Source organism: Triticum aestivum, chromosome 5D (genome assembly GCF_018294505.1).
Source record: "Triticum aestivum cultivar Chinese Spring chromosome 5D, IWGSC CS RefSeq v2.1, whole genome shotgun sequence".
Classification (NCBI taxonomy): Eukaryota; Viridiplantae; Streptophyta; class Magnoliopsida; order Poales; family Poaceae; genus Triticum; species Triticum aestivum.
The window spans coordinates 344,169,581-344,313,759 of NC_057808.1; the positions used below are offsets into that span (position 1 = coordinate 344,169,581).

Sequence of the window (144,179 nt, forward strand, 5' to 3'; positions counted from 1 at the left end):
TGTACTTCATATATGTATTAGTAGCATGTATCCATCATATCTAGTTTGCATTTGACGAATATTAACTCCTCTAGGTCCATGGAGCATTTGCCGGGTTCAGCGGCATCACATCAGGTATTTGCAACACACATTATGCCTTCCTCCCGATCACAGAAGTCATCACAACACCGAAGCATGTGAACCCAAATAGCAGGATGTGGCACCGATGTCTCACGTCCACTGGCCAACCGGACTTCCACTGACTCGCGTTTAGCGTTTACTTCTCTGCACAGGCTAAACTCGTAATGAATTAACATATTTTTGCTTACCCACAGACTAGTCACAGGTCAAAGATTAGTCACGGTGCAAGCGTTAACAATAATGTAATACTGAGAATGAACTCAATCAGCTTGTTTCAGATCAGCCCCATTTTTGTCCATGAACAACAGAGCTGTACAAAGCTCAAGTTGTCCCGAATAATCTGTAATGCACTGTCCAACCTTTGACCATCCATAATTCTAAAACGAAGCTATTTGCTTCAGAAATGAGGTGTAGCGAAATGCCTTCTGCGTTCCACGACCGATTTCTATGAATGATTCGTTTTATTTTGTGCTGAAGCTAAACACTTTCACTCTGTTCTTTAATTCACTGATGACTCTCAGAAGTCACACCATGAACAAAAGCGGGATGACGATGTATTCAAGTGTAAGTATCTAGTCAATTGCTTTTGAAACAAAAGGGGTTTCCCCCCGCCCTAACTCTATTAAGTCAAGGCAAAGAAACCAACATCCGACATTTCACAGCTCTCGTAGCAACCAAAAGTAGTAGCTGCAACAGACTGGGGGTTTATCAAAGTTAACCCACGGATACAATCATTACAGGGATAAACACTCGATAGGATGGTAAACATTTCAGCACACAAAATAAGCAAATCGAGCCTCCCAATTACTATCTAGTACGCCAGGCTATCCTAATCAATTGCTTACATAGTTAAAGAAAATAAGAACAGACCAGTCTTTGATCGGAGACTGGCAAACTCTAGTACCCAGGCAAGAGTTTAGCGATACTACCGGCGAGCCGCACCGGCGAGGGGAGAGGGGTCGAAGAAGTTGACAGGTCCTACTCGTGGCTGTCAGTGTTCATCACAGAAATTTAGAGAAGAACTCAATCAGCTTGCGAATATAGTTGGGGATTTCGATTTAGATCGGAGGAACCCAGAAATAGGGTTTGGCCAGCCGGAACACAGCGGCTTAGGGTACAGCCCGATTACAAGATAGATGGCTCCCTCGCTGGAGAGCGCCCACTAAATAGTCAAAAGTAAAATGCGACAGAAGGGAAAAAGTAAGACATCGACAGGTACAGCAAGCTACAGTGCTCGCGGTAAATTTGAACTACAACGTAGCATTCACCAAGACCGCCCATCATAAGATCAATGGTTGAGAGAGGGCGCCAGTGCATGAAGCGGTAAGTGACTCTAGCGACCGCACGATTGACAAATCACGGCTCAGCAGACTCGATAACAGAAAACAACACTGTTCTGAATTCAGGTGTTGCCGGATGTAGCTACAATCCTAAAGAACCCCCCCCCCCCCCCCCCCCCCCGGTTGAGAACAGACTTGTCCTCAAGGCTTGAATCCTGGGAAGATCTTCTGTATGAATGCAACATCTTCCCATGTAGCATTTTCCAACGGGAAATTCAACCATTTGATGCACCATTGTACCACTGGAATGCTGATATCTCCTTGCACTCTGGGTATAAGTTTTCTCTCTAGCAATGCTTCAGGTTGTATCAGAATGTGGCCATCTGCATCAAGGAGTGGTAACTTTGGGTTAGGAACCGCATCAGGTCCTATATGCTTCTTTAGTTGGCTGATGTAGAACGTTGGGTGTAACTAACAGCCAACAGGGAGCAGCAATATGTATACAATTTGGCCAATCTTTTCCAACACTCTGAAGGGTCCATAGTATTTAGAATGGAGTTTGAGATGTCTGTGTATGCTCAGGCTGGTATGCCTGTAGGGTTGAAGCTTGACATGCACCATATCTCCCACTTCCAGTTTCCTATCAGACCTCTTCCTGTCAGCAAAGTGTTTCATTCTTTCCCGTGCTTTCATCAAATTGTCCTTGATCTGCTGTGCAATGTTGTTCTTGTCTAGCTCATCTTGAGTATGTCCTCCCTCCAGTGGGGCTAACATCAGTTCAGCAATGAGAGGGGGTGGTTTGGCATATAGAGCTTGGAAATGTGTCATTTTCAGTGAAGTGTGAAAGCTTGTGTTGTACCACCATTTTGCCAGAGAGCCACTTGTGCCATTTCTTTGGTTGTGCAAATGCCATGCATCTTAAATAGTATTCCAGGCATTGGTTGACCCTTTCGGTCTGTCCATCAGACTGAGGGTGATAAGATGTGCTCATGTGTAATTTCACTCCCATTTTACTAAAGAGCTTCTGCCATAAGTGGCTTGTAAATATCCTGTCTCTATCAGTAACTATCACAGTTGGCAGTCCATGTAATTTGAAGACATTACCAGTGAAAGCTTGGGCAACACTTTGGACAGTGATGAGATGTTTGAGAGCAACAAAATGTGCATACTTGGTGAACCTGTTTACCACTACTAGTATCAGATCTTTGTTGTCAGACATAGGCAAGCCCTCTACAAAGTCCATGGAGATATGAGTCCAAGAAAAATCAGGAACTGGTAGGCGATGTAATAAACCAGGATAACGGAGATGATGTGCTTTGTTGAGTTGGCAAACAGGGCATTGTTGTACAATTTTTTTTACTACTTGTCTCATTCCAGTCCAGGCAAACAGGATTTTCAGCCTGTGGTAAGTGGCCCTTTCTCCAGAATGCCCCCCTAATTCAGAGGTGTGGAAAGATTGTAAAAGGGACTGTCTGAGGTCAGTACTATTGCCAATCAGTATTTTTTCCTTTGTACCTGAGGACACCACTTGTGAAGTGTAAGGAGGATGACCAGTAGGTGTAATAGCAAGTTGGGCAACTAGGTCAGAGCACTTGTTGTCTTTCTCATAACTGTTGACCACCTCCTTAATCGAAGCAGGAATTGCAGTTGTAGAGTCGGAACTCGTATAACATATTTCACTCTTGACAGGGCATTAGCCACCTTATTTTCTTTGCCCTTTTTGTACTCTAATTTAAATTTGTAGCCCAATAATTTGATGAAGAGTTTGTGCTGAATTCCGTTAATCAGTTTATGTTCCTGGATATATTCAAGCGTTGATCAGTTCTGATGATGATGGAAGAAGAAGCAAAATAGTGTTTCCACTTTTTTATTGCTTCTGTAATGGCAAGAGCTTCTTTATCATAAGTGGACCAGCCAACCACTTTAGGTCCAATTGCCTTACTTAGGAAAACAATTGGTAGACCATTCTGCATTAGTATTGCCCCGCTTTTTCCAAAGCCAGATGCATCCGCGTCAAGTACAAATGGTAAGGAAAAGTTGGGCAGGGCCAAAACGGGTGCTAGTGTCATACTGGTTTTAAAAAACTGGAAAGCTTGTTCTTGTCAGTTAGACCAAGTAAATCCTTCTCTCTTCAATGCATCAACCAAGGGTTTGCAGATCACTCCATAGTTTTTAACAAATCTTGTGTAATATCTCGCAAGGCCCTAGAAACTCCTAGGCTGAGTTGTGTTTGCTGGTGTGGGCCACTTGGTGATGGCCTCAACCTTTGCAGGGTCTGTAGACACTCCCTTTGCTATGATCACATATCCCAGGTATTCCACCTTTGACTGTGCAAAAGTGCATTTGGAAAGATTTGCATATAGTGTGTGTTCTTTGAGGGCTTTCAAAACCAGTGCTAAATGTTCTAGATGTTCTTTGTAGGTTTTGCTGAAGACCAAGATGTCATCAATGAACACGAGCATACAGTGTCTGAGAAGATGTTTCAAGATAGTGTGCATTAGTTGCTGGAATGTAGGAGGACCATTAGTAACTCCAAAGGGCATAACCAAAAACTCGTACAGTCCCACATGTGTGGTAAAAGCAGTTTTTGCAATATTCTTCTGTCATCCCGATTTGATGATATCCACTTCTCAAATCTATTTTTGTGAACACTGTAGCACCATGGAGTTCATCCAGTAGGTCTTCTATCATTGGAATAGGATATTTGTTTTTGATAGTGTGAGAATTTAGTTTCCTATAGTTCGCACATAGTCTCCAAGTGAGATCTTTCTTCCTGACTAAGATAGCAGGTGAAGAATATGGGCTCTGACTGAGTCTGATAATTCCTTTTCCAATCAGTTCTCTTATGATATTTTCCAGAGCATTCTTCTGATTATGTGGCATTCTGTAGCCCCTCTTGTTTATGACAGGAGCTCCAGGTTCCAAGTTGATAGCATGGTCACAATTTCTCTTTGGTGGCAGTCCAGTAGGCTCTGGTTTATGTTCCTGTGGCTCTTCTTGTTTATGTTGGATGGGCTGCATCCACATGAGTGCACCAGAAACTACGTCATTCAGAATCTGGCCCATTTCTTGCAAGAGTGGAGAGCATGGGCTATCTGGAAGACTTTCATCTTTAAATGTGCCTAATTTGCCCTCTCTGCTTTTTACTGTTAGTGTCATTTGTGGAAGATCAAAAGTCATAGGCTGTGATCATACATCTAGTCAGCTCCTAAAATGGCATCATAGCCAGTCAATTTCAAGATTCTAAAGTTGGAGTTGAACTGTTCTCCCTGGATGGAGTACTTGGTGTTCTAATAAGAAAAATCACTCATCAACTTATCTCCATTTGCTACAGTGACAGATACTCCTTTTACTGGTGTGATTTGGATTGCAGCTTGTAAAGCAATTTCAGGAGAGAAAAATGTGGTAGTGCTCCCACTATCCACCAGTGCTCACTACTAGGAAAATGCTTATACATAGAAGTTTACCAGTAGCGTTTGCTTGTGTCCCCGCGCTAATGGTAATTACCAGTAGCGCTGGGTACAAAGCGCACTGCTGGTATGGCTTAGCAGCAGTGTTGGTTTCTTTTGGGCACGCTACTGGTAAGTGTGCCAAACCACACCACCAGATAAGAAATATTAGTAGCGCGGGTTGTAAATCCTGCGCTACTACTAAGTGAATAGCTATAGCGCAGGCGATACACCCACGCTACTACTCAGCGTGTCCACTGCGGAGTGCGGCACCATCCACCGCCGATCCACTCCCACCCCTCTCCTCCGCCCCCACGATCTCTTGTTTTTTAAAACAATCCAGTCTTGTCATTGTTTCCCCGTGTATGGTAATTTGAAGAAAGAACAACACTATTCCTGTCTGGGATTGTGGTCTGTTGGGGACTTGAACACCGCCCTGTTCTTCAAAATTACAGCGTGTTTGCTCCTAGTGCTCAATCATATTCTGCCCTAGATCGTTATACCACTTAGGCCGTTGATCTGCATAATGTACACTTTCATTGCAATATGTAAGATGCGTATGATATGTTTCGAATATGATCGATGGTAAACTTACTGATTCCTGAGTTCTATCTTGATGCTTTTGTTGGGGAAAGTAGTATTTCAAATTTTTTGCCCATGATCACGCAAGATCTATCTAGGAGAAGCATAGCAACGAGCGGGAAGAGTGTGTCCACGTACCCTCGTAGACCGAAAGCGGAAGCATTAAGTAACGCGGTTGATGTAGTCGAACGTCTTCGCGATCCAACCAATCAAGTACCGAACGCACGGCACCTCCACGATCTGCACACGTTCAGCTCGGTGACGTCCCTCGAACTCTAGATCCAGCTGAGGCTAAGGGAGAGTTCCGTCAGCACGACGGCTGGTGACGGTGATGATGAAGTTACCGGCGCAGGGCTTCGCCTAAGCAATACGACGATATGACCGAGGTGGAAAACTGTGGAGGGGGGCACCGCACATGGCTAAAGATCAACTTGTGTGTCTATGGGGTGCCCCCCTCCCTCGTATATAAAGGAGAGGAGGAGGGGGCCGGCTGGCCACAAAGGGCGCGCCCAAGGGGGGGGAATCCTACTCCAAGTAGGAGTAGGTTCCCCCCCTTTCCTAGTCCAACTAGGAGAAGAAGGAAGGAGAGGGAGAGGGAGAGGGAAAGAGGGGCCGTGCCCCCCTCCCCTTGTCCTATTCGGACTCCCCTTGGTGGGGGCACCTCTTGGCCGTGGCCCTCTCTCTCCCCTAAGGCCCACTCAGGCCCATAACTTCCCGGGGGGGGGGGGGGTTCCGATAACCCTTCGGCACTCCGGTTTTATCCGAAACTATCCGGAACACTTCCGGTGTCCGAATAACATGGTCCAATATATCAATCTTTATGTCTCGACCATTTCGAGACTCCTCTCCATGTCCGTGATCTCATCCGGGACTCCGAACAACCTTCGGTACATCAAATCACATAAACTCATAATACCAATTGTCATCAAACGTTAAGCGTGCGGACCCTACGGGTTCGAGAACTATGTAGACATGACCGAGACATATCTCCGGTCAATAACCAATAGCGGAACCTGGATGCTCATATTGGCTCCTACATATTGTACGAAGATCTTTACCGGTCAAACCGCATAACAACATACGTTGTTCCCTTTGTCATCGGTATGTTACTTGCCCGAGATTCGATCGTCGGTATCCTCATACCTAGTTCAATCTCGTTACCGGCAAGTCTCTTTACTCGTTCCGTAATGCATCATCCCGCAACTAACTCATTAGTCACATTGCTTGCAAGGCTTATAGTGATGTGCATTACCGAGAGGGCCCAGAGATACCTCTCCGACATTCGGAGTGACAAATCCTAATCTCGATCTATGCCAACTCAATAGACACCATTGGAGACACTTGTAGATCATCTTTATAATCACCTAGTTACGTTGTGACGTTTGATAGCACACTAAGTGTTCCTCCAGTATCCGGGAGTTGCATAATCTAATAGTCATAGGAACATGTATAAGTCATGAAGAAAGCAATAGCAATAAACTAAACGATCATAGTGCTAAGCTAACGGGTGGGTCTTGTCCATCACATCATTCTCTAATGATGTGATCCCGTTCATCAAATGACAACTCATGCCTATGGCTAGGAAACTTAACCATCTTTGATTAACGAGCTAGTCAAGTAGAGGCACACTAGGGACACTCTGTTTGTCTATGTATTCACACGTGTACTAAGTTTCCGGTTAATACAATTCTAGCATGAATAATAAACATTTATCAGGATATAAGGAAATATAAATAACAACTTTATTATTGCCTCTAGGGCATATTTCCTTCAGTATCCCACTTGCACTAGAGTCAATAATCTAGATTACATAGTAATGATTCTAACACCCATGGAGTCTTGGTGCTGATCATGTTTTGCTCGTGAGAGAGGCTTAGTCAACGGGTCTGCAACATTCAGATCCGTATGTATTTTGCAAATCTCTATGTCCCCTTCCGACACTTGATGACAGATGGAATCGAAGCGTCTCTTCATGTGCTTGGTTCTTTTGTGAAATCTGGATTCCTTCGCCAAGGCTATTGCTCCAGTATTGTCACAAAAGATTTTCATTGGACCCGATGCACTAGGTATGACACCTAGATCGGATATGAAGTCCTTCTTCCAGACTCCTTCATTTGCTGCTTCCGAAGGAGCTATGTACTCCGCTTCACACGTAGATCCCGCCACGACGCTTTGCTTAGAACTGCACCAACTGACAGCTCCATCATTCAATATAAATACGTATCCGGTTTGTGACTTAGAGTCATCCGGATCAGTGTCAAAGCTTGCATCGACGTAACCATTTACGACGAGCTCTTTGTCACCTCCATAAACGAGAAACATATCCTTAGTCCTCTTCAGGTATTTCAGGATGTTCTTGACCGCTGTCTAGTGATCCACTCCTGGATTACTTTGGTACCTCCCTGCTATACTTATAGCAAGGCACACATCAGGTCTGGTACACAGCATTGCATACATGATAGAACCTATGGCTGAAGCATAGGGAATGACTTTCATTTTCTCTCTATCTTCTGCAGTGGTCGGGCATTGAGTCTGACTCAACTTCACACCTTGTAACACAGCAAGAACCCTTTCCTTTGTTGATCCATTTTTGGACTTCTTCAATACTTTGTCAAGGTATGTGCTTTGTGAAAGTCGAATTAAGCATCTTGATCTATCTCTATAGATCTTGATGCCCAATATGTAAGCAGCTTCACCAAGGTCTTTCATAGAAAACCTCTTATTCAAGTATCCTTTTATGCTATCTAGAAATTCTATATAATTTCCAATCAACAATATGCCATCCACATATAATATTAGAAATGCTACAGAGCTCCCACTCACTTTGTTGTAAATACAGGCTTCTCCAAAAGTCTGTATAAAACCATATGCTTTGATCACACTATCAAAACGTTTATTCCAACTCCGAGAGGCTTGCACCAGTCCATAAATGGATCGCTGGAGCTTGCACACTTTGTTAGCATCCTTTGGATCGATAAAACCTTCTGGTTGCATCATATACAACTCTTCTTCCAGAAATCCATTCAGGAATGCAGTTTTGACATCCATTTGCAAAATTTCATAATCATAAAATGCGGCAATTGCTAACATGATTCGGACGGACTTAAGCATCGCTACGGGTGAGAAAGTCTCATCGTAGTCAACTCCTTGAACTTGTCGAAAACCTTTCGCAACAAGTCGAGCTTTGTAGACAGTAACATTACCGTCTGCGTCAGTCTTCTTCTTGATGATCCATTTATTCTCTATGGCTTGCCGATCATCCGGCAAGTCAACCAAAGTCCACACTTTGTTCTCATACATAGATCCCATCTCAGATTTCATGGCCTCAAGCCATTTCGCGGAATCTGGGCTCATCATCGCTTCCTCATAGTTCGTAGGTTCGTCATGGTCAAGTAACATGACTTCCAGAATAGGATTACCGTACCACTCTGGTGCGGATCTTACTTTGGTTGACCTACGAGGTTCGGTAGTAACTTGATCTGAAGTTTCATGATCATCATCATCATTAGCTTCCTCACTAATTGGTGTAGGAATCACTAGAACTTATTTCTGTGATGAACTACTTTCCAATAAGGGAGAAGGTACAATTACCTCATCAAGTTCTACTTTTCTCCCACTCACTTCTTTCGAGAGAAACTCCTTCTCTAGAAAGGATCCATTCTTAGCAACGAATATCTTGCCTTCGGATTTGTGATAGAAGGTGTACCCAACAGTCTCCTTTGGGTATCCTATGAAGACACATTTCTCCGATTTGGGTTAGAGCTTATCAGGTTGAAGCTTTTGCACATAAGCATCACAGCCCCAAACTTTAAGAAACGACAACTTGGGTTTCTTGCCAAACCACAGTTCATAAGGTGTCGTCTCAACGGATTTAGATGGTGCCCTATTTAACGTGAATGCAGCCGTCTCTAAAGCATAACCCCAAAACGATAGCGGTAAATCAGTAAGAGACATCATAGATCGCACCATATCTAATAAAGTGCGGTTACGACGTTCGGACACACCATTACGCTGTGGTGTTCCAAGTGGCGTGAGTTGTGAAACTATTCCACATTGTTTCAAATGAAGACCAAACTCGTAACTCAAATATTCACCTCCATGATCAGATCGTAGAAACTTTATTTTCTTGTTACGATGATTTTCCACTTCACTCTGAAATTCTTTGAACTTTTCAAATGTTTTAGACTTATGTTTCATCAAGTAGATATACCCATATCTGCTCAAATCATCTGTGAAGGTCAGAAAATAACGATACCCGCCGCGAGCCTCAATGCTCATCGGACCGCATACATTGGTATGTATTATTTCCAACAAGTCTGTTGCTCGCTCCATAGTTCCGGAGAACGGAGTCTTAGTCATCTTGCCCATGAGGCATGGTTTGCAAGCATCAAGTGATTCCAAAAGCCCATCAAAATGGAGTTTCTTCATGCGCTTTACACCAATATGACCCAAACGGTAGTGCCACAAATAAGTTGCACTATCATTATTAAACTTATATCTTTTGGCTTCAATACTATGAATATGTGTATCACTACTATCGAGATTCAGCAAAAATAGACCACTCATCAAGGGTGCATGACCATAAAAGATATTACTCATATAAATAGAACAACCATTATTCTCTGATTTAAATGAATAACCGTCTTGCATCAAACAAGATCCATATATAATGTTCATGCTTAACGCTGGCACCAAATAACAATTATTCAGGTCTAAAACTAATCCCGAAGGTAGATGTAGAGGTAGCGTGCCGACGGCGATCACATCGACTTTGGAACCATTTCCCACGCGCATCGTCACCTCGTCCTTAGCCAATCTTCGCTTAATCCGTAGCCCCTGTTTCAAGTTGCAAATATGAGCAACAGAATCAGTATCGAATACCCAGGCACTACTGCGAGCATTAGTAAGGTACACATCAATAACATGTATATTAAATATACCTTTCACTTTGCCATCCTTCTTATCCGCCAAATACTTGGGGCAGTTCCGCTTCCAGTGACCAGTCCCTTTGAAGTAGAAGCACTCAGTCTCAGGCTTAGGTCCAGACTTAGGCTTCTTCACTTGAGCAGCAACTTGCTTGCCGTTCTTCTTGAAGTTCCCCTTCTTCCCTTTACCCTTTTTCTTGAAACTAGTGGTCTTGTTGACCATCAACACTTGATGCTCCTTCTTGATTTCTACCTTCGCAGCCTTTAGCATCGCGAAGAGCTCGGGAATAGTCTTGTTCATCCCTTGCATATTATAGTTCATCACGAAGCTTTTTTAGCTTGGTGGCAGTGATTGAAGAACTCTGTCAATGACACTATCATCAGGAAGATTAACTTCCAGTTGAGTCAAGTGGTTGTGGTACCCAGACATTCTGAGTATATGTTCATTGATAGAACTATTCTCCTCCATCTTGCAGCTATAGAACTTATTAGAGACTTCATATCTCTCAATCCGGGCATTTGCTTGAAATATTAACTTCAACTCCTGGAACATCTCATATGCTCCATAATGTTCAAAACGTCGTTGAAGTCCCGGTTCTAAGCCGTAAAGCATGGCACACTGAACTATGAAGTTGTCATCAGCTTTGCTCTGCCAGATGTTCACAACGTCCGGTGTTGCTCCTGCAGCGGGTCTTGCACCTAGCGGTGCTTCCAGGGCGTAATTTTTCTGTGCAGCAATGAGGATAATCCTCAAGTTACGGACCCAATCCGTGTAGTTGCTACCGTCATCTTTCAACTTAGCTTTCTCTAGGAACACATTAAAATTCAAAGGAACAGTAGCACGGGCCATTGATCTACAACAACATAGACATGCAAAATACTATCAGGCACTAAGTTCATGATAAATTAAAGTTCAATTAATCATATTACTTAAGAACTCCCACTTAGATAGACATCCCTCTAACCATCTAAGTGATCACGTGATCCAAATCAACTAAACCATGTCTGATCATCACGTGAGATGAAGTAGTTTTCAATGGTGAACATCACTATGTTGATCATATCTACTATATGATTCACGCTCGACCTTTCGGTCTCAGTGTTCCGAGGCCATATCTGCATCTGCATATGCTAGGCTCGTCAAGTTTAACCCGAGTATTCTGCGTGTGCAAAACTGGCTTGCACCCATTGTATGTGAACGTAGAGCTTATCACACCCGATCATCACGTGGTGTCTCGGCACGACGAACTGTAGCAACGGTGCATACTCAGGGAGGACACTTGTACCTTGAAATTTAGTGAGAGATCATCTTATAATGCTACCGCCGAACTAAGCAAAATAAGATGCATAAAGGATAAACATCACATGCAATCAAAATATGTGACATGATATGGCCATCATCATCTTGTGCTCATGATCTCCATCACCGAAGCATCATCATGATCTCCATTGTCACCGGCGCGACACCTTGATCTCCATCGTAGTATCGTTGTCGTCTCGCCAACTATTGTTTCTACGACTATCGCTACCGCTTAGTGATAAAGCAAAAACAATTACATGGCGATTGCATTGTATACAATAAAGCGACAACCATATGGCTCCCGCCAGTTGCCGATAACTCTGTTACAAAACATGATCATCTCATACAACAATTTATATATCATCACGTCTTGACCATATCACATCACAACATGCCCTGCAAAAACAAGTTAGACGTCCTCTACTTTGTTGTTGCAAGTTTTACGTGCCTGCTACGGGCTTAGCAAGAACCATTCTTACCTACGCATCAAAACCACAACGATTTTTCGTCAAGTGTGCTGTTTTAACCTTCAACAAGGACCGGGCGTAGTCACACTCGATTCAACTAAAGCTGGAGAAACAGACACCCACTAGCCACGTGTGTGCGAAGCACGTCGGTAGAACCAGTCTCATGAACGCGGTCATGTAATGTTGGTCTGGGCCGCTTCATCCAACAATACCGCCGAATCAAAGTATGACATGCTGGTAAGCAGTATGACTATTATTGCCCACAACTCTTTGTGTTCTACTCGTGCATATAACATCTACGCATAGACCTGGCTCGGATGCCACTGTTGGGGAACATAGTATTTCAAAAAAATTGCCTACGATCATGCAAGATCTATCTAGGAGAAGCATAGCAACGAGCGGGGAGAGTGTGTCCACGTATCCTCGTAGACCGAAAGTTGAAGCGTTAAGTAACGCGGTTGATATAGTCGAACGTCTTCGCGATCGAACCGATCAAGTACCTAACGCACGACACCTCCGCGATCTGCACACGTTCAGCTCGGTGACGTCCCTCGAACTCTAGATCCAGCTGAGGCCGAGCGAGAGTTCCGTCAGCACGATGGCGTGGTGACGGTGATGATGAAGTTACCGGCGCAGGGCTTCGCCTAAGCAATACGACAATATGACCGAGGTGGAAAATTGTGGAGGGGGGCACCGCATACGGCTAAAGATCAACTTGTGTGTCTATGGGGTGCCCCCTCCCCCGTATATAAAGGAGGGGAGGAGGGGGCCGGCTGGCCACAAGGGGCGCGCCCAAGGGGGGGGGAATCCTACTCCAAGTAGGAGTAGGTTCCCCCCTTTCCTAGTCCAACTAGGAGAAGAAGGAAGGAGAGGGAGAGGGAGAGGGAAAGAGGGGCCGCGCTGATACGTCTCCAACGTATCTATAATTGATTGCTCCATGCTATATTATCTACTGTTTTGGACATTATTGGGCTTTATTATTCACTTTTATATTACTTTTGGGACTAACCTATTAACCGGAGGCCCAGCCCAGAATTGCTGTTTTTTGCCTATTTCAGAGTTTCGCAGAAAAGGAATATCAAACGGAGTCCAAACGGAATGAAACCTTCGGGAACGTAATTTTCAGAGCAAATATTATCCAGGAGACTTGGACCCTACGTCAAGAAACAAAAGAGGAGGCCACGAGGTAGGGGGCGCGCCCTCCACCCTCGTGGGCCCCCTGTTGCTCCACCGACGTACTCATTCCTCCTATATATACCTACGTACCCCCAAACAATCAGATACGGAGCCAAAAACCTAATTCCACCGCCGCCACCTTCTGTACCCACGAGATCCCATCTTGGGGCCTGTTCCGGAGCTCCGCCGGAAGGGAATCAATCACGGAGGGCTTCTACCTCAACACCATAGCCCTTCCGATGAAGTGTGAGTAGTTTACTTCAGACCTTCGGGTCCATAGTTATTAGCTAGATGGCTTCTTCTCTCTTTTTGGATCTCAATACAATGTTCCCCCCCTCTCTCGTGGAGATCTATTCGATGTAATCTTCTTTTGCGGTGTGTTTGTTGAGACCGATGAATTGTGGGTTTATGATCAAGATTATCTATGAACAATATTTGAATCTTCTCTGAATTCTTTTATGTATGATTGGTTATCTTTGCAAGTCTCTTCGAATTATCAGTTTGGTTTGGCCTACTAGATTGATCTTTCTTGCAATGGGAGAAGTGCTTAGCTTTGGGTTCAATCTTGCGGCGTCCTTTCCCAGTGACAGTAGGGGCAGCAAGGCACGTATTGTATTGTTGCCATCGAGGATAACACGATGTTTTTTTTTATCATATTGCATGAATTTATCCCTCTACATCATGTCATCTTGCTTAAAGCATTACTCCATTTTTATGAACTTAATACTCTAGATGCATGCTGGATAGCGATCGATGAGTGGAGTAATAGTAGTAGATGCAGGCAGGAGTCGGTCTACTTGTCTCGGACGTGATGCCTATAAACATGATCATTGTTGGAAATATGCCCTAGAGGCAATAATAAAATGGTTATTATTGTATTTCCTTGTTCATGATAATTGTCTATTGTTCATGCTATAATTGTATTAACTGGAAATCGTAATACATGTGTGAATACATAGACCACAACATGTCCCTAGTAAGCCTCTAGTTGACTAGCTTGTTGATCAATAGATGGTTATGGTTGCCTGACCATGGACATTGGATGTCATTGATAATGGGATCACATCATTAGGAGAATGATGTGATGGACAAGACCCAATCCTAAGCATAGCACAAGATCGTGTAGTTCGTTTGCTAGAGCTTTTCTAATGTCAAGTATCATTTCCTTAGACCATGAGATTGTGCAACTCCCGGATACCGTAGGAGTGCTTTGGGTGTATCAAACGTCACAACGTAACTGGGTGACTATAAAGGTGCACTACAGGTATCTCCAAAAGTGTCTGTTGGGTTGGCACGAATCGAGACTGGGATTTGTCACTCCGTATGACGGAGAGGTATCTCTGGGCCCACTCGGTAATGCATCATCATAATGAGCTCAATGTGACTAATGAGTTAGCCACGGGATCATGCGTTACGAAACGAGTAAAGAGACTTGCCGGTAACAAGATTGAATGAGGTATTGGGATACCCACGAACGAATCTCGGGCAAGTAACGTACCGATAGACAAAGGGAATTGTATACGGGATTGATTGAATCCCCGACATCATGGTTCATCCGATGAGATCATCGTGGAACATGTGGGAGCCAACATGGGTATCCAGATCCCGCTATTGGTTATTGGCCGGAGAACGTCTCGGTCATGTCTGCATGGTTCCCGAACCCGTAGGGTCTACACACTTAAGGTTCGGTGACGCTAGAGTTGTTATGGGAAATAGTATGTGGTTACCGAAGGTTGTTCGGAGTCCCGGATGAGATCCCGGATGTGACGAGGAACTTCGGAGTGGTCCGGAGGTGAAGATCGATATATTGGACGAAGGGTATTGGAGTCCGGAATTGTTCTGGGAGTACTGGGTGACGACCAGCGTGACCGAAAGGTGTTTCGGAGGACCCGGCAAGCATTGGGGGGCCTTATGGGCCAAGGGGAGGGGGCACATCAGCCCACTAAGGGGCTGTGCGCCCCTCCCACCCCATCTCACGTAACGTGGAGAGGTGGGTGTGCCTCCCCTAGGGCAGCCACCTCTCCCGGCTTGGGGGGCAAGTTTCCCAGGGGTGGGGGCGCCCAAACCCATCTAGGGTTTCCCCTGTGGCCGCCGCCCCTCCCCTAGGGCGCCTCCTCCACCCCCTTCCCCCTATATATAGTGAGGGAGAGAGAGGGCAGCCGCACCCCTTGCCTGGCGCAGCCCTCTCCTCCTCCAACACCTCCTCCTCCTCCGTAGTGCTTAGCGAAGCTCTGCCGGAGAACCACGAGCTCCATCGCCACCACGCCGTCGTGCTGCTGGAGTTCTCCCTCAACTTATCCTCTCCCCTTGCTGGATCAAGAAGGAGGAGACGTCCCCGGGCTGTACGTGTGTTGAATGCGGAGGCGCCGTCCGTTTGGCGCTAGATCGGATCTTCTGCGTTTTGAATCGCCGCGAGTACGACTCCATCAACCGCGTTCTTGTAACGCTTCCGCTTAGCGATCTTCAAGGGTATGAAGATGCACTCCCTCTCTCTCATTTCTAGCATCTCCTATATTGATCTTGGTGACACGTAGGAAAATTTTGAATTATTGCTACGTTCCCCAACAGTGGCATCATGAGCTAGGTCTATGCGTAGATTCTATGCACGAGTAGAACACAAAGTATTTGTGGGCGATGATTTGTTCAATTTTCTTACCGTTACTAGTCTTATCTTGATTCGGCGGCATTGTGGGATGAAGCAGCCTGGACCGACCTTACACGTACTCTTACATGAGACAGGTTCCACCGACTGACATGCACTTGATGCATAAGGTGGCTAGCGGGTGTCTGTCTCTCCCACTTTAGTCGGATCGGATTCGATGAAGAGGGTCCTTATGAAGGGTAAATAGCAATTGGCATATCACCGTTGTGGCTTTTGCGTAGGTAAGAAACGTTCTTGCTAGAAACCCATAGCAGCCACGTAAAACATGCAACAACAATTAGAGGACGTCTAACTTGTTTTTGCAGGGTATGCTATGTGATGTGATATGGCCAAAAGGATGTGATGAATTATATATATGTGATGTATGAGATTGATCATGTTCTTGTAATAGGAATCACGACTTGCATGTCGATGAGTATGACAACCGGCAGGAGCCATAGGAGTTGTCTTAATTTATTGTATGACCTGCGTGTCAATGAAAAACGCCATGTAATTACTTAACTTTATTGCTAACCGTTAGCCATAGTAGTAGAAGTAATAGTTGGCGAGACAACTTCATGAAGACACGATGATGGAGATCATGGTGTCATGCCGGTGACAAAGGTGATCATGCCGCGCCTCGAAGATGGAGATCAAAAGGCGCAAGATGATAATGGCCATATCATGTCACTTTATGATTTGCATGTGATGTTTGTCATGTTCACATCTTATTTGCTTAGAACGACGGTAGCATAAATAAGATGATCCCTCACTAAAATTTCAAGAGATGTGTTCCCCCTAACTGTGCACCGTTGCGAAGGTTCGTTGTTTCGAAGCACCACGTGATGATCGGGTGTGATAGATTCTAACGTTCACATACAACGAGTGTAAGCCAGATTTACACATGCGAAACACTTAGGTTGACTTGACGAGCCTAGCATGTACAGACATGGCCTCGGAACACAAGAGACCGAAAGGTCGAACATGAGTCGTATAGTAGATACGATCAGCATGAAGATGTTCACCGATGATGACTAGTCCGTCTCACGTGATGATCGGACACGGCCTAGTTGACTCGGATCATGTATCACTTAGATGACTAGAGGGATGTCTATCTAAGTGGGAGTTCATTAAATAATCATATGAACTTATCATGAACATAGTCAAAAGGTCTTTGCAAATTATGTCATAGCTTACGCTTTAGTTCTACTGTTTAAGATATGTTCCTAGAGAAAATTTAGTTGAAAGTTGACAGTAGCAATTATGTGGACTGGGTCCGTATACTGAGGATTGTCCTCATTGCTGCACAGAAGGCTTATGTCCTTAATGCACCGCTCGGTGTGCTGAACCTCGAGCGTCGTCTGTGGATGTTGCGAACATCTGACATACACGTTTTGATGACTACGTGATAGTTCAGTGCGTAATGCTAACGGTTTAGAATTGAGGCGCCAAAGACGTTTTTGAAACGTCGCAGAACAAATGAGATGTTCCAAAGACTGAAATTGGGATTTCAGACTAGTGCCCACGTCAAGAGGTATGAGATCTCTGACAAGTTTCTTAAGCCTGCAAACTAAGGGAGAAAAGCTCAATCGTTGAGCATGTGCTCAGATTGTCTGAGTACTACAATCGCTTGAATCGAGTGGGAGTTAATCTTCCAGATGAGATAGTGATGGTTCTCCATAGTCACTGCCACCAAGCTATTAGAGCTTCGTGATGAACTATAACATATCAGGGATAGACATGATGACCCTTGAGCAATTCACGATGTTTGACACCGCGAAAGTAGAAATCAAGTAGGAGCATCAATTGTTGATGGTTAGTAAAACCACTAGTTTCAAGAAGGGCAAGGGAAAGAAGGGATACTTCATGAAACGACAAATCAATTGCTGCTCTAGTGAAGAAACCCAAGGTTGAACCCAAACCCGAGACTAAGTGCTTCTGTAATGAGGGGAACGGTCACTAAAGCAGAACTACCCTAGATACTTGGTAGATGAGAAGGCAGGCAAGGTCGATAGAAGTATATTGGATATACATTATATTAATGTGTACTTTACTAGTACTCCTAGTAGCACGAGGGTATTAGATACCGGTTCGGTTGCTAAGTGTTGGTAACTCGAAATAAAAGGCTACGGAATAAACGGAGACTAGCTAAAGGTGAGATGACGATATGTGTTGGAAGTGTTTCCAAGGTTGATGTAATCAAACATCGTACGCTCCCTCTACCATCGGGATTGGTATTAAACCTAAATAATTGTTATTTGGTGTTTGCGTTGAGCATAGACATGATTGGATTATGTTTATCGCAATACAGTTATTCATTTAAGGAGAATAATGGTTACTCTGTTTATTTGAATAATACCTTCAATGGTCTTGCACCTAAAATGAATGGTTTATTGAATCTCGATCATAGTGATACACATGTTCATGTCAAAAGATACAAGATAGTAATGATAGTACCACATACTTGTGGCATTGCCATTTGAGTCATATTGGTATAAAACGCATGAAGAAGCTCCATGTTGATGGATCTTTGGACTCACTCGTTTTTGAAAAGATTGAGACATGCGAACCATGTCTATTGGTAGATATGCATGAAGAAACTCCATACAGATGGATCGTTTGGACTCACTTGATTTTGAATCACTTGAGACATGCAAATCATACCACATGGGCAAGATGACTGAAAGGCCTCATTTTCAGTAAGATGGAACAAGAAAGCAACTTGTTGGAAGTAATACATTTTGATGTGTGCAGTCCAATGAGTGCCGAGGCACGCAGTGGATATCGTTATGTTCTTACTTCACAGATGATTTGAGTAGATGCTGAGTATATTTACTTTATGAAACACAAGTCTAAATTATTGAAAGGTTTAAGTAATTTAAGAGTGAAGTTGAAGATCGCCGTGACAAGAGGATAAAATGTCTATGATATGATCATAGAGATGAATATCTGAGTTACGAGTTTGGCACACAATTAAGACAATGTGGAAATTGTTTCACAACTAATACCGCCTGGAACACCATAGTGTGATGGTGTGTCCGAACATCATAACTGCACCCTATTGGATATGGTGCATACCATGATGTCTCTTATCGAATTACCACTATCCTTTACGGGTTAGGCATTATAGACAACCGCATTCACTTTAAATAGGGCACCACGCAATTCCGTTGAGACGACACCGTATCAACTATGGTTTAGAGAAACCTAAGTTGTCGTTTGACGCTTATGTGAAAAAGTTTCAGGCTGATAAGCTCGAACCCAAAGCGGATAAATGCATCTTCATAGAATACCCAAAACAGTTGGGTATACCTCCTATTTCAGATCCGGAAGCAAAAGTGGTTGTTTCTAGAAATGGGTCCTTTCTCGAGGAAAAGTTTCTCTCGAAAGAATTGAGTGGGAGGATGGTGGAGACTTGATGAGGTTATTGCACCGTCACTTCAACTAGTGTGTGGCAGGGCACAGGAAGTTGTTCCTGTGGCACCTACACCAATTGAAGTGGAAGCTTATGATAGTGATCATGAAACTTCGGATCAAGTCACTACCAAACCTCGTAGGTCGACAAGGATGCGTACTACTTCAGAGTGGTACGTAATCCTGTCCTGGAAGTCATGTTGCTAGACAACAATGAACCTACAAGCTATGGAGAAGCGATGGTGGGCCCAGATTCCGACGAATGGCTCAAGGCTATAAAATCCGAGAGAGGATCCATGTATAAAAACAAAGTATGGACTTTGGAGGAACTACTTGATGGTCGTAAGGCTGTTGGGTGCAGATGGATTTTAAAAGGAAGACGGACAATGATGGTAAGTGTCACCATTAAGAAAGCTCGACTTGTCGTTAAGATGTTTTCCGACAAGTTCAAGGAGTTGACTGCGATGAGACTTTCTCACTCGTAGCGATGATAAGAGTCTGTTGGAATTATATTAGCAGTTACTGCATTATTTATGAAATCTTGCAGATAGGATGTCAAAAACCATTGTTTCCTCGACGATTTTCTTGAGGAAAGGTTGTATGTGATACAACCAGAAGGTTTTGTCAATCCTGAAAGATGCTAACAAGTATGCAAAGCTCCAGCAATCCTTCTAAGGACTGGAGTAAGCATCTCGGAGTTGGAATGTACGCTTTGATGAGATGATCAAAGATTTTGGGTTTTTACAAAGTTTATGAGAAACTTGTACTTCCAAAGAAGTGAGTGGGAGCACTATAGAATTTTTTGATGAGTATATGTTGTTAACATATTGTTGATCAGAAATGATGTAGAATTTCTGGAAAGCATACAGGGTTATTTGAAAAGTGTTTTTCAATGGAAAACCTGGATTAAGCTACTTGAACATTGAGCACCAAGATCTATAAGGATAGATCAAAAACGCTTAATAGTACTTTCAAATGAATACATACCGTGACAAGATTTTGAAGGAGTTCAAAATAGATCAGCAAAGAAGGAGTTCTTGGCTGTGTTACAAGGTGTGAGTATTGAGTAAGACTCAAAACATGACCACGACAGAAGAGAGAGAAACGACGAAGGTCGTTCCCTATGCTTTAGACGTAGGCTCTACAGTATGCTATGTTGTGTACCGCACCTGAAGTGTGCCTTGCCATGAGTCAGTCAAGGGGTACAAGAGTGATCCAGGAATGGATCACATGACAGCGGTCAAACTTATCCTTAGTAACTAGTGGACTAAGGAATTTTCTCGATTATGGAGGTGGTAAAAGAGTTCGTCGTAAAGGGTTACGTCGATGCAAACTTTGACACTAATCCGGATGACTCTGAGTAGTAAACCGGATTCGTATAGTAGAGCAGTTATTTGGAATAGCTCCAAGTAGCGCGTGGTAGCTGCATCTACAAGATGACATAGAGATTTGTAAAGCACACATGGATCTGAAAGGTTCAGACCCGTTGACTAATAACCTCTCTCACAAGCGAGATATGAACAAACCCCATGGGTGTTGGATTCATTACAATCACCTAGTGATGTGAACTAGATTATTGACTCTAGTGCAAGTGGGAGACTGTTGGAAATATGCCCTAGAGGCAATACTAAAATGGTTATTATTGTATTTCCTTGTTCATGATAATTGTCTATTGTTCATGCTATAATTGTATTAACTGGAAACCGTAATACATGTGTGAATACATAGACCACAACATGTCCCTAGTAAGCCTCTAGTTGACTAGCTTGTTGATCAATAGATGGTTATGGTTTCCTGACCATGGACATTGGATGCCATTGATAATGGGATCACATCATTAGGAGAATGATGTGATGGACAAGACCCAATCCCAAGCATAGCACAAGATCGTGTAGTTCATTTGCTAGAGCTTTTCTAATGTCAAGTATCATTTCCTTTGACCATGAGATTGTGCAACTCCCGAATACCGTAGGAGTGCTTTGGGTGTATCAAACGTCACAACGTAACTGGGTGACTATAAAGGTGCACTACAGGTATCTCCGAAAGTGTCTGTTGGGTTGGCATGAATCGAGACTAGGATTTGTCACTCCGTATGACGGAGAGGTATCTCTGGGCCCACTCGGTAATGCATCATCATAATGAGCTCAATGTGACTAATGAGTTAGCCACGGGATCATGCGTTACGAAACGAGTAAAGAGACTTGCCGGTAACGAGATTGAATGAGGTATTGGGATACCCACGAACGAATCTCGGGCAAGTAACGTACCGATAGACAAAGGGAATTGTATACGGGATTGATTGAATCCCTGACATCGTGGTTCATCCGATGAGATCATCGTGGAACATGTGGGAGCCAACATGGGTATCCAGATCCCGCTATTGGTTATTGGCCGGAGAACGTCTCGGTCATGTCTGCATGGTTCCCGAACCCGTAGGGTCTACACACTTAAGGTTCGGTGACGCTAGAGTTGTTATGGGAAATCGTATGTGGTTACCGAAGGTTGTTCGGAGTCCCGGATGAGATCCCGGACGTGACGAGGAACTTCGGAGTGGTCCGGAGGTGAAGATCGATATATTGGACGGAGGGTATTGGAGTCCGGAATTGTTCTGGGAGTACCGGGTGACGACCAGCGTGACCGAAAGGTGTTTCGGAGGCCCCGGCAAGCATTGGGGGGCCTTATGGGCCAAGGGGAGGGGGCACATCAGCCAACTAAGGGGCTGTGCACCCCTCCCACCCCATCTCACGTAACGTGGAGAGGTGGGTGCGCCTCCCCTAGGGCAGCCACCCCTCCCGGGTTGGGGGGCAAGTTTCCCAGGGGTGGGGGCGCCCAAACCCATCTAGGGTTTCCCCTGTGGCCGCCGCCCCTCCCCTAGGGCGCCTCCTCCACCCCCTTCCCCCTATATATAGTGAGGGAGAGAGAGGGCAGCCGCACCCCTGGCTTGGCGCAGCCCTCTCCTCCTCCAACTCCTCCTCCTCCGTAGTGCTTAGCGAAGCTCTGCCGGAGAACCACGAGCTCCATCGCCACCACGCCGTCGTGCTGCTGGAGTTCTCCATCAACTTCTCCTCTCCCCTTGCTGGATCAAGAAGGAGGAGACGTCCCCGGGCTGTACGTGTGTTGAATGCGGAGGCGCCGTCCGTTCGGCGCTAGATCGGATCTTCTGCGATTTGAATCGCCGCGAGTACGACTCCATCAACCGCGTTCTTGTAACGCTTCCGCTTAGCGATCTTCAAGAGTATGAAGATGCACTCCCTCTCTCTCATTGCTAGCATCTCCTATATTGATCTTGGTGACACGTAGGAAAATTTTGAATTATTGCTACGTTCCCCAACAATCATACCTAGATATTCTCATAACTATGCTCAATTCTGTCAATTGCTCAACAATAATTTGTTCACCCACTGTAGAATACTTATGCTCTTGAGAGAACCACTAGTGAAACCTATGGCCCCCGGGTCTATCTTCATCATATTAATCTTCCAACACTTAGTTATTTCCTTTGCTTTTTTACTTTGCTTTTATTTTATTTTGCATCTTTATCACAAAAATACCAAAAATATTATCCTATCATATCTATCAGATCTCACTCTCGTAAGTGGCCGTGTAGGGATTGACAACCCCTTATCGCATTGGTTGAGAGGATTTATTTGTTTTGTGTAGGTGCGAGGGACTCGCGCGTAGCCTCCTACTGGATTGATACCTTGGTTCTCAAAAACTGAGGGAAATACTTATGCTACTTTGCTGCATCACCCTTTCCTCTTCAAGGGAAAACCAACGCAGTGCTCAAGAGGTAGAAAGAAGGATTTCTGGCGCCGTTGCCGGGGAGGTCTACACAAAAGTCAACATACCAAGTACCCATCACAATCCCTTATCTCCCGCATTACATTATTTGCCATTTGCCTCTCGTTTTCCTCTCCCCCACTTCACCCTTGCCGTTTTGTTCGCCCTCTCTTTTTCGTTCGCCTCTTTTTCGTTTGCTTGTCGTTATGGCTAGTCCTCTATCTTCTCCGTTGTCTCCCGAGAATGAAGTTCTAAATTTTAAGCAAAGGGAGGGAGAAAATCTAAAAGATGCTTGGTATAGAATTTGCAATGCTCAAAATAGATCTACCAGGAAGCAATCTACTTCCGTTCTTCTCCGCAATTTTTATGTAGGTGCTAATCCTTGGTATAGATATAGCCTTGATACCATTACCGGAGGGAATTTCTTGGGTAGCCATACTTTTGATTCTTATAATGCTTTGATAGATTTGTTTGGCTCACCACCTCTTTTGGTTAATGGAACTATGTTAACTTTGGAGCATGTAATGCAAAGGCTTGAAATTATTGAAAATAAGGTTGCTACCGTAGAGTTAATTGAAAATTTGGATAAAAAGATACACAACTGAATCACTCAATATGGATCTAAAGTAGGAGTCACCTTGAAAAATATTAAAGAGAAGGAACCCATAGTTAATGAGAAAATAAATCAGGATGCCACTAGGATCGATAAACTTGAGGATATCATTACCAACTTGGGAACCGCTTTTTCTTCCGTAAAGAATACTCCACGTCCTCCTACTAAAATTGCCAAGCTTATGTATGTTCCTAAAAATAAGGGTGAATCCTCTAGTAAGTAAACTGCGGATCTCAAATCTATAAGTATTCATCCCAATCTTTTTGCTATCATTAAGAAACCATTTGCTACAAATGAATTTTTCAATCCTGTGCCTAAAAGTTTGATAATTACTAAAAGAAAGAAATTTCTAAGGATGATAGATGTCTCATTGAAGAATTGCCTACCAAAGATGGTGATACCTAGATCTATCCTTGCTTTTATGCCTAGCTAAGGGCGTTAAACGATAGCGCTTGTTGGGAGGCAACCCAATTTTGTTTTTAGTTTTTTTGCTTTTTGTTTCTGTTTAGGAATAAATATTTGTTCTAGCCTCTGGTTAGATGTGTTTTTATGTTTTGATTAGTGTTTGTGCCAAGTTAAACCTATAGGATCTTCTTGGATGATAGTTATTTGATCTTGCAGAAATTTCCAGAAACTTTCTGTTCACGAAAACAATTGTTAAAAATCACCAGAACGTGATAAAATACTGATTCCAATTGCTGCTGATCAATAAACAAATTGTCTAGGTATTCCTATTTTGGCTAATGTTTTGGAGTTCCAGAAGTTTGCGTTAGTTACAGATTACTACAGACTGTTCTGTTTTTGACAGATTCTGTTTTTCGTGTGTTGTTTGCTTATTTTGATGAATCTATGGCTAGTAAAATAGTTTATAAACCATAGAGAAGTTGGAATACAGTAGGTTTAACACCAATATAAATAAATAATGAGTTCATTACAGTACCTTGAAGTGGTCTTTTGTTTTCTTTCGCTAACGGAGCTCACAAGATTTTCTGTTGAGTTTTGTGTTGTGAAGTTTTCAAGTTTTGGGTGAAAGATTAGATGGATTATGGAACAAGGAGTGGCAAGAGCCTAAGCTTGGGGATGCCCATGGCACCCCCAAGATAATTTAAGGACACCAAAAAGCCAAAGCTTGGGGATGCCCCGGAAGGCATCCCCTCTTTCGTCTACTTCCATCGGTAACTTTACTTGGAGCTATATTTTTATTCACCACATGATATGTGTTTTGCTTGGAGCGTCTTGTATGATTTGAGTCTTTGATTTTTAGTTTACCACAATCATCCTTGCTGTACACACCATTTGAGAGAGCCATACATGATTTGGAATTTGTTAGAATACTCTATGTGCTTCGCTTATATCTTTTGAGTTATATAGTTTTGCTCTAGTGCTTCACTTATATCTTTTAGAGCACGGTGGTGGATTTGTTTTATAGAAACTATTGATCTCTCATGCTTCACTTAGATTATTTTGAGACTCTTAAATAGCATGGTAATTTTCTTAAATAATCCTAATATGCTTGGTATTCAAGATTAGTAAAAACTTTCTTATGAGTGTGTTGAATACTCAGAAAAGTTTGATGCTTGATAATTGTTTTGAGATATAAAGATGGTGATATTAGAGTCATGCTAGTTGAGTAGTTGTGAATTTGAGAGATACTTGTGTTAAAGTTTGTGATTCCCGTAGCATGCACGTATGGTGAACCGTTATGTGATGAAGTCGGAGCATGATTTATTTATTGATTGTCTTCCTTATGAGTGGCGGTCGGGGACGAGCGATGGTCTTTTCCTACCAATCTATCCCCCTAGGAGCATGCTCGTAATACTTTGCTTTGATAACTTGTAGATTTTTGCAATAAGTATATGAGTTCTTTATGACTAATGTTGAGTCCATGGATTATACGCACTCTTCTTCCTTCCACCATTGCTAGCCTCTCTAATACCGCGCACTTTTCGCCGGTATCATACACCCACCATAAACCTTCCTCAAAACAGCCACCATACCTACATATCATGGCATTTCCATAGCCATTCCGAGATATATTGCCATGCAAATTTCCATCGTTCCGTTTATTATGACACACTCCATCATTGTCATATTGCTTTGCATGATCATGTAGTTGACATCGTATTTGTGGCAAAGCCACCGTTCATAATTTTTTCATACATGTCACTCTTGATTCATTGCATATCCCGGTACACCGCCGGAGGCATTCATATAGAGTCATATTTTGTTCTAAGTATCGAGTTGTAATTGTTGAGTTGTAAGAAAATAAAAGTGTGATGATCATCATTTTTAGAGCATTGTCCCAAGTGAGGAAAGGATGATGGAGACTATGATTCCCCCACAAGTCGGGATGAGACTCCGGATGAAAAAAAGGAAAAGAGGCCATAAAAAAGGAGAAAAGGCCCAAATAAAAAAATGAGAGAAAAAGAGAGAAGGGACAATGTTACTATCCTTTTACCACACTTGTGCTTCAAAGTAGCACCATGATCTTCATGATAGAGAGTCTCTCATTTTGTCACTTTCATATACTAGTGGGAATTTTTCATTATAGAACTTGGCTTGTATATTCCGATGATGGGCTTCCTCAAAATGCCCTAGGTCTTCGTGAGCAAGCGAGTTGGATGCACACCCACTTAGTTTCTTTTGTTGAGCTTTCAGATACTTATAGCTCTAGTGCATCCGTTGCATGGCAATCCCTACTCACTCACATTGATATCTATTGATGGGCATCTCCATAGCCCGTTGATACGCCTAGTTGATGTGAGACTATCTTCTCCCTTTTTGTCTTCTCCACAACCACCATTCTATTCCACATATAGTGCTATGTCCATGGCTCACGCTCATGTATTGCGCGAAGATTGAAAAACTTTGAGAATGTCAAAAGTATGAAACAATTGTATGGCTTGTCATCGGGGTTGTGCATGATTTAAATACTTTGTGTTGTGAAGATAGAGCATAGCCAGACTATATGATTTTGTAGGGATAAATTTCTTTGGCCATGTTATTTTGAGAAGACATAATTGCTTTGTTAGTATGCTTGAAGTATTATTATTTTTATGTCAATATTAAACTTTTGTCTTGAATCTTTCGGATCTGAATATTCATACCACAATTAAGAAGAATTACGTTGAAATTATGCCAAGTAGAACTCCGCATCAAAAATTCTGTTTTTATCATTTGCCTACTCGAGGACGAGCAGGAATTAAGCTTGGGGATGCTTGATACGTCTCCAACGTATCTATAATTTTTGATTGCTCCATGCTATATTATCTACTATTTTGGACATTATTGGGCTTTATTATTCACTTTTATATTACTTTTGGGACTAACCTATTAACCGGAGGCCCAGCCCAGAATTGCTGTTTTTTTGCCTATTTCAGAGTTTCGCAGAAAAGAATATCAAACGGAGTCCAAACGGAATGAAACCTTCGGGAACGTGATTTTCAGAGCAAATATGATCCAGGAGACTTGGACCCTACGTCAAGAAACAAAAGAGGAGGCCACGAGGTAGGGGGGCGCGCCTAGCCCCCCAGGGCGCGCCCTCCACCCTCGTGGGCCCCCTGTTGCTCCACCGACGTACTCCTTCCTCCTATATATACCTACGTACCCACAAACGATCAGATACGGAGCCAAAAACCTAATTCCACCGCCGCAACCTTCTGTACCCACGAGATCCCATCTTGGGGCCTGTTCCGGAGCTCCGCCGGAAGGGGAATCAATCACGGAGGGCTTCCACATCAACACCATAGCCCTTCCGATGAAGTGTGAGTAGTTTACTTCAGACCTTCGGGTCCATAGTTATTAGCTAGATTGCTTCTTCTCTCTTTTTGGATCTCAATACAATGTTCTCCCCCTCTCTCATGGAGATCTATTCGATGTAATCTTCTTTTGCGGTGTGTTTGTTGAGACCGATGAATTGTGGGTTTATGATCAAGATTATCTATGAACAATATTTGAATCTTCTCTGAATTCTTTTATGTATGATTGGTTATCTTTGCAAGTCTCTTCGAATTATCAGTTTGGTTTGGCCTACTAGATTGATCTTTCTTGCAATGGGAGAAGTGCTTAGCTTTGGGTTCAATCTTGTGGTGTCCTTTCCCAGTGACAGTAGGGGCAGCAAGGCACGTATTGTATTGTTTCCATCGAGGATAACAAGATGTTTTTTTATCATATTGCATGAATTTATCCCTCTACATCATGTCATCTTGCTTAAAGCGTTACTCCGTTTTTATGAACTTAATACTCTAGATGCATGCTGGATAGCGGTCGATGAGTGGACTAATAGTAGTAGATGCAGGCAGGAGTCGGTCTACTTGTCTCGGACGTGATGCCTATATACATGATCATACCTAGATATTCTCATAACTATGCTCAATTCTGTCAATTGCTCAACAGTAATTTGTTCACCCACCGTAGAATACTTATGCTCTTGAGAGAAGCCACTAGTGAAACCTATGGCCCCCGGGTCTATCTTCATCATATTAATATTCCAACAATTAGTTATTTCCTTTGCTTTTTACTTTGCTTTTATTTTACTTTGCATCTTTATCACAAAAATACCAAAAATATTATCCTATCATATCTATCAGATCTCACTCTCGTAAGTGGCCGTGTAGGGATTGACAACCCCTTATCGTGTTGGTTGCGAGGATTTATTTGTTTTGTGTAGGTGCGAGGGACTCGCGCGTATCCTCCTACTGGATTGATACCTTGGTTCTCAAAAACTGAGGGAAATACTTATGCTACTTTGCTGCATCACCCTTTCCTCTTCAAGGGAAAACCAACGCAGTGCTCAAGAGGTAGCACGCGCCCCCTCCCCTTGTCCTATTCGGACTCCCCTTGGGGGGCGCCACCTCTTGGATGCGGCCCTCTCTCTTCCCTAAGGCCCACTAAGGCCCATAACTTCCCGGGGGGGGGGGGCGGTAACCCTCCGACACTCCGGTTTTATCCTAAACTATCCGGAACACTTCCAGTGTCCAAATAACATGGTCCAATATATCAATCTTTATGTCTCGACCATTTCAAGACTCCTCGTCATGTCCGTTATCTCATCCGGGACTCCAAACAACCTTCGGTACATCAAATCACATAAACTCATAATACCAATCGTCATCGAACGTTAAGCGTGCGGACCCTACAGGTTCGAGAACTATGTAGACATGACCGAGACATATCTCCGGTCAATAACCAACAGCGGAACCTGGATGCTCATATTGGCTCCTACATATTCTACGAAGATCTTTATCGGTCAAACCGCATAACAACATACGTTGTTCCCTTTGTCATCGGTATGTTACTTGCCCGAGATTCGATCGTCGGTATCCTCATACCTAGTTCAATCTCGTTACCGGCAAGTCTCTTTACTCGTTCCGTAATGCATCATCCCGCAACTAACTCATTAGTCACATTGCTTGCAAGGCTTATAGTGATGTGCATTACCGAGAGGGCCTAGAGATACCTCTCCGACATTCGGAGTGACATATCCTAATCTCGATCTATGCCAACTCAACAGACACCATCGGAGACACCTGTAGAGCATCTTTATAATCACCCAGTTATGTTGTGACGTTTGATAGAACACTAAGTGTTCCTCCAGTACCTGGGAGTTGCATAATCTCATAGTCATAGGAACATGTATAAGTCACGAAGAAAGCAATAGCAATAAACTAAACGATCATAGTGCTAAGCTAATGGTTGGGTCCTGTCCATCACATCATTCTCTAATGATGTGATCCCGTTCATCAAATGACAACTCATGCCTATGGCTAGGAAACTTAACCATCTTTGATTAACGAGCTAGTCAAGTAGAGGCACACTAGGGACACTCTGTTTGTCTATGTATTCACACATGTACTAAGTTTCCGGTTAATACAATTCTAGCATGAATAATAAACATTTATAACAACTTTATTATTGCCTCTAGGGCATATTTCCTTCAGCTTTTTGTTCCAAGTGTTAAGCAGGAATTCATAGGGCTGTCATATGATTTTGTTTAATCTTTGCTAATGTGAATTGTGAAATGTTGGTTAAACTTAATCTGATCATCACCAAACTCTCTACCTCAGTTCTGTTTTAGTAGTGACACGAACTTCTTACAGCATATAGGCTGCAGTATGTGGAGTCCTAAGTCCAAAAAAGAGGTCTGGACACGTTTATTATTATAGTTATTACTCCTCAATACACTTTAGGAGCCATTTAAACTTTCTAACGGATCATACAACAATATCATAAATCGTATTTTATCATTAACCAAGCAGTTACATCAAAAAAGAGAATTTCCCTTGAAAGATTGCCATTTTTTTCTTTGATGTCAGATGTTTTTATCTCTCCAGTAGAATCAATGACTTCTGTGCTTTTTAGCTTGACAAACGGTATCAGTAGTTCAGTACCGATATAGATTGCTCCTTGCTCATGCTAATGTTAGTTATTGTGTGCTTCTAGCCAATTGCGTCTGCCATCCCATCACGAGACACAAACTTTGCCATGCCAAATATTACTCTTAGGATTGCAACTTTGCAAGTGTATGGAGATGTATAGCACACATCATTTATTTTCTTTAGTCCTCTGCATTCATGTTTCTGAGAGCTATGATATTGGTTAATTTTTAGGTTATCAGTCTTAGTCTGGACCTCTTTTTTTTTAAACTTAATGTCTTTGAACCTATAAGCTTCGCTGTCATCTAAAATGTGTATATCTAATGTTTCTTACTGCAGCTTTAAGCTTCGCTGTCATCTAACTCTTTCTAGTTAATTTTTGTTATCTGTCTTTGAACCTATAAAAATGGGTGATTTGTACAATTTTGTTATTTTTTCTGTACAAGTTTGTTTGTGTCAAGTACATGCTAATTGATGTTTCGAGGGGTGCTCATATACTTCCTCGGCAACATGGGAAGCTTTCACATTTGGTCTAGTTGTCTCTATGGGTTAGCGACTTAGCATACATGTTGTAATCAACTTTCACATTTGCTTCTCTGACAAGTAAGGTCTGTTTTCATTCATAGGTAGAAGATATCAACAGAGTGGGAAGGTTTGTGCAGAGATCTTACTCGAGGTTGTCACAGATGCGCACAATATGACACTGAATTGGCCAAAAATAGGGAGCTACAAGATGAACCTTTAAAGGTTGGTTCCATTTTCTGTATATGCTTTGTACACTCTTATATTCTCCCATGATTGAAGTCTGCAATGCTTATGGGACAATCTTTGTTTGTAGGTTAAGACCTCACTGTCTGCTTCAACGAAGAGATTTGAAGAGTTGCAAAAGGTAATTTTGGGGCAAATTTCCATTGCTGCGGGATAATGAGATGTTGAAGCGGCAGACTGAATCCATGACACCGAAGTGCAATTGCGGTAGATTATCTCTATTTTTCCTTTTCATTTTTCTTATTATTGGAGTGAGAACAGGTAGAATGATGAACTGTGTGATAGTACATACAACAACTGTAGTAAAAAGAAACTTACTTTTGCAATTGTTAATGACATACATACTTGCATGTTCTTTGAAGTGGTCAATCGTGAGTACCAATGCATATGATGGGGTTTGGCTCATTTATCCGGAGCCCATGTCAATTATGTATGCTCTTACTGGATGTGTTCTAATGCTGGTTTATTATAAATCTTGTATTTGTAATGATGTGTACTGGTTTATTTTTTTAATTCCTAATAAGTTAGTAGTAGCGTGGGGAGGAAACTGGGCGCTACTAGTATATAGGATACTAGTAGCATTGGTTGTTTACCCACGCTACTACTATTTCATTAGTAGTAGCACGCGTACGTAATAGCAGTAGCGCGGGTGAAACACGCTACTACTAACAAAGTTACCAGTAGAGCCGGGACAAACAAACGCTACTGCTAAAAAATAGCTGTATCGTCGTAGCAGTAGCGCATCTGCCAGCGCTATTGGTAGTAAAAAAACCGGCGCTACTGGTAAGCATTTTCCTAGTAGTGGCTACAACAGTAGTGTTGCCTAGTTGGACCAAAACTGTGAAGGTATGTTTGGAACTGTCCTCAGGAACTCCAGTAGCATCATGCATAGATATTTTCAACTGCTGGGTGTCAGGAGGCTCATCTTCAGGACCAGATGTGTCATCCTCTGCATCTACTATGTAAATGACCTCCGGGTTGTCCTCATGTTGCTCTTACAGTGCTTGAATTTGTGCGTTTTGAGACATTTTGCACACTTGTTTATGTCCTGGGAACCAAGGTTCTTTGCACTTATAGCAAATCCCTTTTTCTCTGGCTTGCTGAATTACAGCGGCAACAGGTGTTGTATAAGTAGGTGCTTTAGTAGCTTTAGTGGTCCCTTGCTTCTTGTAGTAGGAAGGAACTGTTCTTGAGCTTGGGGCAGGGAGACAAGACTTCTACATTTGTCTTGTAAACCACATGGACTTGGTTATATTAGCTGGTTGTAGACACTCCAAGTGGCTTTGTATGTATGGGTTTAATCCAGATAGGAAGTTGTTCATATAATAGTCATCAGGGATAGCTGGATAGTCTCTTCTCATTAAATTCATCTACTGCTCAAAAGATGATATATATTGTGCTAGAGTCCCTATTTGTGTCAAGCTGTGAAACGTTCTCACATTTTCGGTAAGAACAAAATCTGTGCCAGGGCATGTTATATGCCAGAAATCCAGTACCTCTCCACCGTTGGCTGGCCTCTCCTTTTAGATAAGAGACAACAGTTTCAGTCCTTTGTTCAAGGGGAGTTCTGGCTGCCTCAAAAAATTGCTCTATGTTTTGTATCCATGAATCTTCATCAGTTCCTTCAAATTCAGAAATGTTCAGTTTGGTAGGTTTCACACTTTCCTCCTCACATCTTGAGCTGGTGATCTGGTTCGAGGCATAGCTTGTTTGTGGTGTTCCTCAGGTAAATCTTCCACAGGGACAATTGCTCCAGGATTTGGGACCACATTGTTTTGTGGAATTGCAAACTCTGTTCTGTTTGCCATGTGATTTGGATGTCTATAGGGGCCCTTGGGCGTGGCATCCAAATTCAACTCCTTTCCAGAATTTTTGTCAATTAAGACTACAGACCCAGTTGTTGGGGGGCATTGTTTTTTTGCAGATTGTTGGTTTGTGTGCAACTGCTTTGATCGACTAGGAGCAACTTTAGTACTTCCCTGTCATGAAGCCAGTTCTTGTAGTTCCTCCTCTTCTGATGTCCGCTCTTCTACAATTAGCTTCTATAGACTTGCTTGAAGCTTCTTGAAATTTCTACCGATGCTTGCAAAGTTCTTATTGACTGTCTTCGTGAAATCATAAAAATCCTTCTTGTCCTCTTCACGCTCTTGTTGTAAAGTTTTGATGTCCGGCTGCAGGGATTCGAGCTCCAACGGCCCCGTGTCCACTGTGTCACCAGGCTACGCCATCCAGTCCCGATTTGGACACCCTCTTCATGGAGCAGTTGGGTGGTAGAGGGATGGATTTTACGCCGAACTGGCAACCAGACCTCTCGAGCAACTCTATCGTCGCCTCGCCAACTCCAATGCCGAAATAAGAAGCACTAGAAGGGTGGATGGGTGGGATTTAACACTGAAGCAGAGTACTTTAGAAACCACTATCTCAGCCGTTCTTGCTTCTGAACGGTCTATCACTGCCGATATCCGCCCTACCTCCATCGCCGCGATAGATCAAAGCCCAGATCCAATTTGGACGTTGGATCCTATGCCTCCAAGGACTAAAAACATGGCCCTGATACCAATTGACAGGTCCTACTCGTGGCTGTCAGTGTTCACCACAGAAATTCAGAGAAGAACTCGATCATCTTGCGAATTTGTTTGGGGATTTAGATTTAGATTGGAGGAACCTAGAACTAGGATTTGGCCAGCCGAAACACGAAGGCTTAGAGCACAACCTGATTACAAGATAGATGGCTCCCTCGCTGGAGAGCGCTTACTAAATAGTCAAAAGTAAAATGCGACAGAAGGGAAAAAGAAAGACAACGATGATACGTCTCCAATGTATCTATAATTTTTGATTGTTCCATGCTATATTATATTCTGTTTTGGACATTATTGGGCTTTATTATACACTTCTATATTATTTTTGGGACTAACCTATTAACCGGAGGCCCAGCCCAGAATTGCTGTTTTTTCCTATTTCAGAGTTTCGCAGAAAAAGAATATCAAACGGAGTCCAAACGGAATGAAACCTTCGGGAACATGATTTTTGGAACGAACGTGATCCAGAGGACTTGGACCCTACGTCAAGAAAGCTACCAGGAAGGCACGAGGTAGGGGGCGCACCTAACCCCCTGGGCGCGCCCTCCACCCTCGTGGGCTCCACGTTGCTCCACCGACGTACTTCTTCCTCCTATATATACCTATGTACCCGCAAACTACCAGATACGGAGCCAAAAACCCAATTCCACCGCCGCAACCTTCTGTACCCATGAGATCCCATCTTGGGGCCTTTTTGGGAGCTCCGTCGGAGGGGGCATCGATCACGGAGGGCTTCTACATCAACACCATAGCCTCTCCGATGATGTGTGAGTAGTTTACCTCAGACCTTCGGGTCCATAGTTATTAGCTAGATGGCTTCTTCTCTCTTTTTGGATCTCAATACAATGTTCCCCCCCTCTCTTGTGGAGATCTATTCAATGTAATCTTCTTTTGCGGCGTGTTTGTTGAGACCGATGAATTGTGGGTTTATGATCAAGTTTATCTATGAACAATATTTGAATCTTCTCTGAATTCTTTTATGTATGATTGGTTATCTTTGCAAGTCTCTTCGAATTATCAGTTTGGTTTGGCCTACTAGATTGATCTTTCTTGCAATGGGAGAAGTGCTTAGCTTTGGGTTCAATCTTGCGGTGTCCTTTCCCAGTGACAGTAGGGGCAGCAAGGCACGTATTGTACTGTTGCCATCGAGGATAACAAGATGGGGTTTATATCATATTGCATGAGTTTATCCCTCTACATCATGTCATCTTACTTAAAGTGTTACTCTATTATTTTGAACTTAATACTCTAGATGCATGCTGGATAGCGGTCGATGTGTGGAGTAATAGTAGTAGATGCAGGCTGGAGTCGGTCTACTTGTCTCGGACGTGATGCCTATATACATGATCATATGTAGATATTCTCATAACTATGCTCAATTCTGTCAATTGCTCAACAGTAATTTGTTTACCCACCGTAATACTTATGCTCTCGAGAGAAGCCACTAGTGAAACCTATGGCCCCCGGGTCTATTTTCCATCATATTTAATCTCCCGACAACAAGTTATTCTGGCGCCGGTTTTATTTTTCTTTCTTTACTTTGCATCTTTATCATAAAAATACAAAAAATATTATCTTATCATATCTATCAGATCTCACTCTCGTAAGTGACCATGAAGGGATTGACAACCCCCTTATTGCGTTGGTTGCGAGGATTTATTTGTTTGTGTAGGTGCGAGGGACTCGTGCGTGGCCTCCTACTGGATTGATACCTTGGTTCTCAAAAACTGAGGGAAATACTTACGCTACTTTGCTGCATCACCCTTTCCTCTTCAAGGGAAAAGCAACGCAGTGCTCAAGAGGTAGCAAGCGACAGGTACAACGAGCTACAATGCTCGCAGTAAATTTGAGCTACAATGAGAGAAAAAGTTGATGAATTGGCTAGGAACGTTGATAGAATTTCTCTTGATGTTGATTCTTTGAAACTGAGATCTATTCCTCCTAAGCATGATATCAATGAGTCTCTCAAAGCCATGAGAATTTCCATTGATGAGTGCAAAGAAAGAACCGCTAGGATGCGTGCTAAGAAAGATTGCTTTATGAAAGCGTGTTCTTCAAATTTCTATGAAAATAAAGATGAAGATCTGAAAGTTATTGATGTGTCCCCTATTAAATCCTTGTTTTTCAATACGAATCTTGATAATGATGGGACTGAATATGATCCACCTTTACCTAGAAGGCGTTCCAAAAATTCGGAGTTTTTAGATCTTGATGCTAAAATTGATAAAAGTGGGATTGAAGAAAACAAAACCCTACATATTAATAAACCCACTATTTTGGTTTTCAAGGAATTTAATTATGATAATTGCTCTTTGATAGATTGTATTTCCTTGTTGCAATCCGTGCTAAATTCTCCTCATGCTTATAGTCAAAATAAAGCTTTTACCAAAAATATCGTTGATGCTTTGATGAAATCTTATGAAGAAAAACTTGAGTTGGAAGTTTCTATCCCTAGAAAACTTTATGATGAGTGGGAACCTACTATTAAAATTAAAATTAAAGATCATGAATGCTATGCTTTGTGTGATATGGGTGCTAGTGTTTCCACGATTCCAAAAAATTTCTGTGATTTGCTAGGTTTCTGCGATTTTGATGATTGCTCTCTAAACTTGCACCTTGCGGATTCCACCATTAAGAAACCTATGGGAAGAATTAATGATGTTCTTATTATTGCAAATAGGAATTATGTGCCCGTAGATTTTATTGTTCTTGATATAGATTGCAATCCTTCATGTCCTATTATTCTTGGTAGACCTTTCCTTAGAACGATTGGTGCAATTATTGATATGAAGGAAGGAAATATTAGATTCCAATTTCCGTTAAGGAAAGGCATGGAACACTTCCCTAGAAATAAAATAAAATAACCTTATGAATCTATTATGAGAGTCACTTATGGATTGCCTACCAAAGATGGCAATACCTAGATCTATCCTTGCTATTATGCCTAGCTAGGGGCGTTAAACGATAGCGTTTGTTGGGAGGCAACCCAATTTTATTTTTATTTTTTTGCTTTTTGATTCTGTTTAGGAATAAATATTTGATCTAGCTTCTGGTTAGATTTGTTTTTATGTTTTAATTAGTGTTTGTGCCAAGTTTAACCTATAGGATCTTCTTGGATGATAGTTATTTGATCTTGCTGAAAATTGCAGAAACTTTCTGTTCACGAAAATAATTGTTACAAATCACCAGAACGTGATAAAATATTGATTCCAATTGCTGCTGATCAATAAACAATTTGTCTAGGTCGTCCTATTTTGTCTGAATTTTTGGAGTTCCAGAAGTTTGCGTTAGTTACAGATTATTACAGACTGTTCTATTTTTGACAGATTCTGTTTTTCGTGTGTTGTTTGCTTATTTTGATGAATCTATGGCTAGTAAAATAGTTTATAAACCATAGAGAAGTTGGAATACAATAGGTTTAACACCAATATAAATAAAGAAAGAGTTCATTACAGTACCTTGAAGTGGTGTTTTGTTTTCTTTCGCTAACGGAGCTCACGAGATTTTCTGCTAAGTTTTGTGTTGTGAAGTTTTCAAGTTTTGAGTAAAAGATTTGATGGATTAAGGAACAAGGAGTGGAAAGAGCCTAAGCTTGGGGATGCCCATGGAACCCCAAGATAATCTAAGGACACCTAAAAGCCAAAGCTTGGGGATGCCCCGGAAGGCATCCCCTTTTTCGTCTACTTCCATCGGTAACTTTACTTGGAGCTATATTTTTATTCACCACATGATATGTGTTTTGCTTGGAGCGTCTTGTATTATTTGAGTCTTTGTTTGTTAGTTTGCCACAATCATCCTTGCTGTACACACCTTTTGAGAGACACACACATGATTCGGAAATTGTTAGAATACTCTATGTGCTTCACTTATATCTTTTGAGTTATATAGTTTTTGCTCTAGTGCTTCACTTATATCTTTTAGAGCACGGTGGTGGATTTGTTTTATAGAAGCTATTGTTCTCTCATGCTTCACTTAGGTTATTTTGAGAGTCCTACAAAACAGCATGGTAATTTGCTTTAATTATGATAGGCATTCAAGATTAGTAAAATATTTCTTATGAGTGTGTTGAATACTATGAGAAGTTAGATGCTTGATAATTGTTTTGAGATATTCTGATGATGATATTAGAGTCATGCTAGTTGATTAGTTGTAAATTTGAGAAATACTTGTGTTAAAGTTTGTGATTCCCGTAGCATGCACGTATGGTGAACCGTTATGTGATGAAGTCGGAGCATGATTTATTTATTGATTGTCTTCCTTATGAGTGGCGGTCGGGGACGAGCGATGGTCTTTTCCTACCAATCTATCCCCCTAGGAGCATGCGCGTAATACTTTGCTTTGATAACTTGTAGATTTTTGCAATAAGTATATGAGTTCTTTATGACTAATGTTGAGTCCATGGATTATACGCACTTTTCTTCCTTCCACCATTGCTAGCCTCTCTAATACCGCACACTTTTCACCGGTATCATACACCCACCATATACCTTCCTCAAAACAGCCACCATACCTACCTATCAATGCATTTCCATAGCCATTCCGAGATATATTGCCATGCAACTTACCACCGTTTCGTTTACTATGACACCCTCCATTATTGTCATATTGCTTCGCATGATCATGTAGTTGACATCGTATTTGTGGCAAAGCCACCGTTCATAATTCTTTCATACATGTCACTCTTGATTCATTGCATATCCCAGTACACCGCCGGAGGCATTCACATAGAGTCATATTTTGCTCTAAGTATTGAGTTGTAATTGTTGAGTTGTAAGTAAATTAAAGTGTGATGATCATCATTTTTTAGAGCATTGTCCCAAGTGAGGAAAGGATGATGGAGACTATGATTCCCCCACAAATCGGGATGAGACTCCGAAAAAATAGAGGCCATAAAGAAAAAGAGAAAAGGCCCAAAAAAATGAGAGAAAAAGAGAGAAGGGACAATGTTACTATCCTTTTACCACACTTGTGCCTCAAAGTAGCACCATGATCTTCATGATAGAGAGTCTCCTATGATATCACTTTCATATACTAGTGGGAAATTTTCATTATAGAACTTGGCTTGTATATTCCAATGATGGGCTTCCTCAAAATGCCCTAGGTCTTCGTGAGCAAGCGAGTTGGATACGCACCCACTTAGTTCCTTTTGTTGAGCTTTCATATGCTTATAGCTCTAGTGCATCCGTTGCATGGCAATCCCTACTCACTCACATTGATATCTATTAATGGGCATCTCCATAGCCCGTTGATACGCCTAGTTGATGTGAGACTATCTTCTCCCTTTTTGTCTTCTCCACAACCACCATTCTATTCCACATATAGTGCTATGTCCATGGCTCACGCTCATGTATTGCGTGAAGATTGAAAAAGTTTCAGAACATCAAAAGTATGAAACAATTGCTTGGCTTGTCATCGGGGTTGTGCATGATTTAAATACTTTGTGTGGTGAAGATAGAGCCTAGCCAGGCTATATGATTTTGTAGGGATAACTTTCTTTGGCCATGTTATTTTGAGAAGACATAATTGCTTAGTTAGTATGCTTGAAGTATTATTATTTTTATGCCAATATTAAACTTTTGTCTTGAATCTTTCGGATCTGAATATTCATACCACAGTTAAGAGAATTACATTGAAATTATGCCAAGTAGCATTCCACATCAAAAATTCTGTTTTTATCATTCACCTACTCGAGGACGAGCAGGAATTAAGCTTGGGGATGCTTGATACGTCTCCAACGTATCTATAATTTTTTATTGTTCCATACTATATTATATTATGTTTTGGACATTATTGGGCTTTATTATACACTTTTATATTATTTTTGGGACTAACCTATTAACCGGAGGCCCAGCCCAGAATTGCTGTTTTTTTTGCCTATTTCAGAGTTTCACAGAAAAAGAATATCAAACGGAGTCCAAACGGAATGAAACCTTCGGGAACGTGATTTTTGGAACGAACGTGATCCAGAGGACTTGGACCCTACGTCAAGAAAGCTACCAGGAAGGCACGAGGTAGGGGGCGCGCCTACCCCCCTAGGCGCGCCCTCCACCCTTGTGGGCCCCACGTTGCTCCACCGACGTACTTCTTCCTCCTATATATACCTACGTACCCCCAAACTACCAGATACGGAGCCAAAAACCTAATTCCACCGCCGCAACCTTTTGTACCCGTGAGATCCCATCTTGGGGCCTTTTCCGGAGGTCCGCAGGAGGGGGCATCGATCACGGAGGGCTTCTACATCAACACCATAGCCTCTCCTATGATGTGTGAGTAGTTTACCTCAGACCTTCGGGTCCATAGTTATTAGCTAGATGGCTTCTTCTCTCTTTTTGGATCTCAATACAATGTTCCCCCCTCTCTTGTGGAGATCTATTCGATGTAATCTTCTTTTGCGGTGTGTTTGTTGAGACCGATGAATTGTGGGTTTATGATCAAGTTTATCTATGAACAATATTTGAATCTTCTCTGAATTCTTTTATGTATGATTGGTTATCTTTGCAAGTCTCTTCGAATTATCAGTTTGGTTTGGCCTACTAGATTGATCTTTTTTGCAATGGGAGAAGTGCTTAGATTTGGGTTCAATCTTGCGGTGTCCTTTCCCAGTGACAGTAGGGGCAGCAAGGCACGTATTGTATTGTTGCCATCGAGGATAACAAGATGGGGTTTATATCATATTGCATGAGTTTATCCCTCTACATCATGTCATCTTACTTAAAGCGTTACTCTATTATTTTGAACTTAATACTCTAGATGCATGCTGGATAGCGGTCGATGTGTGGAGTAATAGTAGTAGATGCAGGCAGGAGTCGGTCTACTTGTCTCGGACGTGATGCCTATATACATGATCATACGTAGATATTCTCATAACTATGCTCAATTCTGTCAATTGCTCAACAGTAATTTGTTCACCCACCGTAATACTTATGCTCTCAAGAGAAGCCACTAGTGAAACCTATGGCCCCCGGGTTTATTTTCCATCATATTTAATCTCCCGACAACAAGTTATTTCTGGCACCGTTTCTATTTTGCATTCTTTACTCTGCATCTTTATCATAAAAATACCAAAAAAATATCTTATCATATCTCACTCTCGTAAGTGGCCGTGAAGGGATTGACAACCCCTTTATTGCGTTGGTTGCGAGGATTTATTTGTTTGTGTAGGTGCGAGGGACTCGTGCATTGCCTCCTACTGGATTGATACCTTGGTTCTAAAAAATTGAAGGAAATACTTACGCTACTTTACTGCATCACCCTTTCCTCTTTAAGGAAAAACCAACGCAGTGCTCAAGAGGTAGCAAGCGACAGGTACAACGAGCTACAATGCTCGCAGTAAATTTGAACTACAACATAGCACACTAGGACCTCCCATCATAAGATCAACGGTTGAGAGAGGGCTCCAGTGCGCGAAGCGGTAAGTGACTCTGGCGACCGCACGATTGACGATCCATAGATCAATAGACTCGACAACAGAAAACAACACTGTTGCGAATTCAGGTGTTGCTTTGGCCTCCATATAGGCTGTGTTGCAAAAGACGGCGACCTTGGTGTCGTGGTTGCGTTGGAGCTCTTCGCGTAGCGTAGGGTTGAACGATCGCGCACCACGCAAAAACCTCCAGGAAACGAACCCCGGGCATAGGGTTGAACGATCGATCGCGCACTACCTGAAGCAGGGAGCTCCAGAAAAACCAACCAGGGCTTTCTCCGTGCTAATGCACACCACCGCGACGACGATACCCAGATGCTTTCCGGCAACATGTCGTGCGTCGCCAATATCCCAGAGATCAGCGACTGAGCGGTAGGTACTTTCCAACGTCGTGCGAGTGGATCCTGATGCTAGCTAAGCTCAAGCATCACAATCAAACTTTTTATTTAACCATATTTTAATAATTCACATTCAAAAACTGAAATTTTGGGATGTGACAAGGATTGTTTTAGATACAACACTAAGATATAGTGCACTAGGACTCGAAAATTGCTTTTGAAGCTTGGCCTCTATGGAGGCCGGTTTTTGAAAAATTCGAAATTCAACAAAATTCATATTTTTACATTTCAAAAAATTCTGAAAAAAATACAGACATACATGAAGGCATAACACACATGTGTGTAAATTTTTAGGACAAAATATGTTGAAATGAGGGATGTGCCATAAAGACAAATATGTGACTTTTCAACACATGATACTATTCATCCCAAAAGTCCATGAATTTGTTCTTTTTGCAGAGATCGCGTCTCAAGGCATTTTATTCTGAAATTTTACACACATACACATCACAGCCTTGTGTACTTGTACAATTCTTTTTCCAGATTTTTTGAAACCAAAAAGAATGAATTTTGTTTTTTTTTTCAAAAAATTCGGCCTCCATGGAGGCCGAGCTCCAAAATGCCGTTCTCACCCGGATTGCTATATCTAAGAATCTATTTTATGTCACCAGATATAGCTTAAGATATACTGCACTGAGACTCGAAAATGCCAAATGCAGACCGAGTTTCATGGATGCCTTAATTTGAAAGCTTAAAAAAATCAAAATTTTTAGTTTTAAAAAGTTCTGAAAAAAATACACACATACCTAGAGACATAATGTACATGTGTGTAAAATTTCAGATCGAAGTACGTTAAAATGAGAGCTACACAAAATAAAAAAATCAGGGACTTTTTAGTATATGTACTATTCATCCTTTTGGTTTTTTGCGCATGATATGTACTATTCATCCTTAAAGTCCTTCATTTTTTTTGTGCAACTCACAATTCAAGGAATTTCATCCTGAAATTTTACAGGCATACACATTACATCCTTGTATGCATGTATACTTTTTTTTCAGCATTTTGTGAAACTGAAATGTTTGAATTTTGAAATTTCAAAAATAAGGCCTCCATCGGTTTCCAAAATGCCATACTACTCAATGAGACTGCCCTAAGAAACATGGAGCACAATTATCGACACAAAAGAGGAAAACACCAATATTTTCTATGTATGTTTTTCTTTTCCGTAATAGTGCACTGTGTTACCACTAGTATGTTTCTTAGGCACGCTGGGAAAATACTGACCACGCCCTATTCATGCTTTCCAAGCATAGGACGAGAGCATACGCTCCACACCCACCAAAAATGAGCACGTGCGGCGTGTGTGTACTCTGATACAACACGATGAGTTAGAGCTAACTAACGCAGACGCACACGCTCCAACCACTGCAAGCACGCGCGCGTCGCGTGCTGTGAGCCACGCATATCTATCTGCTGTCCACAAATGATCTTCACTTGTGAATGTTGATATCGGTAAGAGCACGATCCCCACCGGGTCCCCATCCGTCCTCGAGCGGCATGTCCGGCATGACGTTCTTCCAGAACCCGTGCTTGCTCCAGAGCAGCACCATCTGCTCGATGGGCACGCCCTTGGTCTCCGGCAGGAAGACATAGACGAAGGCGGTCATGACGGCGATCCACGCAGCGAAGAAGATGAAGATGGCGAACTTGAAGGCGCAGAGCAGCGACAGGAACGCCTGCGCGATGATGAACGTGAAGAAGAGGTTGACGGCCACCGTGATGCTCTGCCCCGCCGACCGCGTCTCCAGGGCGAAGATCTCGCTCGGCACCGTCCACCCGAGCGGGCCCCACGACCACCCGAACGCGAGCATGAAGAGGCAGATCACGAACACCACCGCGATCGAGCAGCCCCGCGATAGGTGCTTGTCTGCGTCGAACTTCACCGCCAGTATCGCCGCCACGATCACCTGGCAAACGATCATCTGGATGCCGCCGCTGATGAGCAGCTTCCTCCTGCCGAGCCGGTCGACGGTGGCGATGGAGATGAGCGTGGAGAACAAGAGCACGGCGCCGGTGAGCATGGAGGAGTAGAGGGACCAGCTGGCGCCGAAGCCCATGCTCTGGAACAGCACCGGCGCGTAGAACAGGATGGAGTTGATGCCTGTTAGGACCTGGAACGCCGGCATGCACACGGCCATCACCAGCTGCGGCCGGTTGCGCCGCTCGAGGATGTTCCGGAACGGGTGCTTGATGGTGTTGGCCAGTTCACTCGCCTCCGCCATGTCCGTGAACTCAGCGTCGACGTCCGCGGTTCCTCGGATCAGCTCCAGCACACGCCGACCCTCCTCGACGCGCCCGCGCTCAATGAGGCTGTTCGGCGTCTCCGGGAGGAGGATCCCGCCGACCGTCATCAACAGCGCTGGTGCTGCCACGAGGCCGAGCGAGAGGCGCCATCCCCACGGCTTGATTTTTTGCGTGCCATAGTTGATCATGTTCGCCGAGAAGATGCCAAGCGTCGTCGCGAGCTGGAACATCATGTTCAGCCCGCCGCGGAGGTGCGCCGGCGCCATCTCCGACAAGTACAGCGGCACAGCCTACGATGGCACCAAGCACTTGTTCAGTGGCAATGCTACAAGCACACATGCAATGCAATCGCCCACTCCGTATGTCTGAGCTTACCACACCTGATTGCCGAAACCGATGCCGACGCCAAGCATGACGCGGCCGAGGATTAACGTCGTGAGGTTCACAGCCGCCGCGTTAAGGGCTGCGCCGATAAGAAAGCTGATGCCGCCGCAGATAATGCTGGCACGACGGCCGTAGTTCCTTGTCACCGGCGCGGCCGCAAGTGTTGAGACTTGGCCGGAGAGATAGAGGATGGAGGTGAAGGCGGAGAGGGCCTGGTTGTCGTACTTGCAATAGTTGTTTAGGCTCACCAAGTTCTTTCGCCGGAACACCGCCGGGAAGAACCTCTCGAGGAACGGGTCCATGGTGTTCACTCCTGTAGCAATATGTGTAATAAGTGAGACAGATTGACATCAACTTTGGAATTATCAGGCTTCTGTTGTTCGGGTTGAGCAATTATGACCCATATGCTTTTTGAATACAAGTTTTAAAATGTTCACTAAGGTAGGCACAAATAGATGAAAAATACCCTTTGAAACATGGTGGTAATTACACCTGGTTACGTATTTTATTATTTAAAAATTTCAAAAAAGGTCAAAATGTTCCAAAACTCTTTTGCAACAAAGTTGAGCTGTCGTTTCTGGCATACAAAAATATTCTGCAAAGAAATATTCTCTGACAAAATTCTGACAAAAATGACAAGTATTCTCTGACAATAGCATGAACAGTATGCCATATATAGCGACAAATTTGTTTTTTTACGTCGACAACAACATGAAAGTCATTTCTCAGTGAAAGTTTTTATACGAGTGTAACAATATATCTAGTTTGTTCGCAAAAAGTTTCAGATTTTTTTGACTTTCTTACAAATTACTATTTGAAAAAAATTGGGTGTAATTACACCCGAGAGTCAAATGTTCCAGTCCGATTGACTGGTATGGCTCATACTCTTGTGCACCCAACCAGGACAACTTTATGCCTGTTCGCATTATTCTTGTGGAAGTGGCTGTCCTTCATTATAATTATTGAGCTAAACACTAAAAACTCGATGGAGTTAACTTTAAGGTGAACTTTGAAAAGGCATACAACAAAGTAAATTGGTATTTTTTTCCAGCAAGCTCTTCGCAGAAAGATTTTGCGGCTGAATGCAGGCAACAAGTGGACTCCTATGTTCAAAGCGAGAGTATTGGGGTTAGGTCAATGGTGATATTAGTCATTATTTCCAACTCATAAGGAATTGAGGAAGGTGACCCCATGTCACCAATTCTATTTAATATTGCGCAGATATGTTCTCTATTCTTATAGCAGAGGCTAAGGAGGATGGTCGGTTGGGGACCTTATTCCACATCTGATTGATGGAATTGTGCCTATCCTCTAGTATGCGGTTCACATGGTCATTTTTATGGAACATGACCATAGAAAGGCGATTAGTTTGATCCTGTGTCTTTTCGAACAACTTCCAAGTTTGAAAATTAATTTCCACAAAAGTAAGATATTCTATTTTGGTAAGGCCAAAGAGGAGAGTCAGTACATGCATCTATTTGGCTGTGATGTGGGATCCCTTCTGTTTACATACATTAGAGTCCTCATTCATCACTATAGGCTCACCAACAAGGAATGGAAAGTAGCTGAAGACTGTTTCCAAAACAAGCTCAACACTTGCAAGGGTAAGCCTTTGTCATATGGAGGACGACTTACCCTCATCAACGTTGTTCTTCGAGCCTATTCATGTTCATGCTCTTTTTAAGATACCTAAAGAGGGGTTAAAAAGGCTGGATTTCTATCAGTCTAGGTTCTTCTGGCAATGCGAGGATCAGAAGCGGAATTACAGACTTGCTAAATGATATTATATATCGTGTCACCTAAAGATCAAGGTGGATCGGGAATTGAAAACCTCAAAATCACCTAAAGATCATAAGCGGAATTACAGACTTGACCAAGAGGAAACTATTCATCTTTATTCCTATCATGTTTGTTCGCCTCTTTGATTTGATGTGATGGTATTCGCCATAATCTGAATGGTCATACGCGAGTGTGAGTTTGTGCTATTCTTTGCGCAATTTGAAATTGTCAAAATGATTGTGTTTTTAACTGATTATGTTTTCCTTTTTTTCTGCAGATTATCTTCGGAGCTATGGCCTCAATTCATACATGGTCATCAGTACAACATGCGGACACACAGGGCTTATGGCTGTCGGGTGCATCCGATTGAAAACGGTCGCACAGGGTTTGTTCAACCAGTTTGAATGGCATGCTAGTAGCAGATTATGTGGATGAACTATGTAATTATTTTTCGCCCGGTGTGGTAGTGTCTTGCTGTCAACCTTTGACACTCGATGGCTTGGAGTTATTTTATGTTTGATAAAAAAAATGGTTGTATGGATCAAAGTTTTGGATCCCGAGTGGACAATTTTTCTCGAGGGGCACCGGAATTTGCGGTTACCATGGTAACCACGATATGCCGGAAAAATTTCGAACGAAATTTAAAATCAAATTTTGAATTCAAATTTTTTGAAGTCGATGTAGATAGGGGTTTACCTCCAATTTCATCATGTACCTAGCTCTATCGTACTGGCTGTTCAACCCGAACTGCCACTTGCTAAAAGGTCGCGAGTTCGACCCCTGGCATTTTTTCACTTTTGCATATAAAAAAGAAATTAAAATGCGTGAGACAAGACTTGAACCCGCAACGCGCTGTTGAGAAAAGGGTGCCTTTGCCACGACCACTTATCTTATGGTGGTAGAGATGGCATACATTTAACTACACTCTGATTGTTTGAATTCAAAATTTTCAAAAAAAATTGCCCGGTATAAGTGTTTCTCGAGGGGGTTCGGTAAGTTCGGTAACCAAAATAATGGTATGGATAGCATGATGCGGAGGTCAGGGTTATCCATTTTTTAGTTTTTTCGGTTATTCATGGAAAAAATCCATATACTTAACAAGAGTTTGAATGTATTGGCACCAAAGATACAGATCGCTACAACGTTACTTGATGATCCTGCTAGTAGTATAAGACATCCGATGTGTACGTATTTTACTGCCTGTATGCCTCTAAACTCTCTCTCTTCTCTTTGAGGTGGCCTCCGTATGGTGCAGCATCCAGCCTCCGAGTAAAATCCGGTAGCAAGGGTTTCCTCTTCGCCTAGAGGCTACCTCTTTTAGCCAGAATAATCGAGAAGCCCGACCCCGACTTGTGAGACTGTGAGAAGCGTGTTCGGTTTAGGTTATCACAACAGTATGAAGCGGGAGCAACAATTCAGGCTGGAGCAAAATTGCTACATGCTGTTAGGTTTCGAGCTCGGCTTAGAAACAACCCATAGGGTCCACATGTAGGTCAATGGCAACAAGCACGGCAGAGAAAAGTAGCCACACTCGTAGTACAACCGAACCACAAGCGAGTGACTCAACCGAGATATAATAATAAAAAGGATAGAACAGCATGATTGTTCATGCACCTAGCTAGTGGGTACGTACGTACCGGAGATCCCGATGTCGTAGCCGAAGATGGAGCCCCCGATGGCGGCGACGACGCAGGCCATGGCGACGGCGAGCGTCATTTGGCCCTTGTACTCCGCCGCCCTCTCCTTCTTCACCCCCAGCGGAGCCATGCCGCCAGCCATCCCCTCCCCCGGAACAGTTCAAGACTTCAAGTCAAGGGGCAGTCGTGCGCACGTACGTTGTGACGAGGAACAAGAGCTCTCTACCACATGGCCGGGAGAAGGGCAATGCGCGCGCCACCTTTTTGTAGCTCCGCATAGGGGAGCGACAGGAGTGGCGGGGGCAAGTAACATCGCCGTCACATCAGGTGTTGGTGACACGCGCGCCACCTTTTCGGAACAAATCCTGCCTCGCTCGATCCGAATCGATCGACGATCGATCGCGCCATGTGTGAACACGAGCAGCACGATGTGGCGCCGCTATGTGCGTCGACCACGTCGGCGCGCATTTCGCCAATGCCAATGCTAATGCTGTCACCCGGAGGTCCACAGCCCTGTGCCCGGCACTTGCCCCGGTCGATCGCCTCTGATAAGAACCGGGGTTGGCTCTCGTTATTCCGCTGTCCCACAGGACAGTACGGTTAACAATAGTGCGATGCTGAGGTGCTGACAGACGAAATGTCTCGTCGCCGGCCGTCGCGTCCCATGGTACGCACGGTTCGGAAAGTTGGCTTTGGTTGCACTGAGATGAGGTGAGGTGCCGTCCCGTCCTTCAATTGTGTCCCGTCCCGGTGGTACGTAAGGTGGCGAGGACGAACCCTGTCGCGTCGAACGCATCTTTCTCTTTTCTGAGAGGAGACGAGTCCTGTTTCGGGGAAGCATACGAGTGGTTGAAGCTTCAGCGGGACAAGTCAGCAAGTGCGTGGCCGGCGACGGCGTGCGTGCGCGTGTCGCCAGGTTTGTGGGACGGACGCTCGGGTGGAAGAACAGTACTACGTCCATGGACGGAGCTATCCAGTGACCCGTCGTGGATCTCGGACATTCGTGGGCTGCCTTTACGCCCCCCCGCCGGCAATGATTACGATCTTGATGTATGTGCAAAGGCGCCGCAGAGCGCAGATCTCCTGCGTGTTGGACGATGAAATAATTCGTCTGTGGACTATGCATGCAGGTGAACTAGGGTGTGTCTGGTTCATGATAGCATGCCCTGCCAATTTTTGCCAACCCAAGAAATTGGCTAGAGCTTTGTTGGCCAAACTTTTTTGCAAGATTCGTGAAGGAATGTGGGGGAGTTGGCAAGAGTCTAGAGGCAACCAAAAAATTAGCAACTAACCACGTGAAAGCCAAAATATCATGACCTATGTACTACTAGCACAAAACGCCAGATTTGTTGGACGCACACTTGGGCTTCGTCCTCGGGAAGACGACGAGACGAAGAACAGTACTGCCGACAATGATTGCGATATTTGCAAAAACTATATAAAAAGACGTCGCAGATCTCGTGCGTGTTCTGGACGAGGAAATGATGATTCGCCTATGGACTATGAGAGGATGCAGGCGGACTACTAGGTCATAGCAGATGGTCCTGAATTATTGAAACTGTATCGTGTACATCGTTGTCCGATGAGCATCGTAAAGCTAAGAGGTGGCTCTTTGCTTTCGTCTGAGGTCCTATCTAGAACAAAGGTGTGTGCAAGGTGCATGCACTCCCAGCACGATCGAGATCGGATGCCCGAGTTTATGAATGGGACATTTCCTTTGACGCACATGCTTGCACAGTGCCGTTACATACATATCCTGCTGCTGCTGCAAGTAAATTAAGTTAAAGCCGATATGTCGCGAGAGAAAAAAAATGTAATACATTCTTAAAAAGATAACAAAAATTGAACTGGACGCCCAGCAAGACAAAGATAAGCTAGCTATCTAAGATATAACAAAATGCCAGTTATTTGTTTCTTAATCCTTGTTGTTAGGCTGGGTAATATTTGCTTAGTCTAAAAAATTAGAGTAAGAAATGGCCCAAAAAGTATACGATCGTTTGCAATGAACCCATATTATCACTGGCCACTACATCTCGAAAACCGGCCCACGGCAACATATTTCGATCATCTAAGAAGCCATTTTATCAACACAAAGGATAATATAGTAATATGTATTGGACTTGATAGGTCGACAGAGGTAATAAAGCTCTCCATATACTCGTCCTCATAGGTCACAATCACAACATCTATTGAGTATCGCACTTATGCGATTTTTTACCTTCCAAAGTAAGCACAACATATCAGCTGCTACCACGAGGTAAAGAATTTTGTTATGCGCAAATTGATTGCCTGTATCTTAACCTGAGCAAATGGTATCGTTCGAGATAGTCGTAGATCGCAGTTACATGGTGCGCTTTTGCTCCATCTTAAAACATCTATTAGTAAGAAATGAACCAAAAAGCACACGATTAGATGCAATGACCACAGTCCTCATTGGTGTGTGTGATGTCTCTTTTATGTGTGCTTAGTCAGCGGGTTGTGACGATTTTCACATTGTTTTTGTTAATTAACATGGCAACTCTCTCCCTTTTAATTACTAAATAAGGCAAAATTTAGGGGGTTGATAAGTTTTTGACTTGAAACTAGTTGTTCCTTAAACAACAGTACACATGCAAGCTAACAAGGTAAGGCTTAGGAAAAGTAACTTGCAAGTGAGTGAGGAGTTTGAGTTTCAAGGGATGCAAACTAGAATTAGCTCCATGATGTATCCCTAGGATCGGATAGTTGATGGTGTCATATTTCTTGTTGGTGGATGTTTGAACAACAAAGGTTCTAAGACCAGAAGGATCTTGGCAGCGTTGTTCACAAATAACATGCCACATATGCCATCATGGCTTATGGACCACAAAGGTCAAGCCTTACTCAGGGTTGATCTTGCACGAAGAAGGTGATCACCAGACATTTTCATAATCTTGATTACCCTAGAAAGGGGATTCCTTGTCAAGCTCATGGTTCGACTCTGGTCTCCTGCCCGAACATCGTGGTTTGCTGGCTCGTTACCAGCTACGACCCCATCGATCACGAAGAAAATGCGCTCTCCTTCGAGAGGCCGGAGCACATCGACCACCGTTCCAGTGCTCTCTTCAAGGACATTGATCAAGACTTCCGACTACCCCACAAGCTATGGCGCGGCGCGGGGCTCGATTACTTCTTCAGGAAAATTGTCGACGTGTGCGTCGTCGACCAGTATTGCACCGTTTGGGAAGACTATGTGAGTGTCTGCGCCCTCGTCATGGTGTAGCATGAAAACACCCCACCCGCCACCTTGGTTAAACAGCCCCTATCGCTATCAAACTACCATATTATTGTGCTACTGATCACTTTGCTACAGATATTTAATCTTTAGGTGTGGTTGAATTGACAACTCAACTGCTAATACTTACAAATATTCTTTGGCTCTCCTTGTGTCGAATCGATAAATTTGGGTTGAATACTCTACCCTAAAAAACTGTTGCGATCCCCTATACTTATGGGCTATCACAGGCATATGCGGCCTTTGTCGAGCTTAAGCATGTCGAGCTGCGGGAGTACTTACAACGAGTTCAGGGAAGCGGGGATTACAACCATCGGATGATGACGGTTAGTTTTCCCACTTAGAACCAACCTAAATTTTGCACTTTCATTTCTTCTGACCTTCGCATTTGCTTAGTCAACTAACATCCAGGCTATGTTTGCGGTTATGCAAAACCGCACGGATCCACCATCACTGGGGCTGGCACCACCACCTTTTGGAGCATACCCATACTTGCCTACATTTGAAGAATGGGTGGTACCAGGCAGTGTGACTCCGGTTAGTACATTACCAAACTATTCAACACTAGTTATCGTTGAATCAACACTATCATATTTACCCTTACAATCTCTTTTCAAACATGTAGGGAACCGGTGGATCATCGATTTTTGGTGGTGGTGTTGGTGGTTCCACTCCTGCTTCACGGAGCCCATACACTCCAGTCTGGCAAAGTGGTGCTGGTCTTGCGGTGCTGGTGGTCTTAGTGGTGATGCTGAAGCTAATGGTGGTGGCGGCGGTGGCGATGATCCTAGTCTTCTTTAAATTATGATGTTTTCCATGTTTTGTTATGCTTTTCATGTTCCATACTTCATCCTAGTGTTCTTTAGATGACAATGATGACGTCGATGTTTCACACTTATGTTCATGAAGTTTTGACGATGACGATGTTTCATACTTATGTTCATGAAGTTTCGACGGTGATGATGTTCATGATCTTTAGATGATGATGATCTTTCATATTATGTAGATGAGGTTCTGGAGAATGATGATATTCCTGTATATATACATATAAATATGTGATGTGTTGTCAATTGAATGGAAAATGGAAAAACAGAAAATAAAAAAACATACCAAAAACTATGCCGACGGCCTTGGCATAGCCTCTGCCAGGAGCTCCCAGCAAGCGACACGTGCCATCTATGCCGACGGCTTGGTCGTCGGCTTACCCTGCCACGTGGTGCTTCCTGGGAGCTCTTGGAAGGGAGATATGCCAACGGCCAGGCCGTCGGCATATATTGCGTCTAAGCCAACAACCTTACTGTCGGCATAGCTCCCTGCGAGGAGCTCCCTACCCTTGCCACGTGGCCGCTTTTGGTTGGTTTGATTTGGAGACGGCGCCGTCAATTGCCGCCTCGCTGTTTTTTGCCGACAGTTGTACGAAAGCCGTCCGTATAGGGGTCTATGCCGATGGCATATCTACGCCTTCGAGATCGACACCGACGGCCCTATGCCAATGGCAGCCGTCGGAATAGAGCTATACCGACGGTATACGGCCTATGCCGACGGCCTGGCCGTCAGCACAGGGGTTTATTTCGGTAGTGCGCCCACGGTCATCAGCAGCGCCGGTGCTGTGATACGTCCATTTTGCATCATGCTTTTATATCGATATTTATTGCATTATGGGCTGTTATTACACGTTATGTCACAATACTTATGCCTTTTCTCTCTTATTTTACAAGGTTTACATGAAGAGGGAGAATGCCGGCAGTTGGAATTCTGGGCTGGAAAAGGAGCACATATTAGAGACCTATTCTGCACAGCTCCAAAAGTCCTGAAACTTCACGGAAGCACATTTTGGAATTAATCAAAAATACTGGCGAAAGAATCCACCAGAGGGGGCCCACACCCTAGCCACGAGGGTGGGGGGCGCGCCCTACCCCCCTGGGCACCCCCCTGCCTCGTGGCCCCCCTGGTAGGCCTCCGGTGTCCATCTTCTGTTATATGAAGTCTTTTACCCTGGAAAAAATCATAAGGAAGCTTTCGGGACAAAGCGCCGCCGTCTCGAGGCGGAACCATGGCGGAACCAATCTAGGGCTCCGGCGGAGCTGTTCTGCCGGGGAAACTTCCCTCCGGGAGGGGGAAATCATCGCCATCGTCATCACCAACGATCCTCTCTTCGGGAGGGGGTCAATATCCATCAACATCTTCACCAACACCATCTCCTCTAAACCCTAGTTCATCTCTTGTATCCAATCTTTGTCCCAAAGCCTCAGATTGGTACCTGTGGGTTGCTAGTAGTGTTGATTACTCCTTGTAGTTGATGCTAGTTGGTTTATTTGGTGGAAGATCATATGTTCATATCCTTTATGCATATTAATACCCCTCTGATTATGAACATTAATATGATTTGTGAGTAGTTACGTTTGTTCCTGAGGACATGGGAGAAGTCTTGATATAAGTAGTCATCTGAATTTGGTATTCGTTCGATATTTTGATGAGATGTATGTTGTCTTTCCTCTAGTGGTGTTATGTGAACGTCGACTACATGACACTTCACCATTGTTTGGGCCTAGAGGAAGGCATTGGGAAGTAATAAGTAGAAGATGGGTTGCTAGAGTGACAGAAGCTTAAACCCTAGTTTATGCGTTGCTTCGTAAGGGGCTGATTTGGATCCATATGTTTCATGCTATGGTTAGGTTTACCTTAATACTTCTTTTGTAGTTGCGGATGCTTGCAATAGGGGTTAATCATAAGTGGGATTCTTGTCCAAGAAAGGGCAGCACCCAAGCACCGGTCCACCCACATACCAAATTATCAAAGTAACGAACGCGAATCATATGAGCGTGATGAAAACTAGCTTGACGATAATTCCCATGTGTCCTCGGGAGCGTTTTCCTTCATATAAGAGTTTGTCTAGGCTTGTCCTTTGCTACCAAAAAGGATTGGGCCATCTTGCTGCACCTTATTTACTTTCATTACTTGTTACTCGTTACAAATTACCTTATCACAAAACTATCTGTTACCGATAATTTCAGTGCTTGCAGAGAATACCTTACTGAAAACCGCTTGTCATTTCCTTCTGCTCCTCATTGGGTTCAACACTCTTACTTATCGAAAGGACTATGATAGATCCCCTATACTTGTGGGTCATCAAGACTCTTTTCTGGCGCCGTTGCCGGGGAGTGAAGCGCCTTTGGTAAGGGATTAAGGAATTTATATAGTGTGCTGAAATTTACTGTCACTTGTTACTATGGAACATAATCCTTTGAGGGGCTTGTTCGGGGTATCTTCACCCCGACCAGTAGAGCAAAGAGTTGCTCCTCAACCTACTGAACCTACTGAAAATGTTTACTTTGAAATTCCTTCGGAAATGGTAGAGAAACTGCTAGCTAATCCTTTCACAGGTGATGGAACATTACATCCCGATTTGCACCTAATCTATGTGGATGAAGTTTGTGGATTATTTAAGCTTGCAGGTATGCCCGAGGATGTTATCAAGAAGAAGGTCTTCCCTTTATCTTTGAAGGGAAAGGCATTGACATGGTTTAGGCTATGTGATTATATGGGATCATGGAACTACAACCGATTGAAATTGGAATTTCATCAGAAGTTTTATCCTATGCATCTTGTTCATCGTGATCACAATTATATATATATTTTTTGGCCTCGCAAAGGAGAAAGCATCGCTCAAGCTTGGGGGAGGCTTAAGTCAATGTTATATTCATGCCCCAATCATGAGCTCTCAAGAGAAATTATTATTCAAAAATTTTATGCTCGGCTTTCTCTCAATAATCGCTCCATGCTCGATACTTCTTGTACTCGCTCTTTTATGATGAAGACTATTGAATTCAAATGGGATTTATTGGAAAGAATTAAACGCAACTCTGAAGATTGGGATCTCGATGAAGGTAAGGAGTCAGGTATAACACCTAAGTTTGATTGTGTTAAATCTTTTATGGATACCGATGTTTTCCGTGAATTTAGCACTAAATATGGACTTGACTCTGAGATAGTAGCTTCTTTTTGTGAATCCTTTGCTACTCATGTTGATCTCCCTAAGGAGAAGTGGTTTAAATATAATCCTCCCATTGAATTAAAAGTAGTTGCACCTATTAGAGTTGAAGAAAAGACTATCACTTATAATGATCCTGTCGTTCCTATTGCTTATATTGAGAAACCACCTTTCCTTGTTAGAATAAAGGATCATGCTAAAGCTTCAACTATGGTCAACAAAAGTAATATTAGGACACCCAAACCCCCTGAGAAAATTAAAGTTGAACCTAGTATTGCTATGGTTAAAGATCTCTTGGCTGATAATATTGATGGGCATGTTATTTACTTCTGTAATGAAGCTGCTAGAATTGCTAGACCTGATACTAAAAATAAACATAGACCTGTTGTAGGCATGCCTGTTATTTCTGTTAAAATAGGAGATCATTGTTATCATTGCAATACCTCATTCCTTATACAAAGAAATTATGCATGATATTGCACTTGCTGAGTTAGAGGAAATTGATGTTACAATTAAGCTTGCCAATAGAGACACTATTTCACCAGTTGGGATTGTTAGAGATGTTGAAGTCTTGTGTGGGGAAGTTAAATATCCTGCTGATTTTCTTGTTCTTGGTTCCCCACAAGATGACTTTTGTCCCATCATATTTGGTAGACCCTTCTTGAATACTGTTAATGCTAGGATAGACTGCGAAAAGGATGTTGTTACTATTGGTTTGGGGGATATGTCTCATGAGTTTAATTTGCTAAATTTCGTAGACAACCCCATGATGAGGAATTGCCTAGTAAAGATGAAATTATTGGTCTTGCTTCTATTGCCGTGCCTCCTAATGACCCTTTAGAACAATATTTGCTAGACCATGAAAATGATATGTTTATGAATGAAAGAAGGGAAATAGATGAAGTATTCTTTAAACAGGGACCTATTTTGAAACACAACTTGCCTGTTGAAATCCTAGGGGATCCTCCTCCACCCAAGGGTGATCCCGTGTTTGAGCTTAAACCATTACCTGATACTCTTAAATATGCTTATCTTGATGAGAAAAAGATATATCCTGTTATTATTAGTGCTAACCTTTCAGAGCATGAAGAAAAGAAATTATTGAAAACTCTGAAGAAGCACCGTGCTGCTATTGGATATACTCTTGATGATCTTAAGGGCATTAGTCCCACTCTATGCCAACACAAAATAAAATTGGAGAAAGACGCTAAACCAGTTGTTGATCACCAACGACGGTTAAATCCTAAGATGAAAGAAGTGGTAAGAAAGAAATACTAAAGCTTCTGGAGGCAGGTATAATTTATCCCGTTGCTGATAGTCAGTGGGTAAGTCCTGTCCATTGTGTCCCTAAGAAGGGAGGTATTACTGTTGTTCCTAATGATAAAGATGAATTGATCCCACAAAGAATTGTTACAGGTTATAGAATGGTAATTGATTTCCGCAAACTAAATAAAGCTACTAAAAAGGATCATTACCCTTTACCTTTTATTGATCAAATGCTAGAAAGATTATCCAAACATACACATTTTTGCTTTCTAGATGGTTATTCTGGTTTCTCTCAAATACCTGTGTCAAAAGAGGATCAAGAAAAGACCACTTTTACTTGCCCTTTCGGTACCTTTGCTTATAGACGTATGCCTTTTGGTTTATGTAATGCACCTGCTACCTTTCAAAGATGCATGATGGCTATATTCTCTGATTTTTGTGAAAAGATTGTTGAGGTTTTCATGGATGATTTCTCCGTATATGGAACTTCTTTTGATGATTGCTTGAGCAACCTTGATCGAGTTTTGCAGAGATGTGAAGAAACTAACCTTGTCTTGAATTGGGAGAAGTGCCACTTTATGGTTAATGAAGGTATTGTCTTGGGGCATAAAATTTCTGAAAGAGGTATTGAAGTTGATAAAGCTAAAGTTGATGCTATTGAAAAGATGCCGTGTCCCAAGGACATTAAAGGTATAAGAAGTTTCCTTGGTCATGCCGGTTTTTATAGGAGGTTCATTAAGGACTTCTCAAAATTTCTAGGCCTCTGACTAATCTCTTACAAAAAGATGTTCCTTTTGTCTTTGATGATGATTGTGTAGAAGCATTTGAAATACTTAAGAAAGCCTTGATTTCTGCACCTATTGTTCAGCCACCTGATTGGAATTTACCCTTTGAAATTATGTGTGATGCTAGTGATTATGCTGTAGGTGCTGTTCTAGGACAAAGAGTTGATAAGAAATTAAATGTTATCCAATATGCTAGTAAAACTCTAGACAGTGCCCAGAGAAATTATGCTACTACTGAAAAAGAATTTTTAGCAGTTGTATTTGCTTGTGATAAGTTCAGACCTTATATTGTTGATTCTAAAGTAACTGTTCACACTGATCATGCTGCTATTAAATATCTTATGGAAAAGAAAGATGCTAAACCTAGACTTATTAGATGGGTTCTCTTGCTACAAGAATTTGATTTGCATATTATTGATAGAAAGGGAGCTGAGAACCCCGTTGCAGACAACTTGTCTAGGTTAGAGAATGTTCTTGATGACCCACTACCTATTGATGATAGCTTTCCTGATGAACAATTAGCTGTCATAAATGCTTCTCGTACTGCTCCATGGTATGCTGATTATGCTAATTACATTGTTGCTAAATTTATACCACCTAGTTTCACATACCAGCAAAAGAAAAAGTTTTTCTATGATTTAAGACATTACTTCTGGGATGACCCACACCTTTATAAAGAAGGAGTAGATGGTGTTATTAGACGTTGTATACCTGAGCATGAACAGGAACAGATCCTACGCAAGTGTCACTCCGAAGCTTATGGAGGACACCACGCTGGAGATAGAACTGCACATAAGGTATTGCAATCCGGTTTTTATTGGCCTACTCTCTTCAAAGATGCCCGTAAGTTTGTCTTATCTTGTGATGAATGTCAAAGAATTGGTAATATTAGTAGACGTCAAGAAATGCCTATGAATTATTCACTTGTTATTGAACCATTTGATGTTTGGGGCTTTGATTATATGGGACCGTTTCCTTCCTCTAATGGGTATACACATATTTTAGTTGCTGTTGATTACGTTACTAAGTGGGTAGAAGCTATTCCAACTAGTAGTGCTGATCATAACACCTCTATTAAGATGCTTAAAGAAGTTATTTTTCCGAGGTTTGGAGTCCCTAGATATTTAATGACTGATGGTGGTTCACATTTTATTCATGGTGCTTTTCGTAAAATGCTTGCTAAGTATGATGTTAATCATAGAATTGCATCTCCATATCACCCACAGTCTAGTGGTCAAGTAGAATTGAGTAATAGAGAGCTCAAATTAATTTTGCAAAAGACTGTTAATAGATCTAGAAAGAATTGGTCCAAGAAACTTGATGATGCATTATGGGCCTATAGAACTGCATATAAAAATCCTATGGGTATGTCTCCGTATAAAATGGTTTATGGAAAAGCATGTCACTTACCTCTCGAACTAGAACATAAGGTATATTGGGCCATTAAAGAGCTCAATTATGATTTCAAACTTGCCGGTGAGAAGAGGCTATTTGACATTAGCTCGCTTGATGAATGGAGAACCCAGGCCTATGAGAATGCCAAACTATTTAAAGAAAAGGTTAAAAGATGGCATGACAAAAGGATACAAAAGCGTGAGTTTAATGTAGGTGATTATGTGTTGCTATTCAACTCTCGTTTAAGATTTTTTGCAGGAAAACTTCTCTCTAAATGGGAAGGTCCGTACGTTATCGAGGAGGCCTATCGTTCCGATGCCATAAAAATCAACAACTTCGAAGGCACAAATCCAAAGGTGGTGAACGGTCAAAGAATCAAACATTATATCTCAGGTAATCGTATAAATGTTGAAACTAATGTTATTGAAACCGTAACCCCAGTGGAATACATAAGGGACACTTTCCAGAACGTTTCAGACTCCGAAAAGGAATAGGTACGTAGTACGGTAAGTAAACCGACTCCAAAACAGTTCTAATGGTAATTTTTCTCTGCTTTGGAATATTTTAAAAAAATAGGAAGATAAGAAGTAGTCCGGGAAGGACACGAGGCGTCCACGAGGGTGGAGGGCGCGCCCCCTGCCTCGTGGGCACCTCGTGCGCCCTCCGGACTCCGTTTTCTTGCACGATACTTCTTTTGGTCGGTAAAAATTCATTGTATAATCTCCTGAAGGTTTTGACCACTGTACCATGCAAATATCCTCTATTTTTGTTTCGAGCTGTTTCTGCCGCAGATTAGAGCAAGATGTCTTCTTAAGAATCAGTCGGGGAGAGCCGGGTGTCTAATCCAACACCAGGACCAAGAGAAAACAGTGATGCTGACCACTTTCGGCCATCAACGGAGGAAGAGATGGAGGCCGACTTGAAAAGGATAAATGCCATGAAGGAGGATCAAGAAGTTACTTCCCGTTTCTGAGCCGAATTCACAATGGGGGAACTACAGAGCTCAGCCATTCCAACCTCGGTCATCCCTTCCAATGTTAAATTTCTCTCTTATGAAAATATGAAAAAGAGTGTTACTTGTTCTCTCGCAGCTATGCAACATCCATGGGTGAAAGGAGCTTCAACCGTCACGGGTAAGCTCCGTAAGGAAATAATGGATCTCAAGCAGCAAGTCAATAAGCTCGAGGAGGAGAATCGTATCCTGAGGGGCATCATCACCAAGAATATCACATCACCACCTCCGAAGAAGGAGACATAATCACATGGGTATGGGCAGTCCCCTTGGCAACTGCCAAGCTTGGGGGAGGTGCCCCGGTATCGTATCACCATCACACTCCTATCTTTACTGTTTTTCTTAGTTCGATCCTTTTGGTAATATCTTGATCTATTAGAATAAAGTTTTAGTATGATCTAGTTTTGAGTTTTTGCTTTATGATCCTTCTATGTAATCGAGTCCGTGAGCTATATATAATAAAGATTAGTGTTGAGTCAAGGGCTTGATTTTCTTGCTATGATCTTGTGGGAATAAAAGAAAGAAAGAATAAAAAGGAATAAAGAGATCATATTGATCTTATGGAGAGTAATGACTTCACATATAAAGAGTATGATGAATAAAAGTTGTTGAGAGTTGACAAACATAGTTTTGGTCATCGTTGCAATTAATAGGAAGTAATAAAGAAAGAGAGGTTTTCACATATAAATATACTATCTTGGACATCTTTTATGATTGTGAGCACTCATTAAAATATGACATGCTAAAGAGTTGACGTTGGACAAGGAAGACAACGTAATGGGTTATGTTTTCCTATATCCGAAATAAAGTATATTGTCATGGATCATCCAACATGTTGAGCTTGCCTTTCCCCTCATGCTAGCCAAATTCTCTGCACCAAGTAGAGATACTACTTGTGCTTCCGAATATCCTTAAACCCAGTTTTGCCATGAGAGTCCACCATACCTACCTATGGACTGAGTAAGATCCTTCAAGTAAGTTGTCATGTTGCATGCAATAAAAATTGCTCTTTAAATATGTATGATCTATTAGTGTGGAGAAAATAAGCTTTATACGATCTTATGATATGGAAGCAATAAAAGCGACAGACTGCATAATAAAGTTCCATATCACAAGTGGCAATATAAAGTGATTTTCTTTTGCATTAAGATTTCGTGCATCCAACCATAAAAGCACATGACAACCTCTGCTTCCCTCTGCGAAGGGCCTATCTTTTATTCTTGTCTTATACCTTATACAAGAGTCATGGTGATCTTCACCTTTCCTTTTTACATTTTATCCTTTGGCAAGCACCTTGTGTTGGAAAGATCCTGATATATATATCCAATTGGATGTAAGTTAGCATGAATTATCATTGTTGACATTACCCTTGAGGTAAAAGGTTGGGAGGCAACACTATAAGCCCCTATCTTTCTCTGTGTCCGATTGAAACTCCATACCCATAAGTATTGCGTGAGTGTTAGCAATTGTGAAAGACTAAATGATAGTTGAGTATGTGGACTTGCTGAAAAGCTCTTATATTGACTCTTTCCAATGTTATGATAAATTGCAATTGCTTCAATGACTGAGATTATAGTTTGTTGGTTCTCAATGAAGTTTCTGATTCATACTTTACGTTGTGAATAGATTGTTACTTTAGCATAAGAAATCATATGACAATATCTATATATGTTGCTGTTATAAGAATGATCATGATGCCCTCATGTCCGTATTTTATTTTATCGACACGTCTACCTCTAAACATGTGGACATATTTATCGTTATCGGCTTCCGCTTGAGGACAAGCGAGGTCTAAGCTTGGGGGAGTTGATACGTCCATTTTGCATCATGCTTTTATATCGATATTTATTGCATTATGGGCTGTTATTACACGTTATGTCACAATACTTATGCCTTTTCTCTCTTATTTTACAAGGTTTACATGAAGAGGGAGAATGCCGGCAGCTGGAATTCTAGGCTGGAAAAGGAGCAAATATTAGAGACCTATTCTGCACAGCTCCAAAAGTCCTGAAACTTCACGGAAGCACGTTATGGAATTAATAAAAAATACTGGCGAAAGAATCCACCAGAGGGGGCCCACACCCTGGCCACAAGGGTGGGGGGCGCGCCCTACCCCCTGGGCGCGCCCCTGCCTCGTGGGCCCCCTGGCAGGCCTCCGTTGTCCATCTTCTGCTGTATGAAGTCTTTTTACCCTGGAAAAAATCATAAGGAAGCTTTCGGGACAAAGCGCCGCCGTCTCGAGGCGGAACCTTGGCGGAACCAATCTAGGGCTCCGGCGGAGCTGTTCTGCCGGGGAAACTTCCCTCCGGGAGGGGGAAATCATTGCCATCGTCATCACCAACGATCCTCTCTTCGGGAGGGGGTCAATCTCCATCAACATCTTCACCAGCACCATCTCCTCTAAACCCTAGTTCATCTCTTGTATCCAATCTTTGTCCCAAAGCCTCAGATTGGTACCTGTGGGTTGCTAGTAGTGTTGATTACTCCTTGTAGTTGATGCTAGTTGGTTTATTTGGTGGAAGATCATATGTTCAGATCCTTTATGCATATTAATACCCCTCTGATTATGAACATGAATATGATTTGTGAGTAGTTATGTTTGTTCCTGAGGACACGGGAGAAGTCTTGCTATAAGTAGTCATGTGAATTTGGTATTCGTTCCATATTTTGATGAGATGTATGTTGTCTTTCCTCTAGTGTTTTATGTGAACGTCGACTACATGAAACTTCACCATTGTTTGGGCGTAGAGGAAGGCATTGGGAAGTAATAAGTAGATGATGGGTTGCTAGAGTGACAGAAGCTTAAACCCTAGTTTATGTGTTGCTTCGTAAGGGGCTGATTTGGATCCATATGTTTCATGCTATGGTTAGGTTTACCTTAATACTTCTTTTGTAGTTGCGGATGCTTGCAATAGGGGTTAATCATAAGGCGGATGCTTGTCCAATAAAGGGCAGCACCCAAGCACCGGTCCACCCACATACCCAATTATCAAAGTAACGAACATGAATCATACGAGCGTGATGAAAACTAGCTTGACGATAATTCCCATGTGTCCTCGGGAGCGTTTTCCTTCATATAAGAGTTTGTCTAGGCTTGTCCTTTGCTACCAAAAAGGATTGGGCCATCTTGCTGCACCTTATTTACTTTCATTACTTGTTACTCGTTACAAATTACCTTATCACAAAACTATATGTTACCGATAGTTTCAGTGCTTGCAGAGAATACCTTACTGAAAACCGCTTGTCATTTCCTTCTGCTCCTCGTTGGGTTCGACACTCTTACTTATCGAAAGGATTACGATAGATCTTCTATACTTGTGGGTCATCACGGTGCCACGAGGCCGAGGGAGAGGCGCCACCCCCGTGGCTTGATTTTCTGCGTGCCGTAGTTAATTATGTTCGCCAAGAAGATGCCAACCATCGTCGCGAGTTGGAACATCATGTTCAGCCCGCCGCGGAGGTGCGCCGACGCCATCTCCGACAAGTACAGTGGCACACCCTATATGCGATGGCATCAATAGTAATTTTGTTAAAGTTGCAATACAACGAGCACATGCAATCACCCACTCTCCGTATGTGTGAACGTATCATACCTGACTGACGAAACCGATGCCGACGCCAAGCATGACGTGACCGAGGATTAGCGTCATGAGGTTCGCAGCCACCGTGTTAAGGGCTGCTCCGATGAGAAATCTGATGTCGCCACAGATAATGCTGGCACGACGGCCATAGTTCCTTGTGACCGGCGTGGCCGCAAGTGTAGAGACTTGGCCGGAGAGATAGAGGATGGAGGTGCAGGCAGAGAGGGCCCAGTTGTCATACTTGCAGTAGTTGTCTAAGCTTACCAAGTTCTTTTGCCGAAACACCGCCAGGCAGAACCTCTCGAGGAATGGGTCCATGGTGTTCACTCCTATAACAATACCTTAATAAGTTAGACACAGTGTGACATCAACACATTAAAAAGCAATAATAAAATGCTTTGTAGCTTAAAACGTTTGTCTGGTCTGTCTCATAGGACTGATAGACATGTTTTCCACATTAGTGTATGCATGTATACACATAAACTCGTAAACATACTCTCTTTACACCATATGTCGTTGCCATGTGTCTAAAGCGTGTCAAATGGCGAGTCTACACATAACTTGTGAATTGACATAAAAAATCGAAACAACTTCACATACAATACCTGTTAGACGATTCAAGCACGATAGTTAATCAACTGGCTGTGTGGTACCTAGTTCTAGGTACCGACGGTCTGATTTGCAGTATCGTCCAACAATCCGCTGAAACATGTCATGTGCATAGCAGCACCCTAAAAAATTGCATATGATTCGCTTAAATATTTTGATATCCAAGATTTGTTTTTCATATATTTATGTCGAGTTTGAATGGAATTCAGGATTGGCTTCAAATTAAGTTACATGTCACTGCAAGGCGTTCCATGATGACTCTGCTAGTAGTTAAGACATCCAATATGTACATCTTTTCCTGTTAAGATAGTGTTTTCTCTTTGCGAAAAGGATCACATCTATTATAAAGATTCATCAAAAGTGTAAAGCACCTCAAACATAATAATGATAATTACATTGAAGTCCAAGGACCATGGACTACCGAACGACCACTGTCGTCGCCAGAACAAGCCGTCGATGCGCCGCTATCACTGCTCTTAAACCGAAGCCATCCTATCTTTGTCGATGACATCCAGGGATTCTTCGTGCACATGCCCCTAAGAACTAGCAACATGGAGCTACAGTCGTTGTCGTTAAATCCTTGAATCGGCATGAACAACCTAACACCAAATATCACACTTGAGTACGCATGGCGAGAAACCATAACCTCGCCACCCCGAGGAGATTTAGGAATCTACACCCGAGCTCCATCTAATCTGTTTTGATGAACGAACATGAGGAGGATCGGAGCCCGGAAGACTGACTCGGAAAAGAAGCGCCAGGCCTGTGAGGAGTAAAACTCTACCTATCTACTAGCCGGAGCCGAGGCACTAGGATTCCCCTTCCCACCACCGGACGCTGGAGTGGCCGGAGGAGGGGGACGAAGGCACGGGCTCACCGGCGAAGATCGAGGGGAGGAAGGCTTTCCCTTAATCGCCTTGTAAGAGGGGAAAGAAAAACACATAATGATCTGCTAGTATATATATTGTTACATGATGGCACTTTCTCTCTCCTTGAGGTGGCCTCCACATCCATAAGCTGCAACTTCCTGCCTCTAAGGGCTACTTTGATTTAAAAGAATTTTTTTGAAAGATCCAGCGCTGATGGCATTCATATATTAAGCAGGAAGCAATGGGTAAAGCAAATACATGGCGTAGATCCTAAGATCATATGGTCTAGAAAAACTGAAGATTACATTATCCAATTCCTGCCGGAGGCTCTGCAAAAGGTAGTTCTAAGCATCGTGCTCTCGCTTGGCGCAATAGCTAAATGGCTCGTGCTGCCACCATGTCGCTAGCCAGTGCATGCTTTGCCCAAAAAATGCAGTTTTTTCGCTCTAGCCATATTTCCCAGAGCACAAGCATAATTACTGACTTGATCCCTCCTGGCGTGGCAGTGAGGATTGCTTCGATGATGTCAGTCACCCTGTCTATGCAGCTCCAAGTTACCAGGCTCGCTGCCTGGCAGCCGATCCAGGTTGCCATGACCTCCCAAACCTTCCTGGCAATCAGGTAGTGACAAAACAAGTGCACCGAGCATTCCAGATTTCTGAAACAGAATTGGCAGAAGTAGCCGTTGCTCCAGCCCCGCCTTTCCAATCTTTCGTTGCACCATAATCTGTTGAGGTGTAGAAGCCAGCCGAACACCTTCAGTTTCCCCTGGGCCCAGGTGTCCCATATCAAATTCTTTAAGTTTGATTTCTGCGTGCCCTGGAATTGTGCTTGGTAGGCAGAGGTAGCAGAATAGATTTCATTGGCTGACCAGTTCCATCGAATGTTGTCCTGGGCCTCTGGGTTTAGGTTTGGCCTAGCTCCAGCTATCAGTCTTGCCATAGACAAAAAATCATGCAGCAGAGGAGTAGTGTCACCAAGGGCCAGGTCTTTGATCCAGGTATCGCCAAGCAGGGCAGCTTTTACTGATCTTGTCTTCCGTCGTGAGTGCTTGAAGAGCCTAGGAAATACAGTCCTAAGAGGTTGGCCATTAACCCAAGGACAGGTCCAGAACCCGGCTCGTTCGCCATTACCAAGGGAAATCATTGTTGCCGCATTGAAAATGGCTCTGTCATTGTCATCACAGGGCAGCTCCATTCCAACCCAAGCACGTTGGGGGTTATTCCAGGCGTGCCATAACCATCTGAGCCGCTGTGCTCTACTGAATTTCTGCAGGTGAAGAATTCCAAGGCCGTCGTAGTCGATCGAGGAGCACACCTTGGCCCAGATGACTTTGCACTTTCCCCCGGTCACCTCCTCATCATGGCCCAGAGAAAGCGCCTTCTCGAATTGTCAACCTCTCTGAGCAGTTTCTTTGGGACCCGGAGAGCAGCGAGGGTGAAAGTTGGCATGGAGATCAGAACCGCACGAACAAGCACTCGTCGCCCTGCAATGGACATGAGTTTGTGCTTCCAGCCTGCCAGTCTAGCTCGGATGCGATCAATCAAAAACTGAAGGTGCACCATCCTGGTTCTCGAGGGTGTGATTGGCAACCCAAGGTATGTTATTTGGAATTGTTTGGCCTGCCCTCCAAAGCTCTGGAGGACCTCGGCCATGTTGGTATCCTCACAACGAATGGGCGTTGCAGTTGATTTGCTGAGGTTTATCATCAGCCCTATTGCCTCCCAGAAATCATGGAATATGTTCATTAAGGCCTCTATCTCCTCGGTGATCGGGTTTGCAAAGAGAACGACATCGTCTGCATACAGACTGACACGTAGCTTCAGCTCCCGACCCGGCAGGGGTTTAATCAGGTTCCTCTCTGTTGCCAGTTGCAGCAGACGGTGCAACCGGTCGATTGCGAGGATGTACTACAGTGGGGAGGGGGGGTCTCCCTGTCATAGACCTCGCTGGTGTAGGAGCTCCACTCCCGGCACTCCATTGAGCATGATGGCCGAGCTTGAGGAGGACAATATCATGGCGATCCAATCTCTCCATCGAGCACTGAATCCCAGGTTCTGAAGCAGCTCAAGCAGGTATTCCCAGGAGACACTGTCAAACACACGAGTGATATCCAGCTTCAACAGAACAACTGGTGTTCTTTTTCTGTGCAGCAGCTTGACTCCATTGTGCACATACATGAAACTATCATGAATGCACTTTGACTTCAGAAAAGTAGTCTGTGCTGGAGATATAATGCCATTGATCACTTTGGATGGCCTGATAGAAAGGACTTTGGCGATGAGTTTAGCTACGGAGTGTATTAGACTGATTGGCCGGTAGTCAGTTACACTTGTGGCACCATCCTTTTTAGGCAACAATGTCACTAGGGCCGAGATAAGCTCACTGAAACCCTGTCCCGCCAGGCAATAAAGCTGCTCGAAACCCAGCATGATGTCGGCCTTGATGAGGTCCCAACATACCCTGAAGAACATGCCACTAAAACCATCCGGCCCGAGGGCTTTGTCAGTCGGGGATTCTTTGATAGGAGCTCACACCTTTTGAGCAGTGAACGGGTTGTCAAGCCCAGCCGCTTGAACCCTGGGAAGTTGCATCCGTTGCCAGTCCAAGGTCTTTCTGCGCGGCACCCGCATGCCCAGTATTGCGGCAAAATGGTCGTCAGTGACCTTTTCCTTGGCCTCATGAGCGAGCATGACCTGCCCTTGATGCAACATGGAATGGATGAATTTTTGCGCTGTCTGTGCACCAGCTTGGCGTGAAAAAACTTTGTGTTGGCGTCCCTGCTACCTCTTGAGCATGCATTGGTTTTCCCTTGAAGAGGAAAGGGTGATGCAACAAAGTAGAGTAAGTATTGCCCTCAGTTTTTGAGAACCAAGGTATCAATCCAGTAGGGGACTACACGCAAGTCCCTCGTACCTGCACAAATAAATAAGAACCTTGCAACCAACAAGATAAAGGGGTTGTCGATCCCTTTACGACCACTTGCAAAAGTGAGATCAGATAAAGATAGTAAGATAAATATTTTTGGTATTTGTGTGGTCTAGATAAAGATTGCAAGATAAATAGTAAACTAGAATTGTAGATTGAAAACTTAGATGATGTAAAGTAGACCCAGGGGCCATAGGTTTCACTAGTGGCTTCTCTCAAGGTAGCATGTATTACGGTGGGTGAACAAATTACTGCCGAGCAATTGATAGAATAGTGCATAGTTATGATGATATCTAAGGCAATGATCATGAACATAGGCATCACGCCCGTGTCAAGTAGACCGAAACGATTCTGCATCTACTACTATTACTCCACACATCGACCGCTATCCTGCATGCATCTAGAGTATTAAGTTCATAAGAACAGAGTAACGCATTAGGCAAGATGACATGATGTAGAGGGATAAACTTAATCAATATGATATAAACCCCATCTTTTTATCCTCGATGGCAACAATACAATACGTGCCTGGCTGCCCCTGCTGTCACTGGGAAAGGACACCCCAATATTGAACCCAAAGCTAAGCACTTCTCCCATTGCAAGAAAGATCAATCTAGTAGGCCAAACTAAACCGATAATTTGAAAAGACTTGCAAAGATATCAAATCATGCATATAAGAATGCAGAGAAGAATCAAATAATATTCATAGATAATCAAGTTCATAAACCCACAATTCATCGGATCTCGGCAAACACACCGCAAAAAGAGTTACATCGAATAGATCTCCAAGAGAATCGAGGAGAACTTTGTATTGAGATCCAAAGAGAGAGAAGAAGCTATTTAGCTAATAACTATGGACCCGAAGGTTTGTGGTAAACTACTCACGCATCATCGGAGAGGCCATGGTGTTGATGTAGAAGCCCTCTGTGATCGATTCCCCCTCTGGCAGAGCGCCCGAAAAGGCCCCAAGATGGGATCTCATGGGTATAGAAGGTTGCGGCGGTGGAAATAGGGTTTCGTGGTGCTCCTCGATGTTTTCAGGGTATATGACTATATATAGGCGAAAGAAATAGGTCGGTGGAGCCATGAGGGGCCCACGAGGGTGGGGGGTGCGCCTACCCCCTGGGCGCGCCCTCCTACCTCGTGGCGGCCTCGTTGCTTCCTTGACGTCCACTCCAAGTCTCCTAGATTGCGTTTGTTCCAAAAACGATCCACACGAAGGTTTCATTCCGTTTGGATTCCGTTTGATATTCCTTTTCTGCGAAACACTGAAATAGGCAAAAAACAGCAATTTGCACTGGGCTTTCGGTTAATAGGTTAGTCCGAAAAATAATATAAAAGTGCATAATAGAGCCCATTAAACATCCAAAACAGATAATATAATAGCATGGAACAATAAAAAATTATAGATACATTGGAGACGTATGAAGCATCCCCAAGCTTAATTCCTGCTCGTCCTCGAGTAGGTAAATGATAAAAACAGAATTTTTGATGAGGAATGCTACCTAACATAATTTTCAATGTAATTTTCTTTATTGTGGCATGAATGTTCAGATCCAAAAGATTCAAGATAAAAGTTCAATATTGACATAAAAATAGTAATACTTCAAGCATACTAGCCAAGCAATTATGTCTTATCAACATAACATAGCCAAAGAAAGCTCATCCCTACAAAATCATATAGTTTGGCCATGCTTCATTTTCGTCACACAAAATGCTCCCATTATGCATAACCCCGATGACAAGCCGAGCAATTGGTTCATACTTTTTAACGCGCTTTAGCCTTTTTCAACCCTTACGCAATACATGAGCACAAGCCATGGATATAACACTATAGGTGGAATAACATATGATGATGGGGGTTATGAGAGAAGACAAAAAATGGAGAAAGTCTCACATTGACGTGGCTAATCAACAGGCTATGGAGATGCCCATCAATTGATGTCAATGCGAGGAGTAGGCATTGCCATGCAACGGATGCACTAGAGCTATAAGTGTATGAAAGCTCAAACTGAAAACTAAGTGGTTGTGCATCTAACTTGCTTGCTCACGAAGACCTAGGGCATTTGAGGAAGCCCATCGTTGGAATATACAAGCCAAGTTCTATAATGAAAAATTCCCACTAGTATATTAAAGTGACAAAACAAGAGACTCTCTATCATGAAGATCATGGTGCTATTTTGAAGCACAAGTGTGGAAAAAGGATAGTAGCATTGTCCCTTCTCTCTTTTTCTCTCATTTTTTTGTTTGGGCTTCTTTGGCCTCTTTTTTTATTTGGGCTTCTTTGGCCTCTTTTATTTTTTATAGTCTTTCCTCACATGGAACAATGCTCTAATAATGATGATCATCACACTTTTATTTACTCATAACTCAATGTTACAACTCGATACTAGAACAAAAATATGACTCTATGTGAATGCCTCCGGCGGTGTACTAGGATTTGCGATGAATCAAGAGTGACATGTATGAAGGAATTATGAAAGTGGCTTTGCCACAAATACGATGTCAACTACATGATCATGCAAAGCAATATGACAATGATGGAGTGTGTCATAATAAACGGAACGGTGGAAAGTTGCATGGCAATATATCTCGAAATGGCTATGGAAATGCCATAATAGGTAGGTATGGTGGCTGTTTTGAGGAAGATATAAGGAGGCTTATGCGTGATAGAGCGTATCGTATCACGGGGTTTGGATGCACCGGCGAAGTTTGCACCAACTCTCAAGGTGAGAAAGGGCAATGCACGGTACCGTAGAGGCTAGCAAATTGCGAAAAGGTAAGAGTGTGTATGATCCATGGACTCACATTAGTCATAAAGAACTCATATACTTATTGCGAAAAATTATTAGCCCTCGAAGAAAAGTACTACTACTAGAGGGATAGATTGGTAAGAAAAGACCATCGCTCGTCCCCGACCGCCACTCATAAGGAAAGCACTCAAAGAACACCCCATGCTTCAAATTTGTCACACAACGTTTACCATACGTGCATGCTACGGGACTTGCCAACTTTAACAGAAGTATTTCTCAATTTCACAATTACCCAACTAGCATGACTCTAACATTACCACCTTTATATCTCAAAACCATTATCAAGTATCAAATGTATCATAGTATTTAATGCACTCTATATGAAAGTTTTTATTATACCCATCTTGAATGCCTATCATATTAAGACTAATTTTATAGCCAAAGAAAATTACCATCCTGTTCTAAAAGACTCTCGGAATAATATAAGTGAAGCAAGAGAGATCAATAATTTCTGTAAAATAAAACCACCACCGTGCTCTAAAAATATAAGTGAAGCACTAGAGCAAAATTATCTAGCTCAAAAGATATAAGTGAAGCACATAGAGTATTCTAATAAATTCCGATTCATGTGTGTCTCTCTCAAAAGGTGTGTACAGCAAGGGTGATTGTGGTCCTTACAAAAAAAATACACTTCCGTGATGATACATGTTTGTCACAGTAGGTCGCGTTTTTTGTCATGCATGTACATCCATGACAAATTTATGACAGAATCAAGATAGTCATACCTGTGCTGTCGTAGAAGTGTTCCATGACATTACCAAAATTATCATCACGGAAGTGTCCACTTCCATGACGATAAATCACGCGTCACAGAAGTGCTTTCGTCAAGGGTGACCGACACGTGGCATCCACCGTAACGGAACGCCGTTAAGCTATCGGGTCGGGTTTTGGATCCGATATCCCGTTAACAGCCCCGACCAATGGGGATTTTCCACGTGTAAAATCATCATTGGCTGGAGGAAACACATGTCGGCTCATCGTTGGGATAGATGTCATCCACTCATTGGACAGAAGGCGCCTATGATACATCGACACGTGGCACGGCCCAACAGAGGCCCATTCCTGTGAAAAGGCCGGCCCATTTGACTTGGTCAAAAGGTGGCGGGCCGGCCCATGGAAAGCTTGTTAATGGCCTGTTCGCATATAGCCCATTTACAACCCGCTAACCCAAGGCCCGTTACGCCCTATCCGAATTAGGCCCAGTAGCGTCATCTGGGCCATCTAATATGATTCCAGCCCGTTTTCACTTCTGGCCCATGTATGGACCATGACGTCTTTCGGCCCATATGAGGCCCTATGTAACTCTTGGCCTATTAACGGCCTGTGGTGAAACTGGCCCGTAATGAACAGTGTATCACTTTACACCCATTAACGGCCCGTGGTGAAACTGGCCCGTAATGAACAGTGTATCACTTTATACCCATTAACGGCCCGTTATTCCGTTGGGCCGTTTCCAGCCCATGTTATCTTTCGGCCTTCTTAGAGCCCATTTATTCTTGGGCTCATTTCCAGCATTCGTTTACTTACGGCCCGTTACTGTCATTTTCTGCTTGTGGGCCAAATTCAGCCCGTGGTTACAGTCGGCCCGTTTGTGGTCCATTAATACGTTGGGCCGTTTTCATAGCGCCATCAAATACGGCCTATTAACGATGGCCCGTTATGGTCGGCCCATGAACGGACGATTCCAACTCTAGCCCGTTTACGGCCATAATGCGGCCTGTTATTGGCCCATGTTTGGCCAATCGATCATACGGCCCGTATAAGGCCCATTGATGATACGGCCCGTAGAAGGCCCATTGTTTCTACGGCCCGTAGAAGGCCCATTGTTTCTACGGCCCGTAGAAGGCCCATTGTTTCTACGGCCCGTAGAAGGCCCACTGTTTCTACGGCCCGTAGGAGGCCGAGTGTCACTACCTTAAATATTAGCCCATGGTTATTGTGGCCTAGTTTTAAAAAATAGGTTATTGCAGCCACTAGCAAACCGCGGAAAAAGAACTGCACTGACTACAAGCAAACAAATAAACAAGACAACAAGGAAATAAATAAGCAAGCAACTTATGCTAGGCTATCACGGCTATTACACATATTACATCCACTGGGCATCAAAGTTCGCCACCAGTGATCATAAAGCGCAACGAAGAAGCAGATTACAAAAACGGGGCACCATTGCAGCGTAACAAAATAATACTGAACCAAGACCACTTCCAAGACAGTTCAAGAAAGGTTAGCCTTGCGGGGGAACTGCTGCGCAAGCTACCGAGCAAGGCTGTGAGACCGGCCTTGCATGTCGGTCATAGCTTCCAGGTGTAGCTGTTTAGCGATGAGGTTCTCATTGGTGTTCTCCGCAATCTTTCTTAGAGATAGGACTTCAAGTCGAAGTTGAGTTGCAGAATGCCTTTCTGCTAGAACTTGGGACTGAAGAAGTCGAACTGATTCAGACAACAAATTCTGTGAGCTTGTCTGACTGTTAGTCTCAAGTAACTTGAACACTGCATCAAGACAAGACTTTGGGGTTGTGTCGCTATCTTCAAGATGTTTTTCCTTCTTTGCTGCAATATATGTTGGGTTTGTCTCACAGCCTTCAGCAGACTTGTGGATGCCATCAGGCATATCACCCTGAAACAAAGCAGAGAGATGACAGGTTTTGCACGTGTATAAACAAAGATGATAACTGTTCTGTCAATTCTATCCAATTTCAAATTAGAAAATAAAGAGTAAGTTCAAAATATCAATAGCATAATTTGGCATTGTTCATAATGCGGGGAGCTTCACCACACTACTGGATTACCATGTCAACATAACAAGCATAGATGAAGGGAAAAGAAAATCATTGTATCTATTTTGGATAATGTGCATGTCATGTTGTTCATATCATCAGCCACATCAGTAAGATAAAACAGGAGATGACAAGGTGCAAACGTGGGCTGCTTCACCACACACTGGATTATAGATCCACAAAAACAAGCATACATATAGGGAGTATTAAGTAATGTGCATGGTATGAATAAGGAATTTGGTTTTACAAGTAAAACTTAGAACTTACGGTTCTTATGAACATGCATTTTGGTAGAAACAGCAAACTAAACAGCAGTAAACGATAGGGAGTATGAGCAAATTAAACAGCAGTTGAGGATAAAGGCTTTAGAAGGACTGACTTACATTAACAGTTAACACCGGCTTTATAATGCCCTTCTCCATGTCAAGGGAAGGATAACTCAAGAATTTCAGCACATAATCTTCTTCATAAGCATTGCCTGTACTCTACATTTTGTAGAGAGTAATTATAGATATGATAATACTGGAAGGGATAGAGGATAATGAAGATAAGATGCAGATTGATGCTACATAATCAACTACCAATCCCTGGAAGTACAAGCATTACAGGACAAAATGTACTGACAAGAGCAATGGGCTACACTTCTGCACTGGCATTGTTTGTGTATTCTACTTGTTGGTAAGATTAAATAGAGGTCTGATCTTTTTTAGTAAATGGTGGGCGAGGGAGATAAGATGCAGAATGCTACAAAATGAACCAATCCCTCTTCCCATAATACAAGAGTGTTTTGAACACTGGTGTACTGTACAAAATGTTCTTATATTATGGGACGGAGGGAGTAGCTGTTAATGTAAGTACAGTGATAGACCACGTTCAGTCCTTACAAGAGGACCGCAGAGCTAAACCTCTTCAAAAGCATTGGGTTGATTCTAAATTTATGTAAGAGTCCATACGGATCTTATAATGTCCACCAAATGGACGATTACGAGGCTAACATGTGCAGTGATGCTACATAATCAAACAGATATGAAAGTAAGTATGGTCATACAGGGCAAGAGGTACTCACAAGAGCAAAGCAGTGTGCAGTATAGTTGCGAGATTCTGTGGTCCCTTGAGAACGAATGTTCTTCTGCTAAAAGTTTTCGTACAAGTGAGACATTAAGGCAAATGCAGAAATGTAGTTCAAATTGTGATGTGATATCATAGACAGTACCTTACGCTGCAGCCGAGACCAATGTGTAACAAGATTATTCCAGTCACCGTCGGATAAATGTAGCACCGGAGACTTTACAGAAATTTCGTTCAGAGGCTTGCCATCGAAGTGCGCTTGCCTCATGTAGGAACGATACGATCCGGGCCTTAAACCGTGTAACCTCCAAAACCTGGAAGGACTTCCTGGATGAATTAACCCTTCTTTTAGGTATAATAATACTATCCTGCCTCGATAGAGGATAAAACGAGACCTTTTTTGATAGCCTCCATCAACGAGTGCTTGAAAAGCGCAACCAACCCTTGCTCGTCATCAGAATCCAGTTTGCTCCTCGCCTATTTAAAAGAATGAAATCTCGTGTCTTCTGTCAGCAGAAACATATGCAGTAATGACCATGAATAACATTAGTACATTACTTACGCGTAAGTTGCGGAGGAAGACTGGAAATTGTTCTGTGTCTGCGGTATAATCTTTCCATGAAGGAAAGATGCGCACAAAGTTCCTGACAACAACATAAGCTTCGTCTTCTAAACTGGAAAGAAATGGAACAGGGGTCCTATTTGCTGCAATTGGGGCTCTCTCTGGTTCGAAAAGGGATTTGGCAACTGGATTTGGTGTACTCTTTGCTGGAATGGGGGTTTTGTGTCGTACAGCTGGTGCTATGTCAACTGGCATAATCATACTATTTGCTGCAGTTGGGGTCTGCTAAGTTGGGGCATCAGAAATGACCAGTGTAGTAGGGCTAGAGTCTGCTAGAGTTGGGGTATTTTGTGGGTCAGGTGATATTGCAACTACACCTAATGGGCTATTTGATTTATCAGGTGCCACTATCTTTTCCAAATACTTTGCTTGTGCTCCTCCACGATCAGCAATCGCCCTCTTCCTTTTGAACGTCTGATACACAAGAACAACATTTGAATGGATAAATATGGTACGATGACAGATGGAATATGTACTGAAAATGGATAGGCAGGGCGTATTCACATACACGATGTGTAAACTAAGCTAATGGCAGTTCAACAAAGTAGAAGCAATGCAAAGCATCAGTTGCAAGATATGCGCGAGCAATGTAACCTTGGAAAGTTAGAGCAAGTACCTTGATGGGTGAATAAGATAGGGCATCTTCCTCTGACTCCTCCACTAGGGAGCTACATTGACTTAGGTCTCCCTCTAGCTCAGAATCACTGTTAGGATCATATTCTGAGCATGAATCTGTAGGTGGAGAGCGTTTGCATTGCATTGCATCCAGACTTGATTTCAGTCCCTTAATGCCAAGTTTGACAGCCATGGCATTGTTCTGCTTTATTCTTTTCATGCGCGCAAGCTCATAATCATTATGATGCTGTTCAGAATCTGAGATTCATGAAAACATAAAAAGTAGTCAGATTATCTATGGAATGCATTGCGGATTCAACTCGGAGAGTGTCTCCCTATAAACCCCTGCACATGCAAAGGTCACCTCCCCAACCGTGCTGACCGGACCACACACAGAAATACAAACCCCTTATGTCTCTATAACAGGCAGGCACACATTTCAAAACTAAAGTAGGAACATTAGAATCATATGAAATTCGTATTTGAACAAATAAACTAAGCAATTATGAGTGGCGTAATGTTTAGCTTCAAGGGTGGAGTGTTGGTAGTGCGACACAAAGCAAGTAGGCAGATTGTATTCCATGTAAACGATCGAAACCTATGTAAAAGCTGGAAATGACACTTTCTTTCTATACAATGCAGTGTTCGTTACCCACACATGATGGAAGAGATCACATAGAGAAATACTATTCACTCATGTCTACAGTTCCAGTATTTAGAAACAGGGTGGTCCACCCTAAAAGAATATTGACAACAAATATGACAAGGCAATCATAGATGTAGTAAATCAATCATTTACTTGTGAGCTTACTAGCACAAGTATGCAGAATTGTAACTGCAGTAAGAGACCGTCCAAAATCTGAATGAAGAAGTTTGTCTAGCACTTATTGTTTGCAACTAATCGACGTGAATAATTGGATATTATATCAAATGAGTAAGAAAGACAAGTAAAATTGTCAACAAACCTGGCTTGCAGTAGTAATCTGGGTCAATGTCACTACGACCAACAATCCAAAATGACTAGTTTCTGTTCCGAGGGCCGGAATTTTGAAAACCCTGTGAACTTTAGAGGTACTAAAGATTACCGAAATACATCTGCACCATTAAGTGTAGGTAGCACTGAGCACACAACAAACCCTAATGACAGTCCTGCCTAATGAGTAATGAATCAATTAGAAAATGGGTGATGAGGAGTGGCTGCTGAGTGTTGAGGACGTATCTCAGGATAAATCGGGTTGGCTTGGTGGGTGCTGCACGCCTGAGCCCTGAACGGACTGGGAAGGTAGGCACGGCGGCGCGCCCGGGCAGCAGTGACGCTGTTGGGCGAGCGGCTCCTGGCCTCCTGTTAGTCCGGCGTCTCCTCCTAGAGTCATGCCGTCCGGGGACGGCAATTCGCCGGCGAGGCAGGCGACTGGGGGCGAGTAGAGATCGGAAGCGCGCAGTAGAACAGAGGGGAATCGGGGCCTGGGACGACCCAAAATCCCAGGGTGGGCCGGCCCACCGTGGGCACCATGTAGAGATACACACCCGAGCGGCGAACATGCATTTTCAAAACTAATTTAGGAACATTTAGCTGACCAATTAAACAACTCTGTTTTAATAATATCAGATTCGTATTTGAACAACTAAGCTTGTTTAGCTTGATGGGTGGAGCAGTGTTATTATGACACGAAGCACGTATTCTGATCGTATAGTGATCATAAAAGGGGGAAACTCTAAGCATATTTTTTAGGAAAAGAGGGTTTCCCCTCCGATTTCTATTAAAGAAACCACCACGGAACCAACATGATCAATTAAACCCTAAGCATGATGAATTAAACCGTATTATGGTTGTGCCATGGCAGATTTGAAGCTGCAAACCGGAGAAATGATATTTAGCATCCATTGTTTGCTTCGAACTAGGAACTAAATTCTAAGAGCTGAAAAGAAAGTAGAGTAACCAAGTTAAGATCTATTTTCTGGTTGAGATCAAAAAGTTGAGGAGATATGAAGTACCACCTCTCTTGCGGCGCCGTGTAGGCATCGGGGGTGTGATGGCTGTCGGTGGCGTTGAAGCAGATCTGCGACGGTAGACGGGTGCATCAGGGGATAAGTCCTGTTGCCGTGGAAGAGAAGGTCGTGTGAGCGGCCCCGGCAAAGAGGACGACGGCGTAGATGAAGCAAGAGGACGCGATGCAAGGCTAATGGTCCGTCACCGTGGATGCAATGGAAATCGGGCCGATGGATTGTCCGTGTAATGGGTAGACAGTAATTTCCATCTCCCAAACACTTGGCTTCGAGAGCCGACGTGGGAGTGGACATTTTGTTGCTTCTTTCGAATTTTGGGACAATAAGCATCCACGTTTACCCTGGCAACTAAATTCGAATCCATTTTGTATTCCTATATGAATCTTTATAAATCATTCTATGTGTTTTTATATATCTTCAAAAGGACGACAAATATGTATTCCACTGTCATATATGAATATGGTTTACAAATGCCGATACTCAAATTCAGAAACTAGAATCCAGTTTAAGGTGAATTCGAATATTTGGAACACTTCATGTCCAACTCAAATGTCACACGCGGCATAATGTGTACTCCCATTTAGATATGTACACAAGCGATGTATCAAGATTCAAATACCGAGTCAATCAACCAAGAATGTACAGAACTAACAGACATATAAAAACTTATAGAGTATATGGATCAATAATATCAAGTAACATACATAAGCCAGGCCGCTGTACTTTTTTTGGCTACAACAGCATCCTTTTTTAGCCAGCATCTTGGCCCTTTCCAATGCGTGCCACTTATGGTCCATCTATACTACTACTATTGCTGAATGCACATTCAGCCCGATTGGCATATTTGTAGGTCTGGCACAGCAATCCAAATGAAATGTCTCTGAGTCTTATCAATAGATACAGACTTGTGCTCAAATAAAATTACAAACCAAAAAAAACAATTATTACATGATCTCTAAAACAAATGGTTTGATTGATTACATGAACAGAAAACACAAAGGTTATTCAACTATGGAAAGAACATTTCACCTATGATTTACCAAGTAGGAATTTAATTTCCTTTTTTCCTTCAGGACCTTAACAATCTGGTCAGTCTCAGCTTGCTTCGTTTTGAAATCCACCAAATATTTAATGGTTGTCTTGAGTACTGCTTGTGATTGTGTTGTTTGCTTCCTCAACATGTCAACTTCATCTCTAAGTGCAGAAGCAGAATCTCTTTCTACCACTAGTTTAGCCTCTAGAGCATCAGCAGTTGGCAATTCATAATGCACGATTGGGCCGGTGCCACTGCTGTGGGATGATGCAACGTCCATGGGGACCTCGCTCTTTGATCTTGGGCTAACCTGTTTTGCCATTAAAGTTCCGATTGGATTCAGAAAAGTTGAAGTTAGCAAAACATCTCAACTGGGAGTTATAGCAGCAAACCAGTTAAACAAACAAGGAATTAAAGAGTTTCAATTGGATGCTGAAAAGTAGTTATTAACATCATTGTAACCCGTTGTTGCAGCAGCAAAGCAGTTAAACAAATAAGTAGATATTTAAGCTAAGGCAAACAGGTAATTCTTAACAGTAAGTATCAAACACATAGATAGGCGCAGTTTACAATATGATTAACAGGCAGTAGCAAACTAAATTAAGCCAAGCAACGTAATTGAACAATTTTGCAATAAGTGGCTAACTAAAATTCCGAGAAGCAGGTAACTGAACTTACGCTAGTTCTTTGTATAGGCACACTGCAACTTCTTTTTTGCTTACAAGGTTGTACGAAGGAGTCCATGTCATCAATTGCTTGGATACGCAGTCCCAATACTTCTTTCTTCCCACACTGCATGGGTAAGTCGAATGGTTAATCTGGTAAGATGGTGCATCCTTGATATGTTATATGAGGACGTGTAGTCAGACTAGTTGTAGCCAAAAACATCACACTGGCTTTTACTGTATATTTCATGTGATTACTTTTGGCATATCAAGATCTAAGCAATCTACAATAGGATGAAAAGACTGGCATCCTTCACATTATTGGCGAACTCAGTTCATAGAAACAAGCAATTCAACCATTCTGTGGGTAAATCAAAAGCGCCACTGGAATATTTTTCACTATCCAATCATACACGCAAAAAGGGGCGACGCCACCATAGGGGCTGGTATGGGCGGCCGCCTCAGGTGGCTGGAAAGTGTGCACCTAGTTTGAGTCGTCCAGGTTGGCCCACGCTAGTTTTGTTCGTCCCAACGCACGAGCAGGCAATGTAAAAAATGAAGAAAAATGTTTCAATTTGGATGGGCCAATAACATAAGTGCAAGGCAGGCCCTATAGCAGGCTCGCGGCCCAAACGAGCGCCTCCCATATCGATCGACAGCAGGAAAAATCCCAATTCATTCGCTCCAGCCTCCAGTCTGGTTCGCTCCTAACCTAGCCGCCGCTGGACAGACCGACACAACACTTCCTCGCGCCCTCGTTGGAGGGCGGTCGCCGGGCTTCAAGCGAACGGAAGGACAAGAAGATGAAGATCCAACCCTGGGTGTAGCCTGCGTGGGAGGCAGCGGCGGCAGCACGGGCATGGCATCGAGCTTGCGCAAACGGACAGTCGCAGCTTGCAAGAGTAGCATGCGCAACGAGCAGGTACATCACATCCCTGATTATATCTAATTCAACTCTTCAATTTCTGGCCAATAGTTAAACCTGACGGTGTTGTAAAACTGCTTGTATGTAGGGAATCTATGAGAAAATGAAACCAATTTCTACTTATTTTATAACTCCCCCAATCAATACTGAACTGACTGAATCTGATGTATCTAATCAAGTTTCCGGTGCAAACATACAAGCTCATGTTGTTCTTGAGCCTGAAGTGTCTAATGAACAGACTGCTAATGAAGGATTTGATGCAAACATTTTACATGCTCCTGGTGATGAACATATAGTGTCTAATGAGGGATCTAATGCAAGCATTTTGCAAGCTCATTGAAGGATTTAGTGTCTAATGATGATCTACTATGTTGAGAGAGACAGAGATTTGCAGGCATTGATGACAAGCAAATTATAGTGCATTTTCATAGCTTGAGGAAACGTCGAGGCCATCTACCAGAAAGTCCCCGTATCATGACAACATAGCATAAATACTTTTCTAATCTGTTGTTTGAAACTATTGCCATACTTGTGCAGGATAGATATATTGATATGCAGTTTGCGCACTGGTTATACGTGCAATTACACTTCGATATTTTCAGCCAGAGAACGAATAATTCAAGCAGGTACAGACCATGTTTGTAGTCCTTGTACACCATGTTGCATTTTGTGTTTTTTGGTGCTTGCATCATTTAGTGTTTATAATCTGAACTACTTTGGATCATTAGCTGGTTTTCAAAGTGCATGTAGCTTCACATTTCTCAAGTTATGTTGATTTCCGGAGTGCAAGTGCCTTCGTATTTTTTAAGTTAAATGTTCGCCCCTGGTAACTTGAATTCGTGGATCAGCCACTGCACACAAATCATACACGAATGCCAGTACGAATTAAATGAAATGCAGGGACTTACGCTAGCTCGTTGTACAGGCTCACTGCAGCTCTGCTTGCGCTTGGGATGTTCCATGTACAAGTCCATGTTACCACTTGCTTGGATGTGCAGGCCTTGTGCTCCTTGCATCCCCCTCTGCATTTTTGACACGGCGAATGGTTGATCAAATAAGAGGAATCGACCTTGATGTTGTACCGGAGGACAGATACTTACAAGGTTATACGGGTGTGCAGGATGTGTACCAGATCCCGTAGCGCCGTCATGCTTCGCTAAAAAATGGATTTGCTTGTTTCAGATGATATCTCCAGAAGAAATAAGAGTTAAAGTCAGAGTTGCATAGGCGTGTAAGCTAAGAGAGCAGTGAAAGGATATCCAAACATCGTCGGAACAGTGCACAAGGGAGTGATGTGTGGATACCTAGTTCGGGCCGGCGTTTGGGCATGCTCGCCTAGCTAGAGTGCGGGTCACTTCAGAGCCGTTGAGGGTGATGCGCTGGCGTTGGCTGGCCGCGCACGGATGCAGATCTTGAGTGGCAGCGGAGCGCTACGATGCGGTGGACGAGACCGTTGGTGAAGCCCCAACGGCCTCGGGGGGCGGAGGTGCGACGATGTGCTCGGTGAAGTAGCCCCGGTGAGCTGGGAGACGGCGTCGGTGAAGCGCACCTGATGCGGTGGAACTCGGTGTCTGTGAGGCACGTCGGTTGCGGCGGCCGACGTTGTCGGTGGACCACCCGGTGCGGTGGACGAGGGCGTAGATGAGGTAGCTCCGGTGCGGTGGTGAAGCGCGACCGTCGTCTTCGTCGTCGTCGTCCGGCACAGAGGTGGGGAACGGTGGGGAAAGAGACGAGACGAGGGGCGATTCGAGGGTTGGCGGCGAATTAGGGATTTGAGCAATCTGGGCGCGGAAGGGGACGGTGGAGAAGAGAGATTTTGCAGGGCTGGAATTGGGGCCGCCAGATATTTCAATCCGAAACGTGGAAGCGCGAACTTATATTGTCGTCGTCCTTTTTTGGGGGGAGGGGGGTGGGTGGCTGGGTGCTACGCGTCCGTCCGACACACGCGACCACCCCGACAGGACTATGCTTCGGTGCCTTAAGGCACCTGCCTTTGTGTCCATGACATGTGGGCCCAACAGGTGGCTGGCCCACATGTCAGTGACCCAAAGGCAGTTGCCTTTAAGGCACCGAAGCAGCGTCCACCCCGACACGACCCTGGTCTGCCTGGTGCGCCTACATTTGAGAATGCAAACGAATCTTCTTTCATTTGCAAACGAATCTGTATGTATTACCATGCCCGTGTTTTCCTTGCAATAATTAGTCATTCGAAACGAGATACTCCATCCGTTCACTTTTGTAAGTCGTTTCAGACAACTTAAAATGAACTGTTTTGCACATTGTCTGAAATGTCTTCAAGGTCTTATAAAAGTGAACAGAGGGAGTACTATAAATTAATTAATGAGGAGTTATTTGAAAAAAATCGAAACGGTACCCACGCTAACGTGGATTAGAGTGTGTGTCACATAATTAGTTATTTGAATTAGAGTGTGTGTCACGTAGTTAGTTATTTGAATTAGAGTGTGTGTCACGTAGCGATCTCCAATTCTAACGTGGATTTCGCATTTCACTGTATCCACGCTACTTTTTTAATACAAATTCATATGTATATGATGAACACCATGGTAGTGAGAAAACTTTTGGATGGATTCAAACATATGACCTACAAAATAGCACAACAAACTGAGTCAATGTCAACTTTTCGAAACTTAGTATGGCACGAATTCGAAATAATTACCCGTATGCCTGGTCCTCGGTTCAAATCTTACAATGTACACCGAATTGAAACATCGATATTAAGTCTCGTACTATGTACATTCAAATGTTGTTTTTAGCCCCCCCCCCCCCCGCACAAACGCTACATACTTCCTGTATCGGTCAATCTTCCTCTCCTAACCACCTTAGGAAGCTATCGGTTTCCAACACACGTTCATTCTTTCTCTCCATGTTTCGATCTCTAAGTCTCTCAACTACACAACCCCTTTTTCCACTCTGTTACCAAATGTATTTACCTCACACACCCGCCATTGCACCCCATGCCGAGCTCTCTCTCTCTCCCCCTCTCCCTCTCACCCTCTCGCGCTAAATACATGCATTGCCTATCTAGCCCCCCAACCTCTCGTGCGCACGCACGCACGTTGTATATCTAGGTCACTCCCTCGAGACTGTCTCACTCTTTCTTCCGCACGGCGGGCCACACTCGCTCAATCTCGCTCTCTTTATCTGAGTCTCGTTTAACCTCGTTTTCTTTCACACACAAATGATATATCTCCCTGTTCGGGCCTCGATCGACACACTCTATACTCTCTCACGCAGATTGTCTATCTAGGTCAGTCCATCCAAGCCGCCGCCACTCTTTCGACCTCATGGTGGGCCACGCTCACTCAATCTCTCTCTCTCTCTCTCTCTCTCCGTATGTCTCGATTGACCTCGCTCTTTCTCGGACAAAAACGATATATCACCATGTTTGAGCCCAATTCGACCTATTCACATTGTATACTCTCTCACGCACATCGTCTATCTAGGTCACTCTCTCCAACCCGTCTCACTCTTTCGATCGCACGGCGACCCTATGTGATCGGTTGACCTTGCTTCCTCCCACGCACAAAATATATCTACACGTCTGTGACTGGATCATCTCTCAAGCTCTATCTTACAGCCCTCACCCTTGCCAAAAAGCTCAATCGGACAATATCTCTCCAGAGCATATATATTTGTTCAATGAATGTCGGACCACACTCACTTTGTCTCTCTATCTATATGTCTCTCGATTGACCTCGCTTTCTCACACCGTATCTTCCACGCGTTGAAGCTACTACCTCTCCATCCCTCGCAAAGCCGGAGCTATTTACATTGCGAGGGGCACTCCAACCTTGGATTAATTTGTGTAGGCATTTATTCCGGTCGGTTTAGATTATATTTTCGTAGCATTCGGCCCACAACTACTCCAAACACCGTTGCAACCCACGCAACTCCCCTAGTTGATTTCCCTCTGGCTCGGTCATCGCTCTCTCGCACGTCCTTTCTCGCCTTCAACGTCGCACCATGGTATTATTGAAAAAACTATGTTGTTCTCTTTAATTATTATAAATAAGCTACAAAACTACACACCGATAGTCCACTTGGAATGGAACAAATTTCGACCCACAAATTAAAGTGCTACAAACTACACACCGAGGGGCCCACATGTCATGAAACAAATTTGGACCCATATACAAATTAAAAAATAAAGGACGAGGATCGAACATGCGACCGGGCCTTCAAGCCGCACGTCAATAGGCAACATACGTAGAATAGCAATGTTTGTTGTACCCCCTTTGTTCACATAATGTTTTTATATTACCACAGCCTAATTAATGGATAACATGTAATATTATTTTTAGTACTATTCGCCTTCACTTACTGGTGGGTTCCATGTGTGCTCTCTCTCTCCTCCCCTTCTGCGTTTAGACGCACGGGCAAACAGGAAGAACTCGCGGGCGATGTTGCCGTTGACCATATCTGGACGCGTTCACAAGTCACGGCACCAGTTTCACGTACTAGCAGCACTAGTCAGTGTGTACGTGCAATGCACGTTAATTTGGAAGTATATTAAGTGCATGCGGATATTAACTACTAGGATATTATTTGCGTGTTGTCATGTGATTAGCACTATTTTTGGCATGAAATTAACTGCACGCTAAACGTGTTGAGCGCTCGACATTGAAGCAGTCTAGGTCGTTGGATGACAAGGAATACATGTGGCTTGATGACGTTTTATATTTAATTTGATACGGCTCTAGCAGAACATTCAATCGATCAAACCATACATTTCGTTCAGTCTGACTCCGACTTTAAATTATACGACGATCGATATAAAATAAACGGAAATGATAAACGTTCGGATTTTAAGCATGGCAATCCGAACGTTTTTCATGGCAAATTTAGATTACGCGGCGGCGGCGGGGGCGTCTCGCGGTGGGAAGCGGCTCCTCTGCCGTGCTCTGTGTGTCGTCGGGCCACTGACCGACGGCGACGGCGGCGTCTTGCGCCGTTGTTGGCGTACTCCTGGACGTTGGCCTAGCTTCAAGGAAGGCCAAAATGTTCTGGACTTCGGAGCGAGTCAACTGGCGGGAGGAGGCGACTGGCGTTGGTGCAAGGAAGCGGTCGACGGCGGCCATCCATGCCGCTGAGGGGGGCACTGGCACCCGCGCGGGGACAGGCGCTGTCAACGGCGCGGCGGAGACATTCGTGTGCACGGGCACCGGCACGGGCGCGCACGTCAGTGCACGCGCAGGCGCATGCGCTGGCAGGTGCACGGGCACCGGCACGGGCGTGCGCGTCAGTGCACGCGCAGGCGCATGCGCTGGCAGGTGCACGGGCGCGTGAAAGTCGGCGGGGACCTCGTGGAACCCCGTGGGATCAAGCTCGGCGACAATGTGCGGCTCCCAGCCCATCAATGCCACGGGGATGGGCGCTGGCGCAGTCGGGGCGACGGGAGCCGGAACGGGAGCGGGGACAGGCGCGGCGTCTTCCCGCAAGGCCAGTTCAAGCTCGTCCCAAAGCGCCTTATGTTCTTGAGACTCCGGCTGGGTGTCTTCCTCAGGAAACTGGAACACTAAGGGCAGACCATCGTGATGCGGCATGGCGTACGTTTAGGTCAGGCTAGTTGGAGGTAGACGACAGGAGAATCGGAGAGGAAGAGAGAGGATTGTAGCGATACCGGGTAGTGCGGGGTTGATTTTAAACTGCGGCGCCGGCGACATTAAAAGTGGGAGCAGTTGGGACGACGGTGGGCGGCGGAGCCTGGTCAAAGGGCTCGCCTCCCGGTGAGCCTGCACAGCGGTCTGCTCGCACGCCTCCCTGACAGCCGGCGCAGCGGTCTGCTCGCACGCCTCCCGTCGACTCACACGCTTGCTCGGACGGCACCTGCCGATGAGAAGCGGGGACTCGTGGCGGCACGTAAACGCCCACGGTTTCAATAGTGAAAGCGTTCGCCTTAACGTGACAGGTCTTTGTTCCAAAATACCTTGGCTCTTCATTTGTGCAACTTGTCATAAGCAGCTTGTCTCAAATTGAAGAAAAACTTACGAAGTAATATTTGTGCCATATCACGTGACCATGCTTAGTTTCAAGAATTTATGCTCACTTTTGGATTTTCTGAAATTTAAGATCCAGGATTCGAAACAATATCATAACCTGCATCATGCAATAAATTTTCAAGCCGTACATCTGTCCTGTTGTATTTCTTAAGAAAGGATTTGGTCAAACATTTTGCTTAGTTAGACTTCAGACAAGTTATATATGCAGAGTAAAAGGATAATCCCTCCGTACCAGTGCATTGCCTGATATATTAACTCAAGTACTAGGCACGAACAAACGGGCTCAATTCTGTGCTCATCCTGGTGTAGTAGTAGTAGTACTAGGCAATGCAGTTGACGGGTGACCTTGACGAGCGGCGACCGAGGGAATTGAACCGTGCTCGGCACGGTAGGTAACGTTGTCTAGTTACTAAAGCATCCCTCCGTTGTTCATCGGTAGTCATTATGGATCGGGGACATGAGGGGATTTCCTAGGGCTGGAATTCTGGCCGCCAGATATTTCGACTTGAAACGCTGAGGCTCGACTGGTTGGGGTTGCCTAATGTGCGTACCACGCACGCCACCGAAGGACACGAGCCCGGTTTTTTTTAGGATCAACACGAGCCAAGGTCTGGGTGGTACGCCGTTGGGTCCTACCATTCGAGAATACAAAAGGAACCTTTTAAATTGCCGAACGAATCTATGTGTATTATAATACCCGTATTTTCCTTGCAAATACTAATCTCAACGCGGTAATTGATTTATGACGAGTTGTTGAATTAGAGTGAGTTTGTGATATAGTGATCTCAACGTGGATTTCACATTTCATGGTATCCCTAGTAAGTTTTCCAATGCAAATTCAAATTTAAAAGATGAACAATATGGAGGTGAGAAAACTTTGTATGTATCAAGCATATGACCACACACACACACACACAGAGACACACACGCATGAACACAACAACAATCCAATAAGTATAGTGCATCTATTTTTCCAAACCATGCATGTATGACACGAATTCAAAAATACTCCTTCTATTCCTAAATATTAGTCTTTTAGAGAGTTCAACAAGTGACTACATACGGAGCAAAATGAGTGAATCTAGACTCTAAAGTATGTCTATATACATCCGTATGTGCCAGTCCATTTGAAGACTCTAAAAAGACTAATATTTAGGAACGAAGGGAGTAAAATGTAAGACATCCATGGTCCTCAGTTCAATTTTTAAAATGAACATGAAACTGAAACATGAATATTAAGTCTAGTACTACAGTACATGCAAATGTTGTGTTTAGGCGGAGCTATGATTGTCGGGGGTCAACCCCTCGACCTTAGATAAAATTGTGGAGCTCTGTTTAGGGTTGTTTAGATTATATTTGTCCCCACCCTCCCAACCACCGATTGGTTGTGCACCCCCACTCCTCCTCCCCGGGAGAATATCATGTGCCCCCATACCTTAGATGCTATATGCCGATACGAGTTGCTTGGAGCTTGTAGATCTGAGATATAGCAGCTCACATGATGTGTCTTAATATTTTTGCAGGAAACCTTGATGAGTTTGAGAATTGCACACAATTTGTACAAAAACTACTTAGATGCCCTTTGGTCCCATATCCAATGACCTCGAAGCTCGTATCACCGTAGCATCTAAGATGAAGGAGGACATCATATTCTCCTGTATGTAAGAATGTCATGTGCTACCACACCTTAGATGCTTTGGTGATACAAGCTCTTCGGAGGCGTTGTATTTGTGACCCAACACCTCCTCGGTGGTTCGAATGGTTTTTTGCAGAAAAGCCCCAAAAGAGTTCGGCCACTGCTTACAAGCATAAAGACTGCTCAGATGCATTGGATCTCAGATCAAACGACCTCCAAGCTCGTATCACCGTAGCATCCAAGCTGTGATAGCACCTTATGTTTTCTTGCACGGGAGAGTATGAGGTGCTCCCGCACCGTAGATTCTATGGTGATACGAGTTCACTGAGATCTAACGGCCCACAATAGGAGGTTTGAATGTTTTTGTAATATACGACTGATAGAGTTTGGGAAATGCGCAGAAAGTACAAGTACTACGCATGTGCCATCTGATCACTGATCATACGACCTAGATGCTCATATCACCGTAGCGGGTAATTAAGCTACGGGGAGCACCTAATATGAGCACCGGGGAGCCGTTGGATCGAAGATGCAGCGGCACACACGAGGCCTGAATGTTTTATTTTCAAAAAAAAACCTTTGGAGAGTTTGGAAATTGCGCATAATTACAAAGACTACTCCCAAGCCATTGGATCTCACTTCCAACGGTGTAAAAACTCGTATCACCATAGTATCTAAGCTGCGGGGTGGATGTGATATTCTATGCCGCTGTCATTTTTGTTCGTAAACTTGCAAAATACGTGTAACTCGTGCCGTTACTTGTCTAACCGCGCAAAGTGTTTGTTCAAAAAAACCATCCTACATTGAAATATCGGAACAACACACGGGGGTCCCACTTGTCATTAATCAAATTTGGACCTAAAACTAACAAATCTGAAAGATGAGATTCGAACTGGCAACCTGGACTACAAAGCGTAAGTAGATAGCCTGAAAAAACGAACGGTTGTTGGCTTTGTCCCATAACTTGATCTTATACAGTACTTGCGTTGAGTAGAGTAGAGGGAGTGCCTCGTCAACACGTGCATGACCGTTGTCTCACTTACTGGTGCGTCCCAGGTCTGCGATCTCAATCTCTCTTCTCTCCATCGTCTAACCTTTGCACGGGCACACACGAAGAGCGGCGCTAGCTTGCCGTGGTGTTATTACAACTAAAAAAAGCTTGGAAAATAGAAGAATCGCTTAGAACAAGAGATGTTGTGGCTGGTCGAGACGGAGCTAACCACATCTATCCTCCGTGCCATGTTTGCATGATGAAGCCGTGTGGCTAGTGGGGTGCTTTCGACCGACTGGCTGGGTCCCGAGGTTGAACCATAGGTACTACGTCTGATACAGTATATTTTTACACGCACATTTTTCCTCCGTGCCGAGACGTGGCACACCTTACCGCGCGGTTTCGGGGTCCTCCCGGGTGGTGCACGCATATATTCTTCCTAACGTGGGACGCCCTACCGCGCGTTTTTTGGGTCCTCCTCGGTCGTAGCGCCGAAGCAAGTAAATGAGTCATCAAATCACGAAAGACCACCTTTCCCGCCGAGTACATCAGTGAAGCACGGTGGCTAGCTAGTTGGGCTAGTTCGACCGATTAGCTAGGCCGCCGCCACATTTGTTTTTTCACCCCTTTTTTTATCTACTTGCTGGCAGGTAAATTTAAATATCCACCGTGGCGTTGCTATGGTGTTTGGGTGCGGCAGGATTTTTAATTTTTTGATTGACGGGAGCAGGCGCGGCACCAATTAGTCACGATGACTCCGCCTGTAAAAACCCACTGCTCCCTGATGTGAGAAGTCGTCGACTGGTGTTTTACCGTGGTGAAAACCAAAAGATTCCCCGCTCCCTCCACCTTACCGTAGATTGCATTGCCTTTCAGTCGTTTTGCCCCCTTTGCTTCCTCTCCCCATTGCTTCTACCTGGTGCCATGGCGGCGCAGCAGATCACGGAGTCCGAGGTGAGGCGCCTGACACAGGAGCTCCATGTCAAGGATGCGGAGCTCAGGGCCAAGGACGTGGAACTCCGTGAGCTCTAGGAGGAGAGGAGTGCCATGCTCTTCCGTTATGTGCAGGAGTTCACGGAGCTTCAAAAGCGGCAGGCGTCCACCACAAAGATGCTCGAGGCGTCGGCGGCGTTGCTGCAGAAAGCGGGAGATACGATAGGCCGTCAGGGGAGCCAGCTGGAGCGCGAGTGGGCCGATCGTGACGAGGTCCAGGATCGCCTCAGCCACTTGGTGAACCAAGTTGCCACGCACGTGTTGCGGCTGCGCGATGCCTACCGTCGTGCCAGCGCGACGATGCCGGCCGTCGGGCTAAACCCGTTCGACCACCCGGTCGACTTCAACGAGCTGTGGCTTCCTGACCTGGTCTCCTTCTTCACCTATATCTCCGAGGAGCTGAGCCATCTCTGCGCGATGGTGGGGGCTGAGCTGGACAAGGAGGGGTTGCGGGCTGCCATCGTCGTTGCCGGGCGAATCCTTTCAGGGCTCCGTCACCGGAATCCATTCGTGCCATTGGACGCCGTCTTTGACGAGCTGGCCCCCGTCGACCGGGAGCGGGCTCTGCGGGCGGTTGCACCCTGCATCACCAACGTCGTGCGCCTCGAGAAGCAGAGGGACTTCGGTGGTGTTTAGGCGCCCTCTGCATGGGCATGTCCATGCCCCGGCGCAACATGACCGTTGGACCAAACTCAGATGGTGCAGATCAGTCAGTGTAGCACAAAGCGTGTGGGTGTGTTTGGTTGCATTCTCATCTCAATATAGTTGTTTCCTCTTCGTGTATTTTTGTCAACCTACTAGTGTGGACTCATGCACCCTTCATGCACTCTGCCAAACACCCAAAAGTGGGTCGAGAAGGGAACTTTTGCTCCCATCCCGTGCACCCTTCATACACCCTGCCTAACACTATTCGTGCTTCATATGGTTCATGTTTCGTGGAGTACTGTAGCACCGTACTCTCCGTGCGCTGTGGACCTAGTTCTGTTAACATTGATCTCACCTTTCATTCTCGACCGGACAGTCGAAAAAGCGGTACTATGTTACATATAGGAGTAGTTGACATGCGCACAACATCATTTGTTATCCTCATATCTTACTACACTAGCAACAAGATTGTGTAGTACTGACGTATGAACCACTGCACATGCCTAGTAGTAGGAGCACTGTGTATGTTCAAGTGGCTGCCGTGTTTCGCACTCCTCCGTCGTAAGAGTGGAAACGCTTGCTGTAATCATTTTCTTCTTCAGAAAAACAGTGGACACGCTCTACCGTGCGGATCCTCCTCCAGCCATGCACTAAATTACTCACTTTCGCCGACGTGTGGGATAGCCAGCACCTGGGTCCACCAGCCATGCACTAAATTACTCCATAGTAGAGTGACGGTAGACTACCCCGATCGAACCGCCGCAGTAATGCCCAATGAGCCGTCAAATCACAAAACCCCCTCCTTTCCAGCAGTAAGTTGGACGGACGAAGCAACCATCATTTCACTCTTCTCTCTCAGCTTCCTCTCTTGAAGAAAACCCCCACTCGCTTTGCTTCTCCCTCATCTCGTTACTCCTTTCACTCTTCTCTCTCAGCTTCCTCTCTTGGATGGACGCCGGAGCACCGACCGACGTGATGTCTATAGCTCTGGCCAAAACCGTCGAGGCTCACGGTACGAAGAAGCGCAAGCACCCCGCCGAGACTACCTCAGACAAGCTCAAAGCCATCGCCCTGTCCAAGCCCCCCTCTCCGGGATCCCTCATTAAGCAAGTCCATGTAATGTCTCTTGTTGACGATCTTTTTCTCGATCTTGATCGTGTTTTTTCATCTAACACGCAGTACTAGTACTGGTAGTACAACTTTCTGGGTGATCTTGCATGTGATTTTAGTGTGCCAAATGACGGTTCTAAATTCCTCTTTTGACCAAAACATGCGAGAGGTTGACACTGATTTCTTATAGATTACTTTCAACTACTCCCTCTGTCCCAAATTTCTTGTCTTAGATTTGTCTAGACACGGATGTATCTAATACTAAAATGTGACTTGATACATCCGTATCTAGACAAATCTAAGAAAGAATTTTGGGACGGAGGGAGTACTTTATGAACATCAATGCTACCTCTTAAGAGGGTATATTTGCCTCAGTAACTTGTGTTATGGATATTGCATGTAATCCCTCTGCTCTCATGCCTTTGAAGACATGTTCTAGTGTCTTGTTCACTCATTTCTGTGCGTATATGTAGTCATATATGGAGTATAATATTGAAAATCATCTTATATTTCTGAACGGAGGTAGTTAATAAAATATGGTTTCTGTTGAATTAGAACCAGGTCCGCGGTGGAGATGAAGTTCTCAAAGTCATGCCGTGTTGAACTGGAGACCTGATGATGAGTTTCTACTGCTGAACTATCCAGCTGCTGTGGTCCTTGTCGCCACGTGTTCCTGAACTAGTGTTTTCCTGTAGCATTGTTGTCAGGCGTGTTCTCGAGGCTGTACTTGACCACAAGAATTTCCTGGTTGTGCCTTCGATTACGAAGGGTGTGGTTCTTGTAAAGCTTCCCAACAAATCTGATGCGGCTGTCTTCAATCATCATGTTTATGAGTGGAAAGACCACTCTGTTAGGTTCTCCAAGGTTGACAAGATGGTGATGGTGCATGTAGACATCTCACACGAAGTCCATGGCCTAGTCAGTTATGCGGGGTTCATCCCGTAGGTCGGTGGCAAGAAATAGTCTGCAGAGTTTAGTTAGTGCAACTTTGCTTGTCTGTAGTAAGTACTATTGTTCAGTACTTGATTTGTGTTGTGAACCCTGTATTGTTTATTAGTACTGCCGCTTTTGGTGTGTGAATGGTCTATGTTAATGTCTATGTTAATGTCTGTCCACTCAATTCAGTCTGTATATTTCGAAGTATCCAGATCATATTTTTTGTGAGGACGGTTTATCAATTATGGTTACACTCCAATATCTGTATGCATTGCAGGGTTTATCGCACCCACTAGGATTTCCAGTCCCATGGAATGTTCGGTCCATACGATTTGTCACGACCTTTGGACTGTCCTGCTTGTGGGAGTAGGCGGGCCCCTGCATGCCACGCGTAGTTGGACGATCAATCTTCTGTTTAGTACTTCAACATAGTGATTTCCTGGTAAGGATTCACTCATGTCACATCAAGTAAATCTTATTGATTTAATGTCATGTTTTCTTTCTTTTCCTGCAATTTTATGATGCAGGTTTTGCCATGTGACATTCATCACAGAATAAACCGTTTGGTTTGCTCTACGATGGCTATTTTTGCAGGTTTCACTTCTTATGTCGTGTCAGTAACGAAGGCACTGTCCATCACTTATATTACTGGAAAAAATTGGATCAGTGTGTTGTCTGAGTACAAGCTGAATCCCTATGATGAACCGCAGTTTGGTTTAACAAAAACGCCACAATTAGTCCTTCTCGCGTTTAAAAGAAATGAAGAAAAAACTGGATCACGGTCACGGATCCTAGTCAAGTTAGAAAGCTGATCATAGCAGACCAGACAAGATCGCCGCTGTCTCGCACAGATCGAGCACCGGCAGTTGCTCTAGCACTGACAGCGGCATCAGCTCAGTCTGATCCAGCTGAGGATTGCGCACCGACCGCGTCAGCGGATCACTCTGAACTATCGGAGGATCGGGCATCGACACCGGCACCAGCTCTACAAGGAGCACCATCTCCGGCAGCAGCAGCGGCTTCGGCACCTGCACCAACACTTGCACTTGCATCTGCTCCGGCCTGTGCAGTTGTACCGACAACAGACTGGCCTGCAGTTCGCACTTCATATACCAAAGTCCTTACAAAAACCGACATGTCCACCTTCTTGGTAAACATTGGCCGCCCAAGTGCTTCGTTCTTTTTCTTTCCATGTTGTTTCACATGATTCACTGTGTTGATCTAACTGTTTGCGTATGTCTTCTTGTTTGCAAACAGAGAATCCCTAGAGCAACGAGGGAGTCGTTCAACAATGCGGGCGACCGCGGCCAAGTTTCTCTTACCATGCGCAGCCTTGGTGTGAATGAACCTGCTCAATATACCGTAAGTACAAAGGATGGTCGCATGATGATTGATGCTAAAGGATGGTCAAGGTTCAAATCTAAATCATATCTTGCGGTAGGGGATGACGTCAAAATCGAACTTTCTCGGCAAGGAGAGCTGGTCCAAATCAACTTTGAAATTCTTCAGTAGCAGCACGCAACTGCCGAACTGATCTATCCCCCGAGAGATTTTGATGTAATAATCTGGCATGGTGAAACAAGTGTCCTATGTGTATAAGTAGTACGACAGTATTATTTATCACATGGTATATCGTTGATAGAATTGCAACTCTGATTGCTGGTTAGGAACTGTCGTTCGATTTCATTCCAACAACTGCCGTGCTTTATTCAATTTTGTGTATTCGCCTTGCGACAACATCTAAAACCAGCGCCGTACCGATCGCTTGCAATATGAAAAGCGCTGAGGTAGAACACATGGGCCCCCAAACATGCAGGGTCGGCCTGCGGCCCAAAGTCCAGAACCGTCAGCCTATCTGAGTATTATATTCTCAGCTGAACCCCCATAAAAAAGCTGAACCCCCATAATGCCCGTGCGTTGCAGAGGGAGTATATTTCTCGGCAAGGTGAGCCTGTGATATAAAAGATTTGTATATTTCTTTACAGAGGGAGTATCTCTCTGTCAAAAAATATATTTATGTGTAACTAGTTACTCCTGTCTTTCTACTTCCTTTCACTGATATGCGGGGCAACCGGCAACGGGGTCCACGTGCCATATGCACAAATTAGAGTGCACAACTTCACGGTAGACACACCCCGGTCGTAGCGCCGCAGTAATGACCAATGAGCCGTCAAATCACAACCCCCTTTCCAGCTTTAGCAGTAAGCTGGACGGACGAAGCAGCAATATTTCACTGGGCCTGAATACCCTTCTCCCTCGTCTGCTTGTTCAGAGAAAACCCCCTCTCGGCGATTGCATACGGTTTTCTCGTGGAGAACCAGGTACGAATTCTTCATCCATCCCCGATAAATCCAAGTCCCTTGGTCGCAGGTAATCCTAGGATGGCAGGCGCCGCCGTTGATGCATTTTTCTTCCTACTGAATCTAGTGTGTTTCATTTGCAGTGCCCAAAGTGCGAGGACCCTACAGGTTTCTGCGCCCTCGGCGAGACGCCACACTTGTTCCTTCTCATCCTAACATAGCATTTTGAAACGCGCACAGTATGTTCCTAGAATCCTCTTTTCTATCTGAGAGAGTGGGGTTTTTTTGAACATGCTGTGTTCTCATATTATTTTTCCTGCAGTGTATTATTTGCTCTACAGAACACATGTACTCAAGATGCTCGGCCTTGCCATAACTGAATACACTAGTTTAATGGTCACAGTGAAGACAAGCCATGGATATAAGTTCCGAGTTGGGTTCATGAACCAAGAAGATCGCTGCTTTTTTTATGGCCGAACTTGGATAAACTTTCTCAAGTGTTACGGACTGAAAGTTGGCGCACGAATGTTGATGGAAATAGCAGAACCTGGTCTCATCTTCACTGTGATCTTCCACCCCGACGTCGTTCCAATTGCTCATCCATGTTAGTTCTGTATCTGGTTCTTGCTTGTTGCCTCGATTACTTCTTAATCCACCTATTCTGTCTAACTAATCACAATTTAACTTTAGAAGTAGCAACGAATCTCTCACGAAGCTGCTACTTCTAACTAATATTTTCTTATAATTGGTGGCACGTGTAGGTTTTTCAGAGTTAAGCAGTCTGCTCGTTTGTTACTATGTAATAACTCGGCTGTTACTAATGGCACTGAAGTTGACTGGATCGACATCCACAACTTCCTACACTTTATTGATCGTCTTGAGGTCCTTGTGCGGCGTTTCAATGGTGGAAGGCCACGTGGGATATGTGTGCCACTGCTGCACTCGTTGAACAGGTCCAACTGTGTCGAGAAACTTATGGTACGAGCTGTTTTCTGTTATATATGTTGTTCATAAACTATTGCTTATACACAGTTTTACAGTGTGATCTTCTTGAAACAGGAACTGCCGAGTTCTATTGTTCCTATACAGGTGCCTGACCATGGTCGGGTCAGACTTGCGCTTGGTCACAACATGATGTTTATGTCGACCTACTCAATTCCCCTTGGAGGTGAAAAGATACTTATTCATGGGTGGTCTCAAATAATGAAGGCCCGTCCATCTTGGAGAATAGGACAGAAGATTATGTTCATGCTTTTCCATGGCTCTAAAGCGAATATCCTGTTTATTGACCACGTTGCTTTCAGCTTTGGTTGTTAAGTGCCCCTGCTGGTTTCAGTTAAGGTTGTTAAGTACTCCTGCTGCTTTTACAGTCTGTCGTGTTTCTTCAGTCCTGTCTTCCTCCAGCCGCCAAAACCAAACCAGCGCCGGCGGGGCCGCCTGCTTCCGCCTCCCATGGCTGGCTGCGCCTCAGCGCACGCATCGCCGCCCCACTGTCTCCTAAATCGTTAACGCCGACGTCCTCCGCGCGCTTTGGTGCGCTCGCCGCGGCGCCGCCCTCTCGCGTTGTCAACATGGTCAACAAACAACAGGAATCGGCAGAAGTACGTGGAGAGGATGACAGTAGGGGCCCACCACGTCAGCTTATCGAAAAATAAAATGCTTCCTCCTAGTGTTTTCCTGACATCTGGGACCCACGACATTGTGAGCGTATATAGTCAATAGACAAGAGAACAACATAAGATCGGCCGACACCTGGGACGTAGCTACTCGAGCAGTAATTTTTTTGTTTGGTATTGTTGAGACGGAGCAGGGTTTGAACTGGGCTGTGACCCGTCTAGCCCAGGCTTATATTTTATGTTCACCATGTGACCAGCCCAGCTATTTTTTCTTTGTGAAAATGAGCCCAGTTTATTTTTTCTGAAGAATACCCAATCCAGGCCTACTTTTTTTTCTGCGCCCTGATGGGCTGCAACTCTTTCAAGACGCCTGCAAATGTTGAAAGTAATATGAAATGGGTTGTAAATATAAAAACAGATGACAAATTGGCAATTACTTTATAATTTCTGAATTTTTTCACATTTTCAGATTCCTATTTCACTGGGCATTAACCTAATTTAAATATATCTTCAAAGTACTTTAAATCTGGCTCGACATTTCAGTATTGAAAATAGTTTGGAACCCACAGAAATATGCGAAATTGGCCCTGGCCAACCAAAAAAACGACTATAATAAATTGCATAAGAAGTTGCCATGAGCTATATATAAATTATTAAAAAAAGAGGGAGTGGTCTGATGTGTGGGCCTGTTTAGTTGACGCGTATGCAAGATTTTCTTAGTTATTATATACGTCAACAAACGATTCTAGCAGACGTAACCGTTGGATGTCAATCCAATGGCCGTCGTGTTTCTTCAATCTCTGATCTTCTTGCTCCAGCCGCCAAAGCAGCGCCGGCGGGACCGCCTACTCCCGCCTCCCGTGGCCGGCTGTGCTGCCGCGCAGGCCTCAGCGCCCCCTACTACTCCCACCGCTGGCCAGGGCATCCCTCTACTCACCCACACCCCCTGTTATTCTGCGGTGACGACAGCCTCACACCGCAGCCGAACCGGTGGACCCTCGTACTCCTCTCCGCGCGGCTTCCACTGCCGCGTCTTCCCCGGCTCCGCGTCATCCCCTTCCTAGGCCTCACCGTCGTCCACCGCCGTGGTGCTCTCGGCGCGGCGTGGTCAATGTGGTCAACGACCGACTTCCATCGGAAGAGTACTGTACGGAGAGGCTGACAGCTGGGTCCACGGCAGCCGCAAGGAAGTGTCTCCTTATTACGCGGAAAATAATTATTCCTCCACCTGGCAGCAGGGACCCACCGGACGGGCCACCAGTTTTCGCGAAAAAAACGTTTCCCCCTGACAGCTGGGACCCACAGGACGGGCCACCGTATTTCGCGAAAAAAACGTTCTCCCCACTGTCAACTCGGACCCACCGGAAGTGCCTCCTTATTACGCACAAAAAAATGAATACCCCCTGCTAGCTGGGACCCACCTTGGTGGGAGGCTGACTTGTGGGCCTACTAAGTTGACTGGGATGGAGGCCTTTGTCAACTTTAGTCAATATATGAACGATTCTAGCTCCAGTGACCGTACGATGTCCATCCAATGGCCGTAGTGCTTCTTCAACCTCTGGTCTTCTTGCTCCAGCCGCCCAAAGCAGCGCCGGTCGTGCCGCCTGCTCCTGCCGCCTGTGGCCGGCTGGGAAGCCCTTTTTGTTGCGGACGAAGTTTGGAGATCCAAAGTATGCCCCTCTGGATCAATTATGGAGTGCTGCAGACGCGTACTTGGACTTGGCAACGAGTGCTACTGATGCGACTGAGTTTTTCAAAGATCAAAAAGATCACGAAGTGGAAAAGTTGTTCTGGTCGCAGTTCAGTGCTCCAACGCGTCCGCTGCTGTTAAATGAACAAATGGCCGAGTGGGCTGAACTCCATAGATTGTCCGGACTTGCCATGAGGTCTGTCGTGGATCATCTTTGGCCGGAAGTACCAAGGCCGAATAGTTATTTTAATTTAGTGCAACGATTCCTTGGGGCTGTGCCACATATCGATGCTGTAAAGAGGTCGGCGTGCATAGAGGGTGCGTGGTTGGCTCTTGCCCGTGTTAAGACATACTGTGCAGGGATGGAGGCCACCGCTATTGTAACCCAGGATCCGGCCGTAGGTTAGGTCTCGGCCGAGCAGTACTTTGAAGAAGTCCTAGAAGGTGCTCATTTAATAGAGGCTCAGTGCTCAAAGAGTATCATGTTCGACTGACATGTATCCCAATTGTAAAAACAATGCTATTTGGATTATAAAGGCTGTGTTTATACTTTTGCCTGAAAGTATTATGATGCCTCCTGTGCGGCCGTTTATGTATGTATATAACCTGAAAGTTTGCAGTCGTCGGCTTCAGCCCCCACGCGTATAATGTGGGGGTGTTCGGAAAAGCGCGTATTCACACTTGATCCAACGTCTTGGTCCATTAAGGAGGTGATGGCGCGGCGAACAAGGCAATCAGACTATATAGCTTTAACACTTTCACTTAGCCATAGGAGTTTGACGATGGGGCTACTATATAGCCCCTAGTACTTCCGCGCTTATCCGAATATGGGGCGCGTACATACATGATCGGGAAACCGGCCTTTCGTTAATGCGGAGGAATCGCGAAGATTCTGCTGAGTCATCGAGTGGTTGACCAGTCTCGCGCTTTATCATGACAGTCAGTTTTCGGTTTTCTCTACTGAGGTGCTCGTCCAGATGAACCAGGGCACAATCGCAGTAGTTCTCCCGGTGCCACCTTAGCCGATAGAGCGGAACGTAAGGTAGCAAAACACGGGAGCCGGGCAAACCCAACTATTGACCAAAGACATGATTCGGAGCTGATGCATATAAGGCCAAACTCGCGACTCCGAACACTCCCTAAGGTATTCGGTCTTTACAACATATACTGGGCTGAGTAATGCCCTCGATAATAAGCCCTGAATTTCCAGGTACGTGCATTAGTCTGATGTGTCGAAATGCCAATAACGCCAGCATCCCTCTTGGTTATGTTGAGTATCCGGAGGGTGTGAAGCCACAAGAGATAGTAAAAAAGGTTTACACAGGGTCTTAATCTAAAAAGAAACCTTTAAGCAGGGCCCTGCTGCACGTCTGCGCCTGTGTCTCCGTTGTGCCGTGTCCTGGAAGGGTGTAGCACGATTATCATCTGTAAAAGAGAAAAACCCAGGTGAAAGTCTTCATGCGAAAAATTGGTTATTCTTAATAAACCATTAAAATTCAATCTAAATAAGGTCAAGGCGAACCGTAGTCCTTTTTACATGCGGGAAGCCCCTAGCACCACCTATGGGGGTATATCCATCATCCCAATCTCAGGTTTATCTGAGCTGTTACAGCTAGGGGTGCGCCGGACTCGTCTAGCCGTGTCCGCGGTCTTGACGACCGATCATTTATTCTGGTTGGAGAGGCCGTTCAGTGTTCTGCTGCTAGAGCCGCCATACATTCTTCCATACGTAAGGAACGCTCTGTGTTTCCGCTAACTATGATGATGCCACGTGGACCGGGCATCTTAAGCTTAAGATAAGCGTAATGCGGTACTGCATTAAAACGAGCGACGGCCATTCTTCCGAGTAGTGCTTGATAGCCGCTTCGGAATGGAGCGATGTCGAAGGTTAACTTTTCACTTCGGAAGTTGTCGGGTGAACCGAATACAACCTCTAGTACTAGAGAGCCCGTGCAGCGGGCCTCTGGGCATGGTATTACTCCTTTAAATGTAGTATTGCTTTGGCTGATTCTTGTCGGGTCTATCCCCATTTTGCGGACTGTGTCCTGATATATCAGATTAAGACTACTGCCGCCGTCCATAAGGACTCGGGTGAGATGGTATCCGTCAATTATTGGGTCTAGTACCAAGGCAACCGATCCTCCCGTGCCGGATACTGGTCAGGTGATCCCTGCGATCAAAAGTGATCGGGCAGGCCGACCAAGGGTTGAACTTGGGGGTGACGGGCTCCACGGCACATGTATCTCGGAGTGCGCATTTGCTCCTCCTCTTCGTTACGTGAATCATGTTCACTGTTTTGACCTCTGGTGGGAATTTTTCCTGTCCCCCAGTGTTTTGCTGGCGAGGCTCATCCTCGTCTTCACTTGGTGTCTCCCTCCCCTTGTGTTCGGCATTTAGCTTGCCGACCTGCTTGAAGACCCAGCATTCTCTATTGGTGTGATTTGCAGGTTTGTCGGAGGTGCCATGAATCTGACATAATCTGTCTAGAATCTTGTTTAGGCTGGACAGTCCATCCCTGCTGCCTTTGAATGGCTTTTTCCGCTTATCGGGTCGAGAGCCCCTGAATCCGGCGTTTACCGCTGTGTTGTCTGGGTTGTCTTCATTGTCTCGACGCTTGCTTTTATTGTGTCGTAGTTTTCCATTGCCATCCCTAACTTCGGATGTGCTTGGGTCGCTGGTGCCGCTACGGGCCAGCCAACTATCTTCGCCCGCGCAAAAGCGGGTCATAAGGCTTGTTAGGGCTGCCATTGTCCTTGGTTTTTCCTGGCCGAGGTGTCTGGCGAGCCATTCGTCCCGGACACTGTGTTTGAAAGCCGCTAAGGCTTCGGCGTCCGGGCAGTCGACAATTTGATTCTTCTTAGTGAGGAATCTGTTCCAAAGCTTTCGGGCTGAATCTCCGGGCTGTTGAGTTATATGACTTAAATCGTCTGCATCCGGTGGTCGGACATAAGTCCCTTGAAATTAGCCCTAAAAGCATCCTCAAGCTCTTCCCAACTTCCAATTGAGTTTTCGGGGAGGCTCTTCAGCCAGTGCCGAGCTGGTCCTTTTAACTTGAGGGGCAAGTATTTGATGGCGTGGAGATCATCTCCGTGAGCCATGTGGATATGAAGGATAAAGTCCTCAATCCAAACCCCAGGGTCTGTCGTTCCGTCATATGCCTCTATGTTCACGGGTTTGAATCCCTCTGGAAATTCGTAATCCAGCACCTCATCGGTGAAGCATAGAGGGTGCGCGGCACCCCTGTATTTGGATGTGTCATGGCATTCTGACAGTTGTAGTGTTCGGTTTTTATTCTGTGCCGGAGCGCGCTTCCTAGATCCATAGATGGACCTGGTCATAACGGCTTTTTGGTGCAAGTCCTCACGTAAATCGTGTGCTGACTTATGTGTGACATCGTTAGCCGCCCTATCGCGGCCACGGGGTGGTCGATCCGGCTGACCGGCCGTTTTATTTTTCGGCTGTATAGGCTCTAAAGCCTCGTCATCGAATTCAGGCAGCAACTTGCGCTTTGGATAGCTCTTTGTGTGGCGACTGCCGCCGTACTTTTCTTCAGTGTAGAGCACTTTGTTCCATCTATTGTTGAGTGTATTTTGCGCGGCCTTAAGCCTTTGCTTCAGCTTCTTTAGACTCCTTGCGGTGGCAATAATCCTTCTATGGAGGTTCTCTTGCTCCAAGTGCCTTTCCGGGATGATGTGTGCATCGTCGTCCGGACTGTTCTCCTCTCCGGAGACAGGTTGATTAGCTTTACCCTCGGCGTCGCCGTGATCGGACAGCGGCTCCGTACTATGTTCGCCGTCCGCTGGTTCATCCTGCTCTGTCGCTGGATCCATGTGGTCGTCGTTTCCTTTGGAGTCGACCGGGGTATTATTCTTTCTTGCGCTGTTATCGCTGTTTTTGCCGAGGCGGGGTTTGGAGCGGGGCCTACGCCGTCGCTTTGGTTGCTTCTCGAGGGAACTATCCTTCGCTGCATCCTTCCGCGCCTCGTCATTGTTTTCTTTGGGTGTATCCACCATATATATATCGTGTGATGAAGTGGCTGTCCAGCGCCCTGTGGGCGGTGGTTCCTGTTCCTCTCCTGCATCGTCGTGCATACCGTCGATGTCTTCGGAGTCGAAATCGAGCATGTTGGTTAAATCGTTGACAGTGGCTATTAAGTGGGTGGTGGGTGGGGAACGAATTTCTTCGTCGTCCGCTTCCCACTCGAGCCAGACATAGTTCCGCCGAGGGTCTCCTGACAAGGCGAGAGACTTTAAAGAATCTAGCATGTCGGCCAAGGGCGAGTGCTGGAAAATATCCGCGGAGGTAAACTCCATGATCGGTGCCCAATCAGATGACAGGCACGGACGCAGGCGGTTTGGAGCCCGTGACCGGGGACGAATCCAAGGGTCCGGCAACACAGGCCTCGTAAGAGGTGAAGTCAGTATTCTGCTCTATCGGCGCTGAGGGTGCGGCCTCCGTGACGGGGTCCATCCGCCCGTCCACAGACGGCGCGATCTGCTCCGGATCAAGGGCCCGAGCTGCCACCGGTGTGATCTCCCGAACATTGTCTGACAGCAGAGCTAAGTCATGCTTGTCGTGACTGTGCGGCGCACCTGACACGGGCTCGAATCTGTCGAAGATCAAGTCTCCGCGGATGTCGGCAGTATAGTTTAAGTTTCCAAACCTGACCTGACGGCCAGGGGTGTAGCTCTCGATCTGCTCCAGATGGCCAAGCGAGTTGGCCCGCAGTGCGAAGCCGCCGAACACGAAGATCTGTCCGGGGGAAAAAATCTCACCCTGGATCGTATCGTTGCCGATGATCGAAGGAGCCATCAAGCCTTATGGAGACGACGCAGTGGAACTCTCAATGAAAGCACCAATGTCGGTGTCAAAACCGGCGGATCTCGGGTAGGGGGTCCCGAACTGTGTGTCTAAGGCGGATGGTAACAGGAGGCGGGGGACACAAGGTTTACCCAGGTTCGGTCCCTCTCGATGGAGGTAATACCCTACTTCCTGCTTGATTGATCTTGATGATATGAGTATTACAAGAGTTGATCTACCACGAGATCGTAGAGGCTAAACCCTAGAAGCTAGCCTATGATTATGATTGTTGTTGTCCTACGGACTAAACCCTCCGGTTTATATAGACACTGGAGGGGGCTAGGGTTACACAGAGTCGGTTACAAGGGAGGAGATCCACATATCCGAATTGCCAAGCTTGCCTTCCATGCAAAGGAGAGTCCCATCCGGACACAGGACGAAGTCTTCAATCTTGTATCTTCATAGTCCAACAGTCCTCCCCGGCCGTGCTTCCACTTGGCGGAGGTGCTGCCGGAGTTCATCGTGTGGTCGGTGAACCCGGCCGGCACCTGGCTTCAGCTCCCACGCTTCTTCGCCGGCGAGCTGCCGGCCACAGGTCCAGGCAGTCTCTGGCTACAGGCGGATGGCTGCTGCAGCAAGGCTTTATGGGTCACGGTCGAGGTCTCTGTCGTGGGCAACGCAGCCCTGGCCCACAGCCGGCAGACGTTTGCCCACGCACGCGGCCTGGGCCAGCGGCGCACCCTCCACTTCAAGTACGACGGCAACGCGACCCTCTATGTGAGGGTGTTCGGGGAAGATGGTCGCCGCGTCGGGTGCTGCCCTAAGGGCAACGATGGCGGCGAGGTGCTCAGCCTTGGCGACGGCCGTGACGAGGGTGAAGGCGGGCTTGCCCTTGGCACCGGCCATGGCTCGCCCAGCTACGGCGAGTCTTCTTTTGGCGACAGCTCCAGCGGCGGCGGCTACGACCAGCCGCCACGCTGTCGCGCCTGCTTCGAGGGTGGCAGTGGGTCGTCTCGTCACCGCGCCCCGTGAAGCGCGAGGAGGGGTCTGGCTGAGCCCAGGAGAGCGCCAAGGGTCCATCCTCGCGAACTGCCACGGGAGCGCGCACCGCTTTTGTTTCATTCTTCCTTTTCTTCCTGCATTAAGAGAGAGACAAGTATGGGGCCCCGCAGGGGCGTGCAACAATCCATGATTTCCCAGCTGTTGGGCTATGTTTATCGTTCCTGTGTCGTGTCGTAGTATCAGCGTTTTATGTAGGCGCGTAGAAATAACATAGCTCGACGCGCTTGAAGTAGTTTCCACCTCACGAGGTGCGCATTTCCCAGTACTTGGCGAGGCCTCCTTGGCTTGGCTTGGGAGGCGTCTAGGAACTGCAAAAATTTGTTAGGAAACTCTTGTTCTTCCGAGCCCTAGTCGCAGGCGCCCCTGGCCACGACCCAGCGCTTCGCATCGCGGTACCCGAGGGGCACGGATTGAGAGAGGTGCGCCAGCTTGCGAGCTCGAACGAGGGTGTCTCGCTAAAAACCGGAAAAACGCTCACGAGTTCACCTGTCCAGCCCCCTCGCGAGGGATGCAAGAGAGAGTACAGGTCAAAACAAGGAACTGAAGGCAGAAACGGAGGCAAAAGGCGATCGAACCAAGCCGACAAGGAACACCAGAAAGCAAATTTTCATTAAAGAGAGGCAAGCCAACTACGGAAAGCAAATGAAAAGCCGCGTCCGGCCCCTAGTCTAGTCTTCTTGTCTTCTCACCAGCACGGAGCTAAGTGCTGCCACTAGGACATGGGAGGGAGCCCCCGAGGCCCGAGGGCGGCACTCCTGAGACTCCGGGGCGTGTACATCCCCACTCATTATTACGTGAGAGCGTCACGAGCAGAGACCTTCACAGGCACTGGGCCTTGCTTCACAGGCGCTGGGCCTTTCTTCATGGGTAGAACTTCCGGAGGTGCTGGATGTTCCAGGCGTTCTGGATGGGGACCCCGTCCTACGTCTCCAGACGCAGGGCGCCAGGCCTGGAGACATGGGCGACCCTAAACGGGCCCTCCCACATGGGTGAAAGCTTATGCAGCCCTTCCCTGGAGAGCACCCGCCTTAGGACGAGGTCACCCACCTCGAGTGTCCTGGAGCGGACGCTGCGACAGTGATACCGTCGCAGGGCCTGCTGGTATCTTGCCGCCCGGAGCATGGCTTCACGGCGGCGTTCCTCCCCCAGCACGAGGTCCATCCCCCGCATGGCGTCCTGTTGCGCCTCATCGAACACCAGGACCCGCGCGGAGTGATGCTTGACCTCGTGAGGGAGAACTGCTTCTGATCCGTAGACGAGGAAGAACGGGGTCTCGCAGGACTTCATCAGCTCAGTCACGTCGTTGAGCGCCGTAGGCCAGTAGAACCCGCTGCGGAATGCCTTGCCGACGAGGGTTCCTGACGACGAGTGGTGTCCGCGGTCTCCGCCGTGTATGTCAGCTAGCAGCTCGTTCCCCTATTCCCTGGAGATACAACGCAAGGAAACGTCATTCGGCTGCTTCCTGTATAACTCATCGTCCTGGATGCAGTACGCCGTGGCCTGTCGGGCCACACGCTCCGCGTCCTCCTCTTTCTCCGGCGGCGTCCCCTGTGCCAGGTATTCCTTGAACTCCTTGGTCCAGCACCCCTCCTGAGGCTCGAGCGCCCAGAGTAGGCGCGCTCCCGAGGTCGGGCCGCTTCCTGAGGCAGGTGGCTGGGGGAGCTCCTCCCGAGGCTGCGCCGGCCTCGAAAGCGGAGGTGCTGCTGATGGCTTGAAGAGCTGCTCCTCGAAGACGCTAGGCTCTTGGGGTAGTCGCTTGGACGCTCTTTTGGCGATGTCGTTGGCCTCCTTGTTGGTGCCACGGGGCACATGCTGCAATTCCAGGCCCAAGAATTGCTTTTCCATTTTGCGTACCTCTGCGAGGTATGCCTCCATGTGCTCGTCCCTCGGCTCGTATACATTGTTGGAGAAGTTGACGAGAAGCTGCGAGTCACTCCTGATGGTGAGGCGCTTCACCCCTAGGGCCACCGCAGCCTTGAGGCCAGCTATGAGGCCTTCGTACTCCGCTATGTTGTTGGAGACCTTCTCGCCCTGCTGGAAGCAGAGCTGCACGGCGTAGTAGAGCTTGTCCTGAGTGGGCGAGATGAGCACTGCTCCAGCCCCCGCGGCCTGGCGCGCAAATGCACCATCGAAATACATAACCCAGCCGTCTGGCGCTTCACTTCCCGGCGAGAGGGATCGATCCTTTCCTGCTTCAAGCTCCAGGGCGTCCGTCCATTCTGCCACGAAGTCGGCGAGCGCGGCTCCCTTGATGACCCTGGTTGTGCTGAACTCCAGCTGGAATGCCTGCAGCTCGATATTCCATTCGGCGACTCTCCCAGCAGCATTGGGGCTCCTGAGTAACCTCTCCGGAGGGTAGGCCGAGACGACCTTGATTGGGTGACCCTGAAAGTAGTGCCGTAGCTTGCGTGAGGCCACCAAGAGCGCGAGCAAGAGCTTCTGAGGCATGGGGTACCGTGCCCTTGCATCCCGCAGCACCGTGCTGACGAAATGCACTGGGTGCTCGATGAGGGCGGGCGCGTCGACGGGGCCTACGTCTGTTGGAGGTTGAGGCGCCTACTGAGGTGATAGAACCCCCGGAGCCTGGTCGCGCATTGGGGCCTCTGCGGGCCTAAGGACGCCGTCTTGCCGAGCTGGGTCATCCATTGGCGTTGCTGCAGCCCCCACGGTGCTCTTCGGGTCTTGCATCGCCTCGGCTGGGGGCGTGGCTCGGCTTGTCGTATCCTCCGCCTGGCGCTCTTCCCGAACCGCTACTAGAGCTGCACTGGCTGAGTAAGGAGTGACGGCGAGGTAGAGCACCAGGGGCTCGAGAGGGCGGGGTGCCACCATCACCGGAGGGCTGGTCAGGTATCTCTTGAGGTCTTGAAACGCTTGGTCAGCCTCCGGGGTCCACTCGAATGTGCCCTTCTTCTTCATCAGCTTGAAGAACGGTAAGGCGCGCTCTCCCAGCTTGGAGATGAAGCGTCCCAGCGAAGTCACGCTGCCGACAAGCTTCTGCATCTCCTTGATAGTTTGTGGTGGGCTCATGTCCTCAATCGCCTTGACCTTCTCTGGGTTGGCCTCGATCCCCGTGTGGGACATGAGGAAGCCCAGCAGCTTGCCGGAGGGGACACCAAATACACACTTCTCTGGGTTGAGCCGCAAGTCCACCTGACGCAGGCTCGTGAAGGTCTCCTCTAGGTCCTGAATCAGAGTCCTTGCCTCCCGAGACTTTACCACAATGTCGCCGATGTAGGCTTCAGTGTTCCTCCCGAGCTGCTGACCCAGGGTGATGTGCGTCAGCTGTTGGAAGGTCTCGCCCGCGTTGCGCAGCCCGAATGGCATGCAAGTGTAGCAGTACACCCCACATGGGGTCAGGAAGGCCGTCTTCACCACATCCTCTACTGCCATCTTGATCTGGTGGTAGCCTGAAAAAGCATCCAGGAAGCATAGCAGGTCGCACTCGGCAGTGGAGTAGACAATCTGGTCGATGCGCAGAAGCGGGAATGGGTCTTGGGGGCAGGCCTTGTTGAGGTTGGTGAAGTCGACAAACATGCGTTCCTTCTCGCCTTTCTTGGGCACAACGACGGGGTTCTCCAGTTACTCGGGGTACCGAACCTCGTGAATGACGCCCGCTGCCTCCAGCTTGCGGGTTTCCCGGACGATGAAGGACTGCTTCTCTGTGGACTGTCGCCGCGCCTTCTGCTTCACAGGGCGCACATTGGGGCACACTCTCAAGTGATGCTCGATTACCCCTCTTGGGACCCCTACCAGCTGCTTGGGCTCCCAGGCGAATACTTCCTTGTTTGCATGCAAAAACTTCACCAATTCCTCTTCTTGATCCGGGTCGAGGTTGGCACCTATGGTGAAGGTGGCTCTAGAGGACCCATCTTCCTCGACTGGCACCTGCTTGGTTTCTGCCTGATCTTGAGTGAACAGCCGCTTCTTCTTAGCCAGCGCGGCCTCCTTAACTCTAGAGGTGGCCTCGTCGGCCGGTCGCACTGCCGCGATGGTTTTAAGGGCAAGCTTGAGCGCCACTAGGGCCTCCTTGGTATCCCCAACTACGGTGAGGATGTCCTTGCTCCCGGGCATCTTCATGAGGTTGTATGCCGGATGGGTCGCTGCCATAAACTGAGCCAGAGCTGGGTACCCGAGGATGGCATTGTACGGAAAGGCCAATGCGGGCGATGTCGAAGTCGATCAGCTCAGTGCGGTAGTTGTCGTGGGTGCCAAAAGTCACGGGAAGACGAATCTGTCCCAGGGGGCTGGTGGAGCCGCCGCCGACCCCAGAGAAGGGCTTGCTAGGGCGGAGCCACTCGAGCGGTACATGAAGAAGGCTGAAAGCTTCCACAGAGAGCATATTGAGGCCGGCGCTGCTGTTGATGAGGGTGTTGGTGACAGCTACGCTGCAGATGGTGGGCATGCATAGCATTGGGAGCACGCCCGAGCCGACGGTGGTGACAGGGTGATCCCTCGAGTCGAAGGTCAGGTCGGCCTTGGGCGCCGCCCAACCTGGAGGAGCCCCCTGCCGCGCGGAGGCGGCGCCGATCTGGCGAAAGAACAGCTTGGCGTGACGGTCCGAGGGCGGCGCTTGTGAGCCACCGAGGAGGGCCGCGACAGCGAGGGGCGCCGGTGCCGCGAAGCACGCAGCGAAGAGGCTGCGCAGCTCCTCCCAAGATGCCACCGTAGATCCTGGGGAGGTTGAGAAGCCAGGCGTGGGGCGCACCAGTGAGGGCCATGGGAAGCCAGCTGGCCATGACCTTGTCGTCGCCCCAGCCTTCAAGACGTCCTCTTCATATGCCAGCAGGAAAGCCGACGGATCCGCCGCGCCATCGTAGCGCGGCGGCATCTCTGGCTTGAACTTGGGTGGCCACTGCACCCGCCGCAAGGCGGGGGCTAAGGCTCGGAGCCCCTGGCCCCGCCGCGGGCGTCTGTCGTCACAGCCGGAAGAGCAGCGCCGGCCATGGGGGCGAAGCGCGGTGGTGGCGGAGCATAGATCGACGGAAGGAAAGCTTCGGCGCACCCCTACCTGGCGCGCCAAATGTCGGATTTCGGGTTCTGGCAAACCCTTGAGGTTCGAACACTGGGGTGCGCACGAAGATCTCTCCCTCCCTAGCTCACTCTCGCAACGATCGCAAGGCCTAGATCGACGAACCCAAAGAACGAGAGACACAAGAGTTTACACTGGTTCGGGCCACCGATGTGGTGTAATACCCTACTCCAGTGTGGTGTGGTGGATTGCCTCTTGGGCTGAGGATGAACAGTTACAAGGTGAAGAACAGCCTCCTGAGGAGAGGTGCTCTTGTGCTTGGTAAGCTTGTGTGGGTGTCGAATCGATCCCCTTCCTATGGTGATGGCTAGTCCTATTTATAGAGGCCCTGGTCCTCTCCCCAAATATTGAGCGGGAAGGGACCCAACAACGACCAAATTCGAAGGGAGACAACTAGTACAAGTTATTCTTACTAAAGGTGGTCTTCCCCTGCCAAAGGCTCTGGTGCTGACGGCGTCTCGGACTCCACGGTGACCTCCGTCCTGTCGTCCTGCCGTCTTGCTGGTCTTGGTCTTGTTGCACCGATATGGAAACCTTTGCCTGATGCCTCAGGACTCCTCGCCTGCGCTTGCCTCTTTAACACCAAAAAGGAAACGAGGACACTACGCGCGCTGGCGCCTGCCTGGCGCCCGCCTGGCCACGGTCGTCATGGCTTGCGTCACAGGAACCTCGCGAGGTGTCCCTTGCCTTGATCTCTCCGCCCCTCGCGAGCCAGCCTGGTGAGGCCGCCCCCGAGGAGGTCTTGCGTTGTCTGGCTCGTGAGGCTTGGCCCCTCGCGAGGGTCATGGGTGTTTGCTGGTGAAGATGGGCCGTACAGGGCCGCTAGTGGAGCCACGTCGTGGGCCGCTGGCAGGCAAGTCTGGGGACCCCCGTTCCCAGGACACCGACACCAGCCATCATGGATTCAGGAAGTGTGCAACTCGTACGCCACGGACGCCAAGACCACAGAGTTGCTCCAGGCTCTAGCAGTACACAGTACGGATGATCAAGGACATGAACTGGACAGAGGAATGATTAAGTATAAAGGTCGCTTGTGGATTGGGAACAATGCAACCTTACAGACCAAGTTAATCAAAGAACTACATGCAGCAGCAGTCGGGGGTCACTCCGGCATACATCCTACATATCTAAGACTGAAAAATTTATTCTACTGGCCTGTTATGAAGCTGCAAGTAGAAGAATTTGTCAAGCAATGCCAGACATCTCAACAGACCAAGCATGAGCGCACACACCCGGCTGGTACCCTGCAGCCATTGCCAATTCGAGAGCGCGCCTGGAGCAAGGTGATAATGGATTTTATCGAGGGGTTGCCACGCTCCGACGGCGCCGATGTCATTCTAGTGGTAGTCGACCGTCTCTCCAAGTACGCGCATTTCATTCCTCTCCATCACCCCTTCACGGCAACTCAGGTGGCCCGCGCTTTCCTCGACAATATTGTCAACCTTCATGGGGTACCTCTATCGATCGTCTCTGGTCGTGACAAGATCTTCACAAGAGCATTCTGGCGCGAGCTTTTTGCACTGGTGGGCACGAAACTTCTGTACACCACGGCGTACCATCCTTAGACAGGCAGAGTGAAAGGGTGAATCAGTGCCTTGAGCACTATTTGCGTTGTGCCGTCCACGACACTCCTCACCGCTGGAAGCGCTGGCTGCCAATGGCAGAGTTCTTGTATAATTCAAGCCATCATAGTGCCATCAACTGTTCGCCATTCAAGGCTCTGTATGGAGTGGAACCAAATTTTGTGCTCTTCCCAACCTATTCAACACCAAGACACGGAAATCGCTGCATCAGCTGGCAGCAGAGCACCAACAGTTCACCGAGATGCTGAAAACGCATCTGCTGTGTGCACAACATCAAATGAAACATCAAGCGGACCGCAAGCGCATCAACAGGGAATTTCAAGTAGGAGATCAGGTCTTGCTCAAGCTATAGCCCTATGTTCAGTCTTCCGTGGTGAGCAGACCATGTCCAAAGCTCGCGTACAAATTCTTTGGGCCGTACAAGGTCATCAGCCGCATCGGATCCCTCGCATACAAGCTCGACTTGCCTCAGGAAAGTAAGATTCATCCGGTATTTCACGTTTCTCAATTGAAGCCATTCACCGCCGACTATACTCCGGTGTTCAACCAGTTGCCAGCCCCACCAAACCTCACCATTGGCGATCTGGTACCCGAGGCGATTCTGGAGCGTCGCTTGGTCAAGCAAGGTAACACAGCGGTGCCTCAGGTACTTGTGCATTGGCGTACGTTGTCTCCGGCGAGTTCCACTTGGGAAAATTTTAATGTCCTCCAGCAACGTTTTCCGACGATGGACCTCGAAGCAGGGGCTCCGTTTCAAGGAGGGGCGAATGTCATGCCCTCCACTCCAGTCACGCCCCAGGCTGAAGCAGAGGCGGACAGAGAGGCACAAGTGCAGCAACAGGAACTTGGAGGAGAAGAAGAACTGGACCCATAGGAGGAGCCAGTGGAATAGTCACTAGGAGGTGTGAGTATGACATGTGGGCTTGAGCCAGGCTGTGGCGTTAAAGGTGTAACCGCGATGGCAGTGTAGGCATGTTGTCATTTGAGATAATTTAGATCCCTTATCATCTTGAACTCTCTTCTCACCTACCCCCTTCTCCTACCTCTGGATCTCATCCCCTTCTCCTGATCTCCTCCCACTTCCTGTTCGATCTCTCTCGGGGTCGTAACACACTCGCGCACCCCGTGCGGACGCGATTTCCGTGCAGCTGTGCTGATGTGGTTGATTGCTCGGGCGTTCGCTTGTTGCGCGGCGCCGTGCAGGTCCGAGCTGCTCCGTTGGATGTATGTATTCCCCGTGCTTGCACGCACGTACGTGTATGTGCACCGTCCCGCCGCGTGCTATTGGACTGCTGTCTCCTGGCCGCTCGCTCCTCCTGCCACGTCCGCCCGCCGACACGCATATCGCAAGTTCCTCGCCGTCTGTCGGTATCTTCGCAGTTTTGCTTATCGCGCCTTTATCTGATCAACCGGATACACGCGTCTCCACAGAAATTCGTGAAGATCGTCATCAAGTACAATGCACCATTCACCGATCGAGCTATGGGCTGCCGTTCCGTCATCCCTTCGGACCGCAGCGTCGCCGTTTCATGGTCCTCTCGACGGCTGCATCGACTCACGCACTACTACTGCGTCGCCCTTTGGGTCGTAGTCCTACGGCCCGCGGTCCATTGTCGCCCCGAGGCCGTCTGCTTGAGGCCGTCTACTTGAGGCCGTCTTCGGGGTTGCACCGATCCTCGTTTTGCCACTGTGTCGCCTCATTGGACCATAGCGAGCATGGCACGCGGTCCTTGCCGCCGCCCCGTGATGCTCCCCTCGCCTGCACCGACACGCGCGCTGCCGCTGTGTCACCTTTTTAGGCCGTAGTGCCGCGGCCCGCGGTCCATCGACGCCCCGAGGCCGTCCGCTCTAGGCCGTCCCCGTGGCTACACCGACCCACGCGCTGCTGCTGCGTTACCCATCGGGCCTTAGCGAGCGTGGCACGCGTTCCGTGCCACCGCCCCGAGGTCTTCCTCGCCATCACGCCGCCGCGCGCTGCCACTACTTCGCCCCTTCGGGCTGTAACGTCGCGGCGCGCGGTCCACTCCGCTGTCCCCGCGCGCCGACTTCTACGTGGTATGCGTCGCGCCGCCTCCCTAGGCACGGGAACATCACCGTCCGCGCCGGTCTTCGTCACGCCGTTGGGTTCTTCCTCGTCTACTTTGAGCACCGTCGCCGCGCTTCTGACCTAGCCGCCGCCACCGCCGCCGCCGCTATTCTTTCCAGTCCATTGTGACTACCTCGATACCGGCCACCCCGACTCAACATCGACCACGGCGTCCCTCGCACGGCTACCTCAACCACGGCTACACCATCTTACGCTCTCGGCTACATCGACATCGGCACAAAGAGCTACCGACTTCCTTGAGCAACCTCGGCGGTTTCCACTCCAGCCACGACTTCCACGATGCATCGAACGTTACGACTGTGGGGGTGTTTGTCGGTTTGCCTTCGAATTCTTCTCCAGTCTCACCGTCTGCGTCGCTACCGTTGTGATTGCGGGGGAATGTTGAGTATATTGATTATTAGGAAAGAAAAAATAGACTAGAATTTGTTCTGTTTTGTCTTGTACTCCAAGTTGATCATTGTATTTCTATATATATGCCCACGAAAATCAAGCAATACATCAAACGATTCCATCAATCCCTCTCTCTCTTCTAACAAGGATTTTTTAAAAAAATTCCGCTGCTGGTCGATCCACACTGGCGGCCCGTAGGGTCAATGATGAATAGATGTACCGCTATACCAGCACGGTGTTAACATACTAGTATTTTTTTAGGGGCGGTGTTAACGTACTTGGAATCCACGAGTACAACCGAACCAAAGGTCACTAGACCGAGATAAAAAAATATGATGAAACAACATGATTGCAGTACATGCACCTAGTTTACCGGACATCCAGATGTCGTAGCCGAAGTTGGAACCCCTATGGCGGCGACGATGCACGCCATGGCAACGGCGAACGTCATTTGGCCCTTGTACTCCGCCGCCCTCTCCTTCTTCACCCCCAGCGGTGCCATGCGGCCAGCCATCGTCTGGTCCTCTCCTCTGCCCTCCGGGAATTCAAGTCAGGAGAGAGTCGTGCGTACGTTAAGCCGAAGGAACAAGACCGCCACATACATAGTCGGGTGAGCGACGGAGCGCGACGCCTTTTTGTAGCTCGGCATAGGGGAGCGACAGGAGCTGCGGGGCAAGTAACATCGCGCGATCCCATCAGGTCTGGTGTTGGCGACGCGTGCGCTACCACCTTTTTTGGGGCAAATCTTAGCTCGCTCGATTCCAGTGGATCGGCGATCGGGCCATGTGTGAAGTGTGAACCTGAGCAGCAGGATCTGGCTCCGCTATCCTCCTCGGCCACGTCGACGCACACTTTGCCGATGCCGCTCCGAGGTCCACAGCCCTGTGTCGGCACTTATAACCCGGTCGATCGCCTCTGGGGTTGGATCACATTATTCCGCTGTCCCAAACGGTACGGTTAACAACAATCCGATGCTGAGCTGCTGACAAGCAAAAGAGATGTCTCGTCGCCGTCGCGTCCCATGGTACGCACGGTTCCGAGCGTTTGCTTTGGCTGCACTGAGGTGAGGTGTGGTGCCGTCCCGTCCTTCACTTGTGTCCCGTCCCGGTGGTACGTAAGGTGGCGAGGACGAACCCTGTCGCGTCGAACGCATCTTTCTCTTTTCTGAGAGGGAGAACGGAGCGTAGCTTAGTTGGCAAGGCACGGGAGTTCGCAGCCAGTCCAGAGTTTGAGCCTCGACTTGAACGTTTGGGGTGTGTTTGGTTGCCCGCATAGAGCTTAATCAGGCCCGCGAGAAAAGCAAGAGGCTTGTTTGGTAGCCCGCATACATTATTGGACCTGCATCGCACGTTTCTTAAAGCACATCTAGGCCTGGATGGCTGGAAACGCAAGAATCGGCAGTTTCTCTGCAGCCAGCCTGAGCGGAAGCGCAGCGAGCGGCCCCTGCATGAGGATAAACGGAAGAGATACTAGGTGTTTAGGTGGTGTCTTCTTCAACCTCAGTAAGCTCCTCTCTAATCTCCTCTCTTTCATGTTCCTCTAATCTACACAACAAAGCTTCGATTCGTGGTAAGCTCTACACGAAAAAGATGCACATCGATGCTACGGTTCCATTCAGGCGATCGGTTCGTAGTTTCGTCGGCCGTAAGTTCTTAATCTCGTGTTCTCGTTTGGAGCTATTCTGGACGAATTTTGTCAGATTCGTCGCGCACGATCGATCATTTGAAATTTCCTTTGACTAGAAGCCTAATCTTGCAGTTCCTCACAACATCCGTGTTGTAAGTTTTTGATTTCGACGATTGTAGCTTCATCTCTCTTTGAACAACAGTCTACTGCATCGACGCCGCCATGTCGAGCTCCTCTATCCTCTGCTCAGAGCCCTCCTATTCGCCCCTCTCGATGCCGAAGACCTTCCCCTTGATCTCCTTGCCCGCGTGCTACTACACTAGAGTCGTTTCTGGCGTCGCTCATCTCGGCTTACTCTCTGTCGTCCTCCTACTACACTGACGTTGCAATGGCGCACACACTGCTTTCTTGTGTCCTCTGCCTCCGTGCACACTGCAGTTCGCCGTGTCGCTGACGGGGTCGATCATCTTCGCCTCCTCTCTCTCGCCCTACTACACTGGAGTCGTTTTCAACGCCGATCATCTCGGCCTCCTCTCTCGTCCACTGCACTGACGATAGCATGACGCGAGCACTGCATTCTCCTCCTCTGTCCACTGTCTTTGTGCGAGCACCGCAACTAGTTCACCGACGGTGTCGCTCGCCGTGCCGCCGACGGGGTCGCTCGTCCACGACTCCATGCTTGTCATGTCGGACACGGCGCCACGGCCACTATCCACCGTAGTCGCCATTGTCCGGCGCACATTGCACTTCTTCTCCCCTTCCCTCTGTTAGCTCTTAACCCTATCTGCTAAGTGAAGTGCTAGCTCTTAATCATACCTCATGCGTGCAACCAAACACCGAGTTCATGTGCCGCTTGGGCCAATGCAGGCAACCAAACAAAGTGCACTTGCGTATACCTAATGCAGAGACCCTAGATGCAGGCAACCAAACAACTCGCAAATGCGCATATGAGGCTGTTTTTTCAGAACCAGGCTGGATTGAAGTGTGTATGCAACGCAACTACTATTCACTACGGCAATCAAACACGCCCTTGATGTTTACAGAGTTTTCTTTTATAAAAAAATACCAACAGTCTAGTCTAGCCCTGGTTGGTCTCGTTTTTTTTTTCTTTTCTGAGAGGAGACGAGTCCTGTTTCGGGGAAGCATATGAGTGGTTGAAGCTTCAACGGAACAAGTCAGCAAGTCAAGTGCGTGGCCGGCGACGGCGTGCACGTGTCGCCAGGTTTGTGGGACGGACGCTCGGGCGGAAGAACAATACAGCGTCCATGGACGGAGCTATCCAGCAGTGAACCCGCCCCGCCGGCAATGATTACGATCTTGATGTATGTGCAAAGGCGTTGCAGATCTCCTGCGGGTTGGACGATGAAATGATTCGTCTGTGGACTATGTATGGCCTACAAATTTCGCCTGTGGACTATGTGAAATATCATACGCTGCCAGAAAATTGGTAGAGCAAATATGGCACAACGCCAGATTTGTTTGACGCACACGAGAGGAAGAACAGTACGTCCAGCTACCGGCAATGATTGCTATCTTTGGAAACTACAGTAAAGACTTCCTCTGTAAACAAATATAAAAGCGTTTACATCATTAATTTTGTGATCTAAACGCTCTTAGCGTTTACATCACTAATTTAGTGATCTAAACGCTTTAATATTTTTTTATGAAGAGAGTATATACAAAGACGTCGTAGATCTCGTACGTGTTCGGAACGAGGAAATGATGAATCGCCTGTGGACTATGAAGATGCAGGCTGATTAGGTCATAGCTCATGGTCCTGAATTATTGAAATTGTATCGTGTACATCGTTGTCTGATGAGCATCATAAAGCTAATAGGTGGCTCTTTGCTTTCGCCTGTCATTTCCAGAACAAAGGTGTGTGCAAGATGCATGCACTCCCAGCACGATCGAGATCGGATGCCCGAGTTTATGATTGGGACATTCCCTTTGACGCTCAAACTACCTCAGTGCCGTCACATATCTTGCTGCTCCTGTAAGTACATTAAGGAGACAACAAAATGCCAATTATTTGTTTCTCAATCCATTGTCGTTGTTAAACTGGAAAATATTTGCTCACTCTACAAAATTAGAGTAAGAAATGGCCAATAGGTAATAAAGCACTCCATATATTCAACCTGATAGGTCATGATCACAATATCTATTGAGTATCACACTCATGCAATTTTTTACCTGCCAAAGTAAGCATCTCGTATCAGCTGGTGCCACGAGGTGAAGAATTTTGTTATGCGCAAATTGATTGCATGTATTTTAACCTAGGCAAGTGGTATCGTTTGACATAGTCATAGATTGCACTTACATGGTGCGCTTTTTCTCCATCTTAGAAAGTTAATTTGTAAGAAATGGACAAAAACACACACACACACACACGATCAAATGCAATGACCTCAGTGGTGTGTGTGATGTACCTTTTATGTGTGCCTGATCATTGAGTTTTGACGATCTTCACATGATTTTTTTATTAATTAACCGGGCAATTCTCTTACTCTTAGTTAAAAAAGGGCAAGTGTTTGATGCGGTGCGAAAGTGGAAGCTAAGATTGATGTATACTGGACCAGAGGGTGGGGGTGAATATTCCTATCAAAAGCTAGACTCCAAATTTTAGGGGCCGATGAGTTTTAGACTTGCAACTAGTTGAACCTTAAGCAACACCTACACAAGCAAGCTAACAAAGTAAGACTGCGAAAAAATAACATGCAAGTAATTGATAAGGATTTGAGTTTCAAAGGATACAAACTAGAGTTATCTCCATGATATATCCCTAGATTTGGATAGTTGATGCAATCCTATTTCTCAATTGTGCATGCTCGAACAACAAAAGTACTAAGACCACAAAGGTCTCGGAGTCGGAAGCGTGGGCAACAAAGAGCCCACAAAGTGCACACCACATATGCCACAATGGCTCATGGACCACAAATGTCATTCACAACCATCTAGGAGGCAAAAAAGCAAAGTCACTTGGTACAACGCCTCAAATATCCGCAATCATACCATTCCCAAGAACTTAAGAGCCGAAATCTGATCGTTAATTTGGAAAAAGTAACTAGCCTATAAGTACGTGAGAAAAATTCTCTGGGGCATTGGACGTATTCAATTTTTGCATTGTGAGAAGGGAAACACACGTTCATGGAGGATGCAAAATACGTTCAGAGGTGCCATGTCTAGCAAGCCTCTCAAAGACACAATACCTAGAAGTAAAGAAAAAAGAAAATGTGGAGGTACCGAACAAAAAGGTGGCTCATTTCTAAGAAGATTGAGCTAGCATGGAAGTACAAGATAAAATCAGTGTCTCGAAAGTACCGGGGTCAACATAGATACTCTCAATCGAAAAGATGGCAGAAATGTTCAAGTCGCGGCCTGAAGTGTCGGTGTCAAAACCGACAGATCTCGGGTAGGGGGGCCGACCTGTTAGATCGGATCGGTGGGTAACAAGAGAGAGCACACACGAAGTTTACTCAGGTTCATGCCCTCTCTATGTAGGTAAAACCCTACATCCCGCTCTTGCTTATATTATGGAAGCATCAAAGTATAGAGTTGATCTACCTCGAGATCGTGAGTTGTGGCCTAAACCCTAGGGGCATGATGAATGTATGAATGGGTGTGTGGATGGCCACTACGGACTAAACCCTCTGGTTTATATAGGCACCAGGGGTATTTAGGGTTACACATGGTCGGTTGCCATCTAAGGATCTACATGCCGAATCTAACCATATATGCTTGAAGTACACGCCAAGTCTTCGGTCACATATTGAAAACCTCCAGAGTCCTCCCCACTTGATGGGCCGGTGGTCCAGCCCATACATCAGTCCCGCTGGGCTAGGACCCCCTAGTCCAGGACACCATCAGTAAACCCCGAACTTGTCTTCGAAGCTGAGGTTGTCAACCTTCATCGGATAATGTTTTCGGCTTGGCAAGCAAGTTCCCATTTTACCCTCAGAGTTTTTAATTTGGATCGTCGAGCTCTTCTTTGGCCCAAGTTCCCACCTCACGCCGCCTCGCGCATTGTGTCGTCTGGGGAATCGTGTCGCCTTGATGGCCAGACATCGAAACGTCACCTCAGATGGCCTTATTTAACCAGTGACATGCCCAAATTTACAGGCAAGCGCATCTTGGACCTCCTATCCACCGCCCAACACCATTCCCCCCTCCCAAAGTCAAGCTTGAGGAGTTCTAACAATGGAGAACGATGCTGGCTCATCCAAGCACCCACACGGCCCTCTCAAGGGCGACTGGGGGAGCTGCTTCGTCACGCGCCTCAAGCTGAATCAACTTTCTACTCAAGGGTACTGGCGAGATCCAGAATTGGCCTCAACTCGCCCGGGCCTAATATCCATTGACAAGCAGACACACGCCGACAGTTATCCCATCCCTCATGGGGATGAGCGGAAATCCTTCGTTCCCTTCCTCCTGCGCGGGCTAGGATTCCCAATCCACCCTTTCCTTCGTGGTTTGCTTGAGTTCTACGGGATTCAAATCCATCACCTGACCCCCCAACTCGATCATACACATCGCGGGGTTTGTCGACCTATGTGGGATCTACCTCGGATGGGATGCCCACTTCGGGTTGTGGAGACGATAGTTCTACGTGATGCCCTGCTCCCGAGACAAGAAATTACACGAAGTAGGAGCTGCCGAGGTGTGCAGAATAGTCAGAACCGGCTACCCCACCGTCACTCCTAGAGAATATGACACGTGGGTGTCGGAGTGGTTTTACATGGCTGACGTACCCTTACATGAGCCAACTCGGCCCGGGCTTCTGCTCTTTTCTTCGGATCCTCCTAAGAAGCTCTATAGCTAGAGTCCACGAAGCAATGCTCAACATGATGATGCTGACGTGGCTCGTCTTGCAGCAAAGGTGAGGTGTCTGACAAATATAGGCCTCACCATTATAGATGTGATGGCAATGGCCATCGACTGAAGAGTCCAACCTCTTCGCAAAGACAGCATCCGTTCTGCATGTACAACGGCACCGATGACAGCACCCGGTCAATCCAAAGAGGCTTCGATAATGACGCAACTTTGTCACAACCATAGCTGGCCTACACAAAGGCGAAGCCGTGGACTTCGCTAAGAGGAAGTTTATAGATGGCTTGTCTTACTACAATCTCGGTGACAGAGTAAGCCCCCTCCAACCCTTTCATTTATCGAGCAATACACCTCACTCTTTTTAAATATCAAATGTATTTGACCAGCAATGGAGACTCTGGGTCGAGGAGTTGAAGTGCCCCGCGCTTGAGCCGGTGACCTACTGTCGAGATGCCGCCCCCTTTTTCACGAAAACGAGGAGATGTCCATAATATACGAGGAAGGGACATTCTTCCAAGAGAGCCTTGACGGCTCCAAAGTAGCCATTACTCCGGACTTGCCGCAGATACGACCATCCTCCTCAGTAAAACCTACCTCTGTTTCATCCAGAAAGAGAACTTCTGCCTTGAGCACCCTGACCTCTCTTCCTAAGGGTTGATGCTGAAAGCGCTCTTGTAGCGGTATGGCTCCTCGAGGGGGCCTTTCAATTGCTACACATGGTGCTCCTCAATAGGGGGCGGCCATGGAGGCGGAGCATAACACTCCTCCCCCGAATAGGTAATCTTATCAAAATTGCACTTGTCCAGGAGGTTAAGTATTTCATGCCTGACCATTTGGTTTCCTATGTAGGCAGTCCACTAAGGTTCCATTAACTAGAGGGGCGTGCAATTCGACCCCGAAACCAGGTGGGCAGCCGGTCTTTACTTCGGGAGATGCCCCTGAAGTGCCTCAAGTAGTCACTTCGGGATCCTACTCAACCACTACCTCTGAGGTTGAAAGCCTAATGAATCATCGACGTCGGAAGGCCTCCCTAAGGAGCTCTGCTTTTGTCGACTAGGAGTTCAATGCCCTTAGATCGATGGACACCTACCTTGGCGCCACCCGCACCATTTTTGAGAAGGCGGTAGACCTTTTTTCCAGTTGTCTGCAGGTTTTTTTCTTCTAGAATTCACTTTTTTCTGGGAGTAAATCATAGTCGACCGTAGTTATCCGTGCATTGAAGCTTTTATCCAAAGGGGGAACAAACTGTCGCATAGGCAGTAGCCCCAAGACGCCAACTGGATGGTACATCCGGTTAGTGGATTCTATTAGTAAGATAAGAATCAGAGACATTTGTGCGAGTAGCCCCCAAGTCGTGGTGAGGTCGGGTGTGACCATATGGAGGCTTGATAAAATTTGGTGTGAATTCGCAGTCATCTCGGGAGAAGAACGGAAAATTGTCTGAGGAGCTAGCTCGGAACAAGGCACAAGTAGGCGTGTCAGAAGCCGAGGTGTCACAGGTCAAGGCCTTTACCAGGGAAGCACATAGTAAGTGTAACGCCCCGAGACCGACGCTCCAGACGCTTTCCATGTTTTTCTTTGTTGCCGCGTGTTATTTTTGTTTGTTGCATTTTATCATAGCATCATGCACTTTGCATCTGCATGTTTTCATAAAGTTTGCATCCGTTCGTAGTTGCCGCGTCCCTCCTCGCCTCCGTTGACGTTTCTCAATCCAACCGTTCTTTGTTGTCCGACCGTCTGAGCCTCTCTGCACAATGCACAAAACCCCTTCTCGCGCGTGTCCAAAAATTGTCCCGAACCCGACCCAGGTTGTTGTCACCGTTGGATTCGGATCATCCCCAAACATCTATAAAACATCATCGTTTCTTATATACTCTCCCTACCTATTTATTCTCGATCGTCCGTTTGCGATCGGACGGACCGAGTTAACCCCTATCCTAATCCCCTACCTATATAATCTGCCTAAGCCTAAATCCTAGGACATTTGTCCCCCCTGCCGCCGCCACCCACCCACTCACCAAATCCCCATCGGGATCCCCTCCCGATCCATCCATCCACAGCCTCCACCTTCTCCTCATTTTTCCCTCCTGTCCAATCACCACCGCCACCCAAATCCTGCAGGAGCCCGAGCTCCTCTGCCCGTCGCCATGAACGCCCACAGGAGCACCAACGCCACCAGCAGCCGTGCGCCTCCTCCCTCATCCCAGCGGAGCCCCGTCCTCCCCGCGCCTGTCCCGTGCGCCTGGCGCGACGCCGGCAAGCAGCAGCAGCAACCAGGTCGCCGATGCACCCGACGGGATGAAGCTGCCGGTGCCCCTGCTCCAGCCCTGCGTCCCCTTTTCCCCGCGTTGTTCCCGGACGGCCACCTCGCTAGCATCCCAGGGCCCGAGCTCCGCCGCGCCATGCCCGCCTCGCCTCTGCCTCCTGTTTCTCTGCATCGAAGCAGTGCAGAGGAGGACAAGCACCTCGACCCCGCCTCTCCTGCCCGTTGACCGCGCTGCCGGAGCCCCACAGGTCGCCGTGTCTCCTCCTTCCGTCCTTCTCCTGCTCACCTTCCCTCTGTATCACATCTCTCTCTCTCGTTCTCTCTCTGTACCAGGATGCAGCCGCTGCATCGCCTACGCTTCGAGCGCCCGCACGCCCGCGTTGACCTCCACATCCGGCCACGCCGCCGGCAAGCCCTACCTCCGTCGCCTCGCCAAGTTCCGTTGCCGGCGCCTCCTGCATCGCTGCCGTCGCGCCAAGCTCCGCCGTCGCCTGCCCGCGTCCCCGTGCCCGCCTCCGCTTCCTCTGCAATTAGCAGGAGCACGTTCGTCAGACGCCCGTCTCCCCTGTTCCTGCTCGCGTGGGCCGCGAGCCTCTCCAAGGCCTAGCCCAACGCTGCTGCCTCCATCCAGCCCAACTCCAGATCCGGGCCTTGGCCCAGGGTGAGCAGCACCCACCCCTCTCCTGTGCACCATTGGGCCAGTCAGTTTCGGCCCAGTGTTGTTGTTTTTTCTCTGTGCGATTTTTGCCTATTAATGCTGAGAAAACAGATTTGCAGAAAAACCTTGAACTTCATGCATATAATACTTCACAACCGTGCATCGGATTAAAATAATTTATATATGAAAAATGCTTAGATTTCTGTCTAGTCTCATAATTTGCAACTCTCATCCATGTTTAAAATGTTTAACTTGCTGTTTGTTTAATTTTGCATAAATAGCATGTTAAAATGATTTATTCCACAACTAATTAACCGTAACTCGGAATTTAATAAACTTTATATGTAAACGGGGTAAAAAATGCCTAGATTAACATGGTGCACTTTATTTTGCTGTTTAATAACATTAAAATTGTGTTTAGGGCAGAACAGTACCTAATCAAAATATGCACATGAGGATTTTCCGGAATTGTTGTTTGTTATTTCCGGCCTCATTTAAACTTGACTAAATAGTTAGTTTTCTTATGCCTCACCCCTTGCCATGTTAATCAACATTTAATATTGTTGGGTACATAAACGGGAAAGAACTAAATAATTGATGTGTTGTTTCATCAATATGCAACTCGTTGCATATTGAGCTCCACTTAATTTGTAGTATTATTTGTTGCATTTTCCCATGCCATGCCTCATTTAAACCGGACATGCATCATACTTGACTGTGCATCATGCCATGTGTATGTGATGGTTGTTTACCATGTTGTTTGTTTCTTTCCGGGTTGCTTCTCTCGTTAGCTTCGGTTTCGTTCCGGAGTTGTGAGGATTCGTTCGACTACGTCTGTTTGTCTTCTTCACGGACTCGTTCTTCTTCCTTGTGGGATCTGAGGCAAGATGACCATACCCTCGAAATCACTTCTATCTTTGCTTGCTAGTTGTTCGCTCTATTGCTATGCTGCGCTACCTATTCACTTGCTCTTCAAGCCTCCCAAATTGCCATGAACCTCTAACCTTTGTCACCCTTCCTAGCAAACTGTTGTTTGGCTATGTTACTGCTTTTGCTCAGCCCCTCTTATAGCGTTGCTAGGTGCAGGTGAAGATGAAGATTGCTCCATGTTGGATTATGTTTATGTTGGGATATCACAATATCTCTTATATTATTAATGCATCTATATACTTGGTAAAGGGTGGAAGGCTCGGCCTTATGCCTGGTGTTTTGTTCCACTCTTGCCGCCCTAGTTTCCGTCATACCGGTGTTATGTTCCTTGATTTTGCGTCCCTTACGCGGTTGGGTGATTTATGGGACCCCCTTGACAGTTCGCTTTGAATAAAACTCCTCCAGCAAGGCCCAACCTTGGTTTTACATTTGCCTCACCTAGCCTTTTTCCCTTGGGAGTCGCGCTCCCGAGGGTCATCTTATTTTACCCCCCCGGCCAGTGCTCCTCGGAGTGTTGGTCCAAACTAGAGCCACTTGCAGCGCCACCTCGGGGAAACTTGAGGGCTGGTTTTAGTTGTACGTAGTGTTCATCCGGTGTGTCCTTAGAACGAGGTACGTGCGACTCCTATCAGGATTGTCGACACATCGGGCGGCTTTGCTGGACTTGTTTTACCATTGTCGAAATGTCTTGTAACCGGGATTCCGAGACTGATCGGGTCTTCCCGGGAGAAGGAATATCCTTCGTTGACCGTGAGAGCTTATAATGGGCTAAGTTGGGACACCCCTGTAGGGTATAAACTTTCGAGAGCCGTGCCCGCGGTTATGTGGCAGATGGGAATTTGTTAATATCCGGTTGTAGAGAACTTGACACTCTACTTAATTAAAACGCATCAACCGCGTGTGTAGCCGTGATGGTCTCTTTTCGGCGGAGTCCGGGAAGTGAACACGGCTTTTGGGTTATGTTTGACGTAAGTAGGAGTTCAGGATCACTTCTTGATCATTACTAGTTGACGACCGTTCCGTTGCTTCTCTTCTCGCTCTTATTTGCGTATGTTAGCCACCATACATGCTAGTGCTTGCTGCAGCTCCACCTCACTACCCCTTTCCTACCCCTTAAGCTTAAATAGTCTTGATCTCGCGGGTGTGAGATTGCTGAGTCCTCGTGACTCACAGATACTTCCAAAACAGTTGCAGGTGCCGACGAAACTAGTGCAGGTGATGCAACCGAGCTCAAGTGGGAGTTCGATGAAGATCTTGTTCGTTGTGTTGTTTCATTTCCTGTTGATCGGTAGTGGAGCCCAGTTGGGACGATCAGGGATCTAGCATTTGGGGTTGTCTTCTTTTATTTTGGTTCCGTAGTCGGACCTATGTGTGTACTCTGATTGATGTATGATTTATTTATGTATTGTGTGAAGTGGCGATTGTAAGCCAACTCTTTATCCCATTCTTGTTCATTACATGGGATTGTGTGAAGATGACCCTTCTTGCGACAAAACCACAATGCGGTTATGCCTCTAAGTCGTGCCTCGACACGTGGGAGATATAGCCGCATCGTGGGTGTTATAGTAAGTGTACTTGATTTATGAAAATTTCCTATAAGGGACGCGAAGTCCATGTAAAAGGATCATGCTTCAATAGAAGTGGAAGTGATTGGTCAATTGGAGAAGGATTTGAAGCAGGCCCGGGAGGACCAGCTGTATGCGGAATCATAACGACAGGCCCATAATCTCGTGTTGACTCGCTGTAAGGAAGAGGTCGCTAAGTTGAAAGCAAAGAATGACCAACAAGCCCAAGAGCTTGATCTGCTGAGGGCTCGACTGGCTGCTGCCAAGGCTAAAGACTAGAAGACTAGTGAAGCTGTGTACAGTAAGTGTTTCTAACCTTTTCCAAGAAATGATTACTAGATGCGATAGCATGACTACTCTAGACTTAACAAGCCCAAGCCTAATTAAGTTTGAGCGCATGCTACACGTTGTGAACCCTCGCTCAGTGTGGTTTATGGTTCCAAAGCATGGTGCCACATCAAATTTGCGCATTGGGTATTCAAACACCACACACACCACTTCCATATACATACTTGGGCCACATGCACAGAGTGGTTTTGTCTTCATGCAGTACTCCATTGCGACGTTATCGGCGACAAGCTATCCCATTTTGCGGGGCCGTGTGGACGTCCATCACTTTGACCAACAATGAGCGGGAGAGGTTGTATGTCCAAGTTGGATTCTGCTTGGTCCGTGTTATAGTACATCTTGGTGAGATGCCCTCCCCCCCGACATTTGTGTGGTTGGGGGATGGGGGCTACTTCGCACTACCTGGAACCTCCGTGGGGTCAAGGAAGTCCGGTTAATTTGCGAGGCACACGTGCCACATCAAAGTTGTGAATGGTAGTTAAATATCACACCACACCCTTTTTATACATATAGTAGGGTCACCCACAGGTGGTTCGTATGTGGTCTCACCCATCTCGCGCCACAGGCACACATTTGTGGGTCAGCACACGGTCCACCTTTGTCGGGAAGCGAAAGGGGAAGTTTGACCATATACATGATGGACTCCTATAGGTTTTGTGTTACGGTAGGGTGAGATTTCAGACCTAGCTATTTGGGGCATGCATTTGTAGCTAGGATTCCCTTACCGCCGACATGAAGTGTGGTTCGTAGGGGTGGCTGACTAGCAATACTGTGCTTTTGTGCGACAGGTGCCACATCAAAGTTGTGCATTGGGTATTCGAACAGCAAACCACCCTTTTCATACATAAATTTGGTCCACATGCAAGTGTGTTCGTGTTCTGACCCTTTCCCGCGTTATTCTTTTTCCCAAATTTATAAACAGCACACGATTTGGATGCAAAAACCGTGTGCAATTGGGGATGCAACAAACATGGTTCGTCCAAACTACCCGTGTGCCACGCCCGTGCCCGTGCAGTCACTCACATCAGCACAATAGATTGGGCTCCACGAGGCTTACCTGCTGTTCTTGAAAATATCTACTGCCTGGACGGTTTTTATGTTTGATAGCACACGATTAGTATGTGTGGACCTTGTGCGAAGTCTGTTACTCCCACTCTGCTTCAATCCCTTGATTCAATTTTTCAGTAGCTGATAACCCACAAGTATAGGGGATCGCAACAGTTTTCGTGGGTAGAGTATCAACCAAAATTTATTGATTCGACACAAGGGGAGCGAAAGAATATTCATGAGTATTAGCAGTTGAGTTGTCAATTCAACCACACCTGAAAGACTTAATATCTGGAGCAAAGTAATATGGAAGTAACGGTAACAGTGGCAAAAGTAACAGTAGTAGTTTTGTAGCGATTGTAACAGCAGCAACAATGAAAGTAACTTAGCAAAGATCAATATGTGAAAAGCTCGTAGGCAATGGATCGGCAACCATAATTGTGCTGGATAATATTCATCATGTAGCAGTCATAACCTAGGGTGACATAGAACTAGCTCCAATTCATCAATATAATGTAGGCATGTATTCCGTATATAGTCATACGTGCTTATGGAAAAGAACTTGCATGACATCTGTTGTCCTACCCTCTCGTGATAGCGGGGTCCTAATGGAAACTAAGGGATATTAAGGCCTCCTTTTAATAGAGAACCGGAACAAAACATTAACACTTACTGAATACATGAACTCCTCAAACTACGGTAATCATCGGAAATAATCCCAATTATTGTCACCTTGGGGTATGCGGATCATAACTCATAATAGGTGTCTACAAGTTACAAGATAGGATCGAGAACACAAGTATATTCATAAAAACATAATAGGTTCATATCTGAAATCATGGCACTCGGGCCCTAGTGACAAGCATTAAGCATAGCAAAGTCGTAGCAACATCAATCTCAGAACATAGTGGATACTAGGAATCAAACCCCAACAAAACTAACTCGATTACATGATAAATCTCATCCAACCCATCACCGTCCAGCAAGCCTACGATGGAATTACTCACTCCCGGCGGTGGGCATCATGAAATTAGTGATGGTGGAAGGTTGGTGATGATGATGGTGACGAATCCCCCTCTTCGGAGCCCCGGACATACTCCAGATCAGCCCTCCAGATGAAGAACAGGAGGCAGCGGCGGCTCTGTATCGTAAAACGTGATGAATCCTTTTCTCTAATTTTTTTCTCTGCGAATAGGTACTTATAGAGTTGGAATTAGGGTGAGAGGTGGTCCAGGGGGGCCACAAGCCTGGTAGGCACGCCCCCAGGGCTTGTGGCCTCTGGGTGGCCCCCTCTGGTTGTTTCTTGCGCCAATATTTTTTTTTATATATTTCAAAAATATTCTTTGTAAATTTTCAGGTCAATCCGAGAACTTTTATTTCTGCAAAAAAATAACACCATGGCAATTCTGTTGAAAATAGCGCCAGTCCGGGTTAGTACCATTCAAATCATGCAAATTAGAGTCCAAAACAAGGGCAAAAGAGTTTGGAAAAGTAGATACAATGGAGACATATCAACTCCCCCAAGATTAACCCATTGCTTGTCCTCAAGTAATTCAGTTGACAAACTGAAAGTGACAAAGAAAAACTTTTACAAACTTTGTTTGATCATGTTGTTGCAAATATGTCTAGCTAGTATTCAAGTTTTCAACAAAGATTATGAACTAACCATATTCACAATAACATTTAGGTCTCACATTTACTCATAACAATAGCACAATCAACTAGCGAGCAATAATAATTAATCTCGGATGACAACACTTCTTCAAAACAATCATGATATAATATAACAAAATGGTATCTCACTAGCCCTTTCTGAGACCGCAAAACATAAATGCAAACCACCCCTAAAGATCAAGGATTGACTAGATATTATAATTCATGGCAAAAGAGATCCAGTCACACTCATACTCAACATTAATTAATAACAAAGCATATAGATGACAGTGGTGCTCTCCAGCTGGTGCTTTTTATAATAAGATGATGACTCAACAATAAAAGTAAATAGATAGGCCCTTCATAGAGGGAAGCAGGGATTCGCAGAGGTGCCAGAGCTCGAGCTTTGAAAATAGAGATGGATATAATTTTGAGCGGTATGCTTTCATTGTCAACATAACAACCAAGAGATCTCACTGTCTTCCATGCTAGATACATTATAGGCGGTTCCCAAACAGAATGGTAAAGTTTTTACTCCCCCTCCACCAACAATCACACTCCACGGCTTGCCGAATCCACGGGTACCGTCCATACCAACAACAGTCCTGCAAGAGTTTTGTTTGATATTTATATTTTGATTTGATTTAGAGCATGGAACTGGGCATCCCGAATACCAGCCACTTTCTCGTGAATGACAAGTGAATAAACAATCATCGTGAGAATAACCCACCTAGCATGGAAGATACTGACAACCCCCAGTCACTACATGAGCGATCCAGGCATACAAAAAAGATTATCATTTGAAGGTGTAGAGTTTGGCACATGCAAATTTACTTGGAACGGCAGGTAAATACCGCATATAGGTAGGTATGGTGGACTCATATGGAACAACTTTGGATTTAAGGAAGTGGATGCACAAGCAGTATGTATTCCCGCTTAGTGCAAGTGAATGCTAGCAAATAGATTGAGGAGCGACCAACTAGAGAGCGACAACAGTCATAAACATGCATTGAGATTAACCAACATTGAGTGCAAGCATGAGTAGGATATAAATCAGCATGAACATAAATATCGTGGAGGCTATGTTGTTTTTGTTTCAAATACATGCGTGAACATGTGCCAAGTCAAGCCACTTGAATCATTCAAAGGAGGATACCATCCTATCATACTACATCATAACCACCCCGAGCTAATTAAGCATGCCATGAGTAACTATAATCTCTAATTGTCATTGCAAACATGTCTCATTCATAATGGGCTGAATCAAGGACGATGAGCTAATCGTATTTACAAAAACAAAATAGGTCGAGTTTGTACCAACTTTTCTCCATCTCAATCATTGCAAACAGTCTCGCTTCTGTGTCTGGTCTACTCGCGCCCCTCTGATATGTCTCCAATGTATCTATAATTTTTGATTGTTCCGTGCTGTTATATTATCAATCTTGGATGTTTTATAATCATTTTATATAATTTTTGCTACTAAACTATTGACATAGTGCCAAGTGCTAGTCGATGTTTTCTGCATGTTTTTTACATCGCGGGAAATCAATACCAAACGGAGTCCAAATGCAACGAAACTTTACAGAGATTGTTTTTGCACCAAAAGACACCTAATGGGCCAAGGCTGCGCCTGGGGGTGCTCTGAGGAGAGCACAACCCACCAGGGCGCGCCAGGAGGCCCAGGCGCGCCCTGGTGGATTGTGCCCACCTCGGGTGCCCCCTGGACCACCTCTTTGCTCTATAAATACCCCAATATTCCAGAAACCCTAGGGGAGTCGACGAAAATCAATTCCAGCCGGCGCAGGGTCCAGAACCACCAGATCCAATCTAGACACCATCACGGATGGGGTTGACCACCTCCATTGGTGCCTCTCCGATGATGTGTGAGTAGTTCTTTGTAGACCTTCGGGTCCGTAGTTAGTAGCTAGGTGGCTTCCTCTCTCTCGCTGTATTCTCAATACAATGATCTCTTGGAGATCCATATGATGTAACTCTTTTTGTGGTGTGTTTGTTGGGATCGATGAACTTTGAGTTTATGATCAGATCTATCTTTTTATATCCATGAAAGTATTTGAGTTTCTTTGATCTCTTTTATGCATGATTGCTTATAGCCTCGTATTTCTTCTCCGATATTTTGGTTTTGTTTGGCCAACTTGATCTATTTATCTTGCAATGGGAAGAGGTGCTTTGTAGTGGGTTCGATCTTACGGTGCTTGATCCTAGTGACAAAAGGGGAACCGACACGTATGTATCGTTGCTACTAAGGATAAAACGATGGGGTCTATCTCTACATAGATAGATCTTGTCTACATCATGTCATCGTTCTTATTGCATTACTCCGTTTCTCCATGAACTTAATACACTAGATGCATGCTGGATAGCGGCCGATGTGTGGAGTAATAGTAGTAGATGCAGGCAGGAGTCGGTCTACTAATCTAGGACGTGATGCGTATGCAATGATCCTTGCCTGGATATCATCATGATTATTTGAAGTTCTATCAATTGCCCAACAGTAATTTGTTCACCCACCGTTTGCTATTTTTATCGAGAGAAGCCACTAGTGAAACCTATGGCCCCCGGGTCTCTTTCTCATAGTATTTGCCTTTGCGATCTATTTTCCTTTACTTTTATTTTCAGATCTATTAAACCAAAAGTACAAAAATACCTTGCTGCGTTTTATTCTTATTTATTTTATTTGGCATTCGATCTATCAATCTACTACAATTTTATTCACATTCGTTTGCTCATCTTGGGGCGCCGCTACCCGAAAGGGATTGACAACCCCTTTTACACATCGGGTTGCAAGAAGTTGTTATTTGTGTGCAGGTGCTGTTTACGTTGTGTTGCTTGGTTCTCCTATTGGTTCGATAACCTTGGTCTCATAACTGAGGGAAATACCTACCGCCGCTATGCTGCATCATCCCTTCCTCTTTGGGGAAATACCGAAGTAGCTTCAAGCCGCATCACCCTCCACTACTGGAATCAGCTTCTTTGTCGTCCGCCATGGCGGACGGCAAAGGCATAGATCACGGACGGCAAACTGTCCGGATGAACACGTGCCAGCAAAGGCCTTCTTTGCCATCCGCTTCTTAGAAACGGACGGCAAAGGATTACGCCGTCCGCCATCCGAGGCCAGCAGACGGCAATGACAGCGGACGACAGTGCGGTGGCGTGAGGGCCGTTAGGGGGTTAACGACGCTATTTGCCGTCTGCCAGCGGACGGAAAAGAGTCAAAGCTCTTTGCCGTCCGCTGACAGATGGCAAAGAGCCCAGCTAGGCAGCACTGGGAAGCTTCTACGTGTCCAGATATGCCATCCGCCAGCAGACGGCAAAGAGGTTTGAATCTTTGCCGTCTGCCGGCAGACGGCATAGCTGGTCACTTTGCTGTCTGCCAGCGGACGGCAAAATGACCAAATAGGCAGCCAGTGTTCCTAGTTTGCACAGGTGACTGCCAGTGTTCCTAAGGCATAGCTCTTTGCCGTCTGCTAGCGGACGGCAAAGAGGACACGTGGCCCCCTGTTTTTATTTAAATCCCATTAATTAGACATGGTTTCAAACACGGATATACATGCATACATATCCAACATATCCAACAGCATGGCCAACAACATATTTCATCAAATCCAACAATATAGGTCAACAAAGTCCAACATATCCATATATACATAACCTGAAACAAGTTTCCAACAACATATCCAAACAAGTTTTCATAAACAACAAGGAAGCACCAGAAGAATAGTACACTCCATGGATCCAAGCTTCCTCATGTAAAGCAAATCTACAAATTGGGAAAGATGAAATTTAGAAGAAGCAGAAGAAGAAGAAGACTAGTTAGAAGAAGAAGAAGATTATTTTTCTTCTCTTTCTTTTTCTCCTTTCCTCTTCTTTATCTTCTTCTTCTTCTTCTAACTAAGGTAGGTAAAAATGTCATTTTATTGCTAAGCTAGGTAAAAATGCTAAGTGTAGGTCATTTTAGAGCTAAGCTAGGTAAATAGGTCATTTTGGAGCTTAGTAAGGTTATTATGTCATTTTCGAGCTAAGTCTATATCATTTTGGAGCTAACAAAGATTATCATGCCATTTTTTACCTAAGTATGCTAAGTATGTCATAAATGAACTGAAAAAGCTAAGTATAGCTCATTTTTTTTATCTAACTTAGGTAATTATGCCATTTAGGAGGAAAATAAGCTAAGTATCCATTTGTAAAGCAAAACACTAGAGAAAACTTACCCTCATCACAACAAATGTGATGAAGATCGCAACTAAGGTAAAAATTGATCCAACGGCATAATGATACCAAGCCTCATTATCAATGGCATATTTTCTAATCTTCTTAAGCTTCAGGCGCATTGCATCCATCTTCAAGCGCATTGCATTCATCTTCATCTTGTGATCATCGATGACATCGGCAACATACAACTCCAATGTCATCTTCTCTTCTTCAATTCTTTTAATTTTTTCTTTCAAATACTCATTTTATTTTTCAACTAAATTTAACTTCTCGACAAGAGGGTTCGTTTCATATTCCGGTTCACATACCTCCTAGATTAAAATATCTCTATGTCAACTTGATGGCCATAATTGTCAAAAATGCGAAATGCAACAAATAGTTATGAAAGAGAATTTACCACATCCGAATCATAAAGCGGGCGAGGGCCGCCCGGGACGGACATCGAGACCATGGCACTATGTATAAGAAACAATCATACAAAGTAAGAAAATTATAAATACCAACTATATAAATCATACAATCATACAAATAACTATATAAATCAAGTATAACATAAAAATTTGAATACCTAATAATCACTATCGGTAATGACGTGCTCATCATCATCATTAATAAAAGCATCATCATCATCACTATCGGTAATGACGTGCTCATCATCATCATTAATAAATGCATCATGTGGAAGGCCACCTTTACGTAATCGTTCAAGCATTGACTGGTCATCTGCAGCAGTAACTTCTTCTTCTTCCGACTCTTCTTGTTCCGGCTCAGGGGTGAAGTCGGATTCACTATCATTGTCTACTTCAATGTTCTCGGGTGGAGTAGAGCGGTTCTTGAAACGTTTTTTGGAAAGACGTGTTTCTTGGAATAATTCTCCTTCATCATATGTGTCTTGGTTAATGTGAGGTTCATAATCCTTTTCATTGGGGGGAGGTGGTCTAACACGTGGCGGCACTTCATAAACGACGTCCCAACCACTGAGATTTGGATCACTTTGACAGGCCCACGGTAGATAGAAAACTTGGGTTGCCTGTTGAGCCGTAATATAGACATCGGGAACATCCAAATGGGTGCTTTGTTTGATTTTGACTAGACCTATATGTTCATGAGTCCTTCTAGTCTCCCTCGGCTGGAACCAATAACATCTGAAGACTACGACGTTTGGTGGGTTTTCACCATAGAATTCAAGTTCATAAATTGCTTCAACTCTTCCATAATACTCGATACCTCCTTCGCCGATAGCAGAGACACAACAATTTGTAGACTTTCAGTCGGCCATAGATAGCTCTTTGCCATAGGTACGAAAGAGATACCCGTTGATGTCGTATTTGTCAAATGAACGGACCTTATAGTCAAAACTATTAGCTACTTGTCTCAATTCGGCATCTAATCTCTGAATTAGCCTACAAGTTTAATACGAAAGGATTGTTGCATTAGTCGCAAATTAGCCAAAGAAATGAAAGGGTCAAATGGAAATTACCGTTTTTTGAACCAAGAGATGAAACCGGGATATTCGACTCCTTGTTTTGCGAGAAGCTCACACTCTTCGACGGAATCCTTTTGGATCACCGCTCCATACGAGAATATGGCGACGTATCGACTGCATCAAATATCCAGGAATAAGAGAAGTTCAAAGGAATTAGAAGTTGTGAAACAATGTACCGAGATCTTACTCGATGTACGGCCTCACCTCCGTTAGGTTGTTGAAGAGATACAGCGAAATGGTCTGCCATTCTTCAACATCCAACCTTACTGGTTTCCAACCACTGGCTGGTGTGAGATTCCCTTTTTTTTTGACAGAACGACTGTAAGGGAGGCCCCTACAGTATAATTGGTGCAACAAATCCAAATTGCAAGTACCATGCCTTGAACCTGGGTGGGTGGGAAGGCATCAACCCCTTCCCACCACTAGGCTATGCCTTAGTCTACGTGCAAGATTCCCTTTGAATAGGCTGAGGTTGGATTGACCCTGTTGAGATTCGTCAGCATTGTACCGAGGCTTCGGATTATGCAAATGATGTTTTTTTGGCTTCGTAGTGTGCTGTCACGAAGTTTGCCGCCTCCTCAGTGATGAATGCCTCCGCCATCGATCTTCTATTCTACGTTTATTTTTACATTTTGCTCGAAGCGTCTTCTGCATCCTCTCAGTTAAGTAGCACCAACGATTTTGCACGAGCCCCCCCCCCCCCAATCGTGCCTCGGTCGGGAGATGCAAAATCAAGTGTTGCATTGGATTAAAGAAGCTTGGTGGAAAGATCATCTCTAACTTGCAGATCAACTCCGGCGCCAACTGTGTGAGTCCAAGTGTGTTCCTTATTATAACCCTTGAAATACCCTAGACGCTCTGGATCTGGCTCGAGAGCGTTTAACTGATCTAGGGTCTGTTGGCCTGTCAACGCAGGTGGTGCAGAGTGTTTGACAACTCTACCTTTGATGAAGTTCTTCTTGTCTTTCCTGAAATTATGGCCAGGATGTAGAAACGGTCTATGCAAGTCGAAGCAACTATACTTGTGCCCTGCCGTCAGCCAACGAAACTCAAGAGCTCCCTTGCATGTGGGGCACGGGAACCTTCCATGCACACACCAGCCAACGAATAGCGCATACGCCGGCAAGTCATGCGTCGAGTACATGTACCAGGCACGCATTATGAAGTTCTCTTTGCTAAAGGCGTCGTATATCTTGAACCCATTATCCCAAGCTTCTTGCAATTCGTCCTTAAGCGGCTGCATGTGCACATTCATATTCTTCCCCGGATAGTTGGGCCCTGGAATTATCAACGTCAGGAAAATGTTCTTTCTTTGCATAATCTGCCCGGGGGGAGATTGAGTGGAATGACAAACACGGGCCAACAGCTGTATGGGGTTGCAATCTGACCAAACACATTGAACCCATATGTGCTGATGGTGACTCGAGGATGCCTTGGATATGTCGTTTTTTCCTTATGTTATGCATCAAAGCGCTTCCACGCTTCACCATCCGATGTGTGCACCATCATCACATTCCCATCTGCATCTAGTTCGGTTCTTTTGCCCGTTTTGTGCCATGTCATCTGTCTGGCCGTCTCTTCGACCATGAAAAGACGTTGAAGTCTTAGTACGATTGGCATATACCGAAGAACATTAACGGGTATTTTGGTCTGCGTCTTCTCACCCATACCGTTGTCTACCACAACATACCTGGAAGAATTGCAAATGGGACAATAGTTCAAGTCCTCATACTGAAGCCTAAATAAGACACATCCTTTCTCACAGGCATGTATCTTCTCATAGGGCATCTTAAGAGCACGGAGGATTTTGTCTGACTGGTGCAGGTTTGGAGGTAGCACATGGCCTTTGGGTAGAAATCGTCTAAATACTGTCATCATCGCGTCGTAGCATTCTCTGCCGAGGTTGAATTGAGCCTTCAGAGCCATTATTTGTGAGATGGCATCCAGCTGACAAAGCTCAGTGTGCTCGTGGAGAGGACGTTTTGAGGACTCCAACATTTCAGTGAAGGCCTTTGCAGATTCCTCCATCTCCTCGTCCGAGTCCCGAGCATCGTCAAAGTCTTGCACCATGTCTGCGGTCTCGGTACCATGCTCGTCGGTGCGATGACGAACCACCTCGGCTCTGGCACGTTGGGCAGACTCACCATGTAATGTCCAGACCGTGTAACCAGGCGTAAAACCAAACTTCTGGAGGTCTTTACTCATTTCAAGCTCGTCCCTCTTTTTATAGTTGTCGCAACGGGCACAGGGGCACCAACTTAATTCCTGGCCATTTGCAAATGCGGCTCTAACAAACCCCTTGGTTTTTGTTAACCATTCCTCGGTCCAAACTTTCTGACTAGTGTAGCCGGTGTACATCCATGCACGATCACTCATATGGACTTCCTACTAGACACACAAGAAATATATACATAATTAAGCAAACCATGCATATCCATCAGTTAATGGAGTTTGTCAGTTTTATTACGTCCATGCAACCTACACACTAATAGGTAAAGATAGGTCCTAATCCCACCCGAGTATGTGTAGATTGGGTTCTTTTTCCCATGCTCTGCTCCGGATCCGACGCAAAATTTCGATAGCACCTCCCCGCTGTTCTCCTGATACATGTCTCGGCAATAAGCAGAGAGGATGTGTACCCGGAGAACAACAGGGAGGCACTGACGAAATTCTGCATCGGATCCGAAGCAGAGCATATGAGAAAACGAACCCAATCTACACATACTCGGGCTGTCCATGGATAACGTTGGACAATTCGAAATAATCATGATTATAAATATGCAAATGCATGCATATTTATAGATGTAACCCTTTCGAACGGGAGACGCATAGTCGTTACGCATACTGATGATTGACACCTATAGCTAGCAAGTTTCATCGGCACAAAGACCGGAACAAAGCAAATGAAGCGGGGAGGAGGAGATGTCATTTGTGCTCACCAACGAACGCAGGGGCAGAGCTCGTCGAACACCAGACCCTCGCAGCAACGAAATAACTGCACATTTAAATCGAAAGATGAATGACATAGAAATTTTGTTTCTTCCGTCGACCTAACTAAATTTTTACAACAGGATGAGCGGGTTACGGGGTCCTTGGCGTTGATGGAACCCTAAATAGCAAGTATCATCAGTGCGACATACATGTGGCGCTCGGCGTTGAACACTAGATCCACATCCCACAAGTGAAGCCGGCGCCCGGCGTCCCACAACAATAGTTCTGGTGGCCGATGACGGTCGAACACCTTGGCGAATTTGTTTAGCAGCCTATATGATGAGGATTAAAGCCGAGTTTTGAAATTTCAAACAACCAAACCGACTTGAGTCAGTTTGGGTGTTTCAAGTTTCAACACTTGCCTTTTAATCGTCATTGCAGAGGCTACCAGACAAATTGGCAATGGTGTTCGACCTCCATCGATGCCGAGAACAGTTGCTTTGGGACGCCGGACGTCGGCGTCACTTGTGGGACATGGATGTAGTATTCGACACCGACGGCCACATGTATCTCGCACCGACGATACTTGCTATTTACGGTTCCATCGACACCGAGGAACCCCGAACCCGCTTGTCCCCGGGCGCCCTCTTTTTTCCTTTCCTTCTTCTCTTCTTTTTCTTCTTCTTCTTCTTGTTCTTCTTGTTCTTCTTCTTCTTTCTTCTTCTCCCTCCTCCTCTTCCTCCCTCCTCCTCCTCTTTCTACTCCTCTTCTTCTTCTAAACTAAAACTAATCTAAAATAAACTAAACTAAAATAAATTAAAACTAAAACTAAAACTAAACTGAAAATAAAACTAAACTAAAACTAAAACTGAAACTAAAACTAAAACAGAAAATAAACTAAAAGAAACTAAAAAACTAAACTAAAAAAAGGGGGGAAGAACAAACCTGCAGGGGATCGCCGCTGGATGGCGTGGTCGGACAGTGGGGCGGGGCGGCGCAGGGGCCGCGGGGAGGAGGGCGGCAGCGGGGCGGGGCGGCGCAAGGCCGCGGAGAGGGGTCCGGCACCAGCGCGGCCCGGCACAGGTCTCTCCGGCGACGGGGCGACGAGGCGCGGCGGGGCGATGGGGCGACGGGCGCAGGGGCGGGGGGAGGGTTGGACGGCGGCGGGGCGGGCGGGCGGCGGCGGCAGAGTGGCGGGGGAAGAGAGAGGCAGGCGCGTGGGAGGGAGACAGGGAAAGAGAGAGAGGGAGACGGCTCGGCCCGTTAAGTGGGCCTTCTTTGCCGTCTGCTAGGAGACGGCAAAGAGGGCGGCCGTTTAGGGCTAGCCCACGTCTCCGCTTTGCCGTCCGCTGGCGGACGGCAAAGAGGTGGCAGACGGCAAATTGCCAGATTCCAGTAGTGCTCGTTGCTCGAGGGGGGCGCCTAGGTCCTCTCGCCCACGTCGCCTACGGCGGTGTGGCGGACTTTTTGGCCCCCTTCCTGGCAGGGGTGCGATTATGCTTCTTCGCGAGGGCTACCTGCAGGCTACCAGGGGGCTCAGCCAAGCTTCGGGAAGCGAAACCCAAAGACCAAGGAGAAACAAGCAAAAGATGTCAAGTTAGTTTTCATCATGCTCATATGGTTCGCGTTCGTTACTTTGATAATTTGATATGTTGGTGGACCCGTGCTTGGGTGATGTCCTTACTTGGGCAAGACTCACACTTGTGATTAACCCCTCTCGCAAGCTTCCACAACTATGAAAGAAAAGAAATAAGATAAATCTAACCATAGCATGAAACATGTGGACCCAAATCAGCCCCTTACGAAGCAACACATAAACTAGAGTTTAAGCTTCTTTCACTCTAGCAATCCATCATCTACTTATTACTTCCCAATGCCTTCCCCTAGGCCCAAATCATGGTGAAGTGTCATGTAGTCGACATTCACATAACACCACTAGAGGAAAGACAACATACATCTCATCAAAATATCGAACGAATACCAAATTCACATGATTACTTATAACAAGACTTCTCCCATGTCCTCGGGAACAAACGTAACTACTCACAAATCATATTCATGTTCAAGATCAAAGGGGTATTCAATATCATTAAGGATCTGAACATATTTTCTTCCACAAAATAAACCAACTAGCATCAACTACAAGGAGTAATCAACACTACTAGCAACCCACAGTTACCAATATGAGGTTTTGAGACAAAGATCGAGTACAAGAGATGAACTAGGGTTTGAGAGGAGATGGTACTGGTGAAGATGTTGATGGATATTGACCCCCTCTCGATGAGAGGATTGTTGGTGGTGACGATGGCTTCGATTTGCCCCTCCCGAAGGGAAGTTTCCCCGGCAGAATAGCTCCGCCGGAGCCCTAGATTGCCTCTACCAAGGTTCCACCTCGATATGGCGGCGCTTCATCCCAAAAGCTTCCTTCTGATATTTTTCCAGGTAAAAACCCTTCATATAGCAAAAGATGGACACCGGGGACCTGCCAGGGGGGCCCACAAGCCCTAGGGCCATGCCCCCAGGCTTGTGGCCACCTGGTGGGTCCCCCTCTGGTATTTCTTCGCCCAATATTTTTATATATTCCAAAATAATTCTCCGTAAATTTTCAGGACTTTTGGAGTTGTGCAGAATAGGTCTCTCAGATTTGCTCCTTTCTGGTCCAAAATTCCAGGTGTCGGCATTCTCCATCTTCATATAAACCTTGTACAATAAGAGATAAAAGGCATAAGTATTGTACCCTAATGTGTAATAACAGCCCATAATGCAATAAATATCAATATAAAAGCATGATGCAAAATGGAGGTATCAACTCCCCCAAGCTTAGACCTCGCTTGTCCTTAAGCGAAAGTCGAAATCGATAAATATGTCCACATGTTTAGAGATAGAGGTGTCGATAAAATAAAATATGTACATGAGGGCATGATGATCATGCTTAGAACAGCAACATATATTGTCATATAATTTCTTATGCTAAAGTGACAATTCGTTCACAAGGTAGAGTATGAATAAAACTTCATTGAAACCCAACAAACTGTGATCTCAGTCATTGATGTTAACAATAATAATTTATGATAACCTACATCCAAGTGGATATATATATATATATATATATATGGATCTTTCCCCAACTTATATTGCTTGCTAAAAAGAAAAAGTGTAAAAAGGAATGGTGAAGATAACCATGACTCTTGTATAAAGGTAGAAGTAAAAGACATGCCCTTCGCAGATGGAAGCAGAAGTTGTCATGCGCTTTTATGGTTGTATGCACAAAGTCTTAATGCAAAAGAATGTCACTTTATATTGCCGCTTGTGATAAAGAACTTTATTATGCAGTCCGTCGCTTTCATTTCTTCCATACCACAAGTTCGTATAAAGCTCATTTTCTTCACACTAAAAGATCATACATATTTAAAGAGCAATTTTTATGGCTTTGCATCGATTACAACTTACTTCAAGGATCTTACTCAATCCATAGGTAGATATACTGGACCCTCATGGCAAAACTGGTTTAAGGGATGTTTAGATGCACAAGTAGTATCTCTACTTGGTGCAAAAGAGTTGGCTAGCATGGGATTAGAAACAAGCTCAACATGTTGGAGGATCCATGACAATATAACTTCTATTCAGATATAAGAAAGCATAACACATTATGTTTTCTTCCTTGTCCAACATCTACTTTTTAGCATGTAATATTGTATTGAGTGCTCACAATCACAAAAGATGTCCAAGTTAGTATATTTATATGTGAAACTCTCAACCAAAGAGATCAAACTAAGAAAACGATAAAGGTAAAGATGTGATGGTGATACGATACTGGGACACCTCCCCCAAGCTTGCACAAGCCAAGGGGAGTGCCCATACCCTTATACTCCATTTTCCTTCTTCGGAGGTGGTGATGATGGAGTTGATGATGTTGTGGGCTTGTCCTCCGTCTTCCAAGGCATAGGTTCACCATCGTAAAAATATGAACGAGTCTCCGGGATCCTCAAATCTGCAGCCAAACTCATCCTCTTAAATCTGAATTCATACTCATAGTTTTGGTTTTGCAGGTCATAGATCAGGGCTTGGAGATGCTCGATTTTCTCATCAAGCTTGAAGATGGCCTCCCCGATGTTCTTGGTGTCCAGCTTGTGGTCACGGGTAAATTCCGTGATCATGGAGTGATTAGCGTTGACACCATCCCTTGGCACTTTAAGACTTGCTGCTCCATTGCTTCAAGCCTTGTCTCCACGCTTCCGGTCCTCTTTGGCCCTTGAACATCGCGGATGTGCAGCACCCCCACACGCATCTCAATGGTTTGAGGGTGTTGCAGCACCTCCGCAAGGTAGGGGTTGATGACCTTCTCGAAGAACTTGTCCTTCGGTGCGCTTGGGGACGTCATAGCGATCTAGATCCGCCAGAAAAACAGGTCGAAACATGAACAGAGGATTTTGCCGTCGTACGGTGCTCAAATACTTCGGGAGATTATATAATGAATTTTTACTGACCAAAAGAAGTGTACTGCAAGAAAACGGGGTCCGGAGGCCACACGAGGTGGCCACAAGCCTGGGAGGCGCGCCTAGGGGGGTAGGGCGCGCCCCCAAGGCTTGTCGCCTCCTCGTGCACTTTTCGGACTACTTTTTATTTTCCTACTTTTTTAAATATTCCAAAATGGAGTAAAATTGCCATCGGAAAAGTTTTGGAGTCGGTTTACTTTCCGTATCACATACCTATTCCTTTTTGGGGGTCTGGAACGTTCTGGTAGGTCTCCCTTTTGTATTCCTCCGGTGTTATGGTATTAATAATATCGGTTTCAACATTTATGGGAGTACCTGAGATATAATGTTTGATTCTTTGCCCGTTTACCACCTTCTGGTTAGTGCCTTCGACGTTGTTAATCTTGATGGCACCGGAACGATAAAATTCCTCGATTATGTAAGGCCCTTCCCATTTAGAGAGAAGTTCTCTTGCAAAAAATCTTAAATGAGAGTTGTATAACAGGACATGGTCGCCTACATTGAATTCACGCTTTTGTATCCTTTTGTCATGCCATCTCTTAAATTTTAAACAACTTGGCATTTTCATAGGCTTGGGTTCTCCATTCATCAAGCGAGGTAATGTCAAATAGCCTCTTTTCACCGACAAGTTTAAAATCATAGTTGAGCTCTTTAATTGCCCAATAAGCTTTATGTTCTAGTTCAAGAGGTAAGTGACATGCTTTTCCATAAACCATTTTATATGGAGACATGCCCATTGGATTTTTATAAGCAGTTCTATAAGCCCATAATGCATCATCAAGTTTCTCAGACCAATTCTTTCTGGATCTTTTAACAGTCTTTTGCGAGAATAATTTTATTTCTCTGTTGCTTAATTCTACTTGACCACTAGACTGGGGATGATAAGGAGATGCAATTCTATGGTTAACATCATACTTAGCAAGCAATTTACGGAAAGCACCATGAATAAAGTGTGAAGCGCCGTCATTAAATATCTAGGGACTCCAAACCTCAGAAAAATAACTTCTTTAAGCATTTTAATAGAAGTGTTATGATCGGCACTACTAGTTGGAATAGCTCCTACCCACTTAGTAACATAATCAACAACAACTAAAATATGTGTATACCCATTAGAGGATGGAAAAGGTCCCATATAATCAAATTCCCAAACGTAAAATGGTTCAATAACAAGTGAATGATTCATAGGCATTTCTTGACGTTTACTAATGTTACCAATTCATTGACATTCATCACAAGACAAGACATACTTACGAGCATCTTTGAAGAGAGTAGGCCAATTAAACCAGATTGTAATACCTTGTGTGCAGTTCTGTCTCTAGCACGGTGTCCTCCATAAGCTTCGGAGTGACACTTGCGTAGGATATGTTCCTGTTCATGTTCATGCTCAGGTACACAACATCTAATAACACCATCTACTCCTTCTTTATAAAGATGTGGGTCATCCCAGAAGTAATGTCTTAAATCATAGAAAAACCTTTTCTTTTGTTGGTATGTGAAACTAGGTGGTATAAGTAACAATGTAATTAGCATAGTCAGCATACCATGGAGAACTACGAGAAGCATTTATGACAACTAGTTGTTCATCAGGAAAGCTATCATCAATAGGTAGTGGGTCATCAAGAACATTTTCTAACCTAGACAAGTTGTCTGATACGGGGTTCCCAACTCCCTTTCTATCAATAATATGCAAGTAAAATTCTTGTAGCAAGAGAACCCATCTAATAAGTCTAGGTTTAGCATCTTTCTTCTCCATAAGATATTTAATAGCAGCATGATCAGTGTGAATAGTTACTTTGGAATCAACAATATAAGATCTGAACTTATCACAAGCAAATACAACCGCTAAACATTATTTTTCAGTAGTAGCATAATTCCTTTGAGCACTGTCTAGAGTTTTACTAGCATAATGGATAACATTTAATTTCTTATCAACTCTTTGTCCTAGAACAACACCAATAGCATAATCACTAGCATCACACATAATCTCAAATGGTAGGTTCCAATCAGGTGGTTGAACAATAGGCGCAAAAATCAAAGGTTTCTACACAATCATCATCAAAAACAAATGGACATCTTTTTTCAAGAGATTGGTAAGAGGCCTAGAAATTTTAGAGAAGTCTTTAGTAAATGTCCTATAGAAACCAGCATGACCAAGGAAACTTCTTATACCTTTGATATCATTAGGACATGACATTTTTTCAATAGCATCAACTTTAGTTTTATCCACTTCAATACCTCTTTCGGAGATTTTATGCCCCAAGAAAATACCTTTATTAACCATAAAGTGGCACTTCTCCCAATTCAAGACAAGATTAGTTTCTTCACATCTGTGCAAAACTCGATCAAGGTTGCCTAAGCAATCATCAAAAGAAGTTCCGTAAACGGAGATCATCAATGAAAACCTCAACAATCTTTTCACAAAAGTGAGAGAATATAGCAGTCATACATCTTTGAAAGGTAGCAGGTGCATTGCATAAACCAAAAGGCATATGTCTATAAGCAAAGGTACCAAAAGGGCCTGTAAAAGTAGTTTTTTCTTGATCCTCTTGTGACATAGGTATTTGAGAAAAAACAGAATAACCATCTAGAAAGCAAAAGTGTGTATGTGTGGATAGTATTTCTAGCATTTGATCAATAAAAGGTACAGGGTAATGATCTTTCCTAGCGAAAGTATGTTAAGTCGACTAGAGGGGGTTGAATAGGCAATTTTTACAAATTCGTCAATGAGGAATTTCAGGGTGAGGAAATTCCTAAGTCACGAACAACTAGCAGCAGAATAAGTACTCAGATGCAAGCATAACAGAATAGAAGCACAGTCATCATGATGAAATGAAAACAAGCACAGAGTATAGAAAGCGTAAACACAGGATAAGCAGGTTGAAGACAAACTGACTGAAGAAATTGAACTGAGGAAATTGAGTAAGTCTTCAGTCAAAGTCTTCAAACAGTAACGATCAAGTACACAGCACAGTAATGAGGAAATACAAGGGTTGAGGAAATAGAACCAGTTAGCTCGGTGATGACAATGATTTGGTAGACCAGTTCCAACAGCTGTGACAGTTGTACATCTGGTTGGAGCGGCTAGGTATTTAAACCTGAGGACACATAGTCCTCACCGTATTCTCCTTGAGCTAAGATCACACAGACCTCGCCCAATCACTCGTGGTAAGTCTTCGGGTGACTTCCAAACCTTCACAGACTCGGTCACTCGGCGATCCACAATTTCCTCTTGGATGCTCTAGACCATGAAGCCTAACCGTCTGGAAGATGCACAGTCCTCAAAGGTAACAAGCGTTGGATCCACATAGGATTAATCTCTTTAGTGATGCTCAATCACTTTGGGTTTGTAGGTGTTTGTGTTTGGGTTTTCCTCACTTGATGATTTTCGCTCAAAGTCCTCGGAGGATGGGATGCTCTCAATGACAAGTGTCAGTTTCTCTAGGAGCAGCCAACCAGCTAGTGGTTGTAGGGGGGCGGCTATTTATAGCCTAGGGAGCAGCCCGACATGATAAGACATAAATGCCCTTCAATGATATGACCGTTAGGTGGGTAATATATTTTGGGACAGCTGGCGCATAGCACAGCAACGGTCAGAAATGTGAGGTTCAAAATCCTCAGGGCTATCATGTTCCTCACTTGTAGGCAATCCCCACTGGAGAATTCC

General features: G+C 45.5%; 2 protein-coding genes and 1 pseudogene across 7 annotated transcripts in view; 1 reads left to right on the forward strand and 2 right to left on the reverse strand.

The window, feature by feature from the left end:
• Positions 1-4,177, forward strand: part of LOC123121647 (ATP-dependent 6-phosphofructokinase 5, chloroplastic) — a 9,709-nt gene extending 5,532 nt beyond the window's left edge. For 3 of the 6 annotated variants that reach the window (XM_044541659.1, XM_044541660.1, XM_044541663.1), the window contains one exon: positions 75-553. In XM_044541659.1, coding sequence (XP_044397594.1) covers positions 75-242 — 168 coding nt within the window. In that variant the 3' untranslated portion in view covers positions 243-553. Of the gene's footprint in view, positions 1-74; positions 554-3,672; positions 3,713-3,821 lie in introns of those variants that run through there. The other 3 variants (XM_044541662.1, XM_044541661.1, XR_006459814.1) reach the window with 3 other exon arrangements.
• A 38,280-nt stretch (positions 4,178-42,457) lies between these two features.
• On the reverse strand, positions 42,458-47,555 carry LOC123124863 (sugar transport protein 7). Its single transcript, XM_044545409.1, has 3 exons — positions 47,335-47,555; positions 43,915-44,231; positions 42,458-43,824 (listed from the first exon to the last, which is right to left on the reverse strand). The coding sequence occupies exons 1-3, from the start codon at positions 47,474-47,476 to the stop codon at positions 42,721-42,723; spliced, it is 1,563 nt and encodes a 520-aa protein (XP_044401344.1). The 5' UTR covers positions 47,477-47,555; the 3' UTR covers positions 42,458-42,720.
• A 14,806-nt stretch (positions 47,556-62,361) lies between these two features.
• Positions 62,362-113,415, reverse strand: LOC123124864 (sugar transport protein 7-like; annotated as a pseudogene).
• Between the last annotated feature and the right edge of the window lie 30,764 nt (positions 113,416-144,179).

Bases quoted from the DNA above. Each gene is read 5' to 3' on its own strand.
- LOC123124863 (XM_044545409.1), bottom strand. From the start codon at position 47,476: ATGGCTGGCGGCATGGCTCCGCTGGGGGTGAAGAAGGAGAGGGCGGCG. The intron at 44,232-47,334 runs GTACGTACGTAC...ATATTGCTACAG, and splicing joins CTACGACATCGGGATCTCCG to GAGTGAACACCATGGACCCG. The intron at 43,825-43,914 runs GTGTGGTAAGCT...GTGCCATCGTAG, and splicing joins GCATCGGTTTCGGCAATCAG to GCTGTGCCGCTGTACTTGTC.